This window comes from Pecten maximus, chromosome 13 (genome assembly GCF_902652985.1).
Source record: "Pecten maximus chromosome 13, xPecMax1.1, whole genome shotgun sequence".
Classification (NCBI taxonomy): Eukaryota; Metazoa; Mollusca; class Bivalvia; order Pectinida; family Pectinidae; genus Pecten; species Pecten maximus.
In genome coordinates this window covers 13088246-13232424 of record NC_047027.1, presented here as the reverse complement: position 1 = coordinate 13232424, position 144179 = coordinate 13088246, and the positions used below count along the sequence as shown (strand labels likewise).

At 37.5% G+C, this 144179-nt stretch overlaps 6 protein-coding genes and 2 long non-coding RNA genes across 8 annotated transcripts in view; 3 read left to right on the top strand and 5 right to left on the bottom strand.

Moving 5' to 3' along the window:
• The window catches only part of LOC117340454, a 1488-nt gene extending 597 nt beyond the window's left edge, over positions 1-891 (top strand). Inside the window, exon 1 of the mRNA XM_033902214.1 lies at positions 1-891. This exon is cut by the window's left edge and continues 597 nt beyond it. Coding sequence (XP_033758105.1) covers positions 1-891 — 891 coding nt within the window.
• Positions 892-51506: 50615 nt separating this feature from the next.
• Positions 51507-56038, bottom strand: LOC117341556. Its single transcript, XR_004535665.1, has 3 exons — positions 55769-56038; positions 54171-54243; positions 51507-51802 (listed from the first exon to the last, which is right to left on the bottom strand). It is a non-coding gene; the product is annotated as an uncharacterized LOC117341556 (long non-coding RNA).
• An 11392-nt stretch (positions 56039-67430) lies between these two features.
• On the bottom strand, positions 67431-69348 carry LOC117340453 (zinc finger MYM-type protein 1-like). The gene is made up of 2 exons (XM_033902213.1): positions 69297-69348; positions 67431-67870 (listed from the first exon to the last, which is right to left on the bottom strand). Exons 1-2 carry the CDS (start codon positions 69346-69348, stop codon positions 67431-67433), a joined length of 492 nt encoding a protein of 163 aa, XP_033758104.1.
• Positions 69349-71914: 2566 nt separating this feature from the next.
• On the top strand, positions 71915-73944 carry LOC117340452. The gene is made up of 3 exons (XM_033902212.1): positions 71915-72375; positions 72953-73081; positions 73820-73944. Exons 1-3 carry the CDS (start codon positions 72075-72077, stop codon positions 73942-73944), a joined length of 555 nt encoding a protein of 184 aa, XP_033758103.1. The 5' UTR covers positions 71915-72074.
• A 1435-nt stretch (positions 73945-75379) lies between these two features.
• LOC117341290 (protein ANTAGONIST OF LIKE HETEROCHROMATIN PROTEIN 1-like) lies at positions 75380-79148 on the bottom strand. The gene is made up of 2 exons (XM_033903143.1): positions 77993-79148; positions 75380-77726 (listed from the first exon to the last, which is right to left on the bottom strand). Exons 1-2 carry the CDS (start codon positions 78363-78365, stop codon positions 77194-77196), a joined length of 906 nt encoding a protein of 301 aa, XP_033759034.1. The 5' UTR covers positions 78366-79148; the 3' UTR covers positions 75380-77193.
• Positions 79149-92695: 13547 nt separating this feature from the next.
• LOC117340933 lies at positions 92696-97026 on the bottom strand. Its single transcript, XR_004535511.1, has 2 exons — positions 93522-97026; positions 92696-93431 (listed from the first exon to the last, which is right to left on the bottom strand). It is a non-coding gene; the product is annotated as an uncharacterized LOC117340933 (long non-coding RNA).
• A 1242-nt stretch (positions 97027-98268) lies between these two features.
• On the bottom strand, positions 98269-107434 carry LOC117341338 (retinoic acid receptor RXR-alpha-B-like). Its single transcript, XM_033903197.1, has 7 exons — positions 107331-107434; positions 105107-105733; positions 103650-103841; positions 102957-103052; positions 102427-102511; positions 100121-100308; positions 98269-98665 (listed from the first exon to the last, which is right to left on the bottom strand). Exons 2-7 carry the CDS (start codon positions 105702-105704, stop codon positions 98430-98432), a joined length of 1395 nt encoding a protein of 464 aa, XP_033759088.1. The 5' UTR covers positions 105705-105733; positions 107331-107434; the 3' UTR covers positions 98269-98429.
• Positions 107435-107730: 296 nt separating this feature from the next.
• LOC117340931 (SID1 transmembrane family member 1-like) lies at positions 107731-140301 on the top strand. The gene is made up of 23 exons (XM_033902714.1): positions 107731-108037; positions 116805-116935; positions 118162-118323; positions 118903-119047; positions 120049-120132; positions 120537-120681; positions 122001-122094; positions 122541-122581; positions 123024-123107; positions 124415-124554; positions 125850-125923; positions 126288-126354; positions 128571-128719; positions 129084-129132; positions 129600-129717; positions 129996-130132; positions 131727-131829; positions 132312-132385; positions 133159-133205; positions 134316-134421; positions 134899-135009; positions 136199-136312; positions 136826-140301. Exons 1-23 carry the CDS (start codon positions 107759-107761, stop codon positions 136886-136888), a joined length of 2517 nt encoding a protein of 838 aa, XP_033758605.1. The 5' UTR covers positions 107731-107758; the 3' UTR covers positions 136889-140301.
• Positions 140302-144179: the final 3878 nt, after the last annotated feature.

Sequence of the window (144179 nt, the reverse complement as noted above, 5' to 3'; positions counted from 1 at the left end):
CTTGGAAAGATACTAGTTGATGGCAAAACCCAGTCGTGCCAACCGTTTCTGACACCTGTGGTTTTGTCCGAATTTACGACGTCATTCCATAGCGCTACATGTTGTACATGCCTTACTAGTGACGAGGCATGGCTACCGCACTGGGACAGTGATCAAGTGTACCGTATGGATTTAAAAGGCAAGTTGAAGGAACAAATCGAGTGTACGGTCAAAGTCGAATCGATCGCCGTATCCCCGACCACGGGCAATATGTGGCTCTGTGTGGGAAGTGACCGAAGTATCCGGGAAATCACGACGGGTGGTGACATTGTTACACGCTTTAACGTTAACACATCGCCGCGTTCTCTGTGTATCACTACAGATGACACGGTTCTGTTGGGGATACCGGGAAGGATACAGCTCTATACATTAGACGGCCGGGTAGTGTCAGCTGGACAGGCCGGCCCTTGTCGACAGGTGGCCATGTGTCCACATCACATGGTGTCATGTACACTGACCGGGGACGTAGCTGCTGTTGATAGTGATGGCGTCGAAAATAATGACTTCATAGCCGGTAAGGAACCGGACAAACAGCCGCACGTGATCGTGATGGATAAACACCTGAACCTGAAGTTTATCTGGAAAGACATTCGTACAGCCAAATCAAGCGAAAAGTTCAATCCAGCGCCGAAATTTTGTCCGAACGATGTTTGCTTTGATGGTGCAGGTGATGTTCTAGTAGCAGAATCGGTTACCAAGTCGGTACTACTGTTTGACAGGAACACTGGACGCTGTATGAGGACTGTTTATACTTCTGATGGAGAAACACCTTTGAGTATCAGCCTACACGGAGATGGTACCTTTTGGATCGGACACGGGGATCGAAAAATGAAGATACTCAAATTCAAATAGGCAAGAGAGGTATTCGTATATACATGTAATCTATCTATAGGTAGTAACACCGACAGTATACCTTTACTTTACAAGTGATACAATTACAGTGTCAGTGATACAATTACAGTGTCAGCGATACAATTACAGTGTCAGTGATACAATTACAGTGTCAGTGATACAATTACAGTGTCAGTGATACAATTACAGTGTCAGTGATACAATTACAGTGTCAGTGATACAATGAGTGTACCTTTACTTTACAAGTGATGCAATTACAGTGTACGTTACTTTACCAGTGATATAATTACAGTGCATCTTTACTTTACCAGTGATACAATTACAGTGTACGTTACTTTACCAGTGATACAATTACAGTGTACGTTACTTTACCAGTGATATAATTAAAGTGTACCTTTACTTTACCAGTGATATAATCACAGTGTACCTTTACTTTACCATCGATATAATCACAGTGTACCTTTACTTTACCAGTGATACAATTACAATGTACCTTTACTTTACCAGTAATACAATTACAGTGTACGTTACTTTACCAGTGATACAATGACAGTGTACCTTTACTTTACCAGTGATACACTGACAGTGTACCTTTAATTTACCAGTGTCAGTGATACAATTACAGTGTACCTTAACATTACCAGTGATACAATCACAGTGTACCTTTACTTTACCAGTGATACAATTACAATGTACCTTTACTTTACCAGTGATACAATTACAGTGTACCTTTACTTTACCAGTAATATAATTACAGTGTACCTTTACTTTACCAGAGATACAATCACAGTGTACCTTTACTTTACCAGTGATACCATGACAATGTACTTTTACTTTACCAGTGATACAATGACAGTGTACCTTTACTTTACCAGTGATATAATTACAATGTACTTTTACTTTACCAGTGATACAATCACAGTGTACCTTTACTTTACCAGTGATACAATCACAGTGTAGCTTTACTTTACCAGTGATACAATGACAGTGTACCTTTACTTTACCAGTGATACCATGACAATGTACTTTTACTTTACCAGTGATACAATGACAGTGTACCTTTACTTTACCAGTAATACAATCACAGTGTACCTTTACTTTACCAGTGATACCATGACAATGTACTTTTACTTTACCATCGATATAATTAGTGTAGCTTTACTTTACCAGTGATACAATTACAGTGTCACTGATATAATCACAGTGTACCTTTACTTTACCAGTAATACAATGACAGTGTATCTTTACTTTACCAGTGATGTAATTACAGTGTACCTTTACTTTACCAGTGATACAATTAGTGTACCTTTACTTTACCAGTGATACAATTACAGTGTACCTTTACTTTACCAGAGATACAATCACAGTGTACCTTTACTTTACCAGAGATACAATTACAGTGTACCTTTACTTTACCAGTGATACACATACAGTGTACCTTACTTTACCAGTGATACAAATACAGTGTACCTTACTTTACCAGTGATACAAATACAGTGTACCTTACTTTACCAGTGGTACAATTACAGTGTACCTTACTTTACTAGTGATACAATCGAAGTGTACCATCGATATAATTACAGTGTACCTTACTTTACCAGTGATACAAATACAGTGTACCTTACTTTACCATCGATATAATTACAGTGTACCTTACTTTACCAGTAATACAATTACAGTGTACCTTTACTTTACCAGTGATATAATTACAGTGTACCTTTACTTTACCAGTGATATAATTACAGTGTACCTTTACTTTACCAGTGATATAATTACAGTGTACGTTACTTTACCAGTCATACAATTACAGTGTACGTTACTTTACCAGTAATACAATTACAGTGTACCTTTACTTTACCAGTGATATAATTACAGTGTACCTTTACTTTACCAGTGATATAATTACAGTGTACGTTACTTTACCAGTGATATAATTACAGTGTACGTTACTTTACCAGTGATATAATTACAGTGTACGTTACTTTACCAGTGATATAATTACAGTGTACGTTACTTTACCAGTGATATAATTACAGTGTACGTTTACTTTACCAGTGATATAATTACAGTGTAGTTTTACTTTACCAGTGATACAATTACAGTGTAGCTTTACTTTACCAGTGATACAATCACAGTGTAGCTTTACTTTACCAGTGATACAATTACAGTGTACCTTTACTATACCAGCATTGTTTGTTTGTTTATGTTTTACGGCCCATCGACAACTAGGGTCATTGAGGCTCTCCCAAATAATTGTTTGTATTTAGGTAGGTTTGCCATCTCGGGAGCATCTGGACCCCAGGCAGACTGGTCCTCAAATGCTTGGATAGAGGCATCCTTCACCGAGACGGTACCTGCTGACGACTGTTTAACAATTGTGGCAAACGTTGGGTTTGTGCTGTCCTTGCTCTCGACAATCCTCCTGGCTTCAGGAAAGGAAATATTCTCGGTATATTTCACCCGGAGGACCTCCCTTTCCTTCTTCCAGGCAGGACAGTCTCGAGATGAGGCCGCATGGTTACCCCCTGGCAGTTTATGCAACGCTTGCCAACAATGTTGCATTGGTCGTTGTCTGTGTGGCCTTCACGTCCGCAGTGTTCGCAGACAGTGTTCCGTCCACATCTGTCCTCGTGATGTCCGTACTTTTGACAGTTCCGGCATCGCAGAGGGTTGGGGATGTAGGCGGATACACCGTACCTCTGGTAACCTATAGTTACCGTCTGAGGTAGCTGCGGCACTCCGAACGTGAGAATGAATGTGTTTGTGTTTATTGTTTGGCCATTGCGTCTGGAACGGATCCGCCTAACCTCCGAAACATGGATGTTCTCAACATGTTGGAAGTACTCCAGTATGTCGGCCTCGGAGTCGTTCTTCAATGCGGGGCACCTGATTACTCCCTTTGAAGAATTCAGTGAAGCGTGAGGCTTCACCTCGACATTGAGACCGGCAAAACTGGAAGTACCCATGAGATTCACCGCCTGTTGACGGCGGTAAACCTCAATGAGGAGAACACCAGATCTCATTGGCTTGACGGATTTTACCTCGCCCGCTATTCCCTGAATTCCCTTCCTCAACAGGATAGGCGATAACTCGGAGGTTTTCTTACCCTTATCTCGGGAGGACATGGTCAGGAAATGAGCGAACAACGGAGAGGCTCCAGTTCCAGATGTAGTTTTAGTTGCAGTTTGGATTTGGTTTGGTATAGTTTTTGTTTGTGGGGTTTGGTTAAGTATTGTTTTCGTTTGCTGTGTGTCTGTTGTGCTTGATGACTCGCCTTTGCGTTTTGTGTCATTTTGATTGTTTGTACCCATATGTATGTAGAAATTGTTCACTACTTTTGTCCCCACCCACCACAGAGCCCAACAAGGGGACACTTTTGTTGGCACGGGTTTCCAGTGTCAAAAGTGTCAGGGTTACATCAAATAGTATACTCGCAAGAGAATGAAGCAGTTTGGTTCTCCAAAGCAGCAGTTTGGTTTCCCCACGATTGCCCCTAAGCCACTGTCGTCTGGAGACGTGACCAGCCGAATGGAAATACAGGGACCATATTGCCACCCGTCTAGTCCGAGTCTGAAGCCAAAGTCGTGTGTTGCAGACTGGCATGATTTAGAATCAACATCCAAACTACTCAACGACCAGGACCTTCTTCTCCGGATTTACGGGACGCAAACCACGGCAAACGGTTTGGCTCAAAATTGAGCTACTGCATTAGATTACTTTTGGTCTGGTTCCTCAACTTTGACCTCTCTGGCATGGTTTGACCTAACAAGAGCCAAGCACAAAGTTTCATTGAAACGCTCAAGCTTCCGGACCACGGCAAGGTAGTAATCCTCCCAGAAGATAGATCATAGCATAATTTATATTAGTTAACAAAAAGTAGAAATATTATTTAACATTTAATTGGTGAATTTCAGTGTAAAATATAAAATGTATCATTAATTCATCAACATTTTCATATAATTTTATATTGAATTGATTTTGATTAACTTTAAAGTCACACCTATAACATAGGTATACTAATGAATCACGGACACGTTTCTGTTATTATTTGAAAACTAAATAATAATGCAGGTGATGATCAGTTTTAAAAATCCTTAAATCAATGTAAATGTTAAGTACAATTGCAAATGAAAGTAATTTACCTTCCTTTTGTGGAAATTATAACTCTGACGATGAACACTGATACAGTATGATACAAAATACATAGCGGGTAACTTGTTAACACTGAAACCCGTTGGCTATCAATCACTTGCGAAAGGCACTATGGGACCTGAGAATTTGTTACAGTCTACGTGTTCATTATATCAAAAAGGGTGGTAAGAACTCAGTGACAAAAATCAATCCCAATTACGTTTCTTGATGAAAAGATCATACTTCTGTATGGGTGTCGAAAGATATGCTTACGATCAATGAAAAGATCGACAATTTTCTTTTCATAAACATCCTATATACCCGTAGAAAGTATTCTTATTACGTTGAAAACACATTCGTTTCATCCAAAACCCTCACGCTATTTCCGTGATTTGCCGTAAAAAGTCCGAGTAACCTATCTGTAAAACACTGAATTGTTTGCATAAAGAGGTGTGTTTAAATGTGTTTACGATCATCTGTTGATGTGAGATCGCGGTAGGCACATCAAAGTGGATTTCTACCTGTATAGACTATATTAATTATCCGTGAGGGACATGTTTACAAACCTTGGTATTTAAACATAATTGAAATTGTCATGCATCAACTGGTATGTATGTATATTGCTGAATAACTGTATTGATTAAAAATATACCCGTGTGTTTCGTAAAAAGGCATACATTAACTGTGATTAGATATCCTGTATATTGGGTAATAAGACATACCTGTACTGTAGGTAGATATCCCCATGTACTGTGGGTAGATACACCTGTGTGTTGGGTAAAAAGACATACCTGTACTGAGGGTAGATACACCTGTGTGTTGGGTAATAAGACTTTTTTTTATATTTGTTTTATTTTTCCAAGGCATATTATACATAGGTACATATATATATATTACTTCGGAAACATTTACATACTTACTCACTCACTCACTCTACATTCTATCTTTTTGACATTCAAATTAATGTATATTGCATCTATTCACTCAATTGTTCAGCTTTCACACTATATATTCTTCCAAAACCTTTCATATTTAACGTCATATGGTTTCACCCTCTCACCCTAACAAACATACACACCTAACATCAATGGTATAAGATAAAAACAAACACAGATACACGTGGACAGGATACAAATCATAACATTGATATTATTTAATCTTGAACAAAATGACAAAAATCCATATAGACATATACAGACATACATAAAGAAGAGGAAAGGAAGGAGAAGGAAGAGAAGAAGGATGAAAAGTGGAAGAAAGAAAGGAAGGAGAAGAAGAAAAGGAAGGGAGTACTTTGTAATATTTTAAAGTATTTTTATTCAAAGATAGTACAAAAGAAAAAAATAAATCAATAAATATCATACTTTACACAATTTATGCCAAAAGAGGAAAGGACTGGATGGTAGACTTGTTACTAAAAATGTAGATTAACTCAATTATATATATTTACTGCAATTGTCAGACACTGGGATTCCAGCAAAAGAAGAAGGTACCACATGTATGCGATTATTAATATTTAATACAAATAAATGTGTAATGTATAAGTCAATAAAACAGATTAAAAAAGTATTATTCCATAATCTGCAAAAGTTTATCCCATTTTCTCCATTCAGCCAAACATTTTTTTTCTTTTTCCCCTTTTTTAGAGCTACAAAATTTTCTGACTTTATAATGATCATAGATACAATAGAGTAAAGAGTTGATATTTAAAGATTTATGCAGACATCTGTTTCTGTATATGTATTGTTTTATAATCAAAATAATTTGATTATCTACTTTAAAGGATGGATTTTTATAATCACCATCATATTTACCAAAAAGCATTGTTTTTTTATTTAGTCTAAAGGGAATAAATAATGCATCTAATAATATATCTAGACCTTCAAGAAGATTCTGAACTTGATCACATTCCCAAAAAAGGTGAACAATTGATTCAATTTCTGAGTTACAAAAGTTACAGAATGGATTGTTTGTTAGTTTGGCTTTGAAAAGAAATGAATTAGTTGTTAAGATATGATGTGATATTCTAAATTGCAACCAGTGTAATCGTGAGTTTTTACTTACTGTAAAAGGAAGTGTATATATACTACACCAATCATTTAAATTGAAATCAAGTACGTTAGACCATTTCTCTTTCCCTTTAGCAGTAATATCATTCTTTGAATTTAGAATATCATAAAATATCTTCGAGCCTTTATTAATATTAAGAAATATTGCAATATTGCTAGGTAAAACTGGATATACAAAGTTATAAGTAGTGGAATCAAATTCAAAGTGTTGTAAACATTTTTTTATTGCAGATATTACTCCATTATATTTCAAAAAGTTAGTGTTAATGCTATATTTTTGAATAAATTCATTAAAAGAGAAAAAAGTGTTGTTGTTTACATCTTTAAAGAAGTCACCAATGACATAAATACCCTTTTCATACCACTTAGAGTAGAAAATTGTTCCACCACCTATTGTAATATTTTTGTTATGCCAGACAGGTGTATGCAAGAGTGCTTTCCCTTTGACTATTTTCATATTAGTAGAGTTATCTAATCTTGACCAAGCCCTAAGTACATCTTTCCAAAAAGAATTGCTAATATTTTGTTGGCATAGATCTATATAGTTCCCTCCAATATTCATTAGTTTATCTAGGTCTAAATATTTTTCTAGTAGTGTTTTCCATTTTCCTGAAGATTGAAACAGTCGCTTAACCCAGCCAATTTTTAATGAATCAACAAAATTTTGAGTATTGAGCATTTTTAGTCCCCCATGAGAGTGATCTTGTACAATAATATCTCTTTTAATTTTATCCACTTTACTATGCCACAAAAATTCAAATAAAATAGAGTTTATTTTTTTAATTATCTTGTCACCTGGGTTTGGTAGAGCAATAAATAAATGATTAAATTGGGAGATCATTAATGATTTTATTAAATGAATTTTACCTATTGGAGTTAAGTTACGTCTGCTCCAAGCAGTAATAATATTTTTTAATTTTACTATTTTCTTATCAAAGTTCATTTTAATCATTTCATGTAGATCAACGCTGAAATCTATTCCTAATAGAGTGAATTTTTCTTTTCCCCATTTCAAGTTTAGTTCAGGTAGAAATTTCTCTTGACTATATTTTTTACTGCCAATCCATACAATTTCTGTCTTATCAATATTAAGTTTTAATCCTGAAATTGATGCAAAAATATTTAATTCATTCATTGTTTCTTTAAGAGATTCCTCAGATCCATCAAGAGTTAAGTATGTGTCATCTGCATATTGTGAAAGTAAAATATTTGTATTATCAACTTCTATCCCCTTAATATGTTTGTTATTTCTAAGCCTAATAGCAAGAATTTCGGCACAAAGAATGAAGATATATGGTGCGATCGGATCCCCTTGTCTACATCCCCTTTTTATTCTGAAAAATGATGAAAGATTCCCTCCCTGATTAATAGAAGCTCCTACATTACAGTTAAACAATTGTACCCAATTTTTTATATAATTTCCGAAACCAAAAAAATCTAACACTTTTGCTATGAAGTTAAAAGAAACAGAATCGAACGCCTATTCAAAATCTATCATTAAAACCATCCCCGGAATATCATTTTCTTCAGTATAATTCATAATGTCATATAAAAGTCTAGTGTTTTCCCCAATGTATCGACCTGCTATAAAACCTGATTGATCTTTGTTAACAATTATGTCCAAAACTGATTTTATTCTATTTGCAATAACCCCTGATCCAATTTTATATATAATATTTAATAAAGTTATAGGTCTCCAGTTTTTGATATATTGACGTGGTTTATCTTTTTTTGGAATACAAATTATTACACCGTGGCGTTGTGTTACAGATAATTCTCCTTTCATGTACCCATAATTTAGTGAACGGACAATGAAATACCCAAGTTGTTCCCAAAAATATTTAAAAAATTCAACGGTATAGCCATCAGAGCCAGGACTTTTATTATTTTTCATATTGCTTAATGTCTTATATGCTTCCTCAATAGTTATAAGTCCTTCTAATTTATCAGATTCATACATATTTAGTTTTGGGATGTTTTCGAAATCAATAAGAGAATCAAGAGTTATATCAGTTAAAGTATCATCTGAATTATATAAATTTTCATAAAAGCATTGGATTTTATCTAGAATTTCTTCTTGTTTTGTAATTAAGGTGCCATCTTATAACTGAATTTTTGGAACTATTTTTGATGTAAAGATTCTATTTTCCAAACTGAAAAAGTAATTAGTTGGTTTCTCCCCTTCTTCTTCCCACATTGCCCTAGATCTAATAATGCTGCATTTTATCTTTTTCGTTCTGATTTCTTCTCATTCTTTTTTCTTTTTATCAATTTCTATTGTATTTAAAACACTTTGACTTTCTAATTCTTCTATTGATTTTTGAAGATTAATTTCTGTTAAATTTTGTGATCTTTTCCTATAAGCAGCATGAGATATTGTTTTCCCCCTTATATTCATCAGAAGTGTCTCAAGAAATAGTTGGTCATCGATATTAAATTGTATTTCTGAATTTGGAATATTTTCTAAATTGTCTATATTATACATAGGTAAGCAATATTGTTTTTTAGTTTCTAGGATAATATTATCAACAACATCTATATATTCTACATCACTAAGTAACGAATTGTTAAATTTCCACAGTCCTTTACCTCTCTTAAATTCATGAAGTTGCATACAAATTTTGGGGAATGAATGGTCTGATCTATATCCTGTTTCTATGGAAGAATTTATTACTAACGACGAAATATTTTCTGAAATTAGGAAAAAGTCTAATCTAGACTGTTTTAATGGATTTGGCTTTCTCCATGTATATCTAATGCTATCAGGATGCTGTTCTCTATATATATCGACTAGGTTGTGGTTTTCAATTATTTCTAAGATCTTCTCTCTGGCTTTTGAATTGTTTATGTTTCTGTAACTCTTATCATAATCTTTATCAGGATTTAAAACTAGATTAAAATCACCACATATTATTATTCTATTATTACTGAAAATATCTATAGTATCATCAATAAGGTTAAAAAAATTAGGATTGTCTGAATTAGGGCCATAGACAGTAATCAGAGTAAATTCCATATTTCTAATTTCTAGGTTAATTGCTAAAAAGTTACCAGTTGAGTCCGATTTTGTTTTTTTAATTTTAAATTCAAAATTATTATTAAATAAATTTGCAACTCCTCTAGCATTTGATTTAAAATAATTAAAGTAACATTCATATCCCCACTCGCTGCGAATCAAATTATCTTTTTCTGCTGTAAAATGGGTATCTTGTAGACAATATATATTATAATCTTTTGCTCTCAGATATGAGAAAATATCCTTTCTCTTAACGTGTTCCCCCAGTCCCTGACAGTTTGCTGACAAAATATTTAGGTCATCCATAATCAAAAGGTGTGGTCATACATCGGTTATAACATAATACATATATCCACTTACCATCTAAGGAGTTATGGTCTACCATCCAGAAAAGAGAAAGAAATGGAATAGGAAGAGAAAATGACAGAATACATAATAAAATCATATCGATGAAGTCTAGATCAACATCTGTTCATCACACACCTGGCCTGAAATTAAAATTGTCTGATTCGTCGCGACTCTTTCATGCCAAAGCTTATTGTACAATTCAATTTAAGCACTGTTGCGACTTTGACTAGTATACCGGAAATGCCTTATCACGGCTAGTATTCTACTTGAATCCGGATAATATACATTTATGCTAATAATAATCAATGGTATAGCAATTAATCTGTGTTCTGTGACATTAGTTTATTAAAGTGCTGTAGTTATTAAAATCTGATTCAGTTGTAAACCGAAGTACATGTACATATTTATTATACTGTCACAGTCGTACTGATTACTTTACAGATATTATTTCGATATTGTATCCAGATCATAAGTATTATACTGGAAGATTTATATATATAACTACTGAACACTATGTATCACTACTGGGTATTATTATATGATTCCAAACATTTAAACTCAACCCATTACTTGATTTAACTTGTGTTGTTTTAAAATTGAAATATTTACACATGTACATGCAATGCACAAAAAAATATACATGTACAATATACAAATGTATACGTATATTGCTTATCGATTGCTGACCTATATCAACATCTCAACTAATGTAGTAACATCAGGAGACAGACAATATATATGAAACTGCTTATATGCTAAGGCTCTTACAGAATATTATTTTTATAAAGACTTTTAGTTATATATATTATATAATACAGTCAAACCTGCCGTGAAGGACACCTCTGTACAAAGGACACCTGTCTATAGAGGACGGTCATAATCAGCTCCGCTCAAAGCAAAGTGCTATATAAATTACTATAAATAAAGGACACCTGTCTATAGAGGACGGTCATAAGCAGACCCGCTCAGAGCAAAGTCCTATATAAATTACCTCTGAATAAAGGACACCTGTCTATAGAGGACGGTCATCATCAGCCCCGCTCAGAGCAAAGTGCTATATAAATTACATTTATATATATATAACGAGCATCTATCTATAAAGGACACATGGGGTGTCCGCCATAGGCAGGTTCGACTGGATATATTGTAGGTAGTACTATTAAAAAAAACTATTACATAACATACAGGTACGATAATAACGTTATTTGCTTACCTGCTCACACCGAAATTTCCACACTTCAAACAGATATGTATAATCCCAACGGAAAATAAATAAACACACAAAACATATTTTACACATTCACATGGAAAAGAAAATAAATTTACTTGTTCCTGCAGTAATTAGATCGGAAAACCAGAGATCAAAATCTCTGGCGGCAGCATGTACTGCCTAAAGTTCCATACCGATCCTTTATAATAGATAGTCACAATATTTTACACACATAAACAAGTTTTCTCAGTTATTTGTTTCCAGTGAAATTTGAGTCATCCATAAGAAAATCGTCTTCCAAAGGAGTACCGAACCAAAGTCTTCGTTTTTTACCATTTCTCAGGATTACATATAATTTTCCGTCAATGCTGTAGGAGTTTGTGACACCGGGAAGTCCAAAAGCGGTTTTCAATTTCTGCTGGTTTGCCTTTGTTAAGTCTTCAAATACTGTTAGTTTAGATCCTTTGAGTACTCTCCTGGCCTTGATCACTTCGTGTTTTTTCCGTCTCCGAACAAACTTGACAATAACGTTCCTTGGACGTCCCTGGGTAAATTTCCCTAATCTATGTGCAATGTCTATGTCCTCACTCTTTAGGGCAACTTTGAGTTTCGTGTTCACAAAATCAACAACATGTTCGACACATTTTTCCACGGATTCGTACTCCAAGTCGTCACGAAGTCCGGATATTCTAATGCTGTTCTTCCTTCCATGCTGTTCTAGGTCGTTATACCGTTCCTCGGTTTGACTCTGTGCCTCCTGCAACTCACTAATGCGTTCTCCCTGCATCTTTACTACCTCTCGAAGTTCATCGTTGCTTTTTTCCAAATCGAAAATGCGACCTTCTAATTTGTCAATCAGTTCTTGATTTTCCCTCCGAATATCCGATCTTAGCTTGGAGATCATAGTACCCATCGAGTCGTTGGTAATAAGTGTTCCCAGTACTTGGTATATCTCCGTCAGACTGTCCTCTACGGATTTCTCTACACTTCCTCGAAGATTTCTTCCAGTGTACTTGGACGCCCCGGGCGTTCCACTTTGTTTAGCTCCGGCGTGTGGCATGATATAGGTATATAAAGTCCACTGTATAGTAAAGATATATAGTCCCACACTATAGAGTATCACAGGTGCGTGATGAACAGTATTCACCGTCGCTAGCAAGCCATTGTCGGTTTTCAAAATCGATGCAAAAGCATATTAAAATCCAACTTTACGTTAAAACGTTTCCGTAGGTTGGTCCACACGATGTTAAAGTGTATGCTTGCCAAAAATCTTATAATAGCATTGTGGTGAAATAAGTCAGATATCGTTTTTTAGCGGAGCTCAAAAAAAACGTACGTCCGGCTTGGTCAGTGTGACCTTGACCCGGTAATAAGACTTACCTGTACTGTGGGTAGATACACCTGTGTGTTGGGTAATAAGACTTACCTGTACTGTGGGTAGATACACCTGTGTGTTGGGTAATAAGACATACCTGTACTGAGGGTAGAAACACCTGTGTATTGGTTAATAAGACATACCTGTACTGTGGGCAGATATACCTGTGTATTGGGTAATAAGACATACCTGTGCTGTGGGCAGATATACCTGTGTATTGGGTAATAAGACATATCTGTACTGTAGGTAGATACACCTGTGTGTTGGGTAATAAGACTTACCTGTACTGTGGGTAGATACACCTGTGTGTTGGGTAATAAGACATACATGTACTGAGGGTAGAAACACCTGTGTATTGGGTAATAAGACATACCTGTACTGTGGCCAGATATACCTGTGTATTGGGTAATAAGACATACCTGTACTGTGGGCAGATATACCTGTGTATTGGGTAATAAGACATACCTGTACTGTAGGTAGATACACCTGTGTGTTGGGTAATAAGACATACCTGTACTGTGGGTAGATATACCTGTGTGTTGGGTAATAAGACATACCTGTACTGTGGGTAGATACACCTGTGCATTGGGTAATAAGACATACCTGTACTGAGGGTAGATACACCTGTGTATTGGGTAATAAGACATACCTGTACTGAGGGTAGATACACCTGTGTATGGGGTAATAAGACATATCTGTACTGTAGGTAGAAACACCTGTGTATTGGGTAATAAGACATACCTGTACTGTGGGCAGATATACCTGTGTATTGGGTAATAAGACATACCTGTACTGTGGGCAGATATACCTGTGTATTGGGTAATAAGACATACCTGTACTGTGGGCAGATATACCTGTGTATTGGGTAATAAGACATACCTGTACTGTGGGCAGATATACCTGTGTATTGGGTAATAAGACATACCTGTACTGTAGGTAGATACACCTGTGTGTTGGGTAATAAGACATACCTGTACTGTGATTACCTGTGTATTGGGTAATAAGACATACCTGTACTGTGGGCAGATATACCTGTGTATTGGGTAATAAGACATACCTGTACTGTGGGCAGATATACCTGTGTATTGGGTAATAAGACATACCTGTACTGAGGGTAGAAACACCTGTGTATTGGGTTATAAGACATACCTCTACTGAGGGTAGATACACCTGTGCATTGGGTAATAAGACATTCCTGTACTGAGGGTAGATACACCTGTGTATTGGGTAATAAGACATACATGTACTGTGGGTAGATATCCCCATGTATTGGGTAATAAGACATACCTGTACTGTGGGCAGATATACCTGTGTATTGGGTAATAAGACATACCTGTACTGTGGGCAGATATACCTGTGTATTGGGTAATAAGACATACCTGTACTGTAGGTAGATACACCTGTGTGTTGGGTAATAAGACATACCTGTACTGTGATTACCTGTGTGTTGGGTAATAAGACATACCTGTACTGTGGGTAGATACACCTGTGCATTGGGTAATAAGACATACCTGTACTGAGGGTAGAAACACCTGTGTATTGGGTAATAAGACATACCTGTACTGAGGGTAGAAACACCTGTGTATTGGGTTATAAGACATACCTCTACTGAGGGTAGATACACCTGTGCATTGGGTAATAAGACATTCCTGTACTGAGGGTAGATACACCTGTGTATTGGGTAATAAGACATACATGTACTGTGGGTAGATATCCCCATGTATTGGGTAATAAGACATACCTGTACTGTGGGTAGATACACCTGTGTGTTGGGTAATAAGACATGCATGTACTGTGGGTGGATACACCTGTGTACTGGGTAATAAGACATACCTATACTGTAGGTAGATACACATGTGTATTGGGTAATAACACATACCTGTACGTTGGGTAGATACACCTGTGTTTTAAGTAATAAAACATGTAAGGAAAGATTTCCTGTTCTTATCTCTATGTATAGGATATCCATTCAAGTAAATACTGGGTTAGCCATAATATCAACACAGACCGGGATGGATATATTATAAGTCATCACAGTGAATAAGAGAATCCTCCCGTACCGTGAGAATGTGATAGAGAAAGCTTCTACTCTGCCGATGAAATTCGTGATTGGCCAACACGAGGCCCTAAAGCTTTGCCGAGGGTTAGACAATCAGGAATACCATCCCGAGGACTGGAAAAGATGAGCTTATTGCCAAATGCCACTTAATTGACATGCATTTTCTCATTTCTTGACGAATACAAACATACTGCAAGATTGGATGACAGTTTTCATTATTTTCACCTGAACATTTTTCGGATTACCATTGTGTGATCAGCATTGAGTAGTAGCTGAACTGGGGCGATTTATAGAACAAGTACTAATGCTCATGTTTCGATATTGAAACTCTTCAGTGTTTCCAGTATTGAAGGCAGCGTCGAAACAAACACACGCTGAAACATAGAGGACAGAGATCGTAATTGGTTACATTAAGTATTTGCCGATAATATCCTGAAGCATATCGTGTGTCGTGTAGAATGTAATCGGTTATCCGTACAGGTTCGTAGATTCAACATTGGTAAAACCAACTCTTTCTCGTTGCCATGACAACCGATCCTAGCCAGGATCATAGATGCTCTGACAAATTAAAAGTTGAAACCTTATGCGTGACTTGCAGTTTTGTTAATCCGCATTCATGCATGATATTGTTCTGTAAACAATGTGACAATGCAAGTATCTATTCGATTTCACCTCTTTGATCTCAGTAATGCCAACACATTGTGTATTATATGACTTCAAACCTTCTAGTCAACACGTGGACCATTTACTGTCAATGTGGCCCGATTCTACATAATCAAAAGTGAGCATATGCAAATAAGTAAGCATTAATTTATTAATGTGTTATTAATATTTCGTAGCATCGTCCGTGTGATATTATGTTATAATATTGGTTACTGAATGTACACCCGGTGGGGAGTGGGCCGCGATGCATGTGTTTACGATGTCGCCAGACAGGAAGGAAGTTACCTGGTGTTATCGGAGTAGTGCATTATGGGACGATATACGACTCGGCGGTAAACTATGCGCCAGCGAATCAGTGTCGAATGTATATCGTTGCCTAACCAATCGTATTCGCGTATCATATTTCATTGATACTTTCTTTGTGTGAGCCAGTGTGGCGGCATTCAAGTTTATATTAGCGAAGGGCAAGGCCACACTCGGTTTGTTTACAAATTTACAAAATCCTTCGAGATATTTTCCACGTAATGTATTTGTGTGGCGTTACACTATAAATGGATAACGAGAGTTTCGTTAGAGAGTACCTCCTGATTCCAGAATGGTATATTGTGGACAGAAATGAAATTGAACGTTTGGATAACATAATTCGTACAAGCACGTCCAGAGAAGCCGCCATATTAACAATCCGTTTGGATTGTGCTGCCTGTTGTGAAGGATGTATTTTCTGCGAACCAGAATCATACCAGCAAATCTGTGGATTTCGTGTTAGGCGTGGACAATAGAACACTTTTAATTGTATAAATCGTTCAACAATTTAAACGTGCAATGGAAGACCTATCACAGGATATTGATGCCGTGAAAAGATGGGCAGCGGGGAAAAAATTAAGTGCTGATACAGCGGAGGCCATTGTTTCGGCCGGTTTCACGTCACTGGAGGCAATAGCTTGCTTGGATCAGGACTCCGTGAAAAAACTTAAGCTTAATCTCGGACAAACGAAATTATTAGAAAAGGCCTTGAAAACAACTTTTGATGAAGGATGTCATAGGGACGGAGGTGAATCGTTGGTTGGTAGTGGTACGGGAAGGGACGATGTCGGCCATGTTGTTCCCGAAGTTGCGACCGGAAGCGAGACGCACGGAGACGATGAGCATGTGCGGACAATTCTAAATCAACTGCGGCAAGGACGGGAGCAACAGACTCAGCAAAGGAATGAGGATAGGGCACCAAATATTGAAAGTGGGTTCTCGTGGCAAGATCCGCAAGTTTACTTGAAATCCCTTACAGCAGGAGGGCCTAGCAATCCCCATTTAGACAAAGTCGATTTCATTAATGCTGGGGGGACCCATATGTCCGAGAGTGTAGTTTCGGATAGAGGAGAATTCCAAATTGTTTGTAGAGCTGCCCCAGCTAAACCGAAGTTAGAATCGGTTACTCTTAGTCAATGGTCTACAGCTAACTTAGCCATACTACACACGCTAGTTACGAAAGGTGTATTGCCAGAAAGTCAGATTTTTGACTACCTGTCGTACACATCGATGATTTATCGGTTGGTCGCAAGCTACGAGTTGGTCTCGGTGTATTTGTATGACAGGGAGTACCGGCGGTGGCAAAACATCCATAAATTTCGTTGGGGAACTTCAGATAACCTCAGGTACTCCACAGATAAATGGCTAAGACCCCAATCCCAGCATCAGCATCGTAAAAAACCAGTGACGTCAACACCTCACTCGGGCGGTGGTAGCCGAACCCCCTTTTCAAATTTCAACCCCCAGGGTAAAGAAATTTGTAAGAAATTCAATAGTAGGTCGGGCTGCCAGTTTAAAGTGTGCAAAGTTGACCACTGTTGTGCTATCCCTGGGTGTGTCGAGAAACACTCGGCTGTAGAGCACACTCAGGCAAAAAAAACCCGCAGTAGGAAAGCAGTCATCATCGCTCAACTTTACCGCTTGGTCTGCAGAGTTGGTGGACGACCCCGATAAGTAATTTCTTTTACATGGTATAAACAAGAGCTGTTGGAGAACAGCATAGCTCGTCTCGCAAATGTTTGTCAATAAATAATTAAAATATATTAATTGGAATGGTTTCGCAAATTGCATTAATAATATTTATATTGTTTACTTGATCAGATTATGTTTTATGAATTCATGCAATTTTCAAAACCATACTAATTTATATATATATATAAATTATTCATTGAAAAACATTTTGGAGACAACCTATGCTGTTGTAGATTAAATGAAGATATTAAACACAAATGTAATTGCTTTTGGACATATTTCTTCAATTTTTTGACAACATATCCTAATGAGAGTTGTCTCCCTTGAAAAATGTGGACCGGTATAAATTATCTATTGTGACGTTTTCATATTGTTTTATATTCAGTTTCACCCCAAGAAAGGATAGTGTAACTCCATAGGGACTCTTTCACCAAATATCAGCACCCTAGTACAATCATAAAGTGATGTGTTAAAAAGCTTTCAACATTTGCACGAATTTTTTTTTAAAAAATGTGTTTTTTCCTCAAAAAAATATTTCAGTTTAACTCAGGAAAGGGATAGTTTAACCCCCACAGGGAACCTAATACCATGTATTAATATGCCTTTCAACACTCACAATATAAACTTAACACAAAGTCCAAAGATTTAAAAAGAAAAAAAACACAGATTTAAAAAGAAAAAATCCAATTTCTTTTTAAAGTCTTACTCCAGGAAGGGATTGTATTACTCTCTAGGGACTCTATTGCCAAATATCAGCACCCTTGTACATATATAGTGATGTATTAAAACCTCTTAACACTTGTACCAAAAACTTAACGCAGAAATATTCTAAGTCCAAACATTTGAAAACTCTAGTTTTTTCCAAAAAAAATCTTTTAGTTTAACTCTGGCAGGGGATAGTCTAACCCAAGAGGGACTCTATTGCCAATTATCAGCACCCTAGTACAATTATAAAGTGATGTATTAATACCTTTCAACACTTGCACCAAAAACTTAACGCAAAAATATTCTTAGTCCAAATATTTGAAAATTCTAGTTTTTTTCCAAAATAAATATGTTAGTTTAACTCTGGCAGGGGATAGTCTAACCCCAGAGGGACTCTATTGCCAATTATCAGCACCCTAGTACAATTATAAAGTGATGTATTATTACCTTTCAACACTTGCACCAAAAACTTAACGCAGAAATATTCTAAGTCCAAATATTTGAAAATTCTAGTTTTTTCCAAAATAAATCTGTTAGTTTAACTCTGGCAGGGGATAGTCTAACCCCAGAGGGACTCTATTGCCAATTATCAGCACCCTAGTACAATTATAAAGTGATGTATTAATACCTTTCAACACTCGCACCAAAAACTTAACGCAGAAATATTTCTATGTCGAACAATTTTCAAAAATCTGTTTTTTTTTCCAAAAAATCATTTAGTTTAACTCCGGCAGGGGATAGTTTGACCCCACAGGGACCATATTACCATAAATTACTATGCCTTTCAACACTGGCACCAAAAATTTAACATTTGGAAAACCAACGCCGACGCCGACGCCGGAGTGACAACATAAGCTCTCACTCTTCTTCGAAGAGACGAGCTAAAAACGGGTTTGATATAATTGATCCCACGGCTACTATCGCTCCAATTTGTTTAGACAACTATAGGTCTGCCCAGCCGGGCAGTCCGTTATTTCACAAGGCCGCTATCCAAATATGTAAGGAAATAGATGAGGGCAACTATATCGAAGTTTCGGAAAAACCACCCATTATCAGCCCTTTAGGTGTCATTCCAAAACCGGACGGGGGCGTCCGCATTATTCACGATTGTAGTCGACCTCATGGATTTTCAGTAAATGATTACGCAGGCGAAATAGGAAAACAAAAATTTAGTTCGGTGGATACAGCGGCTCGTATGGTCACAAAAAACTGTTTTATGGCGAAAGTGGATCTTAAAAGCGCGTACAGGATTGTTAAAATTAGCAAAAATAGTCAAAAGGCCACGGGTATCCAATGGCAATTTCGGGAGGGTATTAGATATTTCTATGATTCAAAGCGGTCGTGCGCATGATGGCGAAGCGCGGCTTTCCTAACATTGTCGCCTACATTGACGATTTTTTCCTATGTCATACTGACAAAACAGGGTGTTTGCGAACCCTAAATGTGTTGGTGACCCTTCTTAGAAAGTTAGGCTTTTTCATAAATTGGCAGAAGGTAGTAGATCCAACTACAACTTTAAACTTTTTGGGTATCGAAATCTGCTCTACCCAAATGCAATTGCGGCTTCCGGACGACAAATTGCGTGCAGTCAAGGAAGAACTGTCTAAATTTAGGCAACGCAAGCGGGCGACTAAAGCACAACTGCAATCTTTAGTCGGTAAACTAAATTGGGTTTCATCTGTGGTATATGGCGGGAGAGCTTTCCTTCGCAGACTTATCAATGCAATGAACACCCTTCGGCATAAATCGCACAAATTGCGCTTCAGTGCGGACACACTACTTGACATCAAGTGGTGGCTGGCTTTCATGCCCCGGTTTAATGGGAAGTCTCTCCTGCTTGATGACATTCCTGTTTCAGCTTTGTACACCGATGCATGTAGTGAGGGGGCGGGCGGTCATTGGGGCGATAGTTGGTTTTATTGTAACTGGGAAATGGATTACCCCAATGTAGCCCCCTTGCATATTAATGAAAAAGAGGTGGTGGCTGCCACGCTAGCAGTTCAGTATTGGGCCCCTCAGTTGGCTAATAAGCGAGTGTACATCTTCTCAGATAATACTGTTACTGTCGCTTGCATCAACAAATGCTCTTCGCGCAACAACCGCATAATGCACTGTTTGCGTTATTTGTTTTGGCTTTCGGTGCAATTCAATTTTTATTTAACTGCGAGGCACATACCTGGTAAGCACACTACCGGTGCGGATTGTGTATCTCGTTTGCACGATCCAGAGTTCTTTTCTGCCTTTGTCGGTTCTAGTATAGGGCCCAGTGCATCCTGGCTGAATGGCGTTTCTATCAGAACATTGTCTTTTCTTTTGAATAGGCATTGCGGTGGGCCCTCAGATGTTAGCCTTGGATGAAAGAGTAGATCGTCTAAAGACCAGTGCCCTGGCACCCTCGACACGTCGAACTTATACGGCATATTTAGTTGTATATAAAAAAATTGCGAGGAATTTAATATCGGTGCATTGCCTATATCAGCGCGCAATATCAGCAGATATATTGCTTATCTCTCTTGGCGTATGTCTTTCAGCTCTGTGCGTAATTATCTTTCGGTCGTGCGTTACCTCCATTTAGAAGCTGGGTACGATAACCCTGTTGCTGGGTACCATGTGCAATCCCTATTGAAGGGTACTCGTCGTGTACTAGGGGACGCGACCAACCCAAAGCTGCCCATTACCCCTGATATACTTAGGCAAATCCTTCGTTGTATCAATCTAGCCGACCCTCGCGATATATGCTTCTGGGCCGTTTGCCTTGTGGCTTTCTATTCCTTTTTCGGAAATCAAACCTCCTGCCCTCCGCTCTGGACCAGTTTGATCCGATGCGCCATTTGAGTCGCCGTAATGTTAGGTTCACCGATTCTGGATCGATTTTGCGTGTTCAGTGGTCAAAGACCATTCAGTTCTAAGAGAGGGAGCTCCAAATTCCGTTACCTCTCATTACATATTCTGCACTTTGTCCGACTAAGGCATTGCTGCTTCATTTTAAGATCTCTCCCTCACCAAACCCAATATGTCCGTGTTTTTTATATAAAAACTCGCAAGGGGTTCTTCAGCTGTTGTCACACTCTGCCTTTTTGGCTCGATTGAAACACTGCCTCCACACAATAGGGCTTCCTGCGGGCAGATATTCAGGGCACAGCTTTCGACGAGGGGGGGGGGGGGGGGGGGGCGTCATTCGCGTTATCGTGTGGGGTTTCACCGGAATTGATCCAGTCTCAAGGGGACTGGCGCTCTGATGCCTATAAGCGGTATTTGGACCCGTCCTGGGAACATAGGTTACAAGTAGCCCAGGCCTTGGGTAGAGGGGTCGTACAGGAATCGTAGATGGGTCCTACATTCCCCATCCCATAAATATCCTGCTTGATCAAAATTGACATTGTGTATCTTGCCATGGTTCCTGCCTTCGTTGTCGAGTGGATGCATGTTTTTTATCTCTGACAATTTACTGACAATTGGAAGACTTCTACATACCTGTTGTTTAATTCCATGTGCCTTCATTATGAACATTTGGATGACGTGACCGTGCTCTCGATATAGACAGTGTATATGTGTGCATGCTTATATATATTTATCACTTAATCTGCGGTGGCCTTCAGACTCTTACCTTTGTGCAATGACTTATACATCCGTGCCGACAATCTGAAGGCCAGTTTCAGGACATTTCTGTGATAGAGGGTGCATACCCTTTGATGAAACATGTTCATGGGCCCCGTGTTCAAATGCCCAACTACGTTAATTATTACTCTTACTGGTTTGGGTGATCATTGATTGGAGTATGGCTATAATATATAATATCTCAATACCCTTAGATATATTATAGTTTATCGTTTCATATAAAATCTCATTGTCGTATATGATATTCATATATACCAGCTCTTGTGTAAGATTATATAACAGTCAAGTATATTCTGCAACATTTATAATGAAGTAATCTTACTGCGGTATTTGATTCGATAATACTGTGGCGGAATTGGTTTTTAATAAGTTATTAAATTAGGATTTGTTTGTTTGTTTGTTTATGTTTAACGGCCCATCGACAACTAGGGTCATTTAGGGCCAAACAATATTCTAACATGTTTTATTTTTAAAGTTAAAATCAGATAAAATTTGTCATTTTTTAAAAGCATCCGAATTGTATATTTACATCATTATAATAAAAGGTGGTTTAAAATGGTAAAATATATATATGTACGAATAGATTATGTGAAATAATATGTACGAATAGATTATGTGAACTTTGTTATAAATAGAACGTCAAAGACAGTAACGTAAAAGACATCAAAGTCTATAAAATAGATCGATTTCTTTCAAGTAGCTAAATATTGTTTTCGAATCCACGGAACTGAAAAGGGCTTTCATATCCGGGATTCGAAAGTATTTATCACGAATGTGCTTAAAATCGGAACATTCTATTAAAAAATGCTGCACTGTGAATTGAACATCACATGCATAACACACCGGTGGATCCTCTCGTTTCAAAAGGAACGAATGAGTAGGATATGTGTGCCCGGTACGGAGCCGAGAGAGGACTATTTCCTCTCTACGATCCTTCCGGCTTGGTTTTGATGTTTTAAGTTTTGGTTGTACTTTAAAAAGTTTGTTGCTCGCCTCGAGAGACCAGCGTTGCTGCCATTTACTCTGAATGGCAGAACTAATTACAGGTTTGAAATCTGTATATGGTATTTTAATATTTGTTTGTTGCAGATTTAGAGCAAGTTTTGCTTGGCGGTCAACAAGTTCGTTGCCTTTAATTCCGACATGGCTCGGAATCCAAAGTAATGTTATTTTGCATTTTTTTAAGATACGAGATATTCGTAAAACAAGGTTTTGTATGAGTATGTTCTTTGGATCTCGTGATTGTAAATTCTGAAGGACGGATAGAGAGTCGGAACAAATGATTGCTTTTCTGATGCGTTGTTCTTCGATATGGTCGAGGGCCAAATCGATGGCACATGCTTCCGCAGAGAAGATAGAGGCACCATCTGGTAAGCGGATTGAAGAGCAATGGTGATCGGAATAGCATGCTGCGGAGACCTTTACTCCATCTTTTGAGCCATCAGTGTAGATCTGAACATGATCAGGAAAATCTGCAATGCACTCCCTAAAAGAAAATTTGTGTTCTTCGGGTAATACACTCGACTTTGCCCTCTCATGTAGAGTAAGGTTAATATCAGGTGATTCGACAAGCCACGGTGGTACATCAGTTACGGTGTACTCACCTATGTTGTCTAAACTTATGTTAAGTTCCTGAAGAAAGTTAGAAATTCTAATGCCAAATGTTGGTAGGAGTTTTTGGTTTTGAGTAAATATGTTTTGGTATTGCGGATTGACAACAAGTTCAAAAGCTGTATTTTTCGGGTTTGATTTCAATTGGGCGGCATATTGAAGAGAAAGCTTTTTCCTTCTGTCATTTAAGGATGGTTCATTTGCCTCTACATAAAGGCTCTGCACAGGTTTTGTTCGAAAAGCACCAAGTACCAGACGTAATCCTTGGTTTTGGATAGGATCTAGCATCTGCAGGTAAGAATTTCGTGCCGATCCATAAACGATGGAGCCATAGTCGAGTTTTGATCGAATAAGCGTCCTATAAAGGCGCAGAAGCATTTCACGGTCTGCACCCCAGTCAGTATGGGATAGTACTCGTAAAATGTTCATTGCCTTTGAGCACTTGTCTTTCAGGTATTTTATATGTGGAACAAAGGAGAGTTTCGAATCGAAAATTAGAATCTGGGATCTTTCCTGATTCGTAGACTTGATTAAAAATATAAAGGAGACAACGTAAAGATGATTCCGGTAGATGTTTTAGGAATTGGTACGGAATTTCATCTGGCCCAGCTGCCGAATCTTGTGATTTGTTTAAGGATTCAAGCAACTCTGTGAGATTGAATGGTTTAGCTTTCTGTGTTGGAGGATTTAAAATTAAGACGTTTCTTTTCTTTCTCTTTTTTAAATCGTTGGAATTTTTGGGAGTGGTTTTTGGCCGATGAGTTTTGGGCTATATTTTTGGCGAATGCATTAGCAATTTCTGATTTAGAAGAGAAAAATTGTTTTTTATTGATAAGGTGGGATGATGGTGCCGTTTTTCTTTTTCCACTTATTTTTCGCAATTGATCCCATACCTTTTTAGATGATGTGTTTGAAGATATTTTAGAAACGTATTCCTTCCAGCTATTCTTTTTATCGGATTTGATAGATCGCCGAGCCTTTGCTCTCCAAATTTTAAAATTAATGTAATTTTCAACAGTTGGGGAAGTCAAAAATCGTCTTAGACCTGCCTTTCGGCCAGATCTATTAATAAATGATTCTTCAGATAGAAGAAACTTTGTAGATTTTGGAACGGACTTTGGTATAGTTTTTTCGGCAATAGAAGTAAGAGTTTCGGTAAACGTTTTAATTGAATCATCGAGATTAGTTATTTTTTCTACAGTAAGCCCCTCGTTGCACAGGTGTTGGAATTGAACCCAATCTGCTTTGTGCATATTCCATCGAGGAGTGGTTTTATCAAGAGGAGTCCCAATATTATTTAGAACAAGAGGCCCATGGGGCCTGCATCGCTCACCTGGTTGGATTAGGCCAAATGTCAAAATAATGTTCATATTCAATTTGTTTTATTTGTTAATCTCTAACAATGCTATATATGGTTATAGTGTGGGAATCCAAACTGCTTTAAAGATTAATGAAGTCCTGACTCTCTAAGGTCTGAAAGACCTCAAGAATTGCTTTTAGAACATGCATTCCTCACTTTATGACTAGTAGTGATTCAAAGGAATTACCTCTATTTCACCTATTGGGCCCCGCCCCTTTGGCCCCTCGGGGGTCAGAGTCACCATTTATGCAAAATCTGTTCTTCTTCCCCCAAGGATGTTTCTAATTAAATTGGGTTCAAATCCATTCATAACTCTATGATAAGTAGCGATTTAAAATAATTACCCCTATTTCCCCTATTGGGCCCCGCCCCTTTCGGGTCAGAGTCACCATTTATGCAATATCTCTTCCCCTTCCCCCAAGGATGTTTCTGACCAAATTGGGTTCAAATCCATTCATAACTTAATAACTAGTAGCGATTTAAAGGAATTACCTCTATTTCCCCTATTGGGCCCCGCCCTTTTGGTCCCTTTGGGGTCAGAGTCACCATTTATGCAAAATCTGTTCTTGTTCCCCAAGGATGTTTCTGACCAAATTGGGTTCAAATCCATTCATAACTTTATGACTAGTAGCGATTCAAAGGAATTACCTCTATTTCACCTATTGGGCCCCGCCCTTTTGGCCCCTCGGGGGTCAGAGTCACCATTTATGCACAATCTGTTCCCCTTCCACCAAGGATGTTTCTGACCAAATTGGGTTCAAATCCATTCATAACTTTATGACTAGTAGCGATTTAAAGGAATTACCTCTATTTCCCCTATTGGGCCCCGTCCCTTTGGCCCCTCTGGGGTCAGAGTCACCATTTATGCAAAATCTGTTCCCCTTCCCCCAAGGATGTTTCTGACCAAATTGGGTTCAAATCCATTCAAATCTGTATGACTAGTAGTGATTTAAAGGAATTACCTCTATTTCCCCTTTTGGGCCCCGCCCCTTTGGCCCCTTTGGGGTCAGAGTCACCATTTACGCAAAATCTGTTCTTCTTCCCCCAAGGATGTTTCTAATTAAATTGGGTTCAAATCCATTCATAACTTTATGATTAGTAGCGATTTAAAATAATTACCCCTATTTCCCCTATTGGGCCCCGCCCCTTTGGGGTCAGTGTCACCATTTATGCAAAATCTGTTCTTCTTCCCCCAAGGATGTTTCTGACCAAATTGGGTTCAAATCCATTCATAACTTTATGACTAGTAGCGATTCAAAGGAATTACCTCTATTTCACCTATTGGGCCCCGCATCTTTGGCCCCTCGGGGGTCAGAGTCACCATTTATGCACAATCTGTTCCCCTTCCACCAAGGATGTTTCTGACCAAATTGGGTTCAAATCCATTCATAATTTTATGACAAGTAGCGATTTAAAGAAATTACCTCTATTTCCCCTATTGGGCCCCGCCCCTTTGGCCCCTCTGGGGTCAGAGCTACCATTTATGCAAAATCTGTTCCCCTTCCACAAAGGATGCTTCTGACCAACTTGGGTTCAAATCCATTCAAATCTTTATGACTAGTAGCGATTTAAAGGAATTACCTCTATTTCCCCTATTGGGCCCCGCCCCTTTGGCCCCTTTGCGGTCAGAGTCACCATTTATGCAAAATCTGTTCTTCTTCCCCCAAGGATGTTTCTGACCAAATTGGGTTCAAATCCATTCATAACTTTATGACTAGTAGTGATTCAAAGGAATTACCTCTATTTCCCCTATTGGGCCCCGCCCCTTTGGCCCCTCGGGGGTCAGAGTCACCATTTATGCAAAATCTATTCCCCTTCCCCCAAGGATGTTTCTGACCAAATTGGGTTCAAATCCATTCATAACTTTATGATTAGTAGCGATTTAAAATAATTACCCCTATTTCCCCTATTGGGCCCCGCCCCTTTGGGGTCAGAGTCACCATTTATGCAATATCTCTTCCCCTTCCCCCAAGGATGTTTCTGACCAAATTGGGTTCAAATCCATTCATAACTTAATAACTAGTAGCGATTTAAAGGAATTACCTCTATTTCCCCTATTGGGCCCCGCCCCTTTGGCCCCTTTGGGGTCAGAGTCACCATTTATGCAAAATCTGTTCTTCTTCCCCCAAGGATGTTTCTGACCAAATTGGGTTCAAATCCATTCATAACTTTATGACTAGTAGCGATTCAAAGGAATTACCTCTATTTCACCTATTGGGCCCCGCCCTTTTGGCCCCTCGGGGGTCAGAGTCACCATTTATGCACAATCTGTTCCCCTTCCACCAAGGATGTTTCTGACCAAATTGGGTTCAAATCCATTCATAATTTTATGACAAGTAGCGATTTAAAGGAATAACCTCTATTTCCCCTATTGGGCCCCGCCCCTTTGGCCCCTCTGGGGTCAGAGCTACCATTTATGCAAAATCTGTTCCCCTTCCCCAAAGGATGCTTCTGACCAACTTGGGTTCAAATCCATTCAAATCTTTATGACTAGTAGCGATTTAAAGGAATTACCTCTATTTCCCCTATTGGGCCCCGCCCCTTTGGCCCCTTTGCGGTCAGAGTCACCATTTATGCAAAATCTGTTCTTCTTCCCCCAAGGATGTTTCTGACCAAATTGGGTTCAAATCCATTCATAACTTTATGACTAGTAGTGATTCAAAGGAATTACCTCTATTTCCCCTATTGGGCCCCGCCCCTTTGGCCCCTCGGGGGTCAGAGTCACCATTTATGCAAAATCTGTTCCCCTTCCCCCAAGGATGTTTCTGACCAAATTGGGTTCAAATCCATTCATAACTTTATGACAAGTAGCGATTTAAAGGAATTACCTCTATTTCCCCTATTGGGCCCCGCCCCTTTGGCCCCTCGGGGGTCAGAGTCACCATTTATGCAAAATCTGTTCCCCTTCTCCCAAGGATGTTTCTGACCAAATTGGGTTCAAATCCCTTCATAACTTAACAACTAGTAGCGATTTAAAGGAATTACCTCTATTTCCCCTATTGGGCCCCGTCCCTTTGGCCCCTCTGGGGTCAGAGTCACCATTTATGCAAAATCTGTTCCCCTTCCCCCAAGGATGTTTCTGACCAAATTGGGTTCAAATCCATTCAAATCTGTATGACTAGTAGTGATTTAAAGGAATTACCTCTATTTCCCCTTTTGGGCCCCGCCCCTTTGGCCCCTTTGGGGTCAGAGTCACCATTTACGCAAAATCTGTTCTTCTTCCCCCAAGGATGTTTCTAATTAAATTGGGTTCAAATCCATTCATAACTTTATGATAAGTAGCGATTTAAAATAATTACCCCTATTTCCCCTATTGGGCCCCGCCCCTTTGGGGTCAGAGTCACCATTTATGCAATATCTCTTCCCCTTCCCCCAAGGATGTTTCTGACCAAATTGGGTTCAAATCCATTCATAACTTAATAACTAGTAGCGATTTAAAGGAATTACCTCTATTTCCCCTATTGGGCCCCGCCCCTTTGGCCCCTTTGGGGTCAGAGTCACCATTTATGCAAAATCTGTTCTTCTTCCCCCAAGGATGTTTCTGACCAAATTGGGTTCAAATCCATTCATAACTTTATGACTAGTAGCGATTCAAAGGAATTACCTCTATTTCACCTATTGGGCCCCGCCCTTTTGGGGTCAGAGTCACCATTTATGCAAAATCTGTTCTTCTTCCCCCAAGGATGTTTCTGACCAAATTGGGTTCAAATCCATTCATAACTTTATGACTAGTAGCGATTCAAAGGAATTACCTCTATTTCACCTATTGGGCCCCGCCCTTTTGGCCCCTCGGGGGTCAGAGTCACCATTTATGCACAATCTGTTCCCCTTCCACCAAGGATGTTTCTGACCAAATTGGGTTCAAATCCATTCATAATTTTATGACAAGTAGCGATTTAAAGGAATTACCTCTATTTCCCCTATTGGGCCCCGCCCCTTTGGCCCCTCTGGGGTCAGAGCTACCATTTATGCAAAATCTGTTCCCCTTCCCCAAAGGATGCTTCTGACCAACTTGGGTTCAAATCCATTCAAATCTTTATGACTAGTAGCGATTTAAAGGAATTACCTCTATTTCCCCTATTGGGCCCCGCCCCTTTGGCCCCTTTGCGGTCAGAGTCACCATTTATGCAAAATCTGTTCTTCTTCCCCCAAGGATGTTTCTGACCAAATTGGGTTCAAATCCATTCATAACTTTATGACTAGTAGTGATTCAAAGGAATTACCTCTATTTCCCCTATTGGGCCCCGCCCCTTTGGCCCCTCGGGGGTCAGAGTCACCATTTATGCAAAATCTGTTCCCCTTCCCCCAAGGATGTTTCTGACCAAATTGGGTTCAAATCCATTCGTAACTTTATGACAAGTAGCGATTTAAAGGAATTACCTCTATTTCCCCTATTGGGCCCCGCCCCTTTGGCCCCTCGGGGGTCAGAGTCACCATTTATGCAAAATCTGTTCCCCTTCTCCCAAGGATGTTTCTGACCAAATTGGGTTAAAATCCCTTCATAACTTAACAACTAGTAGCGATTTAAAGGAATTACCTCTATTTCCCCTAATGGGCCCCGCCCTTTTGGCCCCTCTGGGGTCAGAGTCACCATTTATGCAAAATCTGTTCCCCTTCTGCCAAGGATGTTTCTGACCAAATTGGGTTCAAATCCATTCATAACTTTATGACTAGTAGCGATTTAAAGGAATTACCTCTATTTCCCCTATTGGGCCCCGTCCCTTTGGCCCCTCTGGGGTCAGAGTCACCATTTATGCAAAATCTGTTCCCCTTCCCCCAAGGATGTTTCTGACCAAATTGGGTTCAAATCCATTCAAATCTGTATGACTAGTAGCGATTTAAAGGAATTACCTCTATTTCCCCTTTTGGGCCCCGCCCCTTTGGCCCCTTTGGGGTCAGAGTCACCATTTACGCAAAATCTATTCTTCTTCCCCCAAGGATGTTTCTAATTAAATTGGGTTCAAATCCATTCATAACTTTATGATTAGTAGCGATTTAAAATAATTACCCCTATTTCCCCTATTGGGCCCCGCCCCTTTGGGGTCAGAGTCACCATTTATGCAATATCTCTTCCTTCCCCTTCCCCCAAGGATGTTTCTGACCAAATTGGGTTCAAATCCATTCATAACTTAATAACTAGTAGCGATTTAAAGGAATTACCTCTATTTCCCCTATTGGGCCCCGCCCCTTTGGCCCCTTTGGGGTCAGAGTCACCATTTATGCAAATCTGTTCTTCTTCCCCCAAGGATGTTTCTGACCAAATTGGGTTCAAATCCATTCATAACTTTATGACTAGTAGCGATTCAAAGGAATTACCTCTATTTCACCTATTGGGCCCCGCCCGTTTGGCCCCTCGGGGGTCAGAGTCACCATTTATGCACAATCTGTTCCCCTTCCACCAAGGATGTTTCTGACCAAATTGGGTTCAAATCCATTCATAATTTTATGACAAGTAGCGATTTAAAGGAATTACCTCTATTTCCCCTATTGGGCCCCGCCCCTTTGGCCCCTCTGGGGTCAGAGCTACCATTTATGCAAAATCTGTTCCCCTTCCCCAAAGGATGCTTCTGACCAACTTGGGTTCAAATCCATTCAAATCTTTATGACTAGTAGCGATTTAAAGGAATTACCTCTATTTCCCCTATTGGGCCCCGCCCCTTTGGCCCCTTTGCGGTCAGAGTCACCATTTATGCAAAATCTGTTCTTCTTCCCCCAAGGATGTTTCTGACCAAATTGGGTTCAAATCCATTCATAACTTTATGACTAGTAGTGATTCAAAGGAATTACCTCTATTTCCCCTATTGGGCCCCGCCCCTTTGGCCCCTCGGGGGTCAGAGTCACCATTTATGCAAAATTTGTTCCCCTTCCCCCAAGGATGTTTCTGACCAAATTGGGTTCAAATCCATTTATAACTTTATGACAAGTAGCGATTTAAAGGAATTACCTCTATTTCCCCTATTGGGCCCCGCCCCTTTGGCCCCTCGGGGGTCAGAGTCACCATTTATGCAAAATCTGTTCCCCTTCTCCCAAGGATGTTTCTGACCAAATTGGGTTCAAATCCCTTCATAACTTAACAACTAGTAGCGATTTAAAGGAATTACCTCTATTTCCCCTAATGGGCCCCGCCCTTTTGGCCCCTCTGGGGTCAGAGTCACCATTTATGCAAAATCTGTTCCCTTCTGCCAAGGATGTTTCTGACCAAATTGGGTTCAAATCCATTCATAACTTTATGACTAGTAGCGATTTAAAGGAATTACCGCTATTTCCCCTATTGGGCCCCGTCCCTTTGGCCCCTCTGGGGTCAGAGTCACCATTTATGCAAAATCTGTTCCCCTTCCCCCAAGGATGTTTCTGACCAAATTGGGTTCAAATCCATTCAAATCTGTATGACTAGTAGTGATTTAAAGGAATTACCTCTATTTCCCCTTTTGGGCCCCGCCCCTTTGGCCCCTTTGGGGTCAGAGTCACCATTTACGCAAAATCTGTTCTTCTTCCCCAAGGATGTTTCTAATTAAATTGGGTTCAAATCCATTCATAACTTTATGATTAGTAGCGATTTAAAATAATTACCCCTATTTCCCCTATTGGGCCCCGCCCCTTTGGGGTCAGAGTCACCATTTATGCAATATCTCTTCCCCTTCCCCCAAGGATGTTTCTGACCAAATTGGGTTCAAATCCATTCATAACTTAATAACTAGTAGCGATTTAAAGGAATTACCTCTATTTCCCCTATTGGGCCCCGCCCCTTTGGCCCCTTTGGGGTCAGAGTCACCATTTATGCAAAATCTGTTCTTCTTCCCCCAAGGATGTTTCTGACCAAATTGGGTTCAAATCCATTCATAACTTTATGACTAGTAGCGATTCAAAGGAATTACCTCTATTTCACCTATTGGGCCCCTCCCCTTTTGGGGTCAGAGTCACCATTTATGCAAAATCTGTTCTTCTTCCCCCAAGGATGTTTCTGACCTAAATTGGGTTCAAATCCATTCATAACTTTATGACTAGTAGCGATTCAAAGGAATTACCCTCTATTTCACCTATTGGGCCCCGCCCTTTTGGCCCCTCGGGGTCAGAGTCACCATTTATGCAATATCTGTTCCCCTTCCCCCAAGGATGTTTCTGACCAAATTGGGTTCAAATCCATTCATAACTTTAATGAACTAAGTAGCGATTTAAAGGAATTACCTCTATTTCCCCTATTGGGCCCCGCCCCTTTGGCCCCTTTGGGGTCAGAGTCACCATTTATGCAAAATCTGTTCCTCTTCCCCAAGGATGCTTCTGACCAACTTGGGTTCAAATCCATTCATAACTTTATGACTAGTAGCGATTTAAAGGAATTACCTCTATTTCACCTATTGGGCCCCGCCCTTTTGGGGTCAGAGTCACCATTTATGCAAAATCTGTTCTTCTTCCCCCAAGGATGTTTCTGACCAAATTGGGTTCAAATCCATTCATAACTTTATGACTAGTAGCGATTCAAAGGAATTACCTCTATTTCACCTATTGGGCCCCGCCCTTTTGGCCCCTCGGGGGTCAGAGTCACCATTTATGCACAATCTGTTCCCCTTCCACCAAGGATGTTTCTGACCAAATTGGGTTCAAATCCATTCATAATTTATGACAAGTAGCGATTTAAAGGAATTACCTCTATTTCCCCTATTGGGCCCCGCCCCTTTGGCCCCTCTGGGGTCAGAGCTACCATTTATGCAAAATCTGTTCCCCTTCCCCAAAGGATGCTTCTGACCAACTTGGGTTCAAATCCATTCAAATCTTTATGACTAGTAGCGATTTAAAGGAATTACCGCTATTTCCCCTATTGGGCCCCGCCCTTTGGCCCCTTTGCGGTCAGAGTCACCATTTATGCAAAATCTGTTCTCTTCCCCAAGGATGTTTCTGACCAAATTGGGTTCAAATCCATTCATAACTTTATGACTAGTAGTGATTCAAAGGAATTACCTCTATTTCCCCTATTGGGCCCCGCCCCTTTGGCCCCTCGGGGGTCAGAGTCACCATTTATGCAAAATCTGTTCCCCTTCCCCCAAGGATGTTTCTGACCAAATTGGGTTCAAATCCATTCATAACTTTATGACAAGTAGCGATTTAAAGGAATTACCTCTATTTCCCCTATTGGGCCCCGCCCCTTTGGCCCCTCGGGGGTCAGAGTCACCATTTATGCAAATCTGTTCCCCTTCTCCCCAAGGATGTTTCTGACCAAATTGGGTTCAAATCCCTTCATAACTTAACAACTAGTAGCGATTTAAAGGAATTACCTCTATTTCCCCTAATGGGCCCCGCCCTTTGGCCCCTCTGGGGTCAGAGTCACCATTTATGCAAAATCTGTTCCCCTTCTGCCAAGGATGTTTCTGACCAAATTGGGTTCAAATCCATTCATAACTTTATGACTAGTAGCGATTTAAAGGAATTACCTCTATTTCCCCTATTGGGCCCCGTCCCTTTGGCCCCTCTGGGGTCAGAGTCACCATTTATGCAAAATCTGTTCCCCTTCCCCCAAGGATGTTTCTGACCAAATTGGGTTCAAATCCATTCAAATCTGTATGACTAGTAGTGATTTAAAGGAATTACCTCTATTTCCCCTTTTGGGCCCCGCCCCTTTGGCCCCTTTGGGTTCAGAGTCACCATTTACGCAAAATCTATTCTTCTTCCCCCAAGGATGTTTCTAATTAAATTGGGTTCAAATCCATTCATAACTTTATGATTAGTAGCGATTTAAAATAATTACCCCTATTTCCCCTATTGGGCCCCGCCCCTTTGGGGTCAGAGTCACCATTTATGCAATATCTCTTCCCCTTCCCCCAAGGATGTTTCTGACCAAATTGGGTTCAAATCCATTCATAACTTAATAACTAGTAGCGATTTAAAGGAATTACCTCTATTTCCCCTATTGGGCCCCGCCCCTTTGGCCCCTTTGGGGTCAGAGTCACCATTTATGCAAAATCTGTTCTTCTTCCCCCAAGGATGTTTCTGACCAAATTGGGTTCAAATCCATTCATAACTTTATGACTAGTAGCGATTCAAAGGAATTACCTCTATTTCACCTATTGGGCCCCGCCCTTTTGGGGTCAGAGTCACCATTTATGCAAAATCTGTTCTTCTTCCCCCAAGGATGTTTCTGACCAAATTGGGTTCAAATCCATTCATAACTTTATGACTAGTAGCGATTCAAAGGAATTACCTCTATTTCACCTATTGGGCCCCGCCCTTTTGGCCCCTCGGGGGTCAGAGTCACCATTTATGCACAATCTGTTCCCCTTCCACCAAGGATGTTTCTGACCAAATTGGGTTCAAATCCATTCATAATTTATGACAAGTAGCGATTTAAAGGAATTACCTCTATTTCCCCTATTGGGCCCCGCCCCTTTGGCCCCTCTGGGGTCAGAGCTACCATTTATGCAAAATCTGTTCCCCTTCCCCAAAGGATGCTTCTGACCAACTTGGGTTCAAATCCATTCAAATCTTTATGACTAGTAGCGATTTAAAGGAATTACCGCTATTTCCCCTATTGGGCCCCGCCCCTTTGACCCTTTGCGGTCAGAGTCACCATTTATGCAAAATCTGTTCTTCTTCCCCCAAGGATGTTTCTGACCAAATTGGGTTCAAATCCATTCATAACTTTATGACTAGTAGTGATTCAAAGGAATTACCTCTATTTCCCCTATTGGGCCCCGCCCCTTTGGCCCCTCGGGGGTCAGAGTCACCATTTATGCAAAATCTGTTCCCCTTCCCCCAAGGATGTTTCTGACCAAATTGGGTTCAAATCCATTCATAACTTTATGACAAGTAGCGATTTAAAGGAATTACCTCTATTTCCCCTATTGGGCCCCGCCCCTTTGGCCCCTCGGGGGTCAGAGTCACCATTTATGCAAAATCTGTTCCCCTTCTCCCAAGGATGTTTCTGACCAAATTGGGTTCAAATCCCTTCATAACTTAACAACTAGTAGCGATTTAAAGGAATTACCTCTATTTCCCCTAATGGGCCCCGCCCTTTTGGCCCCTCTGGGGTCAGAGTCACCATTTATGCAAAATCTGTTCCCCTTCTGCCAAGGATGTTTCTGACCAAATTGGGTTCAAATCCATTCATAACTTTATGACTAGTAGCGATTTAAAGGAATTACCTCTATTTCCCCTATTGGGCCCCGTCCCTTTGGCCCCTCTGGGGTCAGAGTCACCATTTATGCAAAATCTGTTCCCCTTCCCCCAAGGATGTTTCTGACCAAATTGGGTTCAAATCCATTCAAATCTGTATGACTAGTAGTGATTTAAAGGAATTACCTCTATTTCCCCTTTTGGGCCCCGCCCCTTTGGCCCCTTTGGGGTCAGAGTCACCATTTACGCAAAATCTATTCTTCTTCCCCCAAGGATGTTTCTAATTAAATTGGGTTCAAATCCATTCATAACTTTATGATTAGTAGCGATTTAAAATAATTACCCCTATTTCCCCTATTGGGCCCCGCCCCTTTGGGGTCAGAGTCACCATTTATGCAATATCTCTTCCCCTTCCCCCAAGGATGTTTCTGACCAAATTGGGTTCAAATCCATTCATAACTTAATAACTAGTAGCGATTTAAAGGAATTACCTCTATTTCCCCTATTGGGCCCCGCCCCTTTGGCCCCTTTGGGGTCAGAGTCACCATTTATGCAAAATCTGTTCTTCTTCCCCCAAGGATGTTTCTGACCAAATTGGGTTCAAATCCATTCATAACTTTATGACTAGTAGCGATTCAAAGGAATTAGCTCTATTTCACCTATTGGGCCCCGCCCTTTTGGCCCCTCGGGGGTCAGAGTCACCATTTATGCACAATCTGTTCCCCTTCCACCAAGGATGTTTCTGACCAAATTGGGTTCAAATCCATTCATAATTTTATGACAAGTAGCGATTTAAAGGAATTACCTCTATTTCCCCTATTGGGCCCCGCCCCTTTGGCCCCTCTGGGGTCAGAGCTACCATTTATGCAAAATCTGTTCCCCTTCCCCAAAGGATGCTTCTGACCAACTTGGGTTCAAATCCATTCAAATCTTTATGACTAGTAGCGATTTAAAGGAATTACCTCTATTTCCCCTATTGGGCCCCGCCCCTTTGGCCCCTTTGCGGTCAGAGTCACCATTTATGCAAAATCTGTTCTCCTTCCCCCAAGGATGTTTCTGACCAAATTGGGTTCAAATCCATTCATAACTTTATGACTAGTAGTGATTCAAAGGAATTACCTCTATTTCCCCTATTGGGCCCCGCCCCTTTGGCCCCTCGGGGGTCAGAGTCACCATTTATGCAAAATCTGTTCCCCTTCCCCCAAGGATGTTTCTGACCAAATTGGGTTCAAATCCATTCATAACTTTATGACAAGTAGCGATTTAAAGGAATTACCTCTATTTCCCCTATTGGGCCCCGCCCCTTTGGCCCCTCGGGGGTCAGAGTCACCATTTATGCAAAATCTGTTCCCCTTCTCCCAAGGATGTTTCTGACCAAATTGGGTTCAAATCCCTTCATAACTTAACAACTAGTAGCGATTTAAAGGAATTACCTCTATTTCCCCTATTGGGCCCCGTCCCTTTGGCCCCTCTGGGGTCAGAGTCACCATTTATGCAAAATCTGTTCCCCTTCCCCCAAGGATGTTTCTGACCAAATTGGGTTCAAATCCATTCAAATCTGTATGACTAGTAGTGATTTAAAGGAATTACCTCTATTTCCCCTTTTGGGCCCCGCCCCTTTGGCCCCTTTGGGGTCAGAGTCACCATTTACGCAAAATCTGTTCTTCTTCCCCCAAGGATGTTTCTAATTAAATTGGGTTCAAATCCATTCATAACTTTATGATAAGTAGCGATTTAAAATAATTACCCCTATTTCCCCTATTGGGCCCCGCCCCTTTGGGGTCAGAGTCACCATTTATGCAATATCTCTTCCCCTTCCCCCAAGGATGTTTCTGACCAAATTGGGTTCAAATCCATTCATAACTTAATAACTAGTAGCGATTTAAAGGAATTACCTCTATTTCCCCTATTGGGCCCCGCCCCTTTGGCCCCTTTGGGGTCAGAGTCACCATTTATGCAAAATCTGTTCTTCTTCCCCCAAGGATGTTTCTGACCAAATTGGGTTCAAATCCATTCATAACTTTATGACTAGTAGCGATTCAAAGGAATTACCTCTATTTCACCTATTGGGCCCCGCCCTTTTGGGGTCAGAGTCACCATTTATGCAAAATCTGTTCTTCTTCCCCCAAGGATGTTTCTGACCAAATTGGGTTCAAATCCATTCATAACTTTATGACTAGTAGCGATTCAAAGGAATTACCTCTATTTCACCTATTGGGCCCCGCCCTTTTGGCCCCTCGGGGGTCAGAGTCACCATTTATGCACAATCTGTTCCCCTTCCACCAAGGATGTTTCTGACCAAATTGGGTTCAAATCCATTCATAATTTTATGACAAGTAGCGATTTAAAGGAATTACCTCTATTTCCCCTATTGGGCCCCGCCCCTTTGGCCCCTCTGGGGTCAGAGCTACCATTTATGCAAAATCTGTTCCCCTTCCCCAAAGGATGCTTCTGACCAACTTGGGTTCAAATCCATTCAAATCTTTATGACTAGTAGCGATTTAAAGGAATTACCTCTATTTCCCCTATTGGGCCCCGCCCCTTTGGCCCCTTTGCGGTCAGAGTCACCATTTATGCAAAATCTGTTCTTCTTCCCCCAAGGATGTTTCTGACCAAATTGGGTTCAAATCCATTCATAACTTTATGACTAGTAGTGATTCAAAGGAATTACCTCTATTTCCCCTATTGGGCCCCGCCCCTTTGGCCCCTCGGGGGTCAGAGTCACCATTTATGCAAAATCTGTTCCCCTTCCCCCAAGGATGTTTCTGACCAAATTGGGTTCAAATCCATTCGTAACTTTATGACAAGTAGCGATTTAAAGGAATTACCTCTATTTCCCCTATTGGGCCCCGCCCCTTTGGCCCCTCGGGGGTCAGAGTCACCATTTATGCAAAATCTGTTCCCCTTCTCCCAAGGATGTTTCTGACCAAATTGGGTTAAAATCCCTTCATAACTTAACAACTAGTAGCGATTTAAAGGAATTACCTCTATTTCCCCTAATGGGCCCCGCCCTTTTGGCCCCTCTGGGGTCAGAGTCACCATTTATGCAAAATCTGTTCCCCTTCTGCCAAGGATGTTTCTGACCAAATTGGGTTCAAATCCATTCATAACTTTATGACTAGTAGCGATTTAAAGGAATTACCTCTATTTCCCCTATTGGGCCCCGTCCCTTTGGCCCCTCTGGGGTCAGAGTCACCATTTATGCAAAATCTGTTCCCCTTCCCCCAAGGATGTTTCTGACCAAATTGGGTTCAAATCCATTCAAATCTGTATGACTAGTAGCGATTTAAAGGAATTACCTCTATTTCCCCTTTTGGGCCCCGCCCCTTTGGCCCCTTTGGGGTCAGAGTCACCATTTACGCAAAATCTATTCTTCTTCCCCCAAGGATGTTTCTAATTAAATTGGGTTCAAATCCATTCATAACTTTATGATTAGTAGCGATTTAAAATAATTACCCCTATTTCCCCTATTGGGCCCCGCCCCTTTGGGGTCAGAGTCACCATTTATGCAATATCTCTTCCCCTTCCCCCAAGGATGTTTCTGACCAAATTGGGTTCAAATCCATTCATAACTTAATAACTAGTAGCGATTTAAAGGAATTACCTCTATTTCCCCTATTGGGCCCCGCCCCTTTGGCCCCTTTGGGGTCAGAGTCACCATTTATGCAAAATCTGTTCTTCTTCCCCCAAGGATGTTTCTGACCAAATTGGGTTCAAATCCATTCATAACTTTATGACTAGTAGCGATTCAAAGGAATTACCTCTATTTCACCTATTGGGCCCCGCCCGTTTGGCCCCTCGGGGGTCAGAGTCACCATTTATGCACAATCTGTTCCCCTTCCACCAAGGATGTTTCTGACCAAATTGGGTTCAAATCCATTCATAATTTTATGACAAGTAGCGATTTAAAGGAATTACCTCTATTTCCCCTATTGGGCCCCGCCCCTTTGGCCCCTCTGGGGTCAGAGCTACCATTTATGCAAAATCTGTTCCCCTTCCCCAAAGGATGCTTCTGACCAACTTGGGTTCAAATCCATTCAAATCTTTATGACTAGTAGCGATTTAAAGGAATTACCTCTATTTCCCCTATTGGGCCCCGCCCCTTTGGCCCCTTTGCGGTCAGAGTCACCATTTATGCAAAATCTGTTCTTCTTCCCCCAAGGATGTTTCTGACCAAATTGGGTTCAAATCCATTCATAACTTTATGACAAGTAGTGATTCAAAGGAATTACCTCTATTTCCCCTATTGGGCCCCGCCCCTTTGGCCCCTCGGGGGTCAGAGTCACCATTTATGCAAAATCTGTTCCCCTTCCCCCAAGGATGTTTCTGACCAAATTGGGTTCAAATCCATTCATAACTTTATGACAAGTAGCGATTTAAAGGAATTACCTCAATTTCCCCTATTGGGCCCCGCCCCTTTGGCCCCTCGGGGGTCAGAGTCACCATTTATTTAAAATATGTTCCCCTTCTCCCAAGGATGTTTCTGACCAAATTGGGTTCAAATCCCTTCATAACTTAACAACTAGTAGCGATTTAAAGGAATTACCTCTATTTCCCCTAATGGGCCCCGCCCTTTTGGCCCCTCTGGGGTCAGAGTCACCATTTATGCAAAATCTGTTCCCCTTCTGCCAAGGATGTTTCTGACCAAATTGGGTTCAAATCCATTCATAACTTTATGACTAGTAGCGATTTAAAGGAATTACCTCTATTTCCCCTATTGGGCCCCGTCCCTTTGGCCCCTCTGGGGTCAGAGTCACCATTTATGCAAAATCTGTTCCCCTTCCCCCAAGGATGTTTCTGACCAAATTGGGTTCAAATCCATTCAAATCTGTATGACTAGTAGTGATTTAAAGGAATTACCTCTATTTCCCCTTTTGGGCCCCGCCCCTTTGGCCCCTTTGGGTTCAGAGTCACCATTTACGCAAAATCTATTCTTCTTCCCCCAAGGATGTTTCTAATTAAATTGGGTTCAAATCCATTCATAACTTTATGATTAGTAGCGATTTAAAATAATTACCCCTATTTCCCCTATTGGGCCCCGCCCCTTTGGGGTCAGAGTCACCATTTATGCAATATCTCTTCCCCTTCCCCCAAGGATGTTTCTGACCAAATTGGGTTCAAATCCATTCATAACTTAATAACTAGTAGCGATTTAAAGGAATTACCTCTATTTCCCCTATTGGGCCCCGCCCCTTTGGCCCCTTTGGGGTCAGAGTCACCATTTATGCAAAATCTGTTCTTCTTCCCCCAAGGATGTTTCTGACCAAATTGGGTTCAAATCCATTCATAACTTTATGACTAGTAGCGATTCAAAGGAATTACCTCTATTTCACCTATTGGGCCCCGCCCTTTTGGCCCCTCGGGGGTCAGAGTCACCATTTATGCACAATCTGTTCCCCTTCCACCAAGGATGTTTCTGACCAAATTGGGTTCAAATCCATTCATAATTTTATGACAAGTAGCGATTTAAAGGAATTACCTCTATTTCCCCTATTGGGCCCCGCCCCTTTGGCCCCTCTGGGGTCAGAGCTACCATTTATGCAAAATCTGTTCCCCTTCCCCAAAGGATGCTTCTGACCAACTTGGGTTCAAATCCATTCAAATCTTTATGACTAGTAGCGATTTAAAGGAATTACCGCTATTTCCCCTATTGGGCCCCGCCCCTTTGGCCCCTTTGCGGTCAGAGTCACCATTTATGCAAAATCTGTTCTTCTTCCCCCAAGGATGTCTCTGACCAAATTGGGTTCAAATCCATTCATAACTTTATGACTAGTAGTGATTCAAAGGAATTACCTCTATTTCCCCTATTGGGCCCCGCCCCTTTGGCCCCTCGGGGGTCAGAGTCACCATTTATGCAAAATCTGTTCCCCTTCCCCCAAGGATGTTTCTGACCAAATTGGGTTCAAATCCATTCATAACTTTATGACAAGTAGCGATTTAAAGGAATTACCTCTATTTCCCCTATTGGGCCCCGCCCCTTTGGCCCCTCGGGGGTCAGAGTCACCATTTATGCAAAATCTGTTCCCCTTCTCCCAAGGATGTTTCTGACCAAATTGGGTTCAAATCCCTTCATAACTTAACAACTAGTAGCGATTTAAAGGAATTACCTCTATTTCCCCTAATGGGCCCCGCCCTTTTGGCCCCTCTGGGGTCAGAGTCATCATTTATGCAAAATCTGTTCCCCTTCTGCCAAGGATGTTTCTGACCAAATTGGGTTCAAATCCATTCATAACTTTATGACTAGTAGCGATTTAAAGGAATTACCTCTATTTCCCCTATTGGGCCCCGTCCCTTTGGCCCCTCTGGGGTCAGAGTCACCATTTATGCAAAATCTGTTCCCCTTCCCCCAAGGATGTTTCTGACCAAATTGGGTTCAAATCCATTCAAATCTGTATGACTAGTAGTGATTTAAAGGAATTACCTCTATTTCCCCTTTTCGGCCCCGCCCCTTTGGCCCCTTTGGGGTCAGAGTCACCATTTACGCAAAATCTATTCTTCTTCCCCCAAGGATGTTTCTAATTAAATTGGGTTCAAATCCATTCATAACTTTATGATTAGTAGCGATTTAAAATAATTACCCCTATTTCCCCTATTGGGCCCCGCCCCTTTGGGGTCAGAGTCACCATTTATGCAATATCTCTTCCCCTTCCCCCAAGGATGTTTCTGACCAAATTGGGTTCAAATCCATTCATAACTTAATAACTAGTAGCGATTTAAAGGAATTACCTCTATTTCCCCTATTGGGCCCCGCCCCTTTGGCCCCTTTGGGGTCAGAGTCACCATTTATGCAAAATCTGTTCTTCTTCCCCCAAGGATGTTTCTGACCAAATTGGGTTCAAATCCATTCATAACTTTATGACTAGTAGCGATTCAAAGGAATTACCTCTATTTCACCTATTGGGCCCCGCCCTTTTGGCCCCTCGGGGGTCAGAGTCACCATTTATGCACAATCTGTTCCCCTTCCACCAAGGATGTTTCTGACCAAATTGGGTTCAAATCCATTCATAATTTTATGACAAGTAGCGATTTAAAGGAATTACCTCTATTTCCCCTATTGGGCCCCGCCCCTTTGGCCCCTCTGGGGTCAGAGCTACCATTTATGCAAAATCTGTTCCCCTTCCCCAAAGGATGCTTCTGACCAACTTGGGTTCAAATCCATTCAAATCTTTATGACTAGTAGCGATTTAAAGGAATTACCTCTATTTCCCCTATTGGGCCCCGCCCCTTTGGCCCCTTTGCGGTCAGAGTCACCATTTATGCAAAATCTGTTCTTCTTCCCCCAAGGATGTTTCTGACCAAATTGGGTTCAAATCCATTCATAACTTTATGACTAGTAGTGATTCAAAGGAATTACCTCTATTTCCCCTATTGGGCCCCGCCCCTTTGGCCCCTCGGGGGTCAGAGTCACCATTTATGCAAAATCTGTTTCCCTTCCCCCAAGGATGTTTCTGACCAAATTGGGTTCAAATCCATTCATAACTTTATGACAAGTAGCGATTTAAAGGAATTACCTCTATTTCCCCTATTGGGCCCCGCCCCTTTGGCCCCTCGGGGGTCAGAGTCACCATTTATGCAAAATCTGTTCCCCTTCTCCCAAGGATGTTTCTGACCAAATTGGGTTCAAATCCCTTCATAACTTAACAACTAGTAGCGATTTAAAGGAATTACCTCTATTTCCCCTAATGGGCCCCGCCCTTTTGGCCCCTCTGGGGTCAGAGTCACCATTTATGCAAAATCTGTTCCCCTTCTGCCAAGGATGTTTCTGACCAAATTGGGTTCAAATCCATTCATAACTTTATGACTAGTAGCGATTTAAAGGAATTACCTCTATTTCCCCTATTGGGCCCCGTCCCTTTGGCCCCTCTGGGGTCAGAGTCACCATTTATGCAAAATCTGTTCCCCTTCCCCCAAGGATGTTTCTGACCAAATTGGGTTCAAATCCATTCAAATCTGTATGACTAGTAGTGATTTAAAGGAATTACCTCTATTTCCCCTTTTGGGCCCCGCCCCTTTGGCCCCTTTGGGGTCAGAGTCACCATTTACGCAAAATCTGTTCTTCTTCCCCCAAGGATGTTTCTAATTAAATTGGGTTCAAATCCATTCATAACTTTATGATTAGTAGCGATTTAAAATAATTACCCCTATTTCCCCTATTGGGCCCCGCCCCTTTGGGGTCAGAGTCACCATTTATGCAATATCTCTTCCCCTTCCCCCAAGGATGTTTCTGACCAAATTGGGTTCAAATCCATTCATAACTTAATAACTAGTAGCGATTTAAAGGAATTACCTCTATTTCCCCTATTGGGCCCCGCCCCTTTGGCCCCTTTGGGGTCAGAGTCACCATTTATGCAAAATCTGTTCTTCTTCCCCCAAGGATGTTTCTGACCAAATTGGGTTCAAATCCATTCATAACTTTATGACTAGTAGCGATTCAAAGGAATTACCTCTATTTCACCTATTGGGCCCCGCCCTTTTGGGGTCAGAGTCACCATTTATGCAAAATCTGTTCTTCTTCCCCCAAGGATGTTTCTGACCAAATTGGGTTCAAATCCATTCATAACTTTATGACTAGTAGCGATTCAAAGGAATTACCTCTATATCACCTATTGGGCCCCGCCCTTTTGGCCCCTCGGGGGTCAGAGTCACCATTTATGCACAATCTGTTCCCCTTCCACCAAGGATGTTTCTGACCAAATTGGGTTCAAATCCATTCATAATTTTATGACAAGTAGCGATTTAAAGGAATTACCTCTATTTCCCCTATTGGGCCCCGCCCCTTTGGCCCCTCTGGGGTCAGAGCTACCATTTATGCAAAATCTGTTCCCCTTCCCCAAAGGATGCTTCTGACCAACTTGGGTTCAAATCCATTCAAATCTTTATGACTAGTAGCGATTTAAAGGAATTACCGCTATTTCCCCTATTGGGCCCCGCCCCTTTGGCCCCTTTGCGGTCAGAGTCACCATTTATGCAAAATCTGTTCTTCTTCCCCCAAGGATGTTTCTGACCAAATTGGGTTCAAATCCATTCATAACTTTATGACTAGTAGTGATTCAAAGGAATTACCTCTATTTCCCCTATTGGGCCCCGCCCCTTTGGCCCCTCGGGGGTCAGAGTCACCATTTATGCAAAATCTGTTCCCCTTCCCCCAAGGATGTTTCTGACCAAATTGGGTTCAAATCCATTCATAACTTTATGACAAGTAGCGATTTAAAGGAATTACCTCTATTTCCCCTATTGGGCCCCGCCCCTTTGGCCCCTCGGGGGTCAGAGTCACCATTTATGCAAAATCTGTTCCCCTTCTCCCAAGGATGTTTCTGACCAAATTGGGTTCAAATCCCTTCATAACTTAACAACTAGTAGCGATTTAAAGGAATTACCTCTATTTCCCCTAATGGGCCCCGCCCTTTTGGCCCCTCTGGGGTCAGAGTCACCATTTATGCAAAATCTGTTCCCCATCTGCCAAGGATGTTTCTGACCAAATTGGGTTCAAATCCATTCATAACTTGATGACTAGTAGCGATTTAAAGGAATTACCTCTATTTCCCCTTTTGGGCCCCGCCCCTTTGGCCCCTTTGGGGTCAGAGTCACCATTTACGCAAAATCTGTTCTTCTTCCCCAAGGATGTTTCTAATTAAATTGGGTTCAAATCCATTCATAACTTTATGATTAGTAGCGATTTAAAATAATTACCCCTATTTCCCCTATTGGGCCCCGCCCCTTTGGGGTCAGAGTCACCATTTATGCAATATCTCTTCCCCTTCCCCCAAGGATGTTTCTGACCAAATTGGGTTCAAATCCATTCATAACTTAATAACTAGTAGCGATTTAAAGGAATTACCTCTATTTCCCCTATTGGGCCCCGCCCCTTTGGCCCCTTTGGGGTCAGAGTCACCATTTATGCAAAATCTGTTCTTCTTCCCCCAAGGATGTTTCTGACCAAATTGGGTTCAAATCCATTCATAACTTTATGACTAGTAGCGATTCAAAGGAATTACCTCTATTTCACCTATTGGGCCCCGCCCTTTTGGCCCCTCGGGGGTCAGAGTCACCAGTTATGCACAATCTGTTCCCCTTCCACCAAGGATGTTTCTGACCAAATTGGGTTCAAATCCATTCATAATTTTATGACAAGTAGCGATTTAAAGGAATTACCTCTATTTCCCCTATTGGGCCCCGCCCCTTTGGCCCCTCGGGGGTCAGAGTCACCATTTATGCAAAATCTGTTCCCCTTCTCCCAAGGATGTTTCTGACCAAATTGGGTTCAAATCCCTTCATAACTTAACAACTAGTAGCGATTTAAAGGAATTACCTCTATTTCCCCTAATGGGCCCCGCCCTTTTGGCCCCTCTGGGGTCAGAGTCACCATTTATGCAAAATCTGTTCCCCTTCCCCCAAGGATGTTTCTGACCAAATTGGGTTCAAATCCATTCATAACTTTATGCCTAGTAGCGCTTTAAAGGAATTACCTCTATTTCCCCTATTGGGCCCCGTCCCTTTGGCCCCTCCGGGGTCAGAGCTACCATTTATGCAAAATCTGTTCCCCTTCCCCCAAGGATGTTTCTGACCAAATTGGGTTCAAATCCATTCATAACTTTATGACTAGTAGCGATTTAAAGGAATTACCTCTATTTCCCCTATTGGGCCCCGCCCCTTTGGCCCTTCGGGGGTCAGAGTCACCATTTATGCAAAATCTGTTCCCCTTCTGCCAAGGATGTTTCTGGCCAAATTTGGTCAAAATCCAATAAGAACTTTTTGACTAGTAGCGATTTGAAGCAAATGTTGACGGACGGACGGACGGACGACGGACGCTGCGCCATGACATAAGCTCACCGGACCTTCGGTCCAGGTGAGCTAAAAATAGGGAAGTGATCACTCCCACATAAATCATTATTAACCTTCCAGTCATAATCGAGAACAAGAGGCCCATGGGGCCTGTATCGCTCACCTGGTTGGATTGGACCAAATGTCAAAATAATGTTCATATTGAATTTGTTTTATTTGTCAATCTCTAACAATGCTATATATGGTTATAGTGTGGGAATCCGAACTGCTTTAAAGATTAATGAAGTCCAGACTCTCTAAAGGTCTGAAAGACCCCAAGAATTGTTTTTAGAACATGCATGCATTCATCACTTTATAACTAGTAGCGATTTAAAGGAATTACCTCTATTTCCCCTATTGGGCCCCGCCCCTTTGGCCCCTTTGGGGTCAGAGCCACCATTTATGCAAAATCTGTTCCCCTTCCCCCAAGGATGTTTCTGACCAAATTGGGTTAAAAGCCATTCATAACTTAATGACTAGTAGCGATTTTAAGGAATTACCTCTATTTCCCCTATTGGGCCCCGCCCCTTTGGCCCATCTGGGGTCAGAGTCACCATTTATGCAAAATCTGTTCCCCTTCCCCCAAGGATGTTTCTGACCAAGTTGGGTTCAAATCTATTCATGACTTTATGACTAGTAGCGATTTAAAGGAATTACCTCTATTTCCCCTATTGGGCCCCGCCCCTTTGGCCCCTCGGGGGACAGTCACCATTTATGCAAAATCTGTTCCCCATCTGCCAAGGTTGTTTCTGGCCAAATTTGATCAAAATCCAATAAGAACTTCTTGACTAGTAGCAATTTAAAGGAATTACCTCTATTTCCCCTATTGGGCCCGCCCCTTTGGCCCCTCGGGGGTCAGAGTCACCATTTATGCAAAATCTGTTCCCCTTCTGCCAAGGATGTTTCTGACCAAATTTGGTTAAAATCCAATAAGAACTTCTTGACTAGTAGCGATTTAAAAGAATTACCTCTATTTCCCCTATTGGGCCCCGCCCCTTTGGCCCCTCGGGGGTCAGAGTCACCATTTATGCAAAATCTGTTCCTCTTCCCTCAAGGTTGTCTCTGACCAAGTTGGGTTCAAATCCATTCATAACTTTATGACTAGTAGCGATTTAAAAGAATTACCTCTATTTCCCCTATTGGGCCCCGCCCCTTTGGCCCCTCGGGGGTCAGAGTCACCATTTATGCAAAATCTGTTCCCCTTCTGCCAAGGTTGTTTCTGGCCAAATTTGGTCAAAATCCAATAAGAACTTCTTGACTAGTAGCGATTTGAAGTAAATGTTGACGGACGACGGACGGACGGACGACGGACGGACGGACGGACGGACGGACGGACGGACGACGGACAGACGACGGACGCTGCGCCATGACATAAGCTCACCGGACCTTTGGTCCAGGTGAGCTAAAAATGGAAGGATGGCATAGTGATAGGTCGATGTGGGTACGGGAGCCTGTAGCAGGGTGTAAATATGTTGGGGTATTGTTGTTTAAAAGGCACAAGTTGTTTTTATCTATAAATTCCTCAATACGTCTTCCTCTCTCGTCTGTGTTCGGAGAGCCCCACATGCTGTTATGCCCATTAAAATCTCCGAGTATTATGTATGGAGTTGGTAGTTGGGAAACGAGGTTATTCAGTTGCTCATTAGTGAAAGCAACGCTTGGAGGAAGATAAATTGAACAGACTGTTACTTGTCTGTGTAAAGTTGCACATACAGCGACAGCCTGTAAATTTGTGTTTAACGTGATCATTCTGTGAGGAATATTTTTATTGACAGCTACAGCTGCGCCTCCTGCTGCTTCCTATAGCTGTGGTGCTATTATACAGCGAGAAATTTCTAAAGGTAATTGGGTTTTTTTAACATGACCTCCTGTAGGCAAAATAAGGCAGGTCTAAACTCTTTCGATAGATTTTGAAATTCTTCTATATTTGCTCGTAGTCCGCGTATATTCCATTGTATAATCATGTTGTTATTGTTGGCCATTATCCTGGTTCATGCTGGTCGTTCTTCGGACTGACAGGGCTGCCTGGTGTAGGCTGTCTAGTAACAGCAACGTTGGTGATATGCTGTTCACTGTCGTCCATAAGAACGAGATACCCGTTGTAGCCAAGGATAGGGTCATCTGAACCCTTGGCCGGTTTGTTTAGGGAGGGATGCCTATTGATCCGAACCCTAGATTTTGGTGTTCTTTGGTCTTGAGGGGGTGTAGTGGCAGGTCGTTTGGTAATTCTGGAGGTGTCGACCGACGGCTGTGAAAGAGTTCGTCGTCTATTGTGGTCGGCACCTGCCTTAGATTTCCGTTCGTTTGTGGTTGTTTTTGTATTCGATGGCAATGGTTCGATTGATGGTGGTGTGAGTTTAATGGGTTTTGAAGGCTCTGGAGGTTTGGGGGTGGCACTCCAGCGTGATGCTCTTCCAATGAAGTGTTTGTGTTTTGGCTGGTTTGCCATCTCGGGAGCATTTGGACCCCAGGCAGACTGGTCCTCAAATGCTTGGATAGAGGCATCCTTCACCGAGATAGTACCCGCTGACGACTGTTTAACAATTGTGGCAAACGTTGGGTTTGTGCTGTCCTTGCTCTCGACAATCCTCCTGGCTTCAGGAAAGGAAATATTCTCGGTATAATTAAATTAGGAGTGTTACCCCTTTGTCTGGTCGTGTCATTGTATTAGCCATGTAGAGGAAATAGTTTGTTACCTTTTGGTTCCATTTTTGTTGTGCCAGGTGTTATTATGGCCATATAATCCCGGTATTTTGTTGCAGTGCGCTTGTTGCCTGTTTGCTATGCCTACTTCGCCGCCATGCTGGCGGAAGTGGTCTTATTTGTAAGGCCGTTTCTGATTGGTCATCCGGTTACCCGGGGACCAATCGTTTGACTTGTAGGATTTGTTTATGGTATCACTAGGTTGGAGGCTATTCTCGCCAGTATATAAAGCTTTGTCGACCCGGGGTCAGTTCTCTCTATACTTCTAGACCACTTCTGTAGTTATACAGGTGAGGACAGCCTCCCTAATTTACCGTCCCGTCAGCGGGATGTAGTTAAGTAGCAGTCTATCTAAGAATCATGCAGGGGGTGATTCATGACATGTCACAGATTCAGTTTATTTTAGATCCTATATATACTGAAACGAAAAAGAAACGCAACTTCAAATTGTAGGTTTAATAAAATAATACTTGTGAGCATTATGTTTAAATTTCATATGTAATAGTTAATATTGAATATTGATGTAACATCCTTTAAATGTTTAGAGATTTTTAAGAACAGGTCACTTTGCTAGAAGGTCATGATTGGTAGTACCCTACGTGAATCCAAGTTGAAATGGCAGCAGTTTTGAAACCGTGCCCTAATATCGTGTGTGTCCTCCTCGAACAGTTATCACATCTCTAATTCTTTGTTGCATTGAGTTCATCAGGGCATTGACTTTCCGTATTGGAATGTTATTCCATTCTTGGACGAGTGCATTTGCTAACTGAGGGAGGGTATTTGGGGGGTTACGGCGATTTCGAATTCTTCTGTCTAATTCATCCCACAAATGCTCGATTGGGGACAGGTCGGGGCTATATGGAGGCCAATCTATAGGAACAATGTTCTGTGTCGCAAGAAAGTCTCTACAGACTCTTGCAACGTGTGGTCTCGCGTTATCTTGCTGAAAGGTTAGATGATGCTGCCTAACAAACGGCACAACATGGGGCCTAAGGATCTCATCCCGATAGCGTACGGCCGTTAAATTCCCATTGACTATCACCAAAGGCGTCTTCAAACCATGGGAGATTCCCGCCCAAACCATAATTGATCCACCCCCAAATCGGTCGTGTTCCAAAACACAGGCGTCAGCAAAACGTTCGCCTCGACGCCGGTACACACGTTGACGGCCATCTGCTCGAAATAACGTGAATCGAGATTCATCGGTGAAGAGCATAGACCTCCAACGTCTCATAGGAAAACGTCTGGGCATATGTGCCGTTGCCCATTGCATACGACGTACTCGACGTTGCGGTGTTAGTGGTAAACCAACGTACTGTCGCCTTGCACGCAAATTAGCCTCACGCAGTCTGTTGATCACTGTTTGGGGATGAATTCGACGGTTATGATTACCAATCGTATTCCTTGCCGTTTCAGCGGCCGTTAATCTCCTGTTACGCAGGTGTGCCAACCTAAGAACCCGGTCTTGACGTCGCGACGTTACGCGTGGACGTCCTGATCTCGGCTGGTCATCGACTCTTCCTGTTGCGTTAAGACGTGAAACTAATCGACTAATAGTCGATTTGTGAACTCTGAATTGTCGAGCGACGTGAAGTTGCGTGTTCCCTGCCAGAAGCATCGCTATAGCACGTCCTCTATCAACCTTTGATAACCGTGGCATAATTGTAAAAGGAATTATTGTTTGCAAAAGTATTGGCGATGATGTGGCTCAATGTTAGTGATGAATTGATACTGGTTTGAATGAAAAAAGAACGCATATGTTTGTACAGGCACGGTTTTTGATGTTTTTACCGCGCCGGAAGTGCATAGGTCTCTAGTCACACTTGGGTGATTTTGAAGATTGGTATGGGTGTTAGGCAGGGTGCATGTTTATTTCCGCGATTTTTATACAGATATGTATATTTAATACAAAATTAATCACAATTTTCCATGTTGCGTTTCTTTTTCGTTTCAGTATATATATCACTAAAATGTATTGAAGAAAACAACTTTTATTTTATGAAAATGTGCTCGTTGCCATGGTAACCATGGAATATAGATTTCCATGGTAATTTGCATGAAAATGCAACAAAAATCTATGATTATTCGACATAAAAATTCATTCCTTTAGGTAATGATATGATGAGTTGTTTTATTGTTTTGTGTAAATGTGCAACACAGAGTTTTGAACCAAAAATCTAACTTTGAAAAATTAACAATATCGGTTGCCATGGAAACTACCTAGGAATACATGCAAAAATTCCAAAGTTCATTATGAAAAAAGGAGCTTTTTAAATGAGCTTATCATCCATAACCAGATCAATAAACAAAAACTATTGATACATTAAGAAAGAGGACATATCAAACAATAAGAAAATACCAAGACACCCGTGGGATTTTAAAAAACATAATTTTTACAGAACATTCAAAATTTTGAAATTTTGCATTAACATTTGGCAGAGTTTTCGCTATTGTTATTTAGTTTGCATGGCCTATTGTACATATCATGTTAAAAATGTGTTGGAATTTTCCATCATCCTTGCAAATCATTATTATGATTGCCATTTAGAATACAAATTTTAAAAAAAATCATACAAGAGACAGTATTTAAGTGTTTAAGGGTGATTGTTGCTATGGTAACCATATATGTTAATGGTACATAAAACACAAAAGAATAGTTCAGATGTGCTTAAACACAACAACAGGCCAATATTATGCTTGTATTTTAGACAGCTTAACCCTATTTACTAGTAACATTTTTTTTTAAGATATATGTTGGATTTTAATTTCATTTCAATCAAATTTTAAACATGTTTGACATGTACATGCTTGTGCATTTTCTATAACATTTGAAAAATACTGACTGAATATTATCACACTATCAAATTAAGCATGGTGCTTTTAAATCAATGTATGTTGTTAACATATATACACTGACTATTACCATTAATAACAAATAAAACTTAACACCATCATTATGACATAAGCATATATTTAATGAGAAAGAAGTTGTTTAAATATCAGTTACTATGGCAACCACATGTTCAATGTACTCCAATTCCCACTGAAAGGCAGTATACACATTGTTCGACCACTGTTCATTCTTATTTTCTCCCTATCATCATACTCTTCAGAAATTGGCATCTGAAATAAAAAGAAATACAGTTAAAAATTAATACATTATTTTTGAACACCATAGTGACAACCCTATTGGGATTTTTGCAGAGTAGGCCTATTCCTATATTTTGAATCCTAGAGGGATATTGGCATTTAAATATCTTGATTGATTATATGATCTTCTCTACCTAATTATTTGATAATAAGAGAAATCTACATATGAAATCAAAGATCTTTCTGTGAATTAGAAATAGTAATACCAAACTTCAACACTGTCTGCCATTTTGTTTCACTAGATCAGACTCAAAAACATATGAACACAGCTAGGAACAAAAGGGAACCTTTAGGTCAATGAGGTTTGAGAAAATCCTTCTCTTACATCTGAAGAAATAGCATTAACACCTTAAAAGTCACAATCAAAGATTTGTTTTTACTTGCATATAAAGGATTATCATGTTAGATAAGTTATGAATATTTATTTTGGCAAATAAGTGACCATTAAACTTTCAATTTTTAATAAGGTTGTATATACACTTGTTTGTTTGTTTGTGTTTTACGGCCCATCGACAACTAGGGTCATTTAGGGCCAAACAATATACTAACAAGTTTTATTTTTAAAGTTAAAATCAGATAAAATTTGTCATTTTTAAAAGCATCCGTATTGTATATTTAGATCATAATGATAAAAAAGTTGGTTAAAAATGGTAAAATATATACATGTACGAATAGATTATATGAAGTAATATGTACGAATAGATTATTTTGTTATAAATAGAACGTCAAAGACAGCAACGTAAAAGACATCAAAGTCTATAAAATAGATCGATTTCTTTCAAGTAGCTAAATATTGTTTTCGAGTCCACGGAACTGAAAAGGGTTTCCACGTCCGGGACTCTAAAGTATTTATCACGAATGTGCTTAAAATCGGAACATTCTATTAAAAATAAATGCTCCACTGTGAATTGAGCATCACATGCATAACACATCGGTGGATCCTCTCGTTTCAAAAGGAACGAATGGGTAGGATATGTGTGCCCGGTACGGAGCCGAGAGAGGACTATTTCCTCTCTACGATCCTTCCGACTTGGTTTTGATGTTTTAAGTTTTGGTTGTACTTTAAAAAGTTTGTTGCTCGTCTCGAGAGACCAGCGTTGCTGCCATTTACTGTGAATGGCAGAACTAATTACAGGTTTGAAATCTGTATATGGTATTTTAATATTTGTTTGTTGCAGATTTAGAGCAAGTTTTGCTTGGCGGTCAACAAGTTCGTTGCCTTTAATTCCGACATGGCTCGGAATCCAAAGTAATGTTATTTTGCATTTTTTTAAGATACGAGATATTCGTAAAACAAGGTTTTGTATGAGTATATTCTTTGGATCTCGTGATTGTAAATTCTGAAGGACAGATAGAGAGTCGGAACAAATTATTGCCTTTCTAATGCGTTGTTCTTCGATATGGTCGAGGGCCAAATCGATGGCACATGCTTCCGCAGAGAAGATAGAGGCATCATCTGGTAAGCGGATTGAAGAGCAATGGTGGTCGGAATAGCATGCTTCAGAGACCTTTACTCCATCTTTTGAGCCATCAGTGTAGATCTGAACGTGATCGGGAAAATCTTTAATGCATTCCCGAAAGGAGGATTTGTGTTCTTCGGGTAATACACTCGATTTTGCCCTCACGTGTAGAGTAAGGTTAATATCAGGTGTTTCGACAAGCCACGGCGGTACATCCGATACGGTGTATTCGCCTATGTTGTCTAAGCTTATGTTAAGTTCATGAAGAAAATTCGAAATTCTAATGCCAAATGTTGGTAAGAGTTTTTGGTTTTGAGTAAATATGTTTCGGTATTGCGGATTGACAACAAGGTCAAAAGCCGGATTTTTCGGGTTGGATTTCAATTGGGCGGCATATTGAAGAGAAAGTTTTTTCCTTCTGTCATTTAAAGATGGTTCATTTGCCTCTACATAAAGGTCTCTGCACAGGTGTTGTTCGGAAAGCACCAAGTGCTAGACGTAATCCTTGATTATGGATAGGATCCAACATTTGCAGGTAAGAATTCCGTGCCGATCCATAAACGATGGACCCATAGTCGAGTTTTGATCGAATAAGTGCCCTATATAGGCGCAGAAGCATTTCACGGTCTGCGCCCCAGTCAGTATGGGATAGTACTCGTAAAACATTCATTGCCTTTGTATATACACTTTAATGCTCATATTTGACAAGTTACAAGATATATAAAGATATATAGTTCATACTTTAGTAACTCTTTCTTCAGAAAAATCCAATTGAGCATATGGGATAATGTGAAATGTAAGATTTAAAACCATGGGTAGCATAGGTAGCATGTTTGTATTACCTGTATATAATAATCCATTTGTTTGATTTCATTACATACCTTTTGAGATGTGTTCCTGTGATAAGTGGAGAGAAGAGGCAGCATTAAACCCATGGTCTGCTACAGACAGCATCTGTAAGATAAGACAGAATAAGTTATACCGGCATAATTTACTGCTAGCAGAGGTGCATTAACTAATATTTGTTTTGTTAAAAGCCGAATGTAAAATTTCCTTATTTGTTGATTTTGACACACTGGTCTACTAAACACAAAGAGAAAGATAGATTTCTTTTTCAAAATTTCAAAAAATGGTAGGCCTACCTACCAGGTATTCAAATTCCAAATTTGAAATTTCAATTTAAGATTTTGAGTTGTGTATGACATAAGGATTGATAAAGCAAACCATCATTATTTCATTTCAGACCTCACACTAGAAGTTTTTACTATATTTTAAAAAGGCATAATTTACATTTTATTTATGTCATATAGACTACCACATTTGTATGAAATGGGATAACCCACAAAATGATATTTACTATTTTACATGGTTCATTATTGACAACCTTTCATTTTTTTACACTTGTGTTTTTATCTGACAGTTACAGTAAATCCCTGCAGAATGTACTAATGTAGCATAATTAACACTTGTAAAATATATTTCAATTGAAGCGGTGAAAAGACTCAGTGCTACTAACATGTACTGTACCAGTCATCACTTATTTTCAATCATTTTGCTTGTTAATAGACAGCAAATTTGTATGTGTGCGTATACGAGGTATATTTTTACATGTGGACAGCCTAATATCCGGCAGAACGATTTACCCAAAAACACCCAAAAACTACCCAAAAACACCTTAAAACATCTCACAACATCAACACATTATATGAAAACATCATTAGAAATTGATATGTATATGTTAACATATCAATACAGCTATTGATACCTTCTTTAGTTGACTTATCGGCGAGTAGGGTTTTGACGGCGAGGGAGATAACTCTTACAAACAGTCATACAATAAAACCGGCAAGACAATTATCTAGCGTAGTTTGTCGATTCACGCACATTTATCTTCCAGACATTTTTTTTTTTTCATTTACCTTATTAACGATTGAATTATTACTATTGCTTGAATTTGATGTGTTTTTGGGTAGTTTTTGGGTGTTTTTGGGTAGTTTTTGGGTGTTTTTGGGTAAATCGTTCGACCCCTAATATCTTAGTTAAAGCCTCATAAACATCATGCTATGGTAGTATCAGTTTGTTTAGACTCCATAATTGTTTTTCTAATTTGATTTTTTGCATTGCAGGGAAGTTAGATATCATGACAACTTGTTTATGCTAGCTTTTTCTTAAAAGTAAATTAAATAGAGTGAATTACACATACTGGTATTATAAGTTATTAATGAATTCTAGTAAATCTCTGTCCTGATTGACAATGACTATTGTGTAATATTTACTCGCACCTCACCGAAGACCCATTGTACACATTGCCGAGGAAACAGCTATTACCTATAGAAAGTCCTGTGATGGCCGTGCCAGAAGACAATTCATAGGCTGTTTGTTGATAATTGAGCTTGATAAGCTTCCTATCCTGATTCCAGAACATGAAATCATTCAGAAATAAATATGACTACATTATATTGAATTTCAAGTAACTTACCTGATGGCAGTGATGCCTCGCTACTGTGATTGCAAGCGATCTGCTCCCCCGGCGGTTCAGGACATACAAAATGTTATGCCCTGGATGCATGATATCTTTCAACAAAGCCAAGCCTGGTAGAAATAATTGCGCGTATATTGCCTAGACATTCTTAAGAGAAGTGTTTCAGATGTGACATATGGATAAAAACAAATCAAAGGCAATTTTCACTTAAAAACAACGAAATATGCAGGTCATCCCTTTCCACAGACACAGCTCCCGCCATATTTGTTTTCCCTGTCAACATCAACTCTCCAACCAAAGTCAATGTTATATTCTGTTGAAGACTTTTTGTTAAATATTCACAACATGTGATGGAAACAGTTTCATTTTGTATAATAACATGGTTTTATGTATGATATGTCATTTGTTTCATTGAAATCAATTTTAATTTGAAATAAAACATTTGTTCATAGAGTTCAGGAGTCCAAGGGAGATAACTCATAATTACTAATAATGGTTCTTTAAACAATTTTCAAAATTAATTTATTATTTAATTTTAGATTATCCCACGCATTTTTTAAATGTAATTAAAAATCGAAGATATTTCTAAATGTTGAATCATAATTGATAATGATGTTGATCTGGTTTAAGGAAAAATCTTAAAATTAAAACTGGCCTTTTAACTATACACATATAGTAAATAGAGCAAGGGTAATTATTTCACAAATGTGGTAATAAAAGAAAAAAAAGACCAACGCACTTACCTAGAAACTGTTTCTTTCAATTTCAACAATTTAATTCTTTTATTAAAATAAAATTTATGCAATTCTGAGACATGTCATGAATCACCTTTTGAGATTTTGCATGATTCTTAGGCAGACTGGTACTTAAGTATTCGATAGTTAGCTATGTAGTAGGTATACCGTTCCGTCAGCGGAATGTTGGGCTCTTTCTCTATTGGTTAGCTTACTTCTGGGTTGGAGGGTGGTTTGTCATTATGCTCTCGTAGCTACCTTTCGTTCCGTCAGCGGAATGCAGCAGCTTTGTTTATCTATACCTCAGTGTTAGTTTGTCAGCTGCGGCATGTTCAAATATCTAGTTAGGACTACCTATCGTTCCGCCAGCGGAATGTGGTAGCTTCACTTGTAAAAACGATTGTAGTCTGTTGACAGTTTCAGTATGCTATAGTTTCATTTATATGTAGGGTTGTTGTTGTAGTTTGGGTGGTTTTTATACATACACGTCTGCCCTTGCTGGGACAATGCAAGGTAGACAACTTTATACAGGGGGGTGGACTTTATGTTAGTATATCTGTAGCTATATTTGTTAGTAATGTTTATCCAGGGCACACCAGTTAATGCCATACCATAGCATTATCATTTCTAAGTATAATGTAAACAGCAGTGTGTAGTTTTAGTTGTTTATATTCTGTTGTTCATTTACGTTTGTATATATTTCTGGTGATAATGGGCACATGCCCTATTGGATATGGATTAGGCCCCTACAGCTAGCTACTTCATTGTACATATTTCATATATCATCTTTATATTAATAAACTTGTTAAATTTACTATACTCTTGTAGTCATCATTTCACGTCTATGCCATTGGCAAATTGAACCTGGGTGTGGTAGCGGCATTACATGACTGGGTGTCACCGGTTGAAACCATTTGACATTCCAATTAGAACACAACGCGAGTCGAGGTGACATCCTCTCGTGGCATTGCTCACTGCCCTACTACAATACTATAATAAATAGCCATTGATTGATATTCACCCAAACCAGTTGTCATTGTTGTTCTTTATATGTGCTAACAGTACTGGAATACATGTACAGTATTTAGTATTGGGCGAGGCTGCTAGATGCGAAAGAAGGGTTAATATATAGAATAACCTAATTGTCAAATTACCGGAAGACGACTTTCAGAAATACCAACAAGTGTGTCGGCCATATTGATAAACCCAAGCCAGGAACAAAATTTACAAGTCACCGTAGAAAATCAATATTACATTACAGATAGGCACCTATCAACGCATTGAATGGTTATTATCCTAAATCACTCAAATTGTCGACGGACAATATAATACAATCCAAAACTAGATTTGTTAATGTAGTGCGAACTACATATCTATTTTAGGCGAGCACTCATGCAGTATATAATTACATGTTGCACAACTGGGAGAAATACCAGGAAGTTTGACCGCCATATTGACATACCAAAGACTGTGATCAAATCGGCGAAGAGCTTGACATTCTTATTGGGGACATGGCGGCCCAGGTACCAGTCCCTGGATGTACCCGGCATTCAGGGAAGGGATTCGTTTACGTCTGTCAATCGTGCGAACACCAGTTACTTTGTCTGGACTGTATTAAGGAGAGTCACAACGGTCACACACTCGGGAAGCTAACTGATTACGTTGCCGACCAGAAACTGGAAATACAGAAGTATGTTGACAAGCTTTCCAAAACCGACATTCCTAAAATCTAGCGTGATATTCGTGAAAGTGAGACAAACTGAGGATATCAGAAAACCATCAGTGACATTAAACGTCAGGGGAAACAGATGAAAGACAACATAGATCATACCATTGACTTGTTAGTGAAGATGTGTACCGAACTAGAGAGACTAAATACAAATATATCAGAAAAACAAAACTGCATTAACCAAACACCTGAAGGATGAGTTGAAGCCCAAACTGGACAGATGCCAGGAAGTACTGACGTCCGGTACAACCGTTGACGTCACTACATTAGCGCAGGAAATCAAGAATGCCTCAACTGTCTCACCTTCTATTGAATAATTACGGACAGTGGAGTTCAAACCCGGGACGATATCAACCGAACTCCTGGAACACATGCTTGGAAAGATACTAGTTTATGGCCAAACCCAGTCGTTCCAACCGTTTCCGACACCTGTGGTTTTGTCCGAATTTACGACGTCATTCCATAGCACTACATGTTGTACATGCCTTACTAGTGACGAGGCATGGCTATCGCACTGGGACAGTGATCAAGTGTACCGTATGGATTTAAAAGGCAAATTGAAGGAACAAATCAAGTGTAAGGTCAAAGTCGAATCGATGGCCGTATCCCCGACCACGGGCAATATGTGGCTCTGTGTGTGGAGTGACCGAAGTATCCGGGAAATCACGACGGGTGGTGACATTGTTACACGCTTTAACGTTAACACATCGCCGCGTTCTCCTGTTTGTTTGTTTATGTTTAACGGCCCATCGACAACTAGGGTCATTTAGGGCCAAACAATATACTAACATGTTTTATTTTTAATGTTAAAATCAGATAAAATTTGTCATTTTTAAAAGCATCCGTATTGTATATTTATATCATTATGATAAAAAAAGTTGGTTAAAAATGGTAAAATATGTATATGTACGAATAGATTATGTGAACTTTGTTATATAAATAGAACGTCAAAGACAGTAACGTAAAAGACATCAAAGTCTATAAAATAGATCGATTTCTTTCAAGTAGCTAAATATTGTTTTCGAATCCACGGAACTGAAAAGGGCTTTCATATCGGGGACTCGAAAGTATTTATCACGAATGTGTTTGAAATCGGAACATTCTATTAAAAAATGCTCCACTGTGAATTGAGCATCACATGCATAACACATCGGTGGATCCTCTCGTTTCAAAAGGAACGAATGAGTAGGATATGTGTGCCCGGTACGGAGCCGAGAGAGGACTATTTCCTCTCTACGATTCTTCCGACTTGGTTTTGATGTTTTAAGTTTTGGTTGTACTTTAAAAAGTTTGTTGCTCGTCTCGAGAGACCAGCGTTGCTGCCATTTACTCTGTATGGCAGAACTAATTACAGGTTTGAAATCTGTATATGGTATTTTAATATTTGTTTGTTGCAGATTTAGAGCAAGTTTTGCTTGGCGGTCAACAAGTTCGTTGCCTATAATTCCGACATGGCTCGGAATCCAAAGTAATTTTATGTTGCATTTTTTTAAGATACGAGATATTCGTAAAACAAGGTTTTGTATGAGTATATTCTTTGGATCTCGTGATTGTAAATTCTGAAGGACAGATAGAGAGTCGGAACAAATTATTGCCTTTCTAATGCGTTGTTCTTCGATATGGTCGAGGGCCAAATCGATGGCACATGCTTCCGCAGAGAAGATAGAGGCACCATCTGGTAAGCGGATTGAAGAGCAATGGTGATCGGAATAGCATGCTGCTGAGACCTTTACTCCATCTTTTGAGCCATCAGTGTAGATCTGAACGTTATCGGGAAAATCTTTAATGCATTCCGAAAGGAGGATTTGTGTTCTTCGGGTAATGCACTCGATTTTGCCCTCACGTGTAGTGTAAGGTTAATATCAGGTGTTTCGACAAGCCATGGCGGTACATCTGATACGGTGTATTCGCCTATGTTGTCTAAGCTTATGTTAAGTTCCTGAAGAAAATTCGAAATTCTAATGCCAAATGTTGGTAAGAGTTTTTGGTTTTGAGTGAATATGTTTCGGTATTGCGGATTGACAACAAGATCAAAAGCCGGGTTTTTCGGGTTGGATTTCAATTGGGCGGCATATTGAAGCGTAAGTTTTTTCCTTCGGTCATTTAAAGATGGTTCATTTGCCTCTACATAAAGGCTCTGCACTGGTGTTGTTCGGAAAGCACCAAGTGCTAGACGTAATCCTTGATTATGGATAGGATCCAACATTTGCAGGTAAGAATTCCGTGCCGATCCATAAACGATGGACCCATAGTCGAGTTTTGATCGAATAAGTGCCCTATAAAGGCGCAAGAGAATTTCACGGTCCGCACCCCAGTCAGTGTGGGATAGTACGCGTAAAATATTCATTGCCTTTGAGCACTTATCCTTTAGGTGTTTAATATGTGGAACAAAGGAGAGTTTTGAATCGAAAATTAGTCGAGGAATTTGGTTTGCTCTACAACTGGAATTTTACTTCCATTTAATGTTAGATCGGGATCATTATGTGGCTTTCGTTTTTGGCAGAAGTGCATGCAGACAGTTTTTGATCTAGAAAATTTGAAGCCGTTTTCATCTGCCCATGTTTGTAGTTTGCCCAAACATTGTTGAAGTTGTCGTTCTATCGTGTGCATGTTCTTCGACCTATAGCAGATCAAGAAGTCATCAACAAATAGAGACCCTTCAGTTGACTTACCGAGACATTAAGTTATACTGTTGATTTTCAGACCGAAAAGAGTTACGGAGAGGATCCCACCCTGAGGGACTCCCACTTCCTGTTTAGCTGTTTCAGAATACGTTGAGCCAACGCGAACCTTAAAATGTCTGTCAGATATGTAGTTTGAAATGAACTTTGGGAGATTCCCACGTACACCAATTTCATGCAGGTCTTTCATAATACCATACTGCCATGTAGTATCGTATGCTTTCTCCAGATCAAAGAACACAGCAACAAGATGTTCCTTCTTTGCGAAAGCTTCTCGAATAAAGGTTTCTAATCTGACCAGGTGGTCTACTGTTCCTCTGCGGTTTCTGAATCCGCTTTGGAGTGGACTCAAAATATTGGATTCAAGGAACCAAACTAGTCTATTGTTTATCATCCGTTCAAGTGTTTTACAGATGCAGCTTGTTAGAGAGATAGGGCGATAATTATTTGGTTCATTGGCGTCCTTACCAGGTTTTGGAATCGGAATAATTGTTGATTCCTTCCAAGACTCAGGGATCTTACCGGAAGCGAATACTTGATTAAAAATATATAAGAGACATCGTAATGATGATTCTGGTAAATGTTTCAGGAATTGGTACGGAATTTCATCTGGCCCAGCTGCTGAATCGGTCGATCTTTTTAGCGATTCAAGCAACTCTTGTAGATCGAAAGGTTTGTTGTAACTTTCTGTGTTGGATGATTTAAAGTTAAGACGTTTCTTTTCTTTGTCTTTTTTGAAAGTTTGGAATTTTTGGGAGTGATTTTTGGCGGATGAGTTCTGAGATATATTTTTAGCAAATGCATTTGCAATTTCAGATGTAGAAGAGAAGATTTGGTTACTGTTGATAAGATGGGATGCTGGTGCCGTTTTTCGTTTTCCACTTATTTTTCGTATCTGATCCCATATCTTTTTTGATGATGTGTTTGAAGATATTTTAGAAATGTATTCCTTCCAGCTATTCTTTGTGTCGGACTTAATAGATCCCCGAGCCTTCGCCCTCCAAATTTTAAAATTATTGTAATTTTCAGTTGTAGGGGAAGTCAGGAATCGTCTTAGAGCTGCCTTTCGGCCAGATCTATTGATAAAAGATTCTTCAGATAAAAGGAACTTTGTAGGTTTTGGGATGGACTTTGGTATCGTTTTTGTGGCAATAGAAGTAATCGTTTCAGTGAATGTTTTAATTGGGTCATCGAGGTTAGTGAATTTTTCTACAGTGAGCTCCTCTTTGCACAGATGTTGGAATTGGCCCCAATCTGCTTTGTGCACATTCCATCGAGGAAGTGGTTTATCAAGAGGGTTCCCAATATTCTTAAGAAAAATAGGGAAGTGGTCACTCCCACATAGATCATCATTTACCCTCCAGTCATAATCGAGTAAAATGGATGGATGACAATGATAGGTCTATGTGGGTACGAGAGCCTGTAGCAGGGTGTAGATACGTTGGGGTATTATTGTTAAAAAGACACAGGTTGTTTTTATCTATAAATTCCTCAATACGTCTTCCTCTCTCATCTGTGTTCGGGGAGCCCCACAGACTGTTATGCCCATTAAAATCTCCAAGAATTATGTATGGTGCTGGGAGTTGTGAGGCGAGGTTACTAAGTTGCTCACTAGTGAAAGCAATACTCGGAGGAAGATAAATTGAACAGACAGTTACTTGTCTGTGTAAAGTTGCACAGACAGCAACAGCCTGTAAATTTGTGTTTAACGTGATAAGTCTGTGAGGAATAGTTTTATGGACAGCTACAGCTGCGCCACCTCTGTTTCCCACCGTTGCGATGCTATTGTAGAGCGTGAAATTTCTGAAAGTAATTGGGTTTTTTAACATGACTTCCTGCAGGCAAAATAAGGCAGGTCTAAATTCTTTTGATAAATTTTGAAACTCTTCTAAATTTGCCCTTAGTCCGCGTATGTTCCATTGTATGATAAAATTGTTTGTATTGCTGACCACTATCCAGGTTCGTGATGGACGCTCTTTGGACTGACAGGACTACTTGGTGTAGGTTGTCTGGTAACAGCAGCATTGCTGTCACCAAACTCACTGTCGTCCGCAAGAACGTCGTACCTGTTATGACCATGGATAGGGTCATTTGAGCCTTTGCTGGGCTTTGTGTTGTTTAAGGAAGGTAATCGGTGTAGTATTACCTTCAGTTTTCGTTGGTCTTGAGGTGGTGTGGTTGCTGGTCGTTTATTGGTGTTACCAGCAATCTTGTTAAGGTCTGACGGCTGTGATACAGTCCGTCTGTGGTGGGTGACCCTCGGCTTCGATGTTTGAGTTACATGGCGTGCAGGTGTATGTGCTGGAGGTGCTGGCATATTGGTCTTGATAACTGCCGTTTCGTCAGGCTTGGAAGGTCTAGCTGATGTTGTGGTGGTCTTAGACGCTACCCTTCTTGACTTGAAACAGGATGCCAAACAACGTTCAAGTATGCGAGACATTCTTTCCATGTGAGTCCATGGAGAACGAGCTGTATCACTCGGCTGAACGTTGTGTGGACTTTTGCATAAGCCGAAAGGTAGACGCAAATGCTCGAATAGACCGTACATTGTTATGAAAGCTGGTTTGTGGCGATCACGTTGATCGACCTCTATCTGCCAGTAACCCGCAGCCATATCGAGTTTGCTCTTAAAGGCACTACCCGCCACGGAATCCAAGCAGGCTCCGATATTTGGAAGAGGGAAAGCGTCTTTCAACGTCACGTTGTTAAGGGCTCGGTAGTCGATACAATATCGCAATGACCCATCCTTTTTCCTTACAAGCACAGGGGGAGACGCCCACTCGGACGCTGACGGCTGAATCACTCCCTTCTCAAGCATTGCCTCTATGTGCGTTTCTTCTTCCGCCTCAAAACCTTAGGGAGTTCGTCTCATGCGTTGTCGTATAGGCTTCGAGTCCCCAGTTTCTATCCGATGTTGAATACCCCTCGGAACAAACCTAGATCTAAATCACTATCAGCAAACACTTCCTGAAATGACAGAAGAAGCTTTGCTACCCTCAATGCTTGTTCCTGTCGTAACCCACTAACAGAACGATCGAAAAGGTCACCAAGATGAGGAGGAAGCGCTGACCGCACCCTTGCCAATTCCCTTTCCAAATCTCCAAATCCAACCTACCGGATAATCGGAGATCCGACCGCGTCCGCATCGTGGCCTATATCATCAGCTTCTAATGCAGTGCCAAAATCAAACCCTTTCTTCAGGGTGATATAGTTGTCCGTAGGATTGCACAGCTTAAAAAACATATTGTTGCCAGACTGTAGGGTGGCTGGAGCAGGTAGGCCATTCAGGTCTCTATGGGGCTGCACAAATATGTCACCCGTCAATTCTTTCTTCCAAACTAATGCACCTTTGGCATATGTGAAAGATGCTGGTGGAACAACAACTTTACTTTTGAGACGGACTTTAAACATGTTTGCTCCATCGTCATTGGAATCCTGCACGCATATTGCAGCGTGGGATTCACCATTCAACTCAACAGTATATGTTGATAAGTCAATAACAGCTCTATGCTTATCAAGAAAATCAAGTCCCAATATCATTTGGTCGGGTATACGAGCAACAACCACCGGGGCCCGAGCACGAAGGGAGCCTATCTCAATGCATGCCCCCTCCAGGATATGTCCTTTGACCATAGTCTTCTCCGACCCCACGTATACAAATTACACGCGACAGTTCAGGTACAACATCAAGGGAGTTGAACAACTCTAAGCTGACGACTGTAACCTGAGCTGCTGTGTCCACAACTGCTCTGCAGTCCTTACCTTCCATTCTGATAGGGGAATCAATGACTTTCGATGTCGTGAATCACCGTCTGAAGGATAAAGGGAAACTTCCCGCAATAAAATATCGGCGCTTTTTTTAACTTCAATGGAATTTGAAAGGGCTGAGGGTTGGCCTATTGCCTCAGCCCTTGGTCGTTTAAAGGCACCGCAGTAGGTGAAGGGGATCGAGATCTCCGCACACTAGAGTTCTTACTTTTCGGACATTCACGGGCAAAATGTGTAAGCTCACCGCATTCAAAGCAGCCGCGCCCCCGTGTCGGGGAGGGGGATCGATTGCCAGCCCTTTTCCTGAACAAGCCTCAGTAGTGAGTCTATCCGAGTCCGTATCTTCGGGAGCTTTTCCTCCGTTTGCTTGACTCTTCTCTGTCAAGTTGTTTCCTACTTTCCCCCGGGCAGGGCCAAGTATGCCGTATGGAAGGGCCTTCCTGGTCTTCGTCAGTCTGAAATGAAACTCTTCTGACTTCTGTCTTCGGCTGTTTTGAAGGACCATAGATGAGTTTCTGATTTGTGATCGCGCTCTGAACCAGGGTAAGGGTATCATCGAGAGTTTTTGGGGCTTTGTCAAGCACAGCCAGAGCTACTCGTTTATCAGTCAGGCCCTTCAGGAAACTATCTGTGGCCATTATTTGTATAAAGTCCTTCTGTGCCCCTGGGAAACCATCTGTAGCAAGCTCCTGCGCCCTCTCCGCATACTCCTCCACAGTCTCATCCGGACTCTGGCGCAACTCTGCTAATTCCCTTCGGACAATATGCGGGGGATCCTGCTTACCAAATCGCTGATTTAGCTTTGAGCAGAGGACCTTGAAGTTATCACGCACGTGCAATGGCCTGGAGCTGAAAAACTTAGAGCCTTGTCACGGAGACACTCAATAAGTTTATCTAGTTTCTGCCTCTCTGACCAACCATATCGGTCACCAATGTGGGAGATCTGAACAAAGAAAGGCTTCCACTCGGTCTTGCCGTCGTAAGTGGGAAGCCTGACCTTCCTATCCATCTCCTCACTTGCCAAAATTGACCTCCTGCCCCCTACCCCAGAACTTTGGTCTTTACTACGCACCTTATCAATTGATCCAAGTCCTCGATGCGTTTGGAGCAATATCATATACAGAACCGACGAGCTGACCAAACCCTACCTTTGCATCCTGCTTGGCAAGAGCCTCACGAAGCAAATCGTCCTTTTCCTTAAGCTGAATTCTAAATGTTTCCCTCATTTCCTCCACCCTTTTCATCATTTCCATTTCCGTCCTTTCCAATTCCTCAGTTCTAATTCTGAAGTCCTTCTCAAAGAGGACTTGTCCTTCCCCCACTCTCTCTGCCAGGTCCTTGACCTGTTGCAGTGATGGTTCAAGGTTGGCGCTCTCCCGACCACCAGAAGCCACGGGCTCCAGTGTCACCACACCCTGATTGACCAGAGGGTCCCATATTGTACTAGGTACCAGGCGCGTAGCTAGGCCTGTTTGGAAGTGTACGCCGACGTGATGCCGAAGGCATCACTCGAAGCGCGTAGCGCGAGGAGGGGGTGGGCACGGGAGGGGAATACTTCCCCCTCCCGCTAGGGGTTCTGGGGGTATCCCCCAGGAAAAATTTGATTTGTAGAAGGCCTTAGGAGTAATCTCCAGTATTCTGGTGGCAGTTTCATTAGTCCAACTAAACAAGAAATACGTCTATTTTATGAGTGATAATCGGTTTTTATTCAACTTTCAATTTCCATGAGATTTTGTGTCAATTCATTCATTCATTCATTCATTGAAATATGAAACCCAGTCGGCGGGCTTTGGTTTCAGCAAACCTGGACACTACCAAGTCAAGGTCTACATCAAAATCTCGATATGCATGCAACAATGCAAGCGACGACATCCGGTCACATCGCATGGTAGACCTCAGATTTTTACCCTGCGCATGATGCTGAACGATCGTTCGGCCGAGGGTGAAGTGACGGGCATACAAAGGAGTATCTCCAGACATCGACATACATTTGGGTATAAGCGAGGCTCGTGAATTGATTTTAACGTGTCGCACAGACCGGTTGGTTTGTCTCCAGTAGCATTGGCCCACCGAACTTTCCATCTCTGTAGTTCTGTATTCAGTTGCATGTTGTCTCCGAAAGCATACAGGTATGCTTGCTTCTCTTGTGTCAAAGCCGGTAGTTTTGTCGGGATGAGGTATTGCGCGACGAATCTGTGCTGGTTCAGAACAAGTCTGTCTGTCAGTTCCATAATAAGGTGGTCTAAAAATGGGAGATACATTGCACGCTTCCAGTATTCCGAAGGTGTTGTGGCCGGAACATTCGGTCGGTGTCTCTGACGTTGTAATGCGACCCCTCTTGGCATGCTTGGCGGAATGCCATGCGTCTCAGCAATCTCTGTGGCATGAGTGAAAAGAGCCTCCCAGACCTCATCAGCATTCCGTTCCTCCTGGAGCACATTAATGACCACTTGGCATTCATGGACGGCTTCTAGAAGATCTAGTGATTTGTCCTGCAGTAAAGCAGAGAGTGGGTCGAGCGGACCAAGTATGTGTTCTGCTGATACAAGGGTGATGATAAAATCGAATTGCTTGATGGACAATGCATATCCTCTAGCTTTGGAGTCGCCGTCACTTCCTAATTCCTCTAATGACTCAACAACAACTTCGAAACATTTCAAAAATGTGTTAAGTGCGTCAACTCGGTTGAACCAGCGTATTTCACAAAGTGTTTTTAGTTTGGTCTTCCTGTTCATGACCATCCTTGCTTAATCATCATTTACCAGGCATTCTTCGAAGTTCATGAGACGCTTTGCTGAATAGTCAAAGGCAAAAGCAACAGTCTGAACAGTGTCCATCATGTTCCTGACAATGGTCTCTTTGCATGAATGTACAATGGACAAATTTAATGAATGTGCTATGCAATGTGTGTATAGAGCCAACGGAACGCGTTCTCGAATCCGTGCCTGCACACCACGATGGACCCCTGCCATATTGGTGGCACCGTCATACCCTTGACCTCGCATTTGGTTGATATTGATACCATATTCGCCCAATGCTTCTAAAAATGTTTCTGCTAGTGCTTGTCCGGTTGTAATTGACGCCTCTCTGTAACCAAGGAACTCTTCACACACCTCTCCCTGCTGACGGTTGAAGTAGCGGACACACAACGCGATCTGCTCCTTTGTCGAACAATCGGTTGCTTCGTCTGCAATATAAATCCAAAACACCCCGCGTTGTTGCAGGCATCGACTAACGATTTCCTAATCTGATCCGCGCACAACTCGATCAACTCGTTTTGTATATGTGGCGATGTATATTTCGCTCTTGGGTCAGAGTTGGCCAAATGCTCAATCAGGATATGGTCGTTCTCTGCACTAAATCGTAAAAGAGCATGGAAATTTCCTCTTTGGTCTTCATGACCACGGAGGGCAATATTTTGTTTGCCACAAAATAAGATCACTTTTAAAATGGCTTTCAGAATATGCTTATTTTTTTCAACGTTGTCACGATGATGAGATAAGACATGGCTGATGATGTCGGGTTTCCCGTCCTTTACAAAACGCACAAACTCCTCGCCGACAGAGACATTGTCGTTGTGGACGGAATTGCCAGAAGTGTGCCGAGCCACAAACTTACTGATGTTACTCCAATCGGTAACTGGCGATGTCTTACCAAACGTTGTGCGTTCTTTTGCATCCTCTCGTTGACTTCCAAAAAATACACAGTATGCACAGTATACTGAATCCTGTGACAGAGAATACCGCATCCATGGATATTTTTTAGCCAAACTTCTTGGAATTGCCTATTTTTCCCATGAATGTCCCTACAAAAAAATATCGGTAACTAATGATCTATCAGATTATCCCTTTCCCGAGGGAACTTATTCTGTATTATAATAGTTCTTGTCTGATACTACCCTAGCCGTTATACCTCCCCAGACAACACAATAAGATAATTGTTTCTTCGGGAAAAGGGACAAAATTAATTTAGTACATCATATGACTGTCGTTTGACAATCAAAAGACAACAAACGTATATGTTGTGTTGCTGATTTAGAGAATCTAGCACCAGATCTAGCAATATTGAATTTATTGAACGAGTTTATCAAAGGGACATTATTTCGTTTTAATAGAGTTTATGTCGTCAAAATGATTAACAATTTTTTTTTTAAATGCGTATTTTTCCCTTGGAGTACATTAATACGGCAGTTAATTCTCAAGGTAAACCGGAGTTTTTTAAGTAGCAAGTCTCGAAAATTTATAATTCGCCCCGAAGTATCACAAATGCCGCAAAGACAGACGATATTTGTGAATGACTTTTGCATGTTTCTGATGTCCGAACGAAGGAATGTCCCTTTAATGCTTTGACCTTATTATAAATGTAACTCGAGAAACATGCTTACTAAAGGTTTTTTCAATGATACTAACTCCTCTATATACCGACGTTAAAGGAAGCCATAGTTTTTACTACAGCGAAGTCCACTAAAAAAAAAAATTTCAATAGATGTAAAATATGATAACCCCCACCCCACGAAAAAAAAAATCCGAGACCCTTGAGATCTTCCCAAGTCATCGACCCATCACACTCGTCACGTTTTTGTAAAATAGACTTGGCTCTATTGGAACCTATACCATGAATGGTGATAAGTTCATTGTATGTCGCGGTATTGATATTCAGTGCCATTTTTACTATGAGTTTACTAACAACAAGAACCCACACAACAGAACAGACTGAATATAGAACACCAACACATGCGCTAGTGACAAAAAATACGGCCTCGGGCTATTACCAATGCACAGTGATTCGTGCTATAAATAGCTATCGGTGAACACACCTGAGTGTATAACTATACACACAGTGAAAACAAGGTAAATACTGCAAGGAGCAATATCTATCAAAAACCTTTTGCTTCCGACACCAAAGATGTAAAGATGGCCTAATATATGCTATTGTAACAATGTTACGCTAACAATGGCAAGTGTAGTCCACAGTCACGCCGCACAGTACGAATATACGTCTGTACGCTTGCTTGACTATGTGTGAACTACCTGGACGAGTTATATTCGCTTTACCACATCACTTCCGGTCCGAGTTGGCGAACACTTGTCTAAATAATACCAACTCGCACCAATTGATCACAACACTCTTCCCCATGTTAATAGGAGAAGTCACCGGCAGAATCAGTCCCACAAAAAAGTACAACCAGCCACAACAGAGTACACCCAATAGATCGATTCGACCGACACTAACGAAAAACAGATTCTCGTCACGGTCTGTCGCTGTTGGCTCTACTAGCGATCGGTGATTTGTAACTCTTTTTTTTCAGATACCTGTTCAAAATACATATGCAAATGAAAACAATTCTAGTTCCATGACTTCTAAATATTGATGTGAACAATTATATATGCATAAACACTAGTAGTATACTAATTGTATATATAGCAGCAGATACTGGAATACGTGTAAACAGGTAACTTCACACTAAGCTGATAACATGCGTGATATCAGAGACCTATATTAAAGTATATAGGTCTCTGGTGATATCTACACGTGCTATTTTACTTACTAAAACCACAATACCTGCAACACATTCTTTTAATTAGTAATTAATGCAGACAATAGTAAAGTACAAGTATAATGTACAGGTGCTAAATGTGTATAAATACATGTTACATTGTGTGTCTCGGACACTGTCTGACGTATATATATGTATACGACGAATGCCTTACACTGAGTGAAAACCGACTTAAATGATGGTTTTGTTAATTAGTATTGTTGTAAATAGTATGTATACATTACATAATTATCTTTCAAAAATACCTCTAGCCACTGTTTGGAATCATCTGAAATTACATTTTATGTCGTTACATATCTAGCAGTGACATACCTTATTATCTCCGTGTATTGGTTAAGCTTCTGTGATTATGCTAGTGTATATAGTTTTGCTGATCTGGATCCAAGGCCGTTTGATCGAATGTTTGTAACACTGAACTCCACATGGTCAATTGATACAGTCTGTTCCTCATGTCAATATGATTACCTTTCCCTGATATATTTCACTATGTAATATAATATAGTATTCTTTATCTCTGAATCCCAGAGAAATATTACTATCAAATGTCGTCTGATCGAATTTTTACATCTAGAACTCCACGTGTTTTACTAAGGAAGTGCGGAATGCGGATTTATAAGTTTCTTCTTCTTTGATTGACAAACCTCCGTCAAAAATGACGATTACGGTTGCGGGAAGGATCGTTGTATGCTTTTAAAAGAATTAAAAATGTGCAGGGATTTGGGTACAGTGAGAGTTTTTTTTTTTTAAATTAATTTTTTTAGTGGAAACTATAAGATAAAACATTATGAGGGTGTGTTTGAGATCATCAAGGGCTGCATTGTGTATATGTGCCTTGAAGATCTCTAGTGTAGTGCATTGTAATGCTGCCACCGGGAGGAGGTTCCATTGTGTTATTGTGTGTGGGAAAAAGGAGTATTTGTGTCATTGGTGGCAGATAGGTGTCTGAAGGTGTAGGGGTGTGTTTGCCTTGTCCTAGGGTCTGCTGGGTGCATGATGCCGTGTGGGTCTAATTGCGACATGATGGTGAATGATTTTGTATAATAGTATGAGTCTGGGGTGCGTTGCAAACTACGCAGCGCTTGTAATCGCTTGCAAGCGCTTGGTCTACAACGAAGAGCTAGATTCAAGCGCTTGCAAACCGATGAAGTTGATGCTTCATTTCTGATAAAACATGGCGGACAAGTTGACGCTCGAAGTTGATTCGAAGGTAGCTGATGGAATTATAAAGGAAATTAAAACAGGTAAGCCCGTAAACATAATAATGACAGGTTACAGATATGAAGGGGACATTTGTAAACTGTATTGAGGCATTTGCAATTCTCCCTAAACACTCTATTAACAGATTATGTATTTATGTCAGTGCAAGCACGTGGCCACGTACGTTGCCATTGGTGTAGTTATATTACTAGCCACAAAAATGACAATCGAAGAAGTTTATTTCAAGTTTAAAAGTTAATGTTACTAGTTCATAAACTTCACTTTAAAAGTTTGTTTAATTATAGCCATATTTCATCATACAAAAATCCTCTAATACTCAAGGTTAACTTATTCTAGTCATTGATCCAGTATTAAATGTTTGTACATTTTAAGTCTGAAAAAGGGAGAGATGTAGGATTCACTGTAAATCTACTAGTGTAATGATAACAAATTCTATCAGAGTTATCTACCATGTTCTTTATGTATAGCTTCCGCCTAATAAATGGAGCATGGATTGAATTCTAGGGCTGGGTACCACAATAATATTTGTACCACGGTGTCGGTATTTCATCAAGTACCACGGTATACCACAAAGAGAATATTGATGTAAATTTTTGTTTCATTTCTTCCAGGTGAAATGGAAGTACCTGTCGGCCCTATTTCTAACCTTGTTCCACCAAAGTACCACACTCACCTACATAAGAGAATATTAAATTCTCTTATTGTGGCCAGTGAGAAGAGTGCAAAGAGGCTGCGAGAAATAGCAGTAAATGTTCCAGTTATAGTTCAAGAAAAAACAACAGAGGTCTACTCACATGTACTTCAAAATTTGACATCTTTGGGGCAACAAGCTGTAGCACAAATTAATCCATGGATTATAAATGTGTTGATTGATTGGGACAACTTTGATAAAGTTATTTGTATTTCTCCCTTGCCAGGTATTACAAGATTTTTAGATTCTAAATGTACTTCTAGTATGCAATGGGATGAAATTCTAGTATGTGCAAATGTGTATAGATATATATATGTATACTGGGTACTTACAATACAATAATTTATGTTAATGGTGTAAATAACAGATCTATTTCACTTGTCGAGTTGAATGCATGATCATGTGAGGGCAATGTTGAATAAAGCTTTCAATATAAATTGCAGACGGACATTCAAATTTTGAAAAAATCTTGCAGATAGTACTGAAAAATAAATGAATGGTGAACCACATACATTGAAATTATTTATATAATTAAAATCTTAAGCATGGCCAAAACCCCACCATTTCACATATTTTTGTGAGTTGAAAAAAATCTTTTCAGATTTATAAGACTAGCTATATACATGATAATTTCATTAGCACAAATTATAATAAGAATATCCAATTCTACAATAATGAGGTAACAGTTGTCAGCAGACAGTCATGTAGGATTTAAATCACTCTTAAAATGTAATTGTCATAACAGTTTACTAGAGCTAAAGAATAAACTTGTGTACCAATTTTGTTTTTCTTGATTCTTTCAGGCACTGATGAAACTTTCAACGAACATGAAAACGATGATGAAAACAATGATGATAATGAAGACGACAAATTCAATCATGCAGCAATACTACCTGCTATACCCTTTTCCAATTCCCATTCTGTTGATACAGGTATATTAATTTTGAAGATAATTTTTTCTTTAGTACATACATTGTAGTATGTTTGATTTAAACAACCAGTAACTAATGGACACATGGGTTACCAGTTGTCAGTTAAGGGCAACAGTACCTTGTTTGTTCAGAAGAAGTTCTATGAAATATATATATTTCACTGTCAAGAGTACTTGATATTCATAATTTCCAGATGAAATTGAATTTAATTCAAAGCAAAAAGTGAATGTATTTACTCATTTGTTTCAACAATAAAGTACATGTAAAAGTGTGCTATGTATAAGTGACAACAAGGTCAATGAAGGATACTAGTCCAGCTGAGGTATAATCAATGTAGCAAGGCATAACCAATAGAATCACAAACTGATGGCAACCCATTGTACAAAATAGATTATCAGACCTTCAAAAAACAATGACAGGATGTCCCCTTCATGGGTTACCAAGGTTGGTGCTTAATTCTTTCCCTGATTTACTGATAACAAAGAAGCTGTTAATATGAATACATGTCCCTGTTGGAAACCATGCCTGATTCTGCTGAAATAATGTGTTGGTCCATGTCTTCCCTGAGTAAAGTTAGAACATATCATTATTATTATTATTATTATTATTATTATTTGGGGCTGCATAAATAAATTTTCCCTCAGACATGCAAGAATGGATTATACATTATTCCATTGTTCAGATTAATTGTGGCCTTGGCATTTGTGTATTGTTTAATTTTTCCCTTTTTTTCTTAAGATGAAAACTTCAGATGGACAACCCAATCTACAAAACTTCTCATCAGCCAATACAAAGAAAATCAGCAATCATTTCTTAAGGCAGTAAAAAAAATGGTGGTATGGAAAAAAATAGCAGAGAAATAAATCAGCAGGGATATCAGGTATCTTGGAATTGTGTCGAGAAAAAATGGCGCAATTTGAAGCAACATTACAAATCCATTGTCGATAATAATAAGAGAACAGGCCAGAACAGGAAGACATGGGAATACATGGAGGATATGCAAGAGATACTTGCAAAAGATCCGGCAGTTCAGCCGCCTAAAACTATAGGATGTATAAGAGATGTAGCTGCAGCCAGTTCTGGTTCTGAAACGAATGTAGCTGAAACAGAAGTAAATAAGAGCAAAGAAAAGAAAAGGAAAGCACCGTCTTGGTTCCAAGAGTTTATGTCTGACCAAAGAGAGAGTGAAAGAGAAAGGTTGGAAGAAATAAAAAGGATGCATTCAGAGCAAATGGAAATACTAAAACAAAAAAATGTTCTTTTGAAGCTCCTTGCAGATAAAATTTAATAGGAAAAATCACTATTAGGCCACACAAAGTTGATACACGTAACTTGTTTCACAGGCACCTTCCTCATCTGTTGTAGACACCCCCCCCCCCCCGTCATAACTCCCTTTGCATTTAAGATAGCATGGTGAAATTTATTATGTGTATTACTGTAAACTTAAACTCAAAAACTACTGAAAGGATTTTAATGAAAGTTTACCAGTCGCCTGCCATGACCAAGTGTTGTCATCATTTTCTGGTGTCATTGGCCTGTGAAACAAGTTATTAACTTTGTATGACCTTTTAATGATATCTCCATCTGAAACCATTTCTAGTTGAACATGTAGATCAGTCTTATTGAAAACAGACCACTGTTCTATAGATTCATTGCATAGGATCTGAAACAAGTCTGTATAAGGCTGTGTCAGGGTGACTTGTTAGGCCACATTTAAAAATATCTTTGTTTGGCATAACCTGACCCAAGATTTCTGGACAGGGTAGGTTGGTAGGTCCGAATTTTTTTTGGAAAGTTTTATCACTCTAGAAAAGCTAAGATTTAACAAAAAGATGTTCAATAGATGTATGTAAAGCAAATTATAGTCTTAAACCATTGAGTAAAGTCTGCCTCTTTATTTCAGGAAACGTGTACCATGTTTACTTGCTAAAATTGGCTTTTCCAGAAAATCCAGAATTTCACTTAGTTGACACAAAAATTTCTAAATGGAGTCGGTCTGATTTCATTGGGCAGTAGGGTTACGCCAAACAATTTTAATTGTGACCTTATGTGATTGGTTTGACAAATCATATCGTGGCTTTCTTGGTAGTGAAAGGTTGCTTTGAGGTCGTCAAATGAACAACATGACAAAGGTCATCCTGACATGACCCTGTATGGGCTTGTATCAGACCCTAAGCAAAGATCTATAGAATGTAGGGTCTGACTTGATTAGAATGACATTTAGATTCTAATAGTCCTTCCACTGGCCTACAGTCATGGTTTATTTAATTACCTTTCTTTTGAATTTATGCCCCTTTATGAACTTATAAAATTTGATTGAGTTTTATTTTGCAATGCAATTACTTACAATAATCAAAGAAGTTCAGTGGAACTTCCTTTACTCTGCCCTCAATTTAGATGTGTATTTTTATCTCAAAACTGCTATAGGTTATGCAACTAGAGTGATTGTGTTTTTATTGATATTTGGCTGGGAGTGCCACTCAGTGGTATAAATGTGTGTGCAAATATATCACACATGGTATGTCAATTGACCTTCACCTTTTTTGTGAGTCACAGTAGTTTTTTTGTGTACAAAATTTGATTGCTGTTGGAAAGGCATACTTAAATTGTGCAGGCAAGATGGTTTTGGTTTGAGATGAATCTAATATTAAATGAATTGGATCAGTTTATATCATATCTTGTTAGGTAATTCTTTGGGAGAAAAAACACTGGCTAAAGCTTGTGCATTGTTTTGAAAATTACCTAACTTGATTGATATAAACTGATATTACACTCATCCTTAATAAATATCTTATAAACATGTAGCGAGGCACCTGTTAAGTTTTCTGCGTCCATATGATATTACAATGTATAATAAAATATCAAAGATTTTAAGAATGAGATAGACCAATCTAGCATTATAGATTTAAACAGAACTTTGTTTCAGTTTTGAAAGTTCACTTCTGTTCAAAAACATGCAATATATCTAGTCAAATAAAATATGAGTCTTAACAAATAACTTCTCTTGTCAATATATTTACATGATGTTTAATTTCTATGGCTGTCAGCTGACAACTGTGGATATGTTATTGCTGTATATTCTTAATGATACTGACCTACAGTAACCAAATGTTGCAGGTGTGCAAGTCCTGACAGTGTTATTATCTCCATTGTTTATCATGGCTACAGGAAGTGCTTTTGAGATGATTTGGCACTATGTCATTGTGATGATGTAATTCTAATTTCCATTATGATGTCAAAATTACATGGCGCAAATTTGTTTCCCAGTACAGCCATAATATGATATATAAGGGAGAAAACAACTCTATAATCTTCTAACGCAAGGTTAGGATGTTTAATTCATTTGGTCAACATCATCGGTGCTTATAAGGTTGTTGTGCAAATCTGACCATACTGCAGGTTGCAGCTTCTTATGTATAAAATATGAGTATCTTATGTATCAATCAATATTAACATTTTGCAATATAAAAAAAACACTCAACAACTTTGCAATTTGATGTATGTTCTTTTTATTTATTTTCCAAGGTATGGAGATATGTTATAAAACAATTGTAATAGACATTTCATGGTTATGTTGAAAATTTCATATTTTTTATTTTTATATTATATTTTATTTCATTGTTATTAAATATTGTTGTTCCAAGGAGAAGTTGTTATTATTATTTTGGCTAGTTGATATGCATGCTTCTCCAACCACTCCCATTTGATTAAATTGGACGAATTACAAACTCTCTGTTCCCAATGCAGTGTTTTAGACCATTTCATCTACTTTAGTGTTATGAATTTATTGTACTATTTTCAATAACACAATGCTGCAAATTGATTTTTTTACCTCATTTAATAGTAACACATTTTATTGTGAATATGCAATTTTTATAGTTATCATACACTTAACAATCTCATTCCTGAAATTATGTATTCGCAATTCAAACTGACAAGGATGTGAATTTATAGTTATGGACAGTCATTATTACTAATAATCAGAAGCATGAAATGAGAAATAGGTACAGGTACTGTACACTTACCACATACATTTTCCCATAATAATTCATAACAGATATACACAATGTTTAAATGAACATGTGCAGACTGTGTACTGATATAGTACACAACTATAGCAAATTTGCAATTCTGTCCCTCTTTGTGCAACTTTTTTCATTCTGTCCCTGAGAGTTGCATGGGTCATTAAATGACATATCAGAATCTTCTGGATCGCTCTCGACTTCACATGAGGATTCATGTTCACGGATAAAATTGTGGAGAACACATGCAGCCATTATAACATCTGGCACCTTTTCAATTTTGTGCATGTCTAGATATTTTAATCTTCTAAATTTTCCTTTCAGAAGTGCAAATGTCCTCTCAATCACAGATCTGCAAGAACTTTGCAGAAAATTGTATCTCTTTTGATAATTGTTTAAATGACCATTGTCTCTATATGGAGTCAAAAGATAATTTTGTAATGGGTATGCGGAGTCACCAAGGATGTGACCATCATTTACAATACCATTTTGTTCCAAATAATTGAACAAAGGACTTGCTTTGAAGACTCTAGAATCGTGCACTGATCCAGGCCAACCTGTGTAGACATCAATGAACTTCATTTCATGGTCGCACACTGCCTGGAGCTGCATAGAGGAATTTCCTGCAACAACATTTATTAGGAAACATTGTTAACACAGCTTTTATTGCAGGTTCACATTAGAATATTTTACCGAAGAAAATTATATTTGGCAACAAGCTAAGTCAGTTTGAAACTAATAAGTCAAAACTTGGTAGACATTGTAGATATATAACGTGAACCTTAATCAATGTATAACAAACAGCTGTGGACAAACATGGATGTTGGAGATGTGAGACAAATAATTATAACAGATCATTGAAATCTTTATTAACCAGTAGTACATATACCCTTTCTATTGATGTAACTGGCTCTGCATTCTGTTGCTTGACCAGACAAGTTGATGTAACTACCATCAATGCATCCAATAACATTTGGGATTGATGATGTCTCTTCAAATGATTTCATTATAACTTCTGCACGTGGAGCACTTGGCCATGTGATATACTTCTCATTTATGCTAGAAACACTCTCACAAAATTCAATAAAAATCCTATGCAGTTGTCCCTTTTCTAATCCAAATCGATCTGCGATACCCCGAAATGATTCTTGGTTGGACAATACCCACACACTTGACAAGATCTTTGTTTCCAGGCTAACCTTGTTACAGCCGCTCAATATAGGACCAATTTCATCAATGAGTTTCTGAAATATAATAGTCATTGCACCAGAAAAGGGCGTAACAATCAACGGCAATAACGAAAATGAAACGCAATGTTAAAAATTAAAAGAAAGTCTACGTAGGAATAGTTCCCCAGTGTATTGCTCTAGCGTTGAAATCGGATAATAAAGTCTCATAAAAAAAACGATACTTTGGTTGCCAATGTAAACAGAGCTAACGTCACTTTTACTACAGTGACGTTATTACCGTTAAGGCGATAACACGCGTTTTCATTGGTCGATGTTTACTCATTCATGAAAGTTAATTAGTTAACGTTCACAATTCTGGCATTTGCGCGAGATAACCCAGTGTAGACCCTATTCAACGAAGAGCAAATTTAATGGGGAACCTAGGATGGAAATGTACAATGTCAATGACTGTTTGCATTTAAAGATTATCCAAGTCAATATTTTGATTTTCAGATTTTATCGTTAAATATGGAAGTTTTTGAGACAAACTCACTGATAGAGTACTGCGACTCATACGGAAATGCATTCGAAAGTCTCCTTCGCTATACTTTGGGACAATTTCGGAGGCATAATCAACAACACAGGCGTGTGTTTCCTTAAAAATATGCTTTACGGCAATGATATCCAAAAGTCTTCTGTTTTTACTCAGTTCTTCTACAAGAACATTTGAAGTATCGTCACTTTCTGCTATTTCGTTTATAAGCATTAAGTTCAACGGTGAAAAGTCAGCCATGATTGTTTGATGTCAAGCACTTAGAACCGTTGTAGAAGTGACTTAAGCGCTAGAAAATCGGCTGAGCGACTTGCAACGCACCCCTGGTCTTGAGTCTACGTGTTTGAAGTGTGGGCCAGTTGAGTTTGTCCATTTTCCAAATACCCTACAAGTTATACTTTCAATTCCCATCTTCTATATAATACAATGTAATGAGTATCAGTTCGCAAAGTTTAATACTTCCATGTGTTAATCAGATCAACATACTCTCGATATCATACCATCTCCAGCAGATTATATATATACTTCTCCCATGTAGACCTACCGTGCTCCGCATTGTCATATCAACAACCTTGACCTCATTCACTCCTAGTCACATCGATGTTTGTTAATCCTGCGTATATCTCCCTACTATTTTAAAGCGTGTAGGCCTAATTGTATGTCTACCTAGCTTCAAAGAAATGGAAAACATTATGCGTATGTATATAGGCTTACTGCATATGTTACATTTATGATTTTGTTTAACTTTTTATGTTATTATGTGTCTTTGATTAACTCTGCAAGTCACCATAGCTCACTCAATGTTTATATACACTGTATCATATTGTATAGCAGTGATTTGGCTGTGTATATGCGAACCGGTACTGATGCGGCTAATGCATTTGATAATGGTTAGTTACGCTAGTGAGGGGTCTCTAGAACGAATATTCATACCCTGCCTACACTGCTCTCCGGCAGGGTATGAAGTCCCTCCCATTGCCGATAGTGTAGCAAGCCCCGATGTGATTCACATCGGGCAGTATTAGCGGTGGTAAAACATTTCTCGGATAAAAAAACACATGTAAATTGATGATTCTGGTATCTATTATCAATATTCAAGCCACAAACCTGCACATTACTTCAAATGTTTGACAATAAATAGTTAAATCCAAAGCGAGCAAGACACACGGAGATATCAGTTCAAACATACCGCCATCTTTGATACAAGTGTAAAGGTCAATTTCCTTATAAGGAAATCAAAATAAATTGATGCTAATGAGGTTTCCCGCGAGATTTCAACAGAAAAACATATTCGGAGTAATACATCTCGGTAAGGAAGGTCAATTCATTCTGAAATTATTTAATTATGCAAAGTAAGATTCGCTTTCTTCACAAGAGTTACAAAAGAGTGGTTAAATATCTCTGATTATGTATTTATTTATCGCAGTAGCTTCATCCATATATGGATCACGGGTTCCATATTTGGGTTAGAATCCTCGCGAGAGTTCTTCGAGAAGTATCATGGAAGTATCACGGGTATGCATGGAAAAAATGGGTTATGTCCAAAAGTAATATACACATATACATATCACTATGAGTCTGTGCAAACTATCTCTTACTTTATAATTTGATAATCATATAATATGTATATACAGCAATACCGCATATTATTTAGCAAAAGAACTAACGGTAAATAGTTTGTAACCCTTTGATGTCCCACACAACTCGGCGACTCTCAGAAGGCAAACGTTTCTGATTGGTTGACCAATCAGTGAAACACTACAAGTTCGAATACAAACGTTCGATTGACGTACAATGTACTTGCAGTTTTGCAAGTAGGCGGGGCTAAAATAGTCGGTCAAAATTTCCGAATCATTTTTTTCAAAATTTATTTTTTATGCAAGCACCTAGATTTTTTTTAACATGTAGTTTTAAAATGGTGTTTTCATCAAGTGTTCAACATATCACAATCACATTTTAAGTAGCGAGTAGCTTAAAAGTACGCGTTGATTTGCAGAATTTTAAAAAGAATACGAGTGAAAGAGTGCTAGATAGGCTTTTATAACCATATAAAAAATTAAATATTCTTTTAATAGATAAGCCTACACAATAAGTTAAAAATCTTATATCACAGAACGAAACATAGATGAATATAAAAAAGACTTGAGTTATGACACTTGCTTGTATGGTATTTTGGCCAAAACTTGGATAGTCTATTAGAACTATTTAAATGTAACCTGTTTTTGTTACTATTTTAAAAAATTTGTGAGAATGAAGAAAACGTTTCGGAATATCAAAATATGTATATTAGAAATAATAACTACAATAATCCGTTTACTTTGTATTGTTCATTAACTGCGTTGAACTTGAGGTCCAATTTAAACATTTAAATATCCAATATTTCGATAATACTGGTGGATGTCAGCCAATGATATTTCACGCAATGCTTCGGAGATGATGGTCATTACTATTTAGTTATTGGCATATTGCCGTGAAAAATCACATTATTGTTGATTTTATTATTATTCAAGATTTCATTAAAAAAATTATCATGTTAATTGTAGAAACACTTCTACAATAAACTGCATTGAAGTATCCCGATCCACGGTTCAGAATAGAAATTAGGGACGGGCACAGCAACCCTCCGTCATAACGACATCAAAGAAACACGTGTATTGCACGTGATACCAGGAACATGTATACGTCGCTGATTTATCCGACCTCACATTCCCTCTTGAAAGAAAACATTGTTGTAGCATCTTGATCATGATTAAAAAATCTTGTTTCGATCGGCGTCAGAGATATCCTCGACTATAACCTACAGTAACATTGTAAGTGAAGAATCGAGGATTTGCATTCCATTATAAATATAAAATAAAGTTGTCAAAATTACACGCAAGACACATTAAAGTAAAAAAAAGTTTATCTGTGATATAGTGTGTAAGGTTTACATTTTGTAAGATGGGTAGGACTTCGCGTATTTAAAAAAAAATCCTGTAGGAGAACACAAGTACTAAAAGTTTTCCTATGGCACACTCTAGGATAATAGTCTTGTCTATAATGATATTTACCGAGAAAATAAATCACAATATAATTCTTAATTTACGAACAAAAAATCATCCCAGTTGACTTATATCCAGTACCTATATTGGACCTTACCGTCGTTATGAAAGCGTATTGTGATCGTAACCCCGCGAGTATCGATGATGATACCACTTCATATTTGTACCTCTATACCAGAAAGAGTCATGGTTTGATTAAAGAAGAACACGAATCTTAGTCATAGACGTTGTGTAAATTATTTTAATAGCCTATCGACTGTGCTGTTACGTGTTGGTTTGGCGTCGATATTTGTACACGTATTCTTGACCGTCGATGTGAAGCAATATTCAATTCAGTATATTCTTTTTAATTCCATCCAAAATGGGGCAACACTGAATACAATACAAACACATGAAAATAGAGTGACCAACAGACAGGTAACTGACATGAGATTACATATACATGAACATATGGTATACATTTTTTAATTGCATGTATGATACCCGATATATATACACGGTTTGTGACTTCGCTAAATTGACAGTGCTTCAATAATATCGTTACAAGACCCTGAACAGGAACTAATGCATGATGAAACAAATCGCCTTACGCCAAAACCGTCAGGTGGAAGAATTCGATGTGATACGCGTGTAACACTGACGAGTCCTTTAATTTGTAGTCGACTCCGATTGGTAGGATGTCTCTGGAATTTAACGTGATTTAGGTAACTTTTCCTAATGGACCGATGAATCGGGACCCTTGAATGCACTTGAATATAAATAACCAAAATTTTAAAAGTGATTTTTAACTTTTGGGTAAAACTGTCAAATTCATGATAATTGGTCCTTTATGTAAAAAGACAAAATCCGGTTAAATACCAAATAATTTCAAACTCGTGTTTCATCGATGAATTTCGCGGGTAAACCCCGCCTACTCGAAACACTACACCGATATCGTACCCCAATCGGACGTTTGTATTCGAAATGGCGATGTACACTGATTGGTCAACCAATCAGAAACGTTTTGCCTGCTGAGAGTCGCCGAGTTGTGTGGGACATCAAAGGGATCCAAACTATTTACCGTTAGTTCTTTTGCTAAATAATATGCGGTATTGCTGTAAATGTTCAATTACGGATGCTTTCACTGTGTTTGTGTGTTGATGATTTTCTAATTATTGTCTGCTTTCTATAGTTGATAATATATATATAAACAAAAGTGAATAGTGTCAATGTGATTGTAACCCTCTTAACTAAGCATCATTATATATATTACATGCCTTACAGGGTAAAGTTGGGTGAGATGTGGTGACTTGCTAGTTATGTATAATTGATTTATCTCCTTACTATGAACAATCTCAATTGATAATCTTATTTGATTTGGACTTAATCAGAATTAGACAATTTTATGTTTTATTTTAAATTCTCATATGGTACCAGTTTATATGCGGAAGGGAGATGCGTGTTTGGTCAACACATGAGTAGAAGACTACTGGTATTTACCAGATGGACATTATAGTCTGAAACTCTGTTGTTGATCAGGCACTTGTCTCTCTCCTGCATAGTAAACGAGTTCTCGTACATATTTATCAATAATTTGAAAATTATTATAAAGAAAAAGAAAATACATAAGATTATCATTATATATTATTCACAAATACTCTTTCTATATATATACTGTTATTTCCATTCTTGACTAATAACCAGATACTAATTATTTGAAATAAATGTAATATATTATGGAGAGAACTTTAATATAGGCTTAGCCTGATGTTCAATCCATTTGATTTCCAATAAAATATGTTGAAATGAAAATAATACTGTAAAAGTGGATATTTTCGCGCGTTGAAATTTTCGCTTAGTCAGCCTCCAAACTGTTCGCGGTGTTGATATTTTCGCGCTGTCAGTCATGATGAAAATATATTTTCGCGCTGCGATGTCATTGGCCATGTACATAAAGTAAGTATTTTTCCGGCAAACTCCATTGAAAGCTCGCGACGATCGGTCCAGTAAATACCAAACTTGGATCAACAGACACGTTTAGGTTAATTGGGTGTAAGTGTGATCATTGCATTACGTCTGTGTGACACTTGAGACGAGACACTTGATTGCAACTTCAGGCCCCGAAAATGTATCAATAACATGCGTTCTCAGCACTCGTACTGTATGGTAAATTAAGAAATCATACGTGTATTGTTGCAGTGTTAACTAAGTATGTTGATTATTTAATTGCGACTGAAAATCTCTTAATTATTTCCAATCAAACTATTACCCGTAAACCTGCTCCCTCAAGCTAGATAGACAGGCACGCGAGGCGTCACTCGCGGTCAAGTTGAAAGGATCGGCTGCCCGGTTATGCCGAGTGACGTGATAAGCATTCATGTCTAGTCAAAACAACCACAGGTGTCTCAATTAGCGATAGTTAATTTTGCAGGTATCAAATAAGTTTGGTAGTAATTAAATACGACGTGGCAATTTAAAAGCAGACATATTGATATTCTGACCTAATTTTACCAACATATATAGACCTATTTCTACAGTAGCCCTTTCGTATTTTCAATATTTTAAACGGACCATTCATTACAGTTAACTATCGATGGTTTCCGATTCAAATAAAACATATAACCACGCGGAGACTCAACATTAACATTTCTAATACAAGCAAGTTGATATATTTTGTCACAAATGAAACGTGTGCTGTTTAGGGGCCTATAGCTACACAATGGCCGACCAGCTTAGCAACCGATATGTAGCGATCGTAATTATCATGAAATGAATGTTTAATGATCAATCAACATTAAATTAGATGAAATACTATAATTTCACTGATTACTCAAATTAGTATAGCCATGTCTCGGACAAATGACCGACCATGACAACGTTATACATCACGGACGACATGGTTTACTACCAGGAACTTGCGGCTTGCAGGTATATTAGTGTATTTAGTTTATTTGGTGGAAATATTCGCGTGCCAATATTTTCACGTGTTATTATATTCGCGTGGGGATATTTTCGCGGAGATTAATGATCGCGAAACAAGCGTAAATTTCCACGCCGCGAACATTTCCACTTTTACAGTACCAACTCGCACCAATTGATCACAACAATACCATTACAGTGTCACTGATACAATTACAGTGTACAAGTGATACAATTACAGTGTACAAGTGATACAATTACAGTGTCAGTGATACAATCACAGTGTCAGTGATACAATCACAGTGTCAGTGATACAATTACAGTGTCAGCGATACAATTACAGTGTCAGTGATACAATTACAGTGTCAGTGATACAATCACAGTGTCAGTGATACAATTACAGTGTCAGTGATACAATCACGGTGTCAGTGATACAATCACAGTGTCAGTGATACAATCATGGTGTCAGTGATACAATCACAGTGTCAGTGATACAATCACGGTGTCAGTGATACAATTACAGTGTCAGTGATACAATTACAGTGTCAGTGATACAATTACAGTGTCAGTGATACAATTACAGTGTCAGTTATACAATCACAGTGTACAAGTGATACAATTACAGTGTCAGTGATACAATTACAGTGTCAGTGATACAATCACGGTGTCAGTGATACAATTACAGTGTCAGTGATACAATCACAGTGTCAGTGTCAGTGATACAATCACAGTGTCAGTGATACAATAACAGTGTCAGTGATACAATTACAGTGTCAGTGATACAATTACAGTGTCAGTGATACAATTACAGTGTCAGTGATACAATTACAGTGTTAGTGATACAATTACAGTGTCAGTTATACAATCACAGTGTCAGTGTCAGTGATACAATCACGGTGTCAGTGATATAATTACAGTGTCAGTGATACAATCAGTGTCAGTGTCAGTGATACAATCACAGTGTCAGTGATACAATTACAGTGTCAGTGATACAATTACAGTGTCAGTGATACAATTACAGCGTCAGTGATACAATTACAGTGTCAGTGATACAATCACAGTGTCAGTGATACAATTACAGAGTCAGTGATACAATTACAGTGTCAGTGATACAATTACAGTGTCGGTGATACAATTACAGTGTCAGCAATACAATTACAGTGTCAGTGATACAATCACAGTGTCAGGGATACAATCAGTGTCAGTGATACAATCACAGTGTCAGTGATACAATTACAGTGTCGGTGATACAATTACAGTGTCAGCAATACAATCAGTGTCAGTGATACAATCAGTGTCAGTGATACAATTACAGTGTCAGCGATACAATTACAGTGTCAGTGATACAATCACGGTGTCAGTGAAGTGATACAATTACAGTGTATCTTTAGTTTTATACCAGTGATACAATCACAATCATAATGTGCTGTTGTAGACAATACTTTTTTTGTTCTCTCATTTTTGTTCCCATGTTATTCTGTAATTCTTGCTAGGTTAAATTGTTAAACTATGTGACTGTGGTTAAACTGCAGTATCGAAGCTAACATGAAGTATGTGCCTGTGGTCCAACTTCAGCATTGAAACTAATATAAAAAATATGTGTCTGTAGTCCAATTGCTGTATTGAAACTAAATTGAAATGTGCGATTGTGATTTGGTATAACTTCAGTAATGGAATTATGGAATTAACATGAAATATGCGAGTTTAATTCGAAGAAACTTTATTACCAAATATATATTCCACACGTTTGTCCTTCATAAAACGTAATACAGAAGTTTACACGAGATTTTAAAGAATTAACTTTTATATTGGAACTAACATCACATATGTTATTGCGATTTTTTTTACTCTTCAGCATTTGAATTAACATGATATATCTTATTGTGATTTTGGTAAAACTCAACATTTTTCAATTGACGTGATTGAGATGTTGGTTCAACATACAAATTAAAATAAAATGATATGTGTTATTGTTATTTGGTTCAAATTCAGCATTAAAGCTGACATTATATATGTGAGTGTGATTATAGCTATACTTCAGCGATTTAAGTCATTTTACAAGCCCATAAATATCACTACTATGGAGTTATTTAACAGAAGTAACTTCATCAATTGTCTTCATTTATAATGACTTACCATGGGCATTGCTATTGATAAGATGTTAAACTATTGGTTTAAACCAAACAAAACTTTGCCCCATCTTGGCCGACTTATTTTGGTTTTCAAATGAGGCTGATTACACTAACCTTGCAAAGTCCCTTAATTTCACCTACAGATATATTTAGTGGTATCTTTTAATAACAAAACCTTTTAAATCGAAGACCTGCAGACATCCAATGAAAAATTACAATTAAGTAGCTTGATAAGTGTATTAACATCAATTTCTCATTTGTTACTTATCCATTTCTAGATAGTTGCTGTTTTGTTGAGTGATTTCACAGACCAAAACAGTGTAATCTTTTTTAATGCAAAAAAGAAATACTTTGTCCAATTTGGTGACTGATATTTTCCAACAAAAAGTTCCAATTATATGTACCTGTCACTGTAACGATGACACTTTATTTCCACGGCATCAGTGTCATAATGTCCTCCGTCAGGATTACATATCTATCTTGTGTTTTGATATTTCATTAGATTAGAAATTGAAAACTTGTTTTGAACGGAAATCCGAGTACCTAATCTATTCAATACTTGATTGTGTGCCTGAAAAGGTTTTACGATCCTGTTTCTGATGTGAGTTCTGGGTCGACACACACACATGGATATTTAGACCTACATGTACAGTCTAATATGAAATTTACTTCCCGTAAATGATATGTAGTTGTGATGAAAAGATGGATTGTGTTGTGGGTCATATTCAACCATCTACCAGGCATGTATTATGTGTATCGCTAAATACCTGTACTGGTTTAGATAACCTTTGTATCCGGAGATATATCTGTGTATTAGTTATTTTGATTAGATGCAAATGTTTAGATGTACACCGCGATAAAAAGGAACTTTAATAATCGGGAAATTATCAAAGTTTGATAAAAATAGATAAACATCGAGATAAATATGCCTAACGAAAAGTGCACACTTATTAAACTTATTAAAGGGAGACACCCTTACAGAAATATATAAAAGTTTACAACCTTGTAGACAGACTTTTCTGGAAGAGAGGTGCGTGATATTTTGTTTACAGGTATCAATTGAGAAGTGGTCGTTTACAAGATGTGTGTAAGATACATTACCTGTTGGAAAGATGTTTAACAAATAAAACTAAACCAAAGTGCAGCCTCGACAACAATTTCCTCTCCAGACTCTTGCTCATTTTTGGATTTTCCCCCTTTATACCGTTGTCTTCTTTTTAACTCACCTAGTCCGAAGGACCAAGATGAGTTAATGCAATACCATGGAATCCAGCATCCGGCATGCGTCATTCGGCGTCCGTCAACAATTGACTTCTTCATAACAGTTGATTGAGATTTTACAAAAGGACAAGGTCAAGCAAGGTTCAAATATGGCCCAACCTTAGATCTGATTAGTATATCGGCTACAAAAAACCTGGATATCCAGTATTAATAAAACATCCAGTTTTAGAGAATTTAAGCATTGCATTGCTTAGCAAGGGTCATGGATACCACCCTATGTAAAACCTGACGATACTTCTATTTTGGGGTTAAAACTGTTTATAGTATCAATCATTAGTTATATTATAAGCTTACTACATTATACTCTTATTGTAAATATAGCATGAGCAAGTCAATACACCAGTAAGACATTTTATCAACAACTGTTTAATTAACAACTGAAAACTCCATAACAACAAATCAGTCGCCATAGCAACCAAATTTGTTTTATATACCATTGATACCAATATAGAAATACCTGATTATCAAATTCTAGAAAGAGAGCTTCCAGAAATACAAGGTAGTGTGGCCGTTATGTTGACATTACCAAGATTGGGGTAATGTATAGAAAGAACTAAACATTTGCCTGGAGGATATGGCGGCCCAGACTCCAATCCCCGGATGTTCCAGACATCAAGGGATGGGATATGTTTGCAAATCATGTGAAGACCATTTGATTTGTATTGACCTTTGTAACAGACAGTCATAATGGACACAAACTGGGTAAACTGACTGATTACTTGAGGCAGCAGAAACGAGACATACAGCAATGTCTTGACAACCTTTCTAAAGTCGACATTCCTCATACCATAAGACGATATTCGTGAATGATAGACAAACGCTTAAACGGTGGAGGATATCAGAAAGTTATCAGTGACATAAAACGTCAGGGGAAACAGAACATCATCGATAATGCCACTGACTTTGTAGTGAAAATATGTACGGAGCTAGAGAAAATGAATACGAATATCTCTGAGAAAAACAAACTTGCGTCAACCAAACACCTGAAAGATGAGTTGAAGCCAAATCAGGACAGATGTCAGTTCATACTCAAACTGTTCCACCGCCTTATCGAAAGATTGCAGACAGTGGAGTTTGAACTCGGGACGATATCAACCGAACTCCTGGAACTCATACTTGGTAAGATACTTGTGGACGAAGAATAGCTAGTGGTGATGTTGTTACACGCTTTAACGTTAACAACAAAACCCTTTCTCTGCGTATCACTAGCGATGCCATGGTGGTGGTGGGAATAGAGGGAGGTATACCATTTTAGCAACCAGCTAACGTCTTTCTCAACCCTCTGTGGCGCATACAGCTTACATTTCTTACACTGTAAATAGCACGAAATAACCTCAGATAGTTTTTACATAATGAAAGGAGTTTGACATTGAAGTGTAGTCTCCACGGTGTGTTATAAGAGGAAAACTTCCCACTCTCAGTGCATTCCTAGTTTTTGATCCAATTTTGATACCGCCCGCGACCTGTACTGATGACCTATTGGAAATACTCAACGATGGGACGAGGGCCCATTTGATGATCCAGCCAAATTCCAACTCTAATGCCGTCTTAAAGTTGAATGAGGATTCAGTAGGAGTCGTGGAGAATCGTCAATAACAATAAAAGCAGTTCAACATCCAACAGAAAGCAATGGCTAATAGGTGCTTGATTCCATAGTAATTGAGAAATGACACAGGAAATCATTCTTATCTGCGGTCTGGAGACGCTAAATCTTACGGCAACAGATGTTAAGCTGATAGATGCCTTCCAGCGAAAGTCTCTACATCACGTATGCATATTCCTGATAGATATATTGAGAGCGAGGCCACAGGAATATTCTGAAATTGTTCTTAAGTATTGTCTCTATAGGGCTCGATGGCATCATAGAATTAGAGGTGGCCAATCGACAATCAGCATCAAAGGACTTCAACCCCATAGCTACCTTTCAGAAGTTGGAAGAGTGCCCAAACTTCAAGGATCCCAGATGCATCCGAAAACTCCAAGTCAACCAATCTATAACTAAATGGAAGGTGAGTATCAACATCAGGTAAAGGCTTAGACTGAAAAAGCTTCACTAAAGTACGTCAACTTAATGCATGAAAAAGAAAAAGTCAATCAGGTCTACAACGGAATCGTCCACAACCCCTTTGATATCAACATTCTGGCATGAATAATTGATTACTAACTGACATGTAAACGCATCAGAGAAAGAGAGATTGAATCCATTTCAGGTAGACCCGACCAGCAAACGGCACAGCAAGGCTGTAGTTTAATATCAAGTCCTCGTTTAGGAGAAACAGGAAGCGAAAAGAAATTTCGAAAAGGTAGTACTTCTACGAGGGCTGATTGATAAGTTGTGAGCCTCGTATTGAAAGAGGTATTCAAGGATGATCTATTCAAGTCCTACTTTTCTCTGACGGTATAGGGCCGTGTTCCTAAGTACTGGTCTCATTTGGTTAGTTAAAATCGACGAGTTAGCACTCTCAAGTAAACAAGACAAGTGACTTTTGACAAAATGGACCAACTCGGTTATGGTTAGGGAGAAAGAGTCTGCTATTGCCATGGCTGTCATTCACGATTGTGGCTTTAAATTGATTGAGCATCCTTCTTATTTACCTGATCTCGCTCCATCAGACTTTCATCTATTCCCAAAACTGAAAACAGCTATTTCAGACACCCTAATCCTAACCCTAAGTGGATGTCTTTCTGAACAGCCAAGAAAAGGAGTTCTATAAAAGTGGCATCGAAGCCCTTAAACACCGCTGGCAAAAGTGTATAGGTACTGAACATTTCAGTCAGTTGATTTTTTGTTTCTTAATGATTATAATTCCGAGAATAAGTTCTGCTCTTCCTCGTGAAAACAGTTGACACACGTTTACTATCTCAGCTACCACAGACTTGTAGATCCCATTATTAGTCTGCCGCTACACACAAGGACAATTAGAGAATTTTATGAAGAATGTTCTTAAGGCTGGTGAGTATGAATGTCAATCTAAAAATAAATAAAAACAAAATAGTTTCTTTCAATATTTTATTTACAGTTAATTCCAAACAAAGACGCCAAACCAGTATCTGGTTGATGTCGCATACAAATCTAGTCCTTACAAAGACACAACTCGTACAAAACTAGTCCTTACAAAGACACAACTCGTACAAATCTAGTCCTAACAAAGACACAACTCGTACAAATATAGTCCTTACAAAGACACAACTCGTACAAAACTAGTCCTTACAAAGACACAACTCGTACAAATCTAGTCCTAACAAAGACACAACTCGTACAAATCTAGTCCTTACAAAGACAACTCGTACAAATATAGTCCTTACAAAGACACAACTCGTACAAATCTAGTCCTTACAAAGACAACTCGTACAAAACTAGTCCTTACAAAGACACAACTCGTACAAATCTAGTCCTAACAAAGACAACTCGTACAAATCAGGTCCTTACAAAGACACAACTCGTACAAATCTAGTCCTTACAAAGACACAATTCGTACAAAACTAGTCCTTACAAAGACACAACTCGTACAAATCTAGTCCTTACAAAGACACAACTCGTACAAAACTAGTCCTTACAAAGACACAACTCGTACAAATCTAGTCCTTACAAAGACACAACTCGTACAAATCTAGTCCTTACAAAGACACAACTCGTACAAATCTAGTCCTTACAAAGACACAACTCGTACAAATCTAGTCCTTACAAAGACACAACTCGTACAAATCTAGTCCTTACAAAGACAATTCGTACAAATCTAGTCCTTACAAAGACACAACTCGTACAAAACTAGTCCTTACAAAGACACAACTCGTACAAATCTAGTCCTTACAAAGACACAACTCGTACAAATCTAGTCCTTACAAGACAATTCGTACAAATCTAGTCCTTACAAAGACAACTCGTACAAATCTAGTCCTTACAAAGACACAACTCGTACAAATCTAGTCCTTACAAAGACAATTCGTACAAATCTAGTCCTTACAAAGACAATTCGTACAAATCTAGTCCTTACAAAGACACAACTCGTACAAATCTAGTCCTTACAAAGACACAACTCGTACAAACTAGTCCTTACAAAGACACAACTCGTACAAATATAGTCCTTACAAAGAAAACTCGTACAAATCTAGTCCTTACAAAGACACAACTCGTACAAAACTAGTCCTTACAAAGACACAACTCGTACAAATCTAGTCCTTACAAAGACACAACTCGTACAAATTTAGTCCTTACAAAGACACAACTCGTACAAATCTAGTCCTTACAAAGACACAACTCGTACAAAACTAGTCCTTACAAAGACATAAATCGTACAAATCAGGTCCTTACAAAGACACAACTCGTACAAATCTAGTCCTTACAAAGACACAACTCGTACAAATTTAGTCCTTACAAAGACACAACTCGTACAAATTTAGTCCTTACAAAGACACAACTCGTACAAATCTAGTCCTTACAAAGACAACTCGTACAAATCTAGTCCTTACAAAGACACAACTCGTACAAAACTAGTCCTTACAAAGACACAACTCGTATTCAAAATATCTCCTTTATTTCATGATGACATTCATATAATAATATTTTATTGTTCCGACAAAGGGCTGTTCCAAAGTTATCCTAGTGGGAGGGGTGGGAGATATTTTATTCGGGGACCTTACCATCCATCAAATTTTAATACAAGTACCTCCCACCCCTTTACAATAATGCCAAATCCCCAAATCTCAAAAAATTTATTTTAACCATTTCATACACTGTACAATGTATGTGTATATCACAACACTAAACAGGGGCTATTATCTGAGAATGCCCCCAGCAGGGAACGCTGCTGTAAACAGCTGATAGATGACATCATATTTAAAAGCCTCTACTGAGGATAAAACCCAGGGAATCTGCTTTTGAAATGCCAGACAGTCTGAGCTAGGAGAAATGTTCTGTACAATAGTAAGAAGGAAGTTGCCATTATTTGTCACGGGAAAAATTTTTAAAAAATGTAGACGATCAAATATATATCTATTTAGCATATCACTGTGGAACATTTGTAGAAATTCATTCTAAGTGGTTCTAAGGAAAGTTTTAAAGCGTCCACAAAAAATGCAATGCATTATGTAGTTAATGCATCCACAGCTCAATTCTTCATTAAATGGTACCATATATATGGTAACTTAGAAGTACGTATTATCTCCTCTGTGGTCATTGTCGATAACGTCATGTTACGTTACCTTGTGATAACGTCATGTTACGTTACCTTGTGATAACGTCATGTTACGTTACCTAGTAAATAAACCTTCGCCTGATAATGCCATAATGTCACGTTACCATGTAAATAAACATTCGCCTGATAACGTCTTAATGTTACGTTACCTTGTGATAACGTCATGTTACGTTACCTAGAAAATAAACATTCGCCTGATAACGTCATGTTACGTTACCTAGTAAATCAACATTCGCTTGATAACGTCATGTAACGTTACCTTGTAGATAAACATTCGTCTGATAACGTCATAATGTTACGTTACCTAGTAAATAATCATTCGCCTGATAACGTCATAATGTTACGTTACCTAGTAAATAAACATTCGCATGATAACGTCATGTTACGTTACCTAGTAAATAAACATTCGCCTGATAACGTCATGTTACGTTACCTAGTAAATAAACATTCGCCTGATAACGTCATAATGTTATGTTACCTAGAAAATAAACATTCGCCTGATAACGTCATAATGTTACGTTACCTAGAAAATAAACATTCGTCTGATAACGTCATGTTACGTTACCTAGTAAATCAACATTCGCCTGATAACGTCATGTTACATTACCTGGTAAATAAACATTCGCCTGATAACGTCATGTTACGTTACCTAGTAAATAAACATTCGTCTGATAACGTCATAATGTTATGTTACCTAGTAAATAAACATTTGCCTGAAAGTCTGAAAACATTAGCGTTATCAAATTATCGTGTTGATTTTGACTTTTTTCTTTATACTGTATATACCATATATATACCTATACAGTAAAACTCGAATACAATGAACTCGGTTAGGACGAATTTTCACGTATAATGAAATAGAAGTTAATCCCCGACTGTAGCACTATATAATATTAGTAATGTAACCACTTGTATAGCGAAATCTATATAACGACTTTTTGTTCATAATGAACTAATTCGTGGGTTGCTTCATCTCTCTCTCTCAGTAAATAAGCACTCACATAACGAATCGCCAATCACCCGTAGACTTGCCTGTACAGGATTTGTTTACACACCCGTCGAATGTCACGGTCAGCTTGCCGGGGCTCCCCAAGGGTATTTATTTGTGTGTTTACATGTAAGCTCACATACAAAGGTACATGTTTTACATGTATAATGAAATAAATTGAAGGGGTACTAAACAGTGTCGGGTTGTATATATGTCTCATGGAAACAATTGAAAACTTCTTTTTTTTCTGTAATTAAAGGAACGTTACTTTTACTTGTTTGTTAACCTGTTTGTTTTAACAGTACTAGTCTTACAAATTCGATAGTAACAGTATGCTTAACACGTATAATGATTTGTTTATCAACTTTTATTACCGTTCCTTTTATTTATACTTGTATAACGAATTCAATAGCAAGGTCCCTTGGAGTGGTTATAAATGAGTTTTACTGTATTTGTATTAAATTGGCGCAAATGGGCAGTTCAGAAAGTAAAATTCTAGTGTATAAATATATTTGGTTACCTGGAATAATCGGGATATCTATAGGAGTTCCATGTTATTGAGAAAATGAGGTTTGATTGTAATCCGTTTGCCAGGTAAAAACATTGAAATGGGTTTAAGTTATGGCGATACACAAGCTTATAACATAAGAAATGCTACAGGGTTTAAAACACTGATTAACCCTGGTCAGTTGATGTTTGTGCAGTGTTCTGCAGTAATATATGCTTTCTGAAAGGACCATCAAAATTCTAATGATATTGTTTTGCACTGATCTTAGTATTTACATATCATTGTAGACACTTTTAATTTTGTTGAGGAGAATTGTCTTATCTTTATGATATATATACGTGTATATATATTTAAATATAATGCCTGATAAAATTTTCTAACAATGATTTGTTCAGTTATAATCATTTTAACCTTGGTTTAAATAAATTTCTCAACAATGAAATTTTCTTAACACTATTTCTTTAGTATGAAATAAAACATATTTTTATCATGATCATTTTTGTAACAAATTTGAAATCATATCAAGACATAGGGAATGAATATTTATAGATACAATGTATTTCAATGCCACAATCCACCTTTCAAACGGTATTATTTAAGCATTGAACTGCTTTCATTTGGAAGTTATGGGCTGATGAATGCCAACTGGACAAAGGCAAATTTAATGAAGCGCGCTAGCGCTTCATGTTGAATTTATTAATGAGCTTGGTAAAGTTATATAGTGGGGCTGCAGTGTAAATGTAAATATAAGAAAATAAAATCCATTGAATATTTACAATTTATCTGTAAAGTCTGTGACTGCCAATGGATAACTTCATCTTTACCATGAAAACACTATATGTATCCCATAATAAGCCATAGTTCCAACACATCACCTCTCACTTAGGGGATGGGCTAATTATAGGACAATGGCATGTATTGGTTATTTTTCTAAAAAGCATAAGATATATAGATGGATCTATTATCACGCACAGGCTTATAAATAGTGCCCAATGATTACAGCATTTTTTTAGTATAGTTTATAATAAGCAGACTTATTGACCAATAACTATGATAGTTAGTATACTGTATACTAAACACGGACTTATTGACCAATAATTATGATAGTTAGTATACTGTATTATACTAAACAGACTTATTGACTAATAATTATGGTAGTAAGTATACTGTATACTAAACACAGACTTATTGACCAATAATTATGATAGTTAGTATATTGTATACTAAACACAGACTTATTGACTAATAATTATGGTAGTTAGTATACTGTATACTAAACCCTGACTTATTGACCAATAATTATGATTGTTAGTATACTGTATACTAAACACGGACTTATTGACCAATAATTATGATAGTTAGTATACTGTATACTAAACACGGACTTATTGCCCAATAATTATGGTAGTTAGTATACTGTATACTAAACCCTGACTTATTGACCTATAATTATGGTAGTTAGTATACTGTATACTAAACCCTGACTTATTGACTAATAATTATGATAGTTAGTATACTGTATACTAAACACGGACTTATTGACCAATAATTATGATAGTTAGTATACTATATTATACTAAACACAGACTTATTGACCTATAATTATGGTAGTTAGTATACTGTATACTAAACCCTGACTTATTGACTAATAATTATGATAGTTAGTATACTGTATAGTAAACACGGACTAATTGACCAATAATTATGATAGTTAGTATACTGTATTATACTAAACACAGACTTATTGACCAATAATTATGATAGTTAGTATACTGTATACTAAACCCTGACTTATTGACTAATAATTATGATAGTTAGTATACTGTATACTAAACACGGACTTATTGACCAATAATTATGATAGTTAGTATACTATATTATACTAAACACAGACTTATTGACCTATAATTATGGTAGTTAGTATACTGTATACTAAACACAGACTTATTGACCTATAATTATGGTAGTTAGTATACTGTATACTAAACACAGACTTATTGACCTATAATTATGGTAGTTAGTATACTGTATACTAAACACAGACTTATTGACCTATAATTATGGTAGTTAGTATACTGTATACTAAACCCTGACTTATTGACTAATAATTATGATTGTTAGTATACTGTATACTAAACACGGACTTATTGCCCAATAATTATGGTAGTTAGTATACTGTATACTAAACCCTGACTTATTGACCTATAATTATGATAGTTAGTATACTGTATTATACTAAACACAGACTTATTGATTAATAATTATGGTGGTTAGTATACTGTATACTAAACACAGACTTATTGACTAATAATTATGATAGTTAGTATACTGTATACTAAACACGGACTTATTGACCAATAATTATGGTAGTAAGTATACTGTATACTAAACACAGACTTATTGACCAATAATTATGGTGGTTAGTATACTGTATACTAAACACAGACTTATTGATTATTCTATCATGTTTGCTATGCAACGCCAGTTTTGATTGGTTTAAAACCATGTATTATTTTCCAATAACCCACGCTCGTGCCAATAATACACGGTCGGGAGTCACAGCTCTAACAATTTTATATATCTAATATTCACCCTTTATATAAAAGGTTAGTCTTTCAATAAATTTTTATCACGACGCGAGTTTGAATCCTACGGAGGCCCCCTTTTTTCTTTTCTTTTTTTTTATCCATTTTTTTATTTTCAAAATCAATGCCATATGATAGATGCTCTTGATCGTAGTACTGAAATGCCTGTATATTTCATCAACAAATAATGCAAACTCAAGAAATAAATTACAAGGTTTTCTCGGGGGTTATTTGCTGTTTTTCTATTAGAAAGAGGTCGATCTCAGAACTAAACAGTACATGGTAGAATAGAAACAATCAACTTTGACTCGTGTATTGTTGCAGGATATACAACTCGGACTCGAATATTTTGCAATTTTAATTAATAACTCAGGCCTGCGGCCTTTGTTATTAATTCAATTGCAAAATATCCTCGTCCTCGTTGTATATCCTGCAATAATACACGAATCATCGTTAATTATTTCTTAAATAATTATGGTAGTCAGTATACAGTACTGTACACAGACTTATTGCCCAATAATTATGGTGGTTAGTATACTGTATACTAAACACAGACTTATTGCCCAATAATTATGGTAATTAGTAAACTAGTGCTCCACTTCATATGTTCCAGTATATAGTCAGAGAGAGCTAATTCACAGTATTTACCTGGCCAGCAGTAAGTCCCTGCTGGCAGTAATCCCAGACATATATATTGTAGTAAAGTGAATATCCTAATAAGTGATATCGTATTGTCCTGCATTAAGCCCATCACTTAGTATAGGCAACAGTTTATGTTTATGGCCCATGAGCTTATTAAAGGCTAAATACTATAATCCCCTTTCAAAGGTTTACTTCCTCAGCAAAACTTTTTAACCAGTATGCTGAATTAATAACTTATACAGATTTATGTAGTCCTGTGCTGTCTTCCTTCAGGAAATAAAGTCATCAGCTTGAGAAAATGAATTTGATTCAAAAGAATGTGATTTTCGTTGAGCTAATTTATCATTTCCAGAACAAGGTCATTGAGCTGAATTGAGCCGTCTAATGTGAGAGAAAGGAATCTCTCAGCAGCTTTGGCACTGACTGTCCTTAGTGACGGTAACCGTAACAACATCTTGCCATATCGCCGTGGGTCGTCGGGATGACTTTGTGTCATGTAGTGTCTCAAGACGTCCAGCATCTTTGTCTGATACACGGTGATACTAGTCTTCTCTTTCAGACCAGCAGCATCTGTCAAATATAAAGTATTTATTTTCGTAAAAACCTTTCTCACTTGGTCATTCTCACAAAATGTTTTATGAAGGCCATTGTGACCAAGCACCAGGATCATTGCCTAGTCATAATTTTCAATATGATTTTTCATACCGAAATTCAAGCACTTTTCCAACAATTTTTCTCAATTTTTCAGGTGCATCTTTTGTCCAAATTTGTAGGGAATTGGGGTAATATTTGTCTTTAACATAGTTTTATCAAAGACTGCGTCATGTAATAAAGTGCTCAAAAGACTTTTGTGAGGGCTATTCCAGTAAACATATATCCCACACCAGGACTCCCCGTTTTGTTAAGGGGTATCACCCATAGAATTTATTGAATAAATTACTAGAACTTAGGAAAGAAATCCAACCATGGACAGAAGTGATTTATTTTGGATTCCTAGGGTCAGGTAGATATTTTAATGGAAAAACCCTAATAAATCACAAAACATCACAATCTGGAATTATGGAAAATTAAGTAAAGAATTGCTAGTAATTTAAATCTTTTTATAATTTTCTTGTGATCATTTTTTTTTTTTTAGGAATCTGAAAAAGCATGTTTGCAGTATGTATGAGTTTCAGTACTTTTCAAACACTAGTGAGCAACTTCTAGTACTCTTCTTTCTATCAACCACATTCAAAAGGGTAGTCAAGTAAAATGACTTCATAAGATGTCTTATAGGTTGAGTCATACGATGCTCAGCTACATGACCATGGGTCACTAGTTGGAAATGTATTGTATGATTGAACAATTGACTTAACTCTGTTGTTGTGTTTCAGCAATTCACTGGTAAAAACAAAGCTGCAATATTTCACGAAAATATTGATGAGAATAGCACAACCAGAGCTCATCAACTGACAGAAGATGTAGAGATAATTGACCAACAGAATATGCTCATGTTTACCAGTAATTTGTAAAACTTGGATCTCATGTCCCCTATCACACATTTCCATTTTTGTAAATAAACCGCTTGACATAGGTTACTAGGGTAGACAAGGACAAAGGCATTTATGAAATTACCAGCCCCATGGGTAACCAAGAACTATGGCATTCACAGGGTTACCTGGTTTAGTGAGGATAAACAATGACATTCATGGTGTTACCTGGGTAAGTAAGGACAATGGCATTCATGATGTTACATTCATGGTGTTACATTCATGATGTTACATTCATGGTGTTACATTCATGATGTTTCCTGGGTAAGTGAGGACAATGGCATTCATGGTGTTACCTAGGTAAGTGAGGACAATGGCATTCATGATGTTACATTCATGGTGTTACCTGGGTAAGTAAGGACAATGGCATTCATGATGTTACATTCATGATGTTACCTTGGTAAGTAAGGACAATGGCATTCATGGTGTTACATTCATGGTGTTACCTAGGTAAGTGAGGACAATGGCATTCATGATGTTACATTCATGATGTTACCTGGGTAAGTGAGGACAATGGCATTCATGATGTTGAATTCCACAATGTCCATCTCCATCTCCTTGAGTCGTCGACTGAATTCGCTGATGGCCGTCACAAGCTCCTTCCCGAATCCCATCCCCTTGGCAACCTCAGTAGGCAGAATGAAGCCATCTGCAAACTTAATGGATTCATCATAGTCGATAGACCTGTAACAAATAATGTACACCTGATGGTAAAAATTTTGAGAATATTCATTCCAGCTGAATCATTACACAACTCTACAATATATCTCACAATGCAGGCTTACTGGACAGGAATGATGTCAGGGTCAATGGAATGTTTTCTTTTTTGTCAAGTTAATCATAGTAATAGGGGACACTTGGAATTCAGCAAATGTGAATCATACCATATGACCATGTTGCATTTTGTAACAAGGGAACTATTTTTTTCTCAAACAACAGTAGTAAATGTTAATACTGACAGAATATCATGTCTCTTGTACAGTAAGACTTTGATGTTTCAAAGTTCAAGGGACTAACAGAAAAACTTCGAAACAGCGGGACTTCAAATTATTCATGGTTGACAATAGATCGATGTTTTCTTGATAATGACCATATCTGTTAACATTACATGCCCTCGGTGCCTTCGTGTCAATTGTCAGGCTCACATCGAAAAGTTTAGTTAATTTATACCTTAAATACAACAAAATAAAAATACTTTTCATTAATTATACCTTAGCATTTTATTAATTAAACAAACTATGTATCGGTTACAGAACACTTATATCAAGTCTAACAGATAAAGCAAAAGAAGTATGTACAATGCACATTTACATTAGGCTTTCCTGCTAAAGACACGTGTGTTTACGTTATGTGCATATAAAATACGGAATGCCGATCAGTTGGAGAATGCAAGACTGAATGACAAATAATCGATTTACTTGGATATTTATGTATAAGTTTGAAACGTGACACTTTGAATATGAGTGAAGACATCGCTAATTCAGCTGTAATTGGTTGTGTTTAAAATTGGTCCGCTTGTTTTTACTGTTCCATAAAATTTACTGACCGCTGATTTCAATGGCGGCGGAGATCATCAGAGATGACTACCGGAATGTTTTATTGGAGTGATTAAATGCCATGGCTTCTAAATACACCTTTTATCTATCAATTTGGTCTGATTATTAATTAACCCTATGACCGGGAATGACAACACAAGCTATCGTTATCCCCATTGTCAGTCGGGGCATTTGAGGGAGAGGTGTGAAATCTTGCCACGGGGGTCACGACGAAACACCTGTCCAGTGGTCAGTACAGGTAAATGTTTTGTTCGAATCATGAGATGTCAATTACGTATAATATGATTATCATAGCTAACGGGTCATGAAAAAAGTTCGATACATCGAAAACTTCGATTTGTAAAAATTTGAATCATGCATAAGTTTGTTAGTAGCATTATATAGTAAGTAAATTCGGGACCAAGCAAAAAGTTTGATACAGCGAGAAATTTGAATCAACGAAGTTCGAATCATCGAGGTTTGACTGTATATAACTCCTAATGTTTGAAAGGGTTACTCCTAATGTTTGAAAGGGTTTTCTCTTTAAATTCTTAAATTCTTTACACAGAATTGTGTGAAACCCAGAAGTTCTGACTGATACGAGGGGAGATAATCACCATTCCTACTATCTACTTAAATTTACTGATATACTACTATTTCATTAATTCTGTGATATATAGGTGAACAAAATAAAAGTTAAATAAAGCTGCAATGTTTCTCTGTAAACAACATCATAGATACATTCAGTATTTTACTCATATGACATTCAAATGTTGGGTTGCACTTAATTTCTTGAGTCTATAAAAATAGAACAATATTGCTAAACTAGGCCTTATGGGTCCTTCAGAATGTATTCTTCTATTGCATTATTTTGTTAGAACCACATATGACAATTAAACTGATTCAAGGAAATTCATTTCCGTACACCCCATAGCTTGTCCTGCAGGTTACAGTTACACAACTAACCCTGATAGACACTGGTGATTTGACCTAGAACTATTTACTGTAACCACCCTGTCGTTACTTATTATGAAACAAATGATCAACTATAATATCAATCACCATTGCCCCTAATGGAAGCGCAAGAGGGATCTTACTATTAGAGGAAACTGGAGCACCTGGAGAAAATACTATTGATCATACAAGTGACAACCATAACATTTCAAATCCGATCAGGGAATCCAACCCTGGTCGCCTACATTAGGACTCAGAATGTTAGTTAGATCACCAGTTATCTCCCTTTACGAATATATTTTGCAACACCTACCTGAAGGAAAGTCGGAGAATGTTCAGCTCCATGAAGGACGATTTGAGGAGAGCCATTTGGTCCTCAATACAAAAATCCTGAAAACCTAATTATGGAACCAAAGATGAAATTTGATAGAACATTTAATTTTAAGAGATTGAACATGTAGTTTTATACTATTAACATTTTGTAATGACTCTAGAGATATCAAAACTGTCTTTTCCAATTGGATCAATGAAATGATTTTTTTTGTTACTATTTGATGTTATAAAAAACAAGGGTTATTTCTTCATTTTATGAGTGATAGGTATAATAATAGTTCATCCTGCAAAATATCATAATCTTTACAAGTATAGAGAATTTGGTTTAAAATGTGCAAACACAAATTACACAATGAGGTTAATTATCATTAATGTCGTGAAGACTAATTCAGTAAGTAATTTACCCAACAGGAGGACTCTCCAGGGTTTGTGTATTATAAATAGGAACCAATAAAATAAGTGATTTAATACAAACCATGTACTATATATAGTTTTTCTCTGTACACATACCTGGTACTTTCTTTGCCCAATCAATTATAAATTTGAGTTCAGCATAACCAAACTGCATCATTTCATTAATCCCCATACTTTGTAAACCTGTTGCACCTACAAAAGACAAAGACAAACATTAAGACATTTGGGGGATATGCTTTTATGTACACATAATATATATTATCCCAAACCATATCCAATGTAATGTGGGGAAGTCCTTCTTGATATGAAAATACTATTAAAGGGTATATTAGTTTCCTGGCTTTCTCATACAGTCATGCACACATAAAGAACATAATATCATTTTTTTGTTTGTACTTTGGTCTTAAAGATTCAGAATTGAGAATGAAGGATTCTGAAGTTTTGAGACCTGTATAAAGAGCAAACTTTACTCAATCTGTAACAAATATTTTAAAAAAGCATGCTGGATATTGCAAAAGCAATATATTTCCCCTACAGGCCCCCGCTAGATATAGTAACAGTGACTTTGACCTTAACCCAAAACCCCTGAAACTTGAACTTGTAGCTACCCATACTGAAGTTACATACCAACTTTCACTGACTTTGACTGAAGCATGGCTGAGGAAAGCGAGGAAAACTGAGGGGACGGACTGGCTGATGGACAGACGGACAGTGAGACAGGGAGGAAACCTATCGTTCTCCCGGTTTCACCAGTAGGGGATTAATAAAAGAACATCACAAAATTCCTACCATCAAAGTGAGGCATCAGGTCGGCTTTCGCCTGGATGAGGCCTTCTATTGTCTGTTCGTAAATCTCTGAGCGTCGATCTGTTTCCGACATTATGCTGAGTCCTCCATCTGTACCAAAAATTGACTGCATGTCCTCAAGGCGTGGACGTTTGTGCCGATGCTTCCCTCCAGGAGATCTATCCTCACGTACAGCTATCAAAACCATGTCAAGCAAACACTAATAATTAATTATTTTAAGCTAAATATGTATACCCTTCGAATTCTTCCTAGGTACATTAATTGTATATGCGGGAAGAGCATTTCACTGGCTGTTTTTAAGTATATTTTTTTTATATTAATAATGGCTATATATATGCTATTGAATGTTCAGATAATTTCAAATTGATCACATGTTGAAAGATTGGTTGTGAAATGAAGTTATTAGGGCTTCAGTTGACTCACTACTTTAACAACTTCAGAATTCAAAACATAGTAGTTTTTTCTCAGAAATATTAATCTGAAAGGTAAAAAAACTGTCAAATAGACATGTCCCTTCAAACCGAGGAATCAAAACTGATTTTACCAGGTCAAAACATACTTTCCTTGGTCTACTGGATGCCCTGATAGCAGTTTCAGGGACTGGGCATCCATGACCAGTCGACCGTTAAATTAAATTTTAGCAGTTTTGAAGTCAAATCATTATTTCACAAAAATTTGAAGGGTCAAAACACTTAATAGTAATACCCAAGAGTCAAATCTCATTTTGGGAAGTCAAAAACATACTCTCCATAGATCTAGATTGCTGGATGCCTATTCTGTGTCTGCACTGTCTGGTTTGGTTTGTTTTTGTTTAGCGTCCTATTAACAGCCAGGGTCATTTAAGGACGTGCCAGGTTTTACAGGTGGAGGAAAGCCGGAGTACCCGGAGAAAAAACCACCGGCCTACACTCAGTACCTGGCAACTGCCCCACATAGGTTTTGAACTCACAACCCAGAGGTGGAGGGCTAGTGTTAAAGTGTTGGGACACCTTAACCACTCGGCCACCGCGGCCCCTTTGTGTCTGGATCTTTCCATTAAGTTTCAGACTAAATTAATGACTTACAAAATGTTTATTGAGAAAGGATAATTTGACTTCCTGGGCAAGAAATACATTTTCAGCATCCCTGGTCCATCTGACAAGTTATAATTAATGTTCAAAAGTACTTGCCCTAAATTGAAAATTACCTGAATTCATAATATCTCAAATTACTCAAAGGAAAATGAAAAGATTACAAGAAAATTATGCAAAATGTTAAATGACACATTGAAATTGCAAAGACATTGTATGTCTGTACAACATATTAATAAAGTTAATAATTGCTAGGTTTCTTTAACGCCTTGGTAAACACTCGATGTTATAAGGGGAGATAATAATGTTATAATTGTTAAAAAAAGTTTAGGTATAAAGACACTAAATATGAATGTATACGTATCTTACCTTCTCTTTTCATACCCATCTGTTGACACTTCATGAACCTACAGTACTGACAATTGTTCCTTGTGAATTTGTTAATATTACAGTTGCCAACGTCTTTACACGTGTACATTAAGTTTTTCTGAACGGTCCTTTTGAAAAATCCTTTACATCCCTCACAAGAAAATACAGAATAATGATAGCCTGATCCCTTGTCATTACACACAAGACAACTCATCATTCCACTCTGTTTGGTGGAGGAGTCTAATTGATCTTGTACATCTGTCACAGTCTCAATCTGAATTATATTGTCATTCATCGGCTTGAGCGATGAAACATAAATTGGAGGTGGTGACTGGCCATTTGGACTTGTTGTCTCCAAATGTTGTTGAGTTGAAAAGACAACATTTCCGTCGGGTGAAAACAGACCATCTCCAGATTCACCCATGTGTATCACTACATTTTGCATACGAGGCGCTATAGGGTTGTTGGATCCACTGGAAGCCACCTGAGCCTGCTCTATCTGTATGTGTGTTGTCTCCGGCAGACTCGAGTTGACCACACTCTGCTCCATACCGATATGTCCCGGACTTAGAGGGTTAGGATCATGGTTCTGTTCCATATCAACACTTGATGATGCAGGATATTAACCTTAAGAAAGGAAAGAGAAATTGTATATATATGTATATGATTAGTAATAAGGTATTATGAGAGAGGGCAATAATCACAGCATTTCCTTTTGCTATAGACATGTGAGTTATTTTATAATAACCATACTAGGTCTAATACCAATAACTATTAAATATAATAGTGTATTTCAAAAACAAAAACTGATAGCTCAAATCCCAACAATATATTGATGTAATATAACAATGTATTCCAACGCCAAAAGGTAAACCAACATCTATGTGTACTTGAAGAAACTGATACAAAAAGAAGGGTAGTTATCAATAACATATATATCAAAAATTATAAATTTTGATGTTTTATATAAAGGGACCTGGGTGCACTCATGATCAATCTTAAAATACAGTCTTCTTACAAAATCGAGACTGTCTCGAATTTCTTTACATTAAGGGCTATGCCAGAATCAATTTGCTCTATAAAACAATCTGATGTATAGCCATACATTCATCAACTTATACATAGCGAGAGATGACAGGAGAACACAAATACCAACCAATTCAAATAGTCTTTTTTCTGTGGACTGTCATAATCCAGAAGAAGAAAAGAAGTTCTTTTTATTTTATATTTACATTTTCGCACATGATAGGTATCTCACATACATGATTATATAACCATAAACCCTTGAAATTGATATGATAAGATAAGTTAGTGTAGTTTGGCAAAGTTTGGGACACGATGTTCTGTCAAACGTGTAGTAGGAGTGGAAAAATGCACGGCCAGACCTCCGAACACTAGCCGGATGATCTACCAATTGAGCTACCTGGTCGCCAACGATCGACCTGGTCCAGTTCCGCTACACTCTTCCCTCCCTTTTTTAAGTCTTCGACCCCGAAGACTTCACAACTCACAACCCAGGTTCGGGTATCCCCTTGTCAAGTATTCACCTCACTTGAAACAAGGTTTGGCCACGGCACCAAATGTAGTAGGAGTGGAAAAATGCAAGACCAGACCGGGGTTCGAACCTGGGACCTCCTAACACTAGCCGGATGCTCTACCAATTGAGCTACCTGGTCGCCGACGATCGACCCTGTCCAGTTCCGCTACACATGCACCATATTGATAAATGTTCGTTTAAAGTACAGAAATTAAAATATTAATGCATTTCAGAACAACCAAAGCCGATAAATAGTAATGAAGCTTTAATTTGCTACCCTCGAGCTATGGGTGCCAATTCATACCAGGTAGATGTCTTAGCTAAAATATGAATATAGGATCCCTTGCGGTAAACGTCGTGGTGACCTGGAAGCTGGAAAGCCTGTAGGCTGTACTTTTGCACTTGTGCATGAAATAGGTCAGATTCTTCCATACACTGATAGGCTGTGACAAATTCCATGTCTATTTTCACTGTATTGTGCTTCTGTACAAGCGGGACAAGTGTTTTTTTTAACTGATAGGCTGATAGCTATAGTAATAGTAATACATAAAGTTTGACAAACACGTTTTATTGTCCACGCAGTTTGTATAAATTTAACAGCTCCATTTGTTTTATATTCTAGAGAATGACCGTTAACATAGCGATGAAGAAAATGTATCACTGGAATTTTAACATCGTCACACTTACCATAAATATAACTAAATTGTTGCGTCTTATAACTTCGAAAAATGATTTAGACAACATCAACCGGGGAAGCCATTGTCGCTTTTCTTGTAAATAACATCAACGTCTTTCAGACGCTCAACAAATGTTCATGTATTTACGATTAAATCACATTTCTTAAAGATCAACCGAAGCATATGGCGCAAACTTAACAATTTTCGATAAAAAAAAACATTTTTTTTCTTAATTCAACAAAATGCACACGTTTCCGTTTACAAATTTATTTTTTCAACAAACACAAAAGAGACCCTGATATGGATTAAATAACTTCCGGCTTGGCGGCCTTTTTTCGGAATTTCTCTGAGTTCTTTGAAAACATTAAAGTTATTCCGAACGAGACCCCATGTGACTCTGAAAACGAAAGTACCAGCTAGCCAATATAACTTGTGCCGATGGGTCGTTGGATGGATCTGCAGATGTCAGATATAAGAATATGTTTTGGCATTTATTGCCTTTTGGTATTGCATTTATCTATATATCAAGTAAATGGGACCATTAAGGATGATAAAGAGTATCATATAGTGAGCAAATTTGACAGAGAATTGGAGAATAAACTTTATGACCAGAAGACCGAAGTTATCGCAGCAAACTTCAGCCAGACTTATAAGAACATCACTAATGTGGATAGGGAAGTCATCTTTGAGTATACATACCAGGAGATCATCAATGAGGTAATCAGAACATGTCATTGATCAATCTAGAAAGAAAATTCACTGGGAAAAAGGTTGGGGACTCCATGGCCATTAGAAAATCATGCCTCTAAGACTCGGAACTAAAAAAATATGAGACTTATTTATGTTTATGGTTAACTATCGCACCATTTTGCAGAAACGTTTCTGCTTTCAGTATCTTTAACTGAAATTTTCACACAGGTTCACAGTAAAAAAATGTTTTGTTATAAACAATATAGATTGCCTAAATATTTTCATATATAGAAATGCTTTATATACATGTACATGTTTCTTTATTTGCAATAGGCATTTTTGCCCTTGTGCTCATAATCACATAATATGTACACATGGTGGTACTGAAATGAATACATACTAGTACATATTAGTATTCAGCAGGAACATCATTCAGTAAAGTGTTACAGATATAATAATATTTTCGTATGATTTCACTCAACAATTAATAAAGCAGTAAATAAAATATTTCTTCACAGTATTTCTGACAGGCTATACAAGCAGGAAAAAGTAATATAACCATATAGTAAGCGAAGGATGCTATACACATAATTTCACAGCCAGATTTTGAAGATGGTACAGTTCTCTGAAGACATAAGATCTATAGATTTGAACATATTAGGTCTGACGTAATACTTCCTATTAAAAAAATTTGACCTTATTTCTGAGTATAATGGATATTCCATTATAAAATTAATATTTGTTTTCAATTTAAGTACAAACACTACAATGACACATATCTGGAGGTATTGGAATCAGGCAATGCCATCTTCCCACCTCTATATTAATAATCTATGGGAAGATACTCAAAACTTTGTTAAATTTGTTAGAATTTTTTTAATGTTAACAATATCAAGATATTTCTTGTTACCGAATTCATTTGAGAAAAGTATATAACATCTGGCTGACAAGCTGTCTTGTATAAATATGTTATAACATACATGTATATGTAACCTGATGTAAAATTGGAAAATGTCATTTCTCCTTTAAATAATGACTGCTCCTTATATGGAGGTAATGTAAACAAAGCTGTGAAAGTGGTCATGCAGTCTGGAAAATCAACAATGTTATTAGTTATCCTTGGTAGATTTGTATCAGATTTTGTAATATTCTGATATATATGATATATATGATATTTTCCATAAATATTTGCAAATTTATGCACATCCTATAATCAACAACTGGGATTATTTTAAATAAAATATCTTATCATATGCATTTTCTCTGAAGAGTCTTTATCAGTCAGATTTTTTTTTGAAAACAAACTTAATCAGAAGTGTTATATTTAAAATGGCAAAAGTACAATGAATTCTGGCATTAGTCGCCATATAAACAAAAAACTACATGTAATCCTCTACCTTGGAGAAAAAGTGCAAAAACTTGTCAGGTGTGCGAAATTGCGTTCTGTACAAATTTATGTACCCTTGTTCTAAGTCAGATAAAAGTCCAGTTTCAGAATGTTTGACCTATATATGAGGTATATGATTGAGGTATATAAATGTCAGGTCTACAGGTTTGACTGTAATATACAAATCACCAAATACGCATTTCCAGTATCAAGGCTATACTGTTTCATCAATGTCAAGGTTAGCTGGTCCAAAGGTCAAGGTCACATTTTGTATGTATTCACTGATGAACAATTTGTTATGACATTATAAACCAAACATGATTTGGAATTAAACAAGGATTTGCTTACCTTATTTGCTTGACCTTTGACCTTTAGTTGGTCATGAATACTGCATAATACTAAGTATTAATACAGATTTCCAGAGAATATTTCTATTTATGTTTAGACAATTTTTTATATCCATGGACATGCCAAACTGGGGAAATCAAGGACAAGCATAAGGAAGTGCTGTGTCACATACTGAAATGAATTCTGGTTAATTTCTGGAAAATATAACTTTTTACCAACAGCTTCACTATCGGATCAATTTATTGTGCCATGTTGAAGCACTATCAATATCCAAGTTTGTTTAAATGAACCTTGACCAACATCCTTCGATAGCTTGAGTGCAATTTATTAATATGTCTATATATATAAACATGGCCTTTGTCCCAGGATCTGTTTACCAGTACAGGTAGCATGTTGGAATGAATAGCTACCAAAGGTTTTTTTGCTGTCAAATTCATTCATGTGCTTTCAAGGTCACAGGGGTCAAATGTTTTCAAAACATATCATCTAGATCTTTAGAGGGGCATTCCTTTGTTTGAATAAAGTTTAGGTTGTCAAAATGGAATATATATATATATATATATGATATATATATTTATATATAATATGTATTTTTCCCCAAGTAGTAAAAGTAATAATCTTAAAAATTTAACCATATTAAACAAGTACCAAATAAATGAATGTTTTAAACACCTAGATGGTGATCCCCGATATGCTATGATAACACTGTAAAAAATCACCTTGAAAAACCTAAAAGTTCTATTCTACTGGCTAATATGGGAATAGCTAGCCCTCTGGGACTCTTGGAACCATACAGGTTTTACCTCTATATAGATAGTAAAAAGAATATACTTGTGTACTTTTTTTTACTCAATTTGGAACCGTGTTGAACCCTCGGTTCCAAATTGAGTAAAAAAAAGCATACTTTTTTAATGCTTTTTTAGTACTTTTTTACTGTACTTTTTCTGTGCTTTATTTCGGTATGGGTATTCTCCCTAAATCTTGCCTTGCATGATCCATAATCTCTATTTGTTACTGTGATGAACTTCTCTCAATAGGTCTATGTTACTGCATGTTACCCAAACAAACCTCTCTCAATAAGGCTATGTTACTGTTACCCAAACAAACCTCTCTCAATAAGGCTATGTTACTGTTACTCAGACAAACCTCTCTCAATAAGGCTATGTTACAGTTACTGAGACAAACCTCTCTCAATAAGGCTATGTTACTGTTACCGAGACAAACCTCTCTCAATAAGGCTATGTTACTCTTACTGAGACAAACCTCTCTCAATAAGGCTATGTTACAGTTACTGAGACAAACCTCTCTCAATAAGGCTGTGTTACAGTTACTGAGACAAACCTCTCTCAATAAGGCTATGTTACAGTTACTGAGACAAACCTCTCTCAATAAGTCTATGTTACAGTTACTGCAGACAAACCTCTCTCAATAAGGCTATGTTACTGTTACCGAGACAAACCTCTCTCAATAAGTCTATGTTACTGTTACTGAGACAAACCTCTCTCAATAAGGCTATGTTACTGTTACTCAGACAAACCTGTCTCAATAAGGCTATGTTACAGTTACTGAGAAAAACCTCTCTCAATAAGGCTATGTTACAGTTACTGAGACAAACCTCTCTCAATAAGGCTATGTTACAGTTACTGAGACAAACCTCTCTCAATAAGTCTATGTTACTGTTACTGAGACAAACCTCTCTCAATAAGGCTATGTTACTGTTACTCAGACAAACCTCTCTCAATAAGGCTATGTTACAGTTACTGAGAAAAACCTCCCTCAATAAGGCTATGTTATTGCAGCTACAAGGTTGCACCAGCTTGGGTAAAATATGCTGAATTAAGTAGGTATATAATTATATAGACTATATATATGTAGTTCTATATATATGCACAATGTAGAATTTTGAGTTTTACTGTATTTGAATGTGATACGCATGATATTCAGTCATTTTGCTTGTTACCAAGATGAAATCTCAGCTGACATATTTGCATAAGTGTATACACGTACATTATATAACCTTCCTTAAATGCTTATTTTAATAATTATCATGTAACAACGAAAGTTAGTTACATCTCAGGTGATAATTAACATTCCAATTATGGTTTTACAACAAAAGTTAATTACATCTCAGGTGATAGTTAACATTTTTATTAGGCTTTTATAACAAACGTCAATTACATCTCAGGTAATAGCTAGTTAACGTTACAACTAGGCTTAAATTATAAAAGTTAATTACATCTCAGATGATAGTTAACATCCTATTAGGCTTTTACACATCATTATACAAGTATACAGTATATGCCTGTTTTAGTTACTATTAGTTGAATTTAGTTTTAAATGTATATTTTAATAGTTATTTCTTCAAATTCTTAGTGTTTAGTTTTGCATGTATCTGCTTTATTACATTTCCACAGGAGTTACTCAATGTAAGTACGTCCCTGTAGATACCGTCCATAATCCACTGCTTTATCCTCCACATACTTTGAGTTTGGCTATTGTAATGTTTTTGACTTTAATTACTATAGTAATAGCTGCAACCTATTGTGATTGAATTAATTTGTTACTGGTAAACAATAACGATGCAGTGAATATTCACAACTATTTGTGTTCACTAATTGTTGAGGAGTGTACATGTGTGTTCAATTTAAATGTGAGAACTTTTAATTATTTCTCTACATGAAGAAAAGCATTTAACTTATAGTAGGGTTATGTTTGTGGTAATTGAAAATATGATATATTTTGTATTAAAAGTCCAAGAATTTAACAAGCAACATATATATGCATGACCCTATACCCGTGCACGTGGAAAACCTTACCTGGGCCTTGCCCAGGTGAGTGCAGCCACAACGGCTATAGACCCCACACAAGCCACACGTCTGGTATAAGCCTGTGTGCTTTATGTTTTAGCTATTTGATATAGATAAAATACATTGAACTTATATATTTGCATTTATAATATCTTGCCGGTAATATGTTAAAATATTTAACATGACATACACGTGGTCGGGCTCCATAGGGTCAAAGTTAGTGTAAAAATAATGTATTATAATTGTTAATTGTAAAATTGTAACTATGAAATAAAATAGAATATAATATAAACATATAAAATATACCTAAATGAATATTTAATGCGTTCAGTATTAAATAATGTAATTGTCGGAATCGTTTACACGTGTCCATATGTATTCTAGGTATTGTTCTTTTTATTTCAGGTCACTGTCTCCGTGTCTGTGTTTATGTTCAATAAACTGTGTTTCATTTGAACATTGTTTGTGCATAATTTAAGAAATACCCACATATTCATATTACTCGTGTGTCGACACTTATAAGATCAAAAGCTCAAAGTCAGTCTAAATGGAAAATTATATAAAAAAGAGGTCTGATGAAAAACAGTTAATATCCAGAATAGAAATGTAGCGTGTACAGAATCACTAGAGATATGGAAAGTCAAGTGGATTGAAAGTCAACTATTAACTAAGAAAAGTAATATCTAAATCAGAATTTGTGCAATCTGAAATATTAACCAGCTTATACAAGTGTGACATGTTAACAATTAAATGTTTGTGTCACCATGTAGTGCTAAGTTTGTGTCACTGTATAGTGCTAAGTTTGTGTCACCGTATAGTGCTAAGTTTGTGTCACCGTATAGTGCTAAGTTTGTGACACTTTGTAGAGCTATAAGTTGATAGTCATTTTCTTGATTGGTCATTATAATAGTAGAAAAACATTATGCACTTTATGTGTGTATGATACACATTTGAAATAGGAAGTTAATGATGAAAAATATCCGGCCCGAATGGGGGCCCTAACTTAAGTGACATCCCTGCTGTCTGAGTGAGCATCCTACCTCTATTTGTGTAGACTAGAAGGAAATTCCCACAATAGTCTGAGCTAGTAAGGTGACATAATTTTTAGCTCACCTGGCCCGAAGGGCCGGTGAGCTTATGCCATGGTGCAGCGTCCGGCGTCCGTCGTCCGTCAACTTTTTCTTTAAATTGCTACTAGTCCTAAAGTATTGAAGGGATTTTCACAAAATTTGGTCAGGAACATCCTTGGGGGAAGGGGAACAGAGTTTGTATAAATTTTTACTCTGAACCCCCAGGGGCCTGAGGGGCGGGGCCAAATAGGGGAAATAGGGTTACTCCTTTAAATCGCTACTAGTCATAAAGTTATGAATGAATTTGAATCAAATTTGGTCAGTAACATCCTTGGCAGAAGGTGAACAGAGTTTGTATAAATTTTTACTCTGAACCCCCAGGGGCCTGAGGGGCGGGGCCAAATAGGGGAAATAGGGTTACTCCTTTAAATCGCTACTAGTCATAAAGTTATGAATGGATTTGAACCAAATTTGGTCAGGAACATTCTTGGCAGAAGGGGAACAGAGTTTGTATACATTTTTACTCTGAACCCCCAGGGACCTGAGGGGCGGGGCCAAATAGGGGAAATAGGGTTACTCCTTTAAATCGCTACTAGTCATAAAGTTATGAATGGATTTGAACCAAATTTGGTCAGGAACATTCTTGGCAGAAGGGGAACAGAGTTTGTATACATTTTTACTCTGAACCCCCAGGGACCTGAGGGGCGGGGCCAAATAGGGGAAATAGGGTTACTCCTTTAAATCGCTACTAGTCATAAAGTTATGAATGAATTTGAACCAAATTTGGTCAGGAACATCCTTGGCAGAAGGTGAACAGAGTTTGTATAAATTTTTACTCTGAACCCCCAGGGGCCTGAGGGGTGGGGCCAAATAGGGGAAATAGGGTTACTCCTTTAAATCGCTACTAGTCATAAAGTTATGAATGAATTTAAACCAAATTTGGTCAGGAACATCCTTGGCAGAAGGTGAACAGAGTTTGTATAAATTTTTACTCTGTACCCCCAGGAGCCTGAGGGGCGGGGCCAAATAGGGGAAATAGGGTTACTCCTTTAAATCGCTACTAGTCATAAAGTTTTGAATGAATTTGAACCAAATTTGGTCAGTAACATCCTTGGCAGAAGGTGAACAGAGTTTGTATAAATTTTTACTCTGAACCCCCAGGGGCCTGAGGGGCGGGGCCAAATAGGGGAAATAGGGATACTCTTTTAAATTGCTACTAGTCATAAAGTTATGAATGAATTTGAACCAAATTTGGTCAGTAACATCCTTGGCAGAAGGTGAACAGAGTTTGTATAAATTTTTACTCTGAACCCCCAGGGGCCTGAGGGGCGGGGCCAAATAGGGGAAATAGGGATACTCTTTTAAATTGCTACTAGTCATAAAGTTATGAATGAATTTGAACCAAATTTGGTCAGTAACATCCTTGGCAGAAAGGAAACAGACTTTGTATACATTTTTACTCTGAACCCCCAGGGGCCTGAGGGGCGGGGCCAAATTGGGGAAGTAGGGTTACTCCTTTAAATCGCTACTAGTCATAAAGTTGTTAATGAATTTGAACCAAATTTGGTCAGAAACATCATTGGGGGAAGAAGAACAGAGTTTGTTTAAATCTTTATTCTCAACCCCCAGGGGCCCGAGGGGCGGGGCCAAATAGGGGAAATAGGGTTACTCCTTTAAATCGCTACTAGTCCTAAAGTATTGAATAGCTTTTCACCAAATTTGGTCAGGAACATGCTTGAGGGGAGGGGGAACAGAGTTTATATGAATTTTTACTCTGTACCCCTAGGGGCCTAAGGGGCGGGGCCAAGTAGGGGAAATAGAGATTAGTCTTTTAATTGCTACTAGTCATAAAGTTTTAAATGGATTTTAACCAAATATGGTCAGGAATATTCATTGGAGAAGGGGAACCGAGTTGGTATAAATTTTTACTCTGAATCCCCAGGGGACTGAGGAGTGGGGTCCGATAGGGAAAATAGGGGTTAATCTTTTAAATCGCTATTAATTATTAAGTTACGAATGGATTTTAACTAAATTTGGTCAGGAACATCCAGAGAGGAAGGGGGGAAAGAGTTTGTATAAATATTGAGGGGCCTGAGGGGCGGGGCCAAATAGGGGAAATAGAGATTAGTCTTTAAATTGCTATTTGCCATAAAGTTTTAAATGGATTTTAACCAAATTTGGTCAAGAACATCCTTGGGAGAAGGGGAACCGAGTTTGGATAAATTTTTACTCTGTACCCTCAGGGGCCTGAGGGGCGGGGCCAAATAGGGAAATAGGGGTTTATCCTTTAAATCGCTATTTTTCATAAAGTTATGAATGGATTTGAACCAAATTTGGTCTGGAATATCCTTAGGGGAAGGGGGAAAGAGAGTTTATATAAATATTGACTCTGACCCCCAAGGGGCCTGAAGGGAGGGGCCAAATAGGGGAAATAGAGATTTGAGTTTTAAATGGATTTAACCCAATTTGGTCAGAAACATCCATGGTGATGGGGGAACAGATTTTGCATAAATGGTTACTGTGACCCTCAATCCCATAACTATGTATAGTATCGCTGGGCATTAAAGGATAAACACAATTCTTATGTAAAAATAGGCCAAAGGGTTTTCCCCACCCTAAGGGACTTAGTTTCTTTAAACACCATTATGGTGTAAAAATAATCCATATGGTCTTTCAGAGAGTACATTTTTGTATATGTATTAACAAATTGAACATGAACATTATTTTGACATTTGGTCAAATCCAACCAGGTGAGCGATACAGGCCCCATGGGCCTCTTGTTTTATGTACTCTCAAGTTTTACACTATTCCTATCCTTCACAAATTTCACGCCTCAAAGACAGCCAATTTTCTTACAATGTAAATTTTTAATACCAAGTACATTGTCGACATTGTAAATAACCAACTTTCACGTGTATATACATGTACTTTTAATTGATTTGAAAGGTGTCATCAATTTGTGTGTATGTTTTAAAATGTGTCTTCAGTTGTTGTGTACCAGTTAAATGTGTCATCAGTTCTTGTGTAATTTTTCTAAAGAGTCTTGTGTACCTACCTTGTATCACATTTATTTCCCGAAATCCAAGCTTTACAATTATTTCAGAAGGTTATGTCATGCAGAGATACACTATCCTACTACATTTTGTGTTGTATGAAAAGAACAGGTTTTCTTTTGTTAACAGACAACAGCTGTTAGAATTACAGTATCACTCCCAACTGTCTCCGAAGTCCACATCAACAACCCTGTTCTGTTTGTGGTGCGGCAACAACAAGGAATCCTGTCCTGGCGAGTGCCAATGTACCTGGAATATGTGTGAGTATTAAATCTGTGTCATAAAATCATTATTACTAGAAAAAATCAACTGATCTGATCTTTGGCATATTCCAGGAGTGCAGAGCGAAGGTAAATGGAAGTCCTTGAGTATCGAGGATAATCTGATAATGGACGGTATTTTTTAGCTCACCTGGCCAGAAAGGCCAAGCAAACTTATGTCATGGTGCGGAGTCTCTCGTCCCTCTTCTCTCATTCGTCCGTTGTCAACTGACTTCTGCTCAAGAACCAAGAGGCCTAGATACCTGATATTGGGCCTGTTGCATGCTGGGGTGAATGGCTACCAAGTTTGTTCAAATGCACAACTTTTACCTTTATTCAAGGACACAGTGGTCATCTTATGCTAAAATCTTAAAACAACATCTTCTCAATAAACACAAGACCCAGAGACCTGACATTAGGCTTATGGCATGTTGGTGTGAAGTTTGTTCAAATGAAATGTCTGAAGGGTTAAATTATGCAAAAACAAATTTAAACAATTTCTCCTCAATAATCAAGAGGTCAAGGGACCAGTTATTGGGTCTGCAGCATACTTTGGTGAAGGCCTACCAATTTTGTTCAAATGAATGACCTATACCTACACTCAAGGTCACAGGGGTCAAATTGACCTAAATGTTTAAATGGCTTCATCAACAACCAAGAGGCCCTGCACAGAACTGATATTGGTCTTGTACAATGTAGCATGCTTTAGTAAAATTGCTACTCATTATGTTCAAATGATCTACCTTGACCTGTGTTCAAGGTCACTGGGGTCAAATGTGCTAAAATCTTATTTTAAATCTTAATTAATTGTGCAGATTTGACTCAATAGCAACATCTATTTTAAACAAGTTCTACCAGAAGGTATTTTTCAATTCAGTTTGATAAAATCCAAGATGGCTGCAAAGGCCACAATAAACAAAAAAAACACATTTCAAACTTCTAAAGTTTCACCTGTTTGTTCAAATGACGCTGAGATGGTTCTGACCATGTATTGTTATTTTTCTGGTTGCTCAATAATCCAAGATGGCCACCATGGCCAACATGAAGTATTGCCCAATGCCCAAATTACAAATATGAATTGCGATGTCAGAATTTACTTATGGCATCACAATGGTGTTACTACACGTGTGATAGGATATTTATGACATGGCCCTATTACATGGTAAAATGATCAAATGTATTCTGAAATTTATTCTTGACACTCGTATTTTGCCACTATTTTACAGTTACACGTATAACGTGGTCAGTCGTAACCTCTGTCCTGTTGATGCCATCCATCGGAACTCTTCAGCCAGTAACCAGACTGTTTTCGTTGATGTATCAACTTTCTCTAAACAGAACACCACATTTACAATCTCGGCTGATTTTGTGACAGATTTTCACCTCAGGTAATATAAGTAGTTATTCAAAAATTTTAGATTCCATGTCATCACAACATGGTCATTACACAATGTTGGAAATAGGTCACTTTAACCCATTTATTAGACTTTGTGCATACCTGCATTTTTTTATCGCTTTGTGATAATGAAGTTCAATTTATTAGTCCCCTACTGGTGAAAAAGTTGGAGGGGAATGGAGACTATAGGTTCCTTCTATATCTCTGTCTGTTGGATATGTATGTATGTTATACGTAATGACTAAGATTGTCAGAGCTGTACATTCTTTGAGGAACTTCGATCAAGCTTCACACACTGACAAAAGACCATAATTTTGAGTTTCAGGTTTTTGGGTCAAGGTCACGATCACTGTTACTATTTTAAGAGGGGACCAGTAGGGGACATGCTTTAGCAATATTCAGTATGCTTGTTTGGTTAGACCTTGTCTTATGCTTTATGTAGGAGGAATATAGAAAGTCACTAACACTAACTTTTCCCCCTATTTTATAACAGTAAATTATCAAATGCGATTGTTACGTGTCCTTACATTCATTTTATATCAAATGTATACTACTTTCTCTACTATTATAGCACTGGTGAGATCAGGAATGTGAATGTGACCCCGTCAGAGCCCCAGTATTTTATGTACACATTCCCGGACAATGTAGACTCGGTGATTGTACAGGCTAAATCTGACAGCGACCTCTGTATGATATTCTCAGTGCAAGATGTCAAGGTAGGTAACTCTGTTATTAGGTATGGCAAGGTAGGTAACTCTGTCAGGTCTACCAAAGTAGCTACCAGTAATTTATTTAGACCTGACAAGGTAAGTAACTTTGTCAGGCCTGACAAGGTAGCTAGCGACTCTGTTGTAAATTCTGTCAGGGTAGATAACTCTGTAAGACCTGACAAGGTAGGTAACTCTGTAATTAGATCTCTGAATGTTGGTATATCTCAGAAGGTAGTAACTAACAATTCTTCGGACTGTCAGTGTAATCATTCATATATCAAAAACAAATATCAATAATGTACTATTTGTTTCTTTAGAATTTCAGAATTTATTTTACAACCCAGCTTGAAGTTTTGTAGGTTTTCTAGGGGTACTAGGGGACTGGGAATTCAACTGCATGGTCTTCGTTGCCATAGTAACCGCATGGAGGCTTCTGATTCTGGTAAAAATCAAAATATTGTTCAATTTTGATGAAAATTTGTATGTAGGGGTATTAGGGGACAGCAAATTCAACCATATGGGTTTGGCAGCCATAGTTACCACATAGAAGCTTCTGATTGGTCGAAATTTAGATAATTTAGATGACCCTTTGTTACAAGACTTCAATCGATTTCATTCTTCTACACATAACATTATTGGCGGCGAGGGGATGGGAGGTATGAGTTGGCCCCCTACGACAGTTCTATATTTTCTTTCCCATTGTCAGTAATTGACTCATATTTTTCGGCATAGCCGTATAATTTTCTTTTGTTCCCGGATATGATGCTGCATGTATTAATTAGTTCGTTAATTTATTTCACCAGCAATTTTACATTATAACCACCAGCATTAAAACTATGCCGTTTATTTTTTTTAAAGATATTTCTTGTTATTTTGTATTTCACTTTTATTTTATGTCCTGTAGTTGACCTTGACTTTTGTTTTTATCTAATGCCCAGTATTTGACCTTGACCTTTGTTGTTGATTTTGTGTCCTGTATTTGACCTTGACCTTTGTTGTTCATATAGTGTCCTGTGTTTGACCTTGACCGAGATGTTGAATTTTCTGGTGTTCACCAAACAATGACCAAACAAGCTGCCATCACTGCTGAGGTAGGTGTTACAGTTTATAGATTTATATAGAACTACACAGTTTTGGAAATAAAACTTCCTACAGATCTTACCAGAGTCCTTATTACTTTTACTGAAAAACTGGTTGTAGATGTACAAATATGACTGCTAAATTAATATGACATTCAAAACGAATTCAATCATTCTTTTTCATATACTTTGGCGAGATTTTATTCTATTAATGACACAATATGTAATTTGAAAAAAGTGTTGATGTGTTATACAATGTATTTTCTCTTTGTAAATTACCTTTCAGAAATCTTAATTCAGCCCGGAATCATTCTGTATTATACAGTGTACTTTCTATACCTTACAGAAATCTCAATATGGGTAGAAATTGATTATTTAACATTGTATAATATACTCTTACTGTCAATACCTTACAGAAATCTCAATATGGGCAGAAATCATTCTACATTGTGACCGTACTGAAGCCTTCAGACTATGACTGTAACGGTATAGAGACTATACAATCACCTGGCTACACTCGCAGGAAACAGCTGACGATACAGGTGTATGGAACTATAAGTGGTAGGTACCATATTGACTGTGACAAGATTTATCTGTTTGCTAAAGACATATTTTACGATATGATCAATATCTAAGGAGTTACATTCACTTTTGCTCTCTGCAACCTCAAAATATTTCATGAAAAATTCAAAGACTGTCACCGCCATTGTGTGGATAAGACAAAAACAATATAGTATGATCCTTTGCGGCGCATCGAAGATTTCTCGTCTCAACTGAACTAAAGAAGACCTATTGTGATCGCCTTTTGTCCGGCCTTGTGTTGTTGTGCATCATCCGACATAAATAATATATATATATGTTAAAATATTTAAATAACTTCTTCTTAACAACCAAGAGACCTAGGACTATGATATTGGGCCAATGGCATGCTCGGGATGATGGGCTATAAAGTTTGATCAAATCAATGACCTTGACCTACTTTTAAGGTGGTAGGGGTCAAATGTGTTTTTCTCAATTACCAAGAGGCCATGATATTCAACTAATGATAGCACGAGATGAAGGGTTACACAGTTTGTGGAAATTAATAACCTTGATATACTTTGAAGGTCACAGAAATCAAATGTTTTGAAAATTTTAAATGACATCTTCTCAGCATTCAAGAAGCTCAAATTTATGTAGCATGCTAGGATATAGGGCTACAAAGTTTGTTCAATCTAATAACATTGACCTCTTCCAAGGTCACAGGTGTCAAATGTATTAAAATCTTTAAATGACTTCTTCCCATTATCTAAGAGGCCCAGACTCATGATATTGTGTCAGTAGCATGCTGGGATGAAGGGCTGCCAAAGTTTTCAAATGAATGATCTTGAGCTATTTCAAAGGTCACATGGGTCAAATGTTTTAAAATCATGAAATTACTTCTTCATTAACTAAAATGCATCCTACAGACTGAAAAATTTTGTTTATTTAAATGAAGTTGAACTACCTGCAAGCTCACATTAGTCAAATATGTTAAATTCTTAATTTAAAATCAAAAATATAAGCTGTATGTATTTCAGTATTGGGGTGACCATTAAGGCCCATTGGCCTCTTGTTACAATGTCATATTCCAGAGGTGAGAGAGCAAAATTAAACGTAATCCCTGATTTTTTTTATCAAACACAAATTGTAAAATCTCATTTAAATGTATTTTAATTTGAGCTCATGTAAGGGCTAAATATGACATTTTCTCATTTAAATGTATGTATAAGGCCTCTAGGACCATAGTATTTTTCATTTACCTGGGTAACTTTATCACATAGAAAGAAAAATCAAGTTTTAGAAATAAATGACTTTGACCCATCAACTAAATCTGAAGTTTAGTTCTATTTCTATTACAGCTAAGAAGTATTACGTCGGAATTTTAGGAGCAGTGGGAGTATTTGTTGGATTTTACGTGGTAGCCTTCCTGGTCGGAGTCTTATATCACGGCTGGTAAGGACTTGTCCTTATATGGACTTGGATATCAAAATCTTGGAAGACCTAAATTAATATATCCAATTTTTTTCTTGTTGAAAAAAAAAATCTTTTTTAAATTACCGGAATTGAGTTTCAAAAAATAATTATAATGGAATTATCATAATTATAATTTTTTTCTTCAATTTTTGAATTATTGTTCTTGAACTAGAAATGGTTTCTCACAGTTATTCTGATTCTGATGAATGTTCATTATATTTATCAAATTCTTATTAGTAAATTTAAACTTTAAAAAAGACTTCAATTCTTTAAAAAATCTTCCAAAAGTGTTATTCTGATTGACTCTTATGTACATAACTTAGTAAAGAAGGGAATTAATGTGGAATTCTCTCTTGTGTAGCAATGTACCAACTCTAAACTTAACTCTTAGACTATTAAAAATCATCAATTACTTTACTTTTCAGTCGAAAAAATTGGGGTGTGTGGGAATTTGTACTCGAGGAAGGTAATTCATTTCATTTTACACTTCATTTTCAGTGTCTATAATATTGCATTACCTGGATACAATTTGTTTTTTAGACAAAGTAACTTAAACATGTTAGATACTGGACTGATATTGGTGTTGTGATCAATTTCCTTAAATCTAAAGTATAACGATAATCAGGTTGATAGCATTGATAAATTATGTAAAGAAACCGGATTTGTGTTAGATATTTTATAAATGGTGACTTTTCAAATGAAATAGGGTTCCCTTATAGAAATTGAATGAAAAATCCTGTAATTACTGGGTCCTTTTCCATTTCTGTGCATTAAAGAGATATAGCTTAGGGCAAATTAAACATAGAGGATCGCCCTGTGATAAATAATTTGTGATTTATAAATATTGAGCAATGTTTATGAATGGCCTAGCTTGTCCACTGACTATACCTGTGACCTTGAACTTGCAGATATAGAAGAGACAAATCCTCTCACAGGAAGGGATCTCTCCGGTCGTCATGGATACGGTACTGTAGAACCAGACCCAGATTCAGGTTAGTATACAACCATCTATTATGTGCATTCTTTCTAATATGCAGCAATGTTTGAAAATTAAAATTTCTTTCAAACTTGTAAAGGCCATGAATGTGGAGATTCTGTCGTAAAATACCTGAAAATTGACATAACGCATAGAAATTCTAATTCAAAAATAAAAAGGAAAAAGATGAAAGATGATAGATTTAGGAAAAGCTGGTGGATGTGCTAGAAAATCACCCAAGAAAGTGTTTCTTCTAGACTATGATTTACTGATGTGTTTTACACCCCTTACACTCTGGCATAGAGGGATTTTTCTCTCCCGAGACATGTGTGCCTACCCTCAATTAGCCAAAGCTGTCCTATATTCATTTAAATAATGCCATTATCAATGCTTGCTGAAATTTCAGAAAATTCTGAAAAATCTGTAAATGCATGTACCCCCAAATTGTAAATCCAACTAAAATGAAATACCCACTGAAATATTTATTTTTACAGTAGAATGTATCAGTATTATATAAATCATTGGGGTGCAAATTTCTGAAATCTATTAATATATATCCTCAAATCTTAAATCTAACTAAAATGAAATACCCACAAAAATATAGGTTTTGCAATAAAATGTATCAGTATTATATAATTCATCGGGGTACAAATTTCTGAAATCTATTAATATACATGTATCCCCAAATCCTAAATCCAATGGAAATAAAAAACTAATTTAAAATTTGTATTTCTACAGTAAAATGTATCAGTATTATATAATTCATTGCGGTACAAATATTTAGATCTTATTGATTTATCTCCAAATCTTAAATCCAACTAAAATGAAATACCCACTAAAATAGGTATTTTTACAGTAAACTTTATCAGTATTATATACTTCATTGGGGTACAAAGTTCTAGAATTTAAATATATTCTCTAAGGGTGGTCAGGTGGCACATAACGTACAGTGGTAACACTCTTCCCTTTCACCAAGGCGGTCGAGTACTCCGGATTCCTCCCACAGTAAGACCCCTCGCGCGCTTCTATCCGGGCCAACAAGCGTGATTAATACAAGTTGATATAACTTGTTTCGCAATTGTTGTAAAAAAAATAAAGGTAAATATATTCTCCCTAATCTTAAATCCAGCTTAAATGAAATACTCACTAAATTATGTAATGTACAGTAAATGCATCAGTACACATACTATGTAATCAGAATTCTGAAACCCATCAAATCTGAAATCCAATAGGATCAGTGTGTACTCTGTAGATATGTTGATGCAATGATATTTGTGTTGTTTTACTAAATATTAACTAATGTCAGCTGTATGTGTCACACAGAGGAAAGCAGTGCCCAGAGAAATAAAGAGATGTACTCAGTTTCCCCGTCTGGGGCCCCACCTTACCACAGGACCCCCTCTGAGGAAGACGTTGACTTCCTAGATGATTCCACCAGTGAGAAAAATGTCATTCGTACAAAAGTGAGTGTTTATCTTAATTTTTCCTAGACTTGATTTAAATAAATTTTACAGAGCATGTCAACCAGACAGATTTTGTGGAAGTTAATGCTTGCTGTCTTTGACAGAAATCCATCCTTCTGCTCAACAAGATATTCTTTACCATAGCTGTTTTAGTTTTTTATGCCCTCACCATTTGGAAGGGGGTTGGGGGTTGGGGTTAGTGTTACCATTGTTTTTCCCTCCTGTAACATCACTTCCTGTCCCATTCCATATCAATAACTAAACTTGAGAATCACAGAGTTCTACACCTGGGTACCATTTCACAAATTTTCGTAACTTTTGTGTAGGTCTGATTTACAATTTAATATACTAAGCTTTTCACAAAAACTTAGTAACTTACAAACATTCCTAAGTTAAGCAAAAACTTTGTGTAACTTAACACCATATCAACCCTGTCATAACTTACGCAAACAATTTAAAATCATATGCAAACATGCCCTTTGAACAGAAAATGACGTACTCAATTGCAAATTATCATAAGAGACGGACTATGCCTTGTGAGTGATTGTTTTCGAGATAGAAACCAAGTTTTGAATGTTGAGAAGGGATATGCTGGCAAAACACTCATTGTCATGCAACTAATTGTATGCATATTCACAGTGAGCAAAATCTGTAAAAAACAATGAACAATACGAAATTGTAATTTTACAAAAATAACGAATTTCTCTCAATAATTCAGTTATTTAGATAGAACAATATAAAGTTCATAGTTTGTGTACAGGACTCTGGTAAAGGGCCAGCGTACACTTTTCACCCCAAACGTGTCGTCTTTCTTGAACTCCATGTTAGAATGCAGTATATTTTTACCAGGAGAAAGTACGATTTTGACACAAGATACGAAAAAAGTTACGAATACCTTTGTGAAACAGACTTTCAAACTTTTTAAGTTTCGCGTAAAGTTTTCGTTAATATTTATGAAATTTCGTAAGTTACGAAGCTTTGTTAAACGATACCCTGATCACATTCTGGTTGTCATTGGTCAAGGTCACCTTCGACCCCTTCTGCTCAGGATACATTACTGCATAGGAACAGTTCATGTCTTACAGATATTTTCTAGTTTACGATATACATGTATATGTATACCTTCATTATCTACTCAGTATTGTTGGACTATGTTGACTTCTGTCTTCAATATTGTTAGCTACATGGATGTTGCTTCATTTTTCTGTGTTGATAGACCATTCTAAAAATATTACTGAGTTTGCATAAAAAATGGAAAACATGGATAATACATGATTTTATTGTTTCTCTTTAAGACTGCACTCTTTGTGTGTGACTTGGCTTTGAAGCCAAAGAAGCGACAGGAGAAAAACTACAAGCTCTTTTGTAGGTAAGCAATAAGGTGTTTTCCATTTTGATCATAAAACTGGAATTTATAGACAGTTCATTAAAATGCTGAACAGTCAAAATTACATTATTTGAGCTCTGAAATGTTTTAAAATTCTGTGTTCTTGTCCTATATGTGTCACTGTTTTGCTGATAAACATACCGAGCACCAAGATTGACAGCTAAAACTTCACAACAATGCTTGATTCTCCATTATTAAAATGGAAAATATACTGTTATATCGGCGATAATGTCATTTACAGAAGTATCACAGCTATATATACAGTGTGTATCATTTCTCTTATCAAAATGCAGCTTGTTACATAGTTATTATATAACATTTAATGTATTGATGTTTATATTTACAGAAACCTCGTAGCTATTTCTATTTTCTACGGTCTACCGGTCCTCCAGCTTGTTGTGACATACCAAAAGGTGAGTCACATTCTCTCCATCCATATTTACAACTGGCTCCTTCTATATCAGTAACCTAAGGGTGGACAACTCTGTTTTTACTGCCCTACTGGTGAAACTGGCTGGAATACAGACTTCCTGTCTGTCTGTCATGTATGTACTGTATGTAGACACCAGCGACTTCATTCCTTGTGGGATTTTGATCAAACTTCAAACAATGATAAATAGAGGTTACACAACGAGTGGTTGTTGGATATGGAATTTATTTCACACGAGTAAGTTATTTTTTAAAAGTTACAAAAGACACGAGCTTTAGCGAGTGTTTATTGCAACTTTTAAAAAATAACTTACGAGTGTGAAATAAATTCCATATCCAACAATCACGAGTCGTGTGACCTGTTTCTACCACAATAATATCGGCTTGAATCAAAGGGAAACGTGGCCAAGTAGAATTTCGCGTATGCAAATAAAGTGTACCGGTGACGTCCGGGACCCGGTGATGTGACGTCATTAGATTATTGATGACGTCAATAACAATTGCAGCTTGGGTCAAAATTCACCGTGTTAGCCAATCAAAATGCGTACAGAGTTTATACCACGTGTGATATAAACAGATTTTTAATCAACAGCTGTAATGATTAACTGATGGTCTGAGAGTTGAATAACACAGGGTATTGTGGTAGAAAGGACTATAATATCTTAGACAAGTTCTAAAGCTTCAGGGATGTTGGGTCAAGGTCATGGTCAAGGTCACTGTTACTATTTTTAGCAGGGTTCAGTAGAGGATATGTATTTCACTACGTTGCTTGTTTCTCTATAACTTTTGAGTTTACAATGTGACCTGGCAGTTTGCTGCGTATGGTTCAAATATTGGCCGACTCCAAATTCTGTGTCGATGTTTATAAGCAAACACCATGCTTCGATCATTTTAGTACCAATATCATATTTATTATTTATTCTATGAAATAACTGAGAAATTGTTGTTATAAATATAATATTGCAATTTAATGTGAATAGAATTATTGAATGAAATGCAGGAACGTTTTTCTGATTTGTTGTCATGGAGAAAGTGGACAAGTTTAACAGTTTTAAGCAATTTTCTTCATTTGCTCCATAGGATTTTTGACCTCATAAAACCTTAAATACTGTATTGACCGTGCTTTCCAATTTCTTGGAATGTTCTTTCATGCGGAAAAGGTTGTGTGTGTTCAAAGATTCAAGATGAATATACGAACATTTCATCATTTTAGTAACTTTTTTTATTTGTTACCTCAACAAAATGTTATTAACAATAAAGAAGTTTTGGTCACCTGTCAAATTTATGTCAAAATTCACTTCTCAAAATTGGGATCTTCTTCAAAAACAGGGAGGGTTGGTAAGTTTTCACTAATGTGGTGGTTTTGTTCTGATTTCAATTTCATATTTTTTTCTCATGGATTTACCAGTAACACATCTTGATGCACAGTTTGTTTTACAATCAAGTGTCAGTATGTAATTGTAAGTTTTTATTGGTCAATATAATGTAGTTTTACTCAGTAGTTGTCACAAAAGGTCTTGGACAAGCCTGACATAAGTGAACAGATTTCTTCAGCATTTTAGATTTTTAGCCCACCATTATCAGATTTCAGATGGAGGGCTATTCATTCTGTGCCGTGGTCCGCCCGTCTCTCTGTAAACAATTCTTATAATCGCTATTTCTCTGAAGGTACTAAAGGGATCTTTCTTAAATTTCATGTGTAAGTTCCTCTTGGTCCTTAGCTGTGCATATTTCATTTTGGACAGATCGGAAAACAACATGGTCGACTGGTAGCCATCTTGGATTTTGACAATTACAGATTACTCCTGCTATATCATGTTATATAAAGTTAATTTGAAATGTTTTGAAAGAAGAGTGAAAGAAGGGAAAAGAAGAGGGAAAAAAGTCTTTCATTTGACTGATATGGATCATATAATGGTGGGCACCATGATCCCTCTGGGACCTCTTTTTTTTTCTCATGTAATAAGAATGAATGAATGCTGCTTCTGAAGCCCTATATATAGTTTCCTAGCAATATTGTCTAAAGCAGCTGGATGCCCATTAGCTTTACACAAGCATCATATGGTACAGATGAAATAAAACACAAATCATGTACATGTTGATATACAATTTATCAAGCCACTCCTTGTTCCTGATTGGAGTTTAGAGTGAGGATTAAAACAGAGTGAAATATAACTTAATATTTGACGTGATGTTACAGGTTTTACACGAGACTGGTGACCAGGATATCTGTTACTACAACTTTGACTGTTCCCGGCCCCTCGGGGTACTTAGTGCCTTCAACAATGTATTCAGTAACATTGGCTACATCATGCTTGGGTGTCTGTTCCTATTACTGGTGTGGAGGAGGTGAGTAACATCATACTTATAGGGTCTGTTTTCCTCTAACTTGACTGGAAGAAGTGAATAAAACTGAGACTGGCTGATTAACACTGCAATTCTAACTTTTTTTCTTTTTTTTTTTAATAAAAGTGAAATTTTGGCTATTTTTTTTAACATTTTGGTGCATGAAACCAATATATTCAGACAGTAAATTGAATCAGTTTAGACATGCAATGCTGAATAACCAGATATTTTTATATAAATGAAATAATTTGGAGACGTATTAAATAGTAGTTTATGGTAAATGCATATGCAGGTATTTTTCTGAAATATAGCAACTTGGTTTATAGACAAAAATTGTAAATGTAGATATTTTTCTGTATATTTTCAGAGATTTGGTTTATAAAAAGGCAGTAGAGAGAAACCCTATGGTAGAAACAGTAAGTATTTAGCCCTGATTTAGGATGTTAAGCAGTGAGAACCCAAACAGTGACATGCTTGGAATTATGTATCGTACAGTACTGTACTTTAAATTGATTTAATGTAGAGAGAGGATAAGTACTGCAGTGGATATACACAGTTCACCAAGTCAGACATTTAATAAAGGTCAATTACCAGATCAAACATGCAAATGTATTGGGTAATCTGACAGAGCTTGTGTCATGCTTTTGACTGGATGCTTGGTTATCAATACATCGCTTTTTATTACATTTTAATTAATATGTAAGACATATATTGGCTATAGCATGAGTATGTATATTTCAGTTATGGACAAATTATATAAATATCCCAAATAATAAGAATTTCAATCTATTGTTCGAATACTGCAAAGTGTACTATAATTAGTACTTGTAAAAGCCATTTGTTGATGACAGAAGAAAGTTATCTGTTTTTTTTTCTCCAACAGAAATATGGCCTTCCACAACACAATGGTTTACTGTACGCGATGGGGCTGGCACTGTGTATGGAAGGCGTGATGAGTGCCTGCTACCATGTCTGTCCCAACTACTCTAACTTCCAGTTTGGTAAGTTCATGTAGGAAATTCAAACTTGTAGCAATATATAGGCCTATCATTATGAAAAATAATGATTTTTCTGTAAAATAATTGTCTGATCACAATGATTTAGATTAGTTAAAAGTATACAATCTTCTTCAGCTAATTATTTGTATGTTTCACTTATGTTAAATGTAGTCGCTAAACCCTAAATTCCTTGTGGTAAAATTTTTATCAGAGCATAAATTTAGATATAGACTCAGGTTATATGAAACTCTGGTTGAGTTAGTCTTGTGTTGGTTTTGTAGACACCTCGTTCATGTACATCATCGCCTGTCTGTGTGTGCTGCGGATTTATCAGAGTAGACATCCAGATATCAGCGCCAAGGCCCACACTTCCTACCTCGTAATGGCGTTTGTCATTTTCATAGCTGTTGTTGGTGTGGTGAGTATCATAAGGTTTGTTATAGCCTAAATACTTCAGATATAGCTGTTGTTGGTGTGGTGAGTATCGTAGGGTTTGTTATAGCCTCAATACTTCAGATATAGCTGTTGTTGGTGTCGTCAGTATCGTAGGGTTTGTTATAGCCTAAATACTTCAGATATAGCTGTTGTTAGTGTGGTGAGTATCGGAGGGTTTGTTATAGCCTCAATACTTCAGATATAGCTGTTGTTGGTGTCGTCAGTATCGTAGGGTTTGTTATAGCCTAAATACTTCAGATATAGCTGTTGTTGGTGTGGTGAGTATCGTAAGGTTTGTTATAGCCTCAATACTTCAGATATAGCTGTTGTTAGTGTGGTGAGTATCGGAGGGTTTGTTATAGCCTCAATACTTCAGATATAGCTGTTGTTGGTGTGGTGAGTATCGTAAGGTTTGTTATAGCCTCAATACTTCAGATATAGCTGTTGTTGGTGTGGTGAGTATCGGAGGGTTTGTTATAGCCTCAATACTTCAGATATTCCAGGAATTCATGTAATAGATGATCTCTCACTATCAACGTATCATCGGGCAGATTATCACTTTAACATTTTTTCAGGGATGTCATTCATCTTGATTCAGTGTGGTATATCAATGGTTAGGTATACAACCACAGGTGGTCAGGTGACACAGTAGTAACACATTTGTCTTTCACTTAGACTGCTAGAATTTTATTCCCCGCGATTGGACGTGAAAAGGTATGCGGTCATTTGCCGACGACTACGTAGGTTTTTCTCCAGGTGTTCTGGTTTTCTTTTTACAGTAAGGCCCTTGCCAGGCCAACAGGAATTATAAACAAATATGAAACTTACTTTGCATTTCTTGTAAAATAAATCAAGTTTACATATGGCTAGATTATTAGGTGTTGTAGATTGTAAGTTTGAGATAAGCACAATTTATGTACATTAAGTATTATTGATACAATAGGAAAAAGATGTGAATTTCTTGTGGTAATATTTGTCTTTATATAAGTAGAATACTAGATAGCTAGGATGTTGTAAGGAAACATATCCTGCCCGTCCTGGGGCTCAAACTATATTATAGTGACTGCTTTTTCCCATGCAGACAGCCTACCACTAGGATAAAGTAAATTGACCTATACTCTCCACTTTTACACTAATCCTTCACAAAGTCTTCACCCCAGAGACAAAATTGTTAACCCAGGTTCTTTAGGTCTCCATAGCCTATCCTCTCAAACACCTTGAGCTTACACTTTGCAATTAGCATTGAAAAATACCTGTCCCATGCTGGGACTCAAACTAGCAAATATTTTCTCTCTTAAGTTAATGCCACGGCTACCTCATGGCTAGTTTGCTCTCTGAGTAAATGTCACAGCTACCATAATTATAGTGGGGAAATCCCATCAGCTTAACCTGTTATTATGACCTTTACTATCCACTTATGCATACACAATGATAACCATATCCAAAATAATTGAAGAACATAGCACCTAGTTGTAAATTCAACTTTTGATACCTGTTCCTGTATGTACCAAAACTGTGAGTACATATGATGAAACCAACATTGTTGAACTGTTGTGATGAATTGTTCTACATTTCAGGTATATGGTACAAGTATTTTCTGGATCCTGTTCGCACTTGTTGACATGCTTGCCTCACTTCTCCTCAGTGTCTATATCTACTACATGGGTCGTTTTAAACTGAGTATGTTTTCTTTTTTTATCATTTGATATTACAACTGATATGAATTATTTATCTGTTGGATATACCACCCACTTTAGTATGGGGCACAGGGTATATAAACCACTTTGTCTGTGCACCTGTGCATGAGTACGTCCAACGCCGTCCATCCGTGATAAACTTGTGTACATGATATCTCATGAATACCTTGATGGAATTAGTACTGAAATAGAGCATCTCTTTACTTTCAGAGTTAACTCCCTAATTTTTTCCAAAAACGTGTATTTGATATGACTTGTCAGGTTATACAGTATCTAAAGGGGGGTTCTGTCTCAGAGACTATAGAGCTAAATAATAATGACACACCAAAACTATATTTCACATTTTTATTGTTTCCAAAACTAGTTGGGACTTTTTAACACTGAATCTAAATATAAGAAAAATGCTAAAAATAAAATTCCTTTGATTTGTAAGACTTAATACATAATTTAAATGTTATTTTTCAGACACAGGGATCATTACAAAGTTGTACTTATCCATACGGTACGAGTGTGGCCATTGTACTACACCAATGTATAAGGTCAGTTGACAAACATCACATCCGTATCTTAACGTCTTATTTAAAACAACTTACAGGTCACATGAGAATGAGTTCTACTTCTAATATTAGCAAATGCCTCATTTGTTTAGGATCTTAAATGTGTTTTCATTTTAGATTGAGGGTTTATAAATCGAGTATCAGAATTTTTATCATATTATGTTGTGCCATGTATGATTCATGATGTGACATCATTGTCTATATTATAATGTCACGATTAATCTGTTACTGGGACAGCTAATGTAACAGTGTATATTACATAAGTAACATAATACAAAAATATCACACGGGTAAATTCAATGGATAACAGGCAGATTATACCTAGTAAAAGTGAATAGCACCTTGTAGAATTTGAAATTAGTATTTTAAAGATAAATCAAAAAATAAATTTCCTCTAGAACATGGAAGTAATTTTAGGTTCTGATGGATGGTTTGATAATTAAAATGGACAGAAACACATGCTAACATGTCAAAATAAAATTACGAAATCTTATCAGATATTTTTTATGACAACAACTAAAAAAGTGTAATGTGTATTTTGAGATTTACTTTTTCAAAAATTCATAACGGTAGTCATGGATGTTGATGAGTAATTCATATTTAGATGTGCCAAAAATTCTTAGTGAAATTTTGTGACTTTTCATTCATCTAATTATAGATAAGTACATGTTTGAACATATTTGCAAAATTAATGTTGTCACATAAAATATTTACATGACATATATATTTGATTATGAATATATCTTATCTTTCAGGACAGACTTATAATACTCTTTATAGGGAATGTACTGAATTGGAGTTTGTAAGTATCTTAAACATAATATTGATTGAAAAAAATGTAATTATATCAAAGTCATATAGAATCAATAATATTCACATGACAAACGTATGGCCAGTTTTCATGGAAACAGCTCGAAAGGTGAAGAAAATAAATATTTAAGTTTCCACTCTCTGATCACTAGTTATAAGGTCACCAGAGGCAGTCTCAAGTGACCTATTCTAATGACCTTTGTCCAATTTCTGAATTCTGAACGACCTCAGAAATAAATCACCATAATTATGGTAATGACAGCTGATTGTCTAGAATAGCCAGACATACAGTGTAGTTACCAAGTGATTTGCTGAAATATTAGGTAGCAATGGCTCCCATATTACCAAATAGTTGCTAGTCCTCCATATTGGGAACAAAACTGCCGAAGTTTGACCATAATTTTTGACATAAATGGTCTTTGAATCTTCTATTGTATTCTAGTTGACCCAACAGAAAGAACAAATTGAACTATGCTACAGTTGTGGGATATATCCACAATTTTATGTGATGTATGCATGATGTTCACACAATACAATGAATGTGTGATTGTGCAGGCAAAGTGCATTTCTGGATTAGATTCTATTTCAAATGAATTTACCTGTTTGTTTACCTCTGGTAAGAAATTTACATTAGTCTAAAAATTCCATCACATTTCTTTGTTCTCTAAAATGCGGGGAAATACCACCACGGCTACTGTATGTACGTACTGTTCTATATATTAGACTCACGAACGTTGAATATGAGAACAATGATTCATACAAATATATAACAGTTATTATATCTGTATAAAGGTCTACTGAGATAATCAAAGCTAAAATTTAATACACAACATAAATTTTTGTAAATTGACATTGTAATCTATAATTATGTATGCATTATGTGCACACATGGTTTTTGGTGTGTTGTGTGTTCACATATCTGTGAATTAAAATTTTAGCTTTATCAAAATTTAAAATATATGGAGATTATAAATTTTGAACATGTTTGATTTTCCATTGATAATTTTAAAAGTTTGTTCACTGATGATGGTCATCGGTGATTGATACAGTACATGTATGTTAGAAGGATCAACTCTTGACAATTTGAACTTTAACATTACAGTGCCATATATGGAGCCGTGAATAAACCCTCCGACTTTGCCAGCTACTTGTTAGGGATATTTATAGTAAACCTTCTTCTCTATTGTCTCTTCTACATTATAATGAAGGTAAGTTCTACACGACAGTGCGTAAATCAATCTGATCATGTGACCGTGAATGATTGATGGGTGACAATGATATGCATTGAGACTAAATGTAATACCCTAGTATCAGAAAGGATGTGATGTTTTAGAATAATGTATTTTGGATAGCTATATACACCTTGTATATAATTGAGTTCTGTGTTTTAGTTGAGATATAAGGAGATACACTCTGTATATAATTGAGTTTTGTGTTTTGGTTGAGATATAAGGAGAAGATATACCCCGTATATAATTGAGTTTTGTGTTTTAGTTGAGATATATACTCTGTATATAATTGAGTTTTTTGTGTTTTAGTTGAGATATAAACTCGGTATATAATTGAGTTTTGTGTTTTAGTTGAGATATAAGGAGAAGATACACTCTGTATATAATTGAGTTTTGTGTTTTAGTTGAGATATAAGGAGATATACACCTTGTATATAATTGAGTTTTGTGTTTTAGTTGAGATATAAGGAGAAGATTCACCCTATAGCAGTCATGTGTATCCTAACAGCAGCAGTAGTGTGGGCCTTTGCTCTCTACTTTTTCTTCGCTCATCTAACATCCTGGCAGGTAAGAACTGATACGTTACTATTCAACAAAAATGTCACCTCAAAATCTATGTGACCTTGAGCCTTAAGTTTTTGACCTTGAGATTTGAGTCTGGGCTTTAAATGGAGTCCATGTGATTGAGATTTTCTCATCTAGAATTCACGGTTTAGGTAGTGGGGGAATAATTTATTTATCAATGAAAATAAAAGTCATGAGGTTAGGAAAACATTTTCCTGAGAAGCTAGCTGGAGTAAAAGGTGGAATAAAGCAAACATGATAGTTTGAAGGGATTAAAACCCTTTTACTTGATATGTATTGTAATCTTTGAACAGTAAAAGGTGGAATAAAGAAAACATGTTGGTTTGAAGAAGTGATCTCAGGTTTGAGATTAAAACCCTTTTACTTTGTACAGAAAAAAAATCATGTACTTTAATTTGAATGTATCAATTTTCACATTTCAAAAAAAAAATGGTAACTAATATTGATTTTTTTTTGTGTGTGAAGACTTTGCTTCTGAATATAGGTTATTGTGTCACAATTTTAGTTTCCAAACACAGTCCATTGTACATTGTTCTAAATAAAGGTCATAATGGGTTTCCAAGTACATGTATAGGTCATTGTATGTTTCCAAATAAAGGTCAATATATGTTTCCAAATATAGGTCATTGTATGTTCTAAATAAAGGTCAATATATGTTTCCAAATGTAGGTCATTTTATGTTTCCAAATAAAGGTCGATATATGTTTCCAAATATAGGTCATTGTATGTTCTAAATAAAGGTCAATATATGTTTCCAAATATAGGTCATTGTATGTTCTAAATAAAGGTCAATATATGTTTCCAAATGTAGGTCATTTTATGTTTCCAAATAAAGGTCAATATATGTTTCCAAATATAGGTCATTGTATGTTCTAAATAAAGGTCAATATATGTTTCCAAATGTAGGTCATTTTATGTTTCCAAATAAAGGTCAATATATGTTTCCAAATATAGGTCATTGTATGTTCTAAATAAAGGTCAATGTATGTTTCCAAATATAGGTCATTGTATGTTCTAAATAAAGGTCAATATATATATGTTTCCAAATAAAGTCATTTTATGTTTCCACATACAGAACATTGTAAGGATCTAAATACAGACCATTGGTACATTATTTATGTGATCTGCTCCATATGTTGTATTGATCTACATGTGTAATCTCGTCCTACAGCTGACTCCATCAAAGTCTAGGGAAGGTAACAAAGGCTGTATGTTGCTGGATTTCTATGATGCACACGATGTCTGGCATTTCTTGTCGGCCATCGCCATGTTTTTGTCATTTTTGGTAAGTAAATTTGGAGATGTGTTTGTCCTCTTTGCTAATTAAACAGAGATTTTTTATTAATATCCTTTTGGTAAGTAAACTGGGAAATGTGTTTGTCCTTTTTGGTAATTAAACAGAGATTTTTTTATTATCCTTTTGGTAAGTAAACTGGGAAATGTGTTTTTGGTAAGAAAACTAAGAGAGAAGTTTTTGTTCCTTTGGTAAGTAAACTGAGAGATGGGGTTTTCTGTTTTAATGTAATCAAGAGATATTTTAACATCCTCTTGTTCCTTTGTCTAGACTTGTAATGTTCCTTGATTTGGAGATTCTAGTATGCATTTAAACCACTCTCAATAATGATACAGTATAGAATCCAGCCTTTGGATGGCTGTCTCTATATTCAGATGAATGGACTAAAATATTGTAGTTATTTAGTTAGAAAAATGATGTTCAATGGATTTTTGTTTGTCTGTGATGTCCAATGGATTTTTGTTTGTCTGTGATGTTTGATGGATTTTTGTTTGTCTATTTAAGGTCCTTTTGACCTTGGATGATGACCTGTTCTCCACACGCAGGGACAGAATCACAGTATTCTGAAGATATCCCAATAACAACTGATGATGATGTCATCGATTGACAAAGTGATAGACATTCTCTGATAATACAGTATTACTCCTGCTGTGTCATATGTCATAATATCGGCATTTAAAAAAGTCGTAACAACTGTATAATATTTGAATATGCCTACAAAATAGTTGATATAAAGTGTTTATTTTGTGACGAATGTTGATATGAACAAAAAAATCTACATTGAATGATGACATTAAAGTCTTTCTACAGAAGTCAATGCCCCAGAAAATGTATATAAATAATGATGTATTAAACTGAATTTCCAATAATGCAAACTCATTTTAATCCAGAATAAAGTATTTATCTCCCAAATAATAAATATGCTGTATGAAGGTCTAAACTAGTCAAGCATTTATCCCACAGGACAACTCTAGTAAGCTCTATAACACTGTGGGTGTGTGAGAAAATGTGGTTTACCATATATGGTACTTTTGAATTAAATCACTTCCTACCATAGTTCTTGTTTGACAACCCTGAGTCCTTGAACTGGGTAGATATTTTACTGTCCAGGAGTATCACTAATGATAAATAATATTAATATAAAACAGTGAGAGTGCCTAAACTGAATTCCTGCTGTACATGCTTAAGTTGGTAAAACCTCAAAGTACTGTAAAACATATTCTTCATAATGCATATACTATTTACCTTGTTACTGTTTGAATTGTGTTATTGGACATGTGGACATTACTTAGAGATTTTTTTATTTGAAGGATTTTTGTATATGTCTGACTTGATGTATGATCCTTAGATGTGCTTTTCAGATCATTCCAAATACAAAATGTTGTTGAGCATTTTTGCAGTAAATATTGTGTCTGACAGAGGATATATATTGATGAAAATGCGTTTATAATTACATTGAATTTCAAATATGTTTAAAGACTTCATAAAATTTAATTTTGGAAAACATTTTTATTTACAACGCATTTCAGATGCATTTGCATGAGTGAATATGTATTTTGTTTATTTGAATGTTAAATACATTTGGATATGTATATACATTGTGTTTCAATTTCATGATACATTTGTATATTTGATGTTCAAACACATTTTGTATTCTTGAATAAAATTAGAATACATTTGAATGTTTGATTTTAAAAATGCACTGTATACGTATATTTGAATATGGAATACATTTATTTTATATATTGAGATTTAGAACGCATTTGTATATTTCAATATATCATACATTTAATTTCGTACGTTTGGATTTTTGATGCATATTCATGCGATATTAAGCTATATTGATATAAATTCTTTATTACAATTTTTACCAGTGAAAAATATCACATTTTCTTATTTGACCGATCAGAACACTGCTAACAAACTATAATGGGAGAAAAAATAGCTAACCTGTATATTTTGGTATAAAAATGTAGTAAAAAATATTTACCAGAATCTCCATTATGGCATTAATTCCAGATATATTTCACTCGTGTGCCTAATATTGCGCACTGGTAAAAACATCTGTATTAGCCCCACCTGAGAGATATATCTGAAAGTACTGAAGACACTGTTAAATATCCTCTATGTATACAGTACATGTCTCACTTTACGTCTAAGTACTGTAAAACTTTAAGGAAACTCAAGTATGGAAATAATATCTATATAATGTACTGTACATTCCAATGTTGTCTATTTTTGTTGTACGCAAAGTATCTGTGATATATATATGTGTTCACTTGGCCAAAAGAAGTTTATTGCTTAAAATATTTAACTGTATATTTACAATATTTCGTGGTACTAATATTTCACAGTTGCCCCTGTTAATCAAGTACTACATTGAAACGAGACCGGAACAAATATGGGGATGATATTTGATATAAATGATCATATTTCATGTTATTTTCATCACTGCGGTTCATATTTGGGGGCATATATTTATCCACATAAATATTATTTGCAAAATAAACAACTGATATACAACCCTATAATATGTATTTTTTCGCTAAACATGCATATGGAAGTTAGTTATCTCTTTTTCTCTTCAAATCCTTTATGGATCTCTCAGATTTCATGTTAACAGAAAAAGAGGAAAAATGAGAAAATTAGGAGAAACGATTTGATAATTTGATTCAATATTTGGCGCCAAGGACCTCTAGTCCGACCAATTGCTACAGTCATTGGATGATTCATAAGAGGTGACTAAATTTGGGATCTTACGGTTTATCATTCTAAACAACTTTCTTCTTCATTACGTCTCGTTTTGGGTTGTGTCTCCTGACCGAGACATACCAGAGTCTATAAACCCCTGCACAGTACTCAGCATTTTGGCAGTGGTCTTTCGTTGTCATTATGATATGATCAGGTGGTGTGTCCTGCTCGGTGTCTCCGCCGGAATGCTTCAATTGCACTAGAAAGTCGTCGCTGTCACAAGTTAACAAACACGAACATTCCACGGCATCCCACAAAACAATTGCACTCAAAATGTACTCAAAATGGACATGCATCCCGTACGCAGGGGAGACCATACTTATTAGCTGCGATAACGTACCTCAGGACGACGGACGGACAATTTCTGACAGATGGTCGTCGTCACGAGATCAGTGTAGGCAGGGTATGAATATCCGTTCTACATACTTATATGATCTAAGCTGTTGATAGGACGCTACAAAATACTAACCTAAGGGTAGTCAAATGCTAGTAACATCGTAAACGATAAGGAAGCTTATTTGGGGATATAGTACATTACCATTGACTTGACTTATGTCTCTGGTTCCGCTCGGGAACAAAGGGTCACAACAGTACTCCTCCAACTGACACGGTTTAGAGAGACCCTCTTCAGCTCGGCCCATGTCATACTGGCTGCCTTCATTTCCGCGTCTGTGCTCCTTCGCCAAATCTGCGTGGGTCTGCAAACTTTCCTTCTTCCTTGGGGGTTCCAGTCCAATGCTTGCCGAGTGACGTTTGCTATATTACCATTAGTAAGGATATATTGAGGTGCAGTATGACGGAGAAAGATATATACTATTTTAATAATATTTTCCAATTACGATGTGGATTTCTGAATTGTATTGTTTTCTATGTTGAAATGTTGTGGAATTTTATAATCATAATAAAAAAACTTCTAAACCATCGCAACAGTTAAAGTGTTTCCTATGTATAGTGATAATGCAGAATAATCCTTTCACAATAAAAAGGTAGATCTACTGGGTTTTTTGGGGTTTTTTTGTAATCTATATTTTATGATTTGTCTTTATCCTTGTGTAATTGCATGCTATGTACCTTAGATCAGAATGTACGCCTCCGCTTAAATTGAGATTACAATTATTAACTTTCAAAATTTCAGCTTTAAAACGAAAAGCATACATACTTTATATATTTTATCAGTATACTTCAAGGTATGAAGGCGGCCATTTTGAAATAAATGACTTTTGAATCAGTGTTGTATTTTTGTGTTATTGCTGTCCTGCAGGTAGATAGTAAGTATTATCTCCTGCCCCCATTGCATGATGGTGAGAGGCGTCTAAATTTGGGATCTTATTTTTACTTTCTATCTAAATGGGAATATTTTTCTTCTTCCTAATGTAATCAATGACAATGCCTCACTTTTGGCCGCCCATGAGCGGCTTGACTTTTTACTCAAATACACTCAAATATACTCAAATACACTCAAATACACATAAAATATACTCAAATACACAAAAATATACTCAAATACAAATGTATTTCACACACATAACCTTATTTTGTGCGTAACATGGTCATTAATATACGATCTTGGTGATTCTTACGAACTATGATAGGCCTGGGTCGGTTGGGATATTTAGGCTTTACCGAAATTGACTTGGAATTATCGAAACGTTAGGAAATGGGACTTAAATCAGCATTTTTTTCAGAGAACAGAGCCAAATATTTGTTCTGAAATGCTCAACTGTACATATGCAAAACATTAGGGGTTTATTTGACCGAGAAGTCGCGATTCGCGGCCCGATTGTCGTCAGAGTTGAATTACAGAAATGGCCGATAATGGACCCGAAATCGATATTTTCATAAGAGAATGGACTCAATATGGTATTCTTTGGTGTTCTTTGGTATGTTAATATGATAGCCAAGTTGTCAATATCCACAAAGCGAGTGTAGTCTACTGTAATCTCAATCACTGAGTGGATAGCATTACATATGAATATTACTGTAAAATACCTGTAGTATGAAGAGATATGTGACCAACATTAGAATGAATGATATCAAATTTAGATTATATCTCAAGAGCAATAGGTGGATTATTAGAATTGACTTCCAAATGAAATCAACATGTCCGTGTATCTTTAGCAGGATTTCATCATTGTTTAAAATCAGACTTAAAAAAGCATCAGAAATAATCATAAACCATCAGCTGTATAACAAGAGATTCCAGGGGATCTTGGCGTCCACCATTGAGATTGATCTCTTTTCTACTTTTCCCTTCTTTCCCCTATTACTTATTATTCATTTGATTATATTGGAAACCTACATTTGAAGTCTAAGATAGATCTTAAGAAAAACTTTTGGAAATGTATCAATAACAGATTAAACTGTTGAAACTGATGGTGGGCTGGCTGGCTTAAAGCCATTTTGTTTTCCTGATCAGACTAAAAGATAAATAGGAATTGTTGATGTACTTCCATCTGATGATGGCAAAAAATCTTTATTCCATATAGATTTTCATTTTTTGTATAAATAAATACTTAAAACATTTGACCTTTCTTTAAGTTTTAGGAAATACTACTTGTACCGAAGTGCGTTACTAGTGACAGTATGATGATTTATGGATATAATCTATTAACTAGTCCTTTAACATCAACTGATCTGATATTAGTTTTTTGGTTGCTTTTGGGTCCTTTGATCACTGTGTTAAGTCCCTGAGCATCATTCACGTATCCTAGGAACAAACAACTATTATTGGTTTTTGCTATACAGCATCCATCTCTTAATTTATTTTGAAAGATATTAATATCATGTATCTTTTGTGCAATCCTAAATCATGTTGTAAAGATCTTCATTATTTATACTTGTCATTTTCAGAAAGGTGTTTGTACTCTGTAGGATGATGCAGACATTGTTAGAAACATTTGAAAATTAATCCCCAAACACATTATTGTAATGATTTCCTTATAATACATGTATACTGCATTGCTTTCCATTTATTAAATGTCGAAAGGAAATGAAAATCTTCTGGAACATTTTCTTTAGGGTGGTTACGCAAAAACAATTGAAGTGATATAATACAACCAATATTATATGTAAGAATGTTGAAAGTCATATTGGTTTTGTGAGTGTAGGACAAAAGCCCCCCCGGACATTAGCCCCCCCGGACATTAGCCCCTAGGACAAAAGCCCCTCCGGACGAAAGCCCCCCCGGACATTAGCCCCCCCCCGGACAAAAGCCCCTTCTTTAGAAATTTAGCTGGTATACTTTATATAAATCTGTACTTTTGAAAAACAGAAACTATATATATATATATTGTTGTTTTTATCTCTGAAATTTGGAGAATAATTGTGTGGAAAATGAAGGTCATTGGTTCAATGTCAGTGTAGCATTATATGTCTGTGGTTAAACATCATAATTTATTTTTTCAAACTTTATATTATTAAGTAAGCTAAAAATTTCAGGAAAACTCTCAATGATGAACATATTGTTACTGATTACACGTAATTTTTGACTTCCTAATATACTGCAAATATTGATAATCAAAGAAATGCCTACAAAAGCAATAAACATTTGATCCCTATTTGCAGTGTCTCAAATTATAATATAATAAGTACCTAACCAAACATGTTGCTGTGCATTGTAATAAGAAAAGTTTAATTTTAGGAATGATTAAAATCAAAGAAACAATGAAGCCATTAATGATATATTTCTTTCCAGGAGAACACAACATCAATGAAAAACCTACCAAAAACCTGTGTAACAGCTTATTATTTATGTAACAGTTCAAGTAGTTGTTGTTGAAACCGGTTGTTTACATTGCCGAAGCCACTGATGACATATGTATATGTAGCAATTAAAAATCATAAAAAAAAATGTATCATTTTATGAAGGGGCTTTTGCCGAAGCCACTGATGACACATGTATATGTTGCAATTAAAAATCAATAAAAAAATAAATATCATTTTTTTTTTTATGAAGGGGCTTTTGTCCACTTTTTGATTAGTGTGAAGGGGCTTTTGTCCGGGGGGGCTTTTGTCCTAGGGGCTAATGTCCGGGGGGGCTAATGTCCGGGGGGGCTTTTGTCCGTACCTCTGGTTTTGTTGTATGACTTCAATTTATATTATTACCTTAACTTGGTGATGAGTAATTAGATTATGAACATTATAATATGGCCATGGTTTACATGATCAAGTTTCTGTGTGATATATTGTTTGGTTTTATTTACTGGACAATATTAATTTGCCACATTTTAGTTAGATTTTATAAATCACTCCACCCCCTCAACACTTTCACAGATATGGATGTTATTTCTAAAATATTTGTAGATCAATTTTTCACACCTTGGGAGATGATTGACACGCCTGTGTAACTTACACTAATTGACCAGTGTATTGAAAGATTCCCCCTAAGGCTATAACTGAACTGTCCAGGTAATGAAAGGGTGTCACACCTGTGTTAGCAGGTGGAGAGAGATGGGTGAGGGGGAGGGGGGTCCTATAACCTCCATTTTTTACCTGCGAGACATACTGAAGATTTAATTTCCTAAGACCTAATTAAATCAGATATAAAATGAATTATCTTAACCTGGTCATTTAACATCAGTATACAAACTCAAGTTTAAAGATGAGTATGAATTAAAAATATTGTATCAGGGACTCAGCTTGTTACTCTTCTTTTGCACCTCGCGCAATTAATATTAAGTTCATCAAATATTCCACAATTACATTAAAATATAACATAAGCAATGTTAAGAACATAATTATAAGCTTTCTACAATTATAGCACATTTTACCAAAATAAGAATATAGGTGATAAACTCATAATAAACCTTAATTTATATATAGTATACCACAATATCCAAAAATTTGTTAATATAAAAAAGAAACAAAAACAACATTAAACTGATAAAAGAGGCATAATACAAGCAAAATATTTCATATATAGATTCTATGGAGACCCTTAAACAGTTCAAGGAGAAATAAGTTAAGACCATCAGGTGTGGATTCATATGGGCTTCAAAATTTCAAAATTTACTCTGTGATGATATGATTGAATATTATGGTCCATAAGATGGTTTTACTTCTTATAAGGAAACCTCAAGGATTCTACTTCAAGTGTGCTAAACATGTA

Bases quoted from the DNA above. Each gene is read 5' to 3' on its own strand.
- LOC117340453 (XM_033902213.1), bottom strand. From the start codon at position 69,348: ATGGCACTGAATATCAATACCGCGACATACAATGAACTTATCACCATT. The intron at 67,871-69,296 runs GTATAGGTTCCA...TTTATATTGCAG, and splicing joins TGAACTTATCACCATTCATG to ACGAAGCAACCGATTGTTCG.
- LOC117340452 (XM_033902212.1), top strand. From the start codon at position 72,075: ATGGAAGTACCTGTCGGCCCTATTTCTAACCTTGTTCCACCAAAGTAC. The intron at 72,376-72,952 runs GTATTACAAGAT...TGATTCTTTCAG, and splicing joins TTGTATTTCTCCCTTGCCAG to GCACTGATGAAACTTTCAAC. The intron at 73,082-73,819 runs GTATATTAATTT...TTTTTTCTTAAG, and splicing joins TTCCCATTCTGTTGATACAG to ATGAAAACTTCAGATGGACA.
- LOC117341290 (XM_033903143.1), bottom strand. From the start codon at position 78,365: ATGACTATTATATTTCAGAAACTCATTGATGAAATTGGTCCTATATTG. The intron at 77,727-77,992 runs GTATATGTACTA...ATGTTGTTGCAG, and splicing joins CAGTTACATCAATAGAAAGG to GAAATTCCTCTATGCAGCTC.
- LOC117341338 (XM_033903197.1), bottom strand. From the start codon at position 105,704: ATGGAACAGAACCATGATCCTAACCCTCTAAGTCCGGGACATATCGGT. The intron at 100,309-102,426 runs GTAGGTGTTGCA...TATTTGTTACAG, and splicing joins ATTCTCCGACTTTCCTTCAG to GTCTATCGACTATGATGAAT. The intron at 98,666-100,120 runs GTAACATCATGA...TATATTTGACAG, and splicing joins CATTGTCCTCACTTACCCAG to ATGCTGCTGGTCTGAAAGAG.
- LOC117340931 (XM_033902714.1), top strand. From the start codon at position 107,759: ATGGGTCGTTGGATGGATCTGCAGATGTCAGATATAAGAATATGTTTT. The intron at 108,038-116,804 runs GTAATCAGAACA...TTTTGTTAACAG, and splicing joins ACCAGGAGATCATCAATGAG to ACAACAGCTGTTAGAATTAC. The intron at 133,206-134,315 runs GTAAGTATCTTA...TTAACATTACAG, and splicing joins AATGTACTGAATTGGAGTTT to TGCCATATATGGAGCCGTGA.